This window comes from Salvelinus namaycush, chromosome 19 (genome assembly GCF_016432855.1).
Source record: "Salvelinus namaycush isolate Seneca chromosome 19, SaNama_1.0, whole genome shotgun sequence".
Classification (NCBI taxonomy): Eukaryota; Metazoa; Chordata; class Actinopteri; order Salmoniformes; family Salmonidae; genus Salvelinus; species Salvelinus namaycush.
Genome location: NC_052325.1, coordinates 28,222,825 through 28,367,003, shown reverse-complemented (window position 1 = coordinate 28,367,003; position 144,179 = coordinate 28,222,825). Strand labels below are relative to the sequence as shown.

General features: G+C 42.5%; 4 protein-coding genes and 1 pseudogene across 4 annotated transcripts; 2 read left to right on the top strand and 3 right to left on the bottom strand.

Moving 5' to 3' along the window:
• Positions 1-71,099: 71,099 nt before the first annotated feature.
• On the bottom strand, positions 71,100-88,787 carry LOC120064282 (succinate--CoA ligase [ADP-forming] subunit beta, mitochondrial-like). Its single transcript, XM_039014738.1, has 11 exons — positions 88,677-88,787; positions 87,169-87,355; positions 83,585-83,684; positions 83,338-83,500; positions 82,445-82,573; positions 80,883-81,021; positions 76,114-76,275; positions 75,850-75,992; positions 74,833-74,953; positions 72,831-72,919; positions 71,100-72,155 (listed from the first exon to the last, which is right to left on the bottom strand). The coding sequence occupies exons 1-11, from the start codon at positions 88,758-88,760 to the stop codon at positions 72,081-72,083; spliced, it is 1,392 nt and encodes a 463-aa protein (XP_038870666.1). The 5' UTR covers positions 88,761-88,787; the 3' UTR covers positions 71,100-72,080.
• Positions 88,788-90,015: 1,228 nt separating this feature from the next.
• LOC120063785 (mediator of RNA polymerase II transcription subunit 4-like) lies at positions 90,016-92,590 on the bottom strand. Its single transcript, XM_039014083.1, has 7 exons — positions 92,507-92,590; positions 92,063-92,129; positions 91,650-91,820; positions 91,455-91,512; positions 91,261-91,347; positions 90,890-91,021; positions 90,016-90,727 (listed from the first exon to the last, which is right to left on the bottom strand). Exons 1-7 carry the CDS (start codon positions 92,575-92,577, stop codon positions 90,555-90,557), a joined length of 759 nt encoding a protein of 252 aa, XP_038870011.1. The 5' UTR covers positions 92,578-92,590; the 3' UTR covers positions 90,016-90,554.
• A 161-nt stretch (positions 92,591-92,751) lies between these two features.
• Positions 92,752-121,669, top strand: LOC120064281 (integral membrane protein 2B-like). The gene is made up of 6 exons (XM_039014737.1): positions 92,752-93,027; positions 119,056-119,187; positions 119,422-119,634; positions 119,793-119,903; positions 120,132-120,282; positions 120,726-121,669. Exons 1-6 carry the CDS (start codon positions 92,947-92,949, stop codon positions 120,812-120,814), a joined length of 777 nt encoding a protein of 258 aa, XP_038870665.1. The 5' UTR covers positions 92,752-92,946; the 3' UTR covers positions 120,815-121,669.
• A 4,230-nt stretch (positions 121,670-125,899) lies between these two features.
• Positions 125,900-138,375, top strand: LOC120063964 (serine/threonine-protein kinase Nek5-like). Its single transcript, XM_039014274.1, has 20 exons — positions 125,900-126,028; positions 126,169-126,265; positions 126,406-126,503; positions 126,814-126,897; positions 127,015-127,085; positions 127,284-127,370; positions 128,426-128,480; positions 128,572-128,772; positions 129,366-129,446; positions 133,807-133,980; positions 134,141-134,391; positions 134,510-134,588; positions 134,733-134,849; positions 134,942-135,022; positions 135,221-135,328; positions 135,447-135,611; positions 135,896-136,112; positions 136,758-136,886; positions 137,099-137,237; positions 137,340-138,375. Exons 1-20 carry the CDS (start codon positions 125,900-125,902, stop codon positions 137,605-137,607), a joined length of 2,631 nt encoding a protein of 876 aa, XP_038870202.1. The 3' UTR covers positions 137,608-138,375.
• Positions 138,066-140,763, bottom strand: LOC120064280 (annotated as a pseudogene).
• Positions 140,764-144,179: the final 3,416 nt, after the last annotated feature.

The window sequence follows — 144,179 nt, the reverse complement described above, 5'->3', positions numbered from 1 at the left end:
AGGAGCTTCTGTCTAGGCTGCTACCAGGGCACCATGGCAGCCATCACAATCTAATATGATATATCGATATCCTTTTGATCATATTAGTTAACATTTTAAACAACCACACATTATATTTTCTACCTCAGTTTCTTCAGTTTAAAGAGTTGATCCTCCAGTCCAGCTTCACTCCTGAATCTCCTGGGTGATTGTAGGTCAGATCCAGCTCTCTCATGTATAAAGGGTTTGACCTCAGAGCTGAGGCCAGAAATCCACAGCCTTCCTCTGTCACTCCACAGAATGACAACCTGCAGAAATGGGAATGTCACTCACAAAGATTTTCACAGCAATGCCAAACACTAACACAGATATACCTTTCCTGAAACATATGAAACACACTGAGAATCTCACTCCCGATATACTGCCGATGGGTACTTATTACAGTGGGAGGCCGTTCCTTCTCTTGCTAGAACAGAAGTGGTACCTGCTGCGTACTGTTGTGTTCTGAGAATATGAAATATACTTATTCATGTCAGTGAGGGAGAGAGAGGAATGTATAACATTTTCATTCTGTCCGGATATGTTATTGTTAGCCATCAGGGATCCCATGGGAGGGAAAAAGACACAGTCTGGTATGAGTCAACATGACAGCCGTGATTTGGGGAGGAGTGAGAACTTTGGGGCAGAGGTCAGATTAGATGAAGTGAGGAAGAACAGATATCACTAAGGTTCTGTCTAGCAACAGAGATGCATTGGCCGTTCAGATTTGTAGGAGGAGACTCAGCTTAGGAGAAAGGGTCAAATATCAGTGCCTGTGTGAATATGTTTTTTGTCTTATGCAGCTGTATTGACCCAATGGGTGAATAAACTTGGTTTAAGCTTTACTAAGCGTCCGTGAGTTTCAATATGTTCATTTAGAACCTAACAGTTGGCGCTGCGAGCAGGGTTCACCACAATTTACAGTTGAACTAGAGATTCCGAATCAGTGAACAGGAACCGGCACCAGAAGCAAGGTAGGCACAGTTCCTACATCTGTTATCACTCATCCTGAAATCTTGGTGAGAACCAATTATAGGATACGGACCTAGAAAGCCTGACCTTATTCAGTAGTCCCATTGTATTATGACCGGGTGTAGCTTTGTAGTATATGGTAAGTCCCGGAAGGTAAGCCAGAACAGGTTGGTACCTGTATAGTGTAAGTCCTGGGAGGTAAATCATGAGTGGGTTGGTTCCTGCTAGTATCATAAAGTTTTGCTACCTGCCAACTTTACGTTTTTGACTTTTTAATTACCATTTATATCTTTTTTTTTTCTCTCATTCAACTTTTCTCATTCAACTTTTTCACCCCGGACGCTTTGTCTGGACATGGTTCTACATGACCTCCACCAGCCGAGTAACATTAACATTATACCTTCTAATTGCAGTCGCTGTACTCATAATATACAGGAGAACAATCGCCTTATGGCGACGATAGCCGTGCTGCAACCCCAGCTTGAGACGCAATCGTTAGACAAGTGTAATTTAAGGGTAGGAAAGGATGAAACAGCGTCTGTGCCACCAATAAGTACAGATAGTAGTATAAATCCCCTCACACAGTCCCCACAGTCGGACAATTTTCTCATGGCTTCTGGAAGGAAATGCTGTCGGAATGCTCAACCGGTGTCGCTCATTCAGCCAACAGAAACTTTCAACCGGTTCTCCCCATTAAGCAACAAGTCGAAGTCAGAGTCCGAGTCTTCTCTTGTCTCTCCTCCATCCGTTATGGGGTCTGGGACGTCGAAGCCTCCCACCATTAGCTCTGACAAATTGAACACCCTAATCATTGGTGACACCATTACCCGTAGTATTAGACATAAAAATAATCATCCAGCGATCATACACAGGGATACCAACGTTAAGGCAAATCTGGAGATGGTGCTGGCTAAGGCTAAAATTGCCGAGTGTAGAGAGTATAGGGATAGTATTATCCATGTCGGCTACCAACGATGTTAGGATGAAACAGTCAGAGGTCACCAAGTGCAACATAGCTTCAGCGTGTAAATCAGCTAGAAAGATGTATCGGCATCGAGTAATTGTCTCTGGCCCCCTCCCAGTTAGGGGGAGTGATGAGCTCTACAGCAGTCTCACAACTCAATCGCTGGTTGAAAACTGATTTCTGCCCCTCACAAAAGATAGAATTTGTAAATAATTGGCCCTCTTTCTAGGACTCATCCACAAACAGGACCAAGCCTGGCCAGCTGAGGAATGACGGACTCCATCCTAGCCCAAAATTGCCCTCCCTGGAAGCCTGTGTTTCAGACATAATGAAGTGGATGTTGGCAAATGTTTTACTTTTAAACTCGGACAAAAGAGAGACACTTGTTCTAGGTCCCAAGAAACAAAAATATCTTCTGTTGGATCTGACAATTTATCTTGATGGTTGTACAGTCATGTCAAATAAAACTGTGTAGGAGCTAGGAGTCTCTTTTTACGAACATATCAAGAATATTTCAAAGACAGATTTTTTCCATCTCATTAACATTGCAAAAATCTGAAACTTTCTGTCCAAAAATGATGCAGAAAAATTGAATTTTTTGTCACTTAGATTAGATTACTGCAATGCTCTACTTTCCGGCTACTCGGATAAAGTACTAAATAAACTTCAGTTAGTGCTAAACACGGCTGCTAGAATCTCGACTAGAACCAAAATATTTGATCATATTACTCCAGTACTAGCCTGCCTACACTGGCTTCCTGTTAAGGCTAGGGCTGATTTCAAGGTTTTACTGCTAACCTACAAAGCATTACATGGGCTTGCTCCTACCTATCTTTCCGATTTGGTCCTGCCATACATACCTACACGTACGCTACGGTCACAAGACACAGGCTTCCTTACTGTCCCTAGAATTTCTAAGCAAACAGCTGGAGGCAGGGCTTTCACCTATAGAGCTCAATTTTCATGGAATGGTCTGCCTATCCATGTGAGAGACGCAGACTCGGGTCTCAACCTTTAAGTCTTTATTGAAGACTCATCTCTTCAGTAAGTCCTATGATTGAGTGTAGTGTGGCTCAGGGGTGTGAATGTGAACGAAAGACACTGGCCCAACGAACTGCCCTTGCTGTCTCTTCCTGGCCGGTTCCCCTCTCTCCACTGGGATTCTCTGCCTCTAACCCTATTAGGGGGCTGAGTCACTGGCTTACTGGTGCTCTTCCATGCCGTCCCTAGGAGGGGTGCGTCACTTGAGTGGGTTGAGTCACTGACGTGATCTTCCTGTCCTGGTTGGCGCCCCCCTCGGGTTCATGCCGTGGGGGAGATCTTCGTGGGCTATACTTGGCCTTGTCTCAGGGTAATAGGTTGGTGGTTGAAGATATCCATCTAGTGGTGTGAGGGCTGTGCTTTGGCAAAGTGGGTGTGGTTACATCCTGCATGTTTGGCCCTGTCCGTGGGTATCGTCGGACAGGGCCACAGTGTCTCTCGACCTGTCCTGTCTCAGCCTCCAATATTTATGCTGCAATAGTTTATGTGTCGGGGGGCTAGGGTCAGTCTGTTATACCTGGAGTATTTCTCCTCTTATTCTGTGTTCTGTGTGAATTTAAGTATGCTCCTTCTAATGCTCTCTCTCTCTTTTTCTCTCTTTCTCTCTCTCTCTCTTCTCTCTGAGGACCTGAGCCCTAGGACCATGCCTCAGGTCTACCTGGCCTGATGACTCCTTGCTGTCCCCAGTCCACCTGGTCATGCTGCTGCCCCAGTTTCAACTGTTCTGCCTGTGGCTATGGAACCCTGACCTGTTTACTGGACGTACTACCTTATTCCGTACCTGCTGTTTAGGACTCTTTCTACCGCACATGCTGTCTCTAACTCTGAATGATCGGCTATGAAAAGCCAACTGACAATTACTCCTGAGGTGCTGACCTGTTCCACCCTCTACAACACCTGTGATTATTATTATCTGACCCTGCTGGTCATCTATGAACGTTTGAACATCTTGGCCATGTTCTGTTATAATCTCCACCCGGCACAGCCAGAAGAGGACTGGCCACCCCTCAGAGCCTGGTTCCTCTCTAGATTTCATCCTAGGTTTCGGCCTTTCTAGGGAGTTTTTCCTAGCCACCGTGCTTCTACATCTGCATTGCTTGCTGTTTGGGGTTTTAGGCTGGGTTTCTGTACAGCACTTTATGACATTGGCTATTCTTAAAAGGGCTTTATAAATTACTTTGATTGACAGGATAGGTCCTGGAAGGTAAGCTCTAGCAGGTTGGTACCTATATAGGGTAAGTCCTAGGGGGTAAATTCCTAGTGATTTGGTTCCTGTGACTAATATAAAATAGGGTGAGTCCCGGAAGGTAAGCCCAAGCAGGTTAAAATTCCAATCTAATAGAGAATTCAGGGAGGCAATTGTACAAACCGATAAACCCGGAATTAGTAGATTTACTCAGCTGCAGAAAGACAGAATAAGTGAGTACATTGATAGAATTTGTACATCGGCTTTGTTGGCAGGTTTGAAACCTGTGATCAAAACGTCCATTGCGGTGGTAGTGGATGAAATAGAGCAGGAAGCTAATTCTGTTTACCCTGCAGATGTACGGGTGATTATTGCTGCCTCAGTGGAAGTCATCAACAGTGGTCTCAATGGCCAAGTTAGGACAAAGAAACAGAGAGGAAAGGGTAGCGAACCTGTGTTAAGGCACCGGGGATTAGCTCCCTGTTGTAGTTGTGGGGCTATTGGTCATGGGGGGATGCTGCGATGCAAGCCTTTGCATCATTGTCAAAACAACAGCAGCATACACCCCTGAAAGTAGCGGGACAGGAAACTTTCACATAGCGGTAAATGGCTAGGAGTAGATGAATAGTGGTTCATAGAGATCATGGTCTGTATGTGAAGGGAGAAGTAGGTGTCGTGTCTTTGGCTATGCCGGATTAAGTGTTATGACATGCTATTCTATAAAATACTTTCTCCGTAATTAATATTACCTGATTGAACTAATCATGTAAATGTAATTAACTAGAGAGGAGGGACACCACGAAAGAATATTTATAGAGCTGTTATCTTCCGAATAAACTCTTAAAGACCTAATCATATTTTACATCAATAGCAGTGTAACGACTCTCGTCGTTGGTTGAAGGAGAGGAGGACCAAATTGCAGCGTGGTATGTATCCATATTTATTCGAACACTTATTCAACACGAACAAAAACAATAAACAACCCCCCCCCCCCCCAAGGTGCGGACGCCGGCCGCAAAACCTGAACCTATAGGGGAGGGTCTGGGTGGGCATCTGTCCACGGTGGCGGCTCTGACGCTGGACGTGGCCCCCACCCCACCATAGTCACTACCCGCTTTCGTGGCCTCCTTTTAACTGCAACCCTCCAAATTAACCCCACTGGACTGATGGGCGCCTCTGGACGGAGGGGCAGCTCCGGACTGAGGGGCAGCTCCGGACTGAGATGCAGCTCCGGACTGAGATGCAGCTCCGGACTGAGGGGCAGCTCCGGACTGAGGGGCAGCTCCGGACTGAGGGGCAGCTCCGGACTGAGGGGCAGCTCCGGACTGAGGGGCAGCTCCGGACTGAGGGGGAATTCCGGCATCGCCGGCGTGACAGGTAGCTCTGACAGCTCCTGGCTGACTGACGGCTCTGGCCGGTCCTGGCTGGCTGGCGGCTCTGGCAGCTCCTGGCTGGCTGGCGGCTCTGACCGGTCCTGGCTGATTGACGGCTCTGGCAGCTCCTGGCTGGCTGACGGCTCTGGCAGCCCCTGTCTGGCTGACGGCTCTGGCAGGTCATGGCTGACTGACGACTCTGGCAGGTCATGGCTGACTGACGGCTCTGAAGGCTCAGGACAGACGGGCGGCTTTGAAGGCTCAGGACAGACGGGCGGCTTTGAAGGCTCAGGACAGACGGGCAGCTCAGATGGCGCTGGGCAGACGGGCAGCGCAGACGGTGCTGGGCAGACGGACAGCGCAGACAGCGCTGGGCAGACGGACAGCGCAGACGGCGCTGGGCAGACGGCAGACTCTGGCCGGCTGAGGCGCACAGTAGGCCTGGTGCGTGGTGCCAGAACTGGTGGTACTGGGCTAAGGACACGCACCTTAAGGCTAGTGCGGGGAGCAGCAACAGGGCGCACAGGGCTCGGGAGACGCACAGGAGGCTTGGTGCGTGGTGACAGAACTGGTGGTACCGGGCTGGAGACACGCACCACATGGCGAGTGCGTGGAGGAGGAACAGGGCTCTGGAGACGCACTGGAAGCCTGGTGCCTGGTGTAGGCACTGGTGGTACTGGGCTGGGGCGAGGAAGTGGCGCCGGATATACCGGACCGTGAAGGCGTACAGGAGCTCTTAAGCACCGAGCCTGCCCAACCTTACCTGGTTTAATGCTCCCCGTAGCCAGGCCAGTGCGGCGAGGTGGAATAGCCCGCACTGGGCTGTGCTGGCGAACCGGGGACACCATGCGTAAGGCTGGTGCCATGTACACCGGCCCGAGGAGACGTACTGGAGACCAGATACCTTGAGCTGGCTTCATGGCACCTGGCTCGATGCCCACTCTAGCCCGGCCGATACGTGGAGCTGGAATGTACCGCACCGGGCTAAGCACACGTACAGGAGACACCGTGCGCTCTTCCGCATAACACGGTGTCTGACCGTACTCTCGCTCTCCACGGTAAGCACGGGGAGTTGGCGCAGGTTTCCTACCTGACTTCGCCACACTCCCTTTTAGCCCCCCCCAAGAAATTTTTGGGGCTGACTCTCAGGCTTCCAGCCTCGCTTCCGTGCTGCCTCCTCATACCACCGCCTCTCGGCTTTAGCTGCCTCCAGCTCTTCACGAGGGCGCCAATATTCTCCCGGTTGTGCCCAGGGTCCTCCGCTGTCCAAAATTTCCTCCCAATTCCATAAGTCCTGCGATTGCTGCTCCTGCTGCCGCTTACCACGCTGCTTGGTCCATGGTTGGTGGGTGATTCTGTTACGACTCTCGTCGTTGGTTGAAGGAGAGGAGGACCAAATTGCAGCGTGGTATGTATCCATATTTATTCAAACACTTATTCAACACGAACAAAAACAATAAACAAAACGAAACCAACGACGCTACAGTCCTGAACATGTGAATCTAGAAAACAAAGAACGCAACGAACAGGAACAATCACCCACAAACAAACAGTGAGAACAGCCTACCTTAATATGGTTCCCAATCAGAGACAACGTAAAACACCTGCCTCTGATTGAGAACCATATCAGGCTAGTTAGACAACCCTAAACCAATGAAAACACATAACATGGAATATACCCACCCAGCTCACGTCCTGACCAACTAAACAAAGACTAAAACAAAGGAAATAAGGCCAGGAACGTGAAAAGCAGTCAATATTAATCGTCATCTTATTCAGTCTCATCTGAAAGTTGTAAATTCTTGGTTATCTTCACAAACCCTGGCTAACAAGTTGAATCAGCAATACAAAATTGGGTTTTATTATTTATTTACTAAATACCTAACTAATCACACAGAATCACACATACACAATTAAATCATAACTTGATTACAAATTGCCGTCATAAAGGAAAATGTCCCTAGCGGGCGGAACAGATATGACAGCTTGTTACACAAAGGAAAAGGGCTGGGTTTGAGTGAAAGAGCGGGAGACTGGAACAGAGGCGAAGCTGTGCTATCGTAAATACAGTATCTTATGCATTCTAAATTACCGCCCATTTGGAAAAGGAAAATGTAATAAATATTTACTCTGAGCTGCGCTTCAGTAGGTTGGTGGTAGATGGAAGACCGTGTTGCCAAACCGAGTCCTCTGTCCTTTGAAGAATGTCTCTGATGTTGGCTTCGTCCTGTAGTTTTATCTAAACCATTTTGACATGGGATCGTCACCCTCATATCCTCGGAACAGAAGGTTAAATCTTCGTCAATGGCTTATATAGTGGAGGGAGAGGGGTGTGTCTGAAAAGTTTGTAACCCATGTCTCTTCACAGGGACGGGCCACTGGTTGAGCAAACTTATGGAAACCCAAATCTCTCATTTGGAAGCTAAAATTACATTTCATCTCTTCACAAATAATTTCATATTCAAACATTTGAATTAACTCTCTATTCCGAAAGCACTAGACGACCAGTTCTTATAGCCTTTAGCCGTACTCTTATTCTCCTCCTCCTCTGTTCCTCTGATGATGTAGAGGTTAATCAAGGCCCTGCAGCGCCTAGCTCCACTCCCATTCCCCAGGCACTCTCATTTGTTGACTTCTGTAACCGTAAAAGCCTTGGTTTCATGCATGTTAACATTAGAAACCTCCTCCCTAAGTTTGTTTTATTCACTGCTTTAGCACACTCTGGCAACCCGGATGTCCAAGCAATGTCTGAATCCTGGCTTAGGAAGGCCACCAAAAATCCTGAAATTTCCATCCCTAACTATAACATTTTCCAACAAGATAGAACTGCCAAAGGGGGCGGAGTTGCAATCTAATGCAGAAATAGCCTGCAGAGTTCTGTCATACTATCCAGGTCTGTGCCCAAACAATTCGAGCTTCAACTTTTCAAAATCCACCATTCCAGAAACAAGTCTCTCACCATTGCAGCATGTTATAGACCACCTTCAGCCCCCAGTTGTGCTCTGGACACCATATGTGAATTGATTGCCCCCAATCTATCTTCAGAACTCGTACTGTTAGGTGACCTAAGCTGGGACATGCTTAACTTCTTATGGCTGCAAGCCCGACGTCGGTACACTTATGACAACAGCCAGCTCAAGTGCAGGGTGCGAAATTCAAAATATATTTTTTAGAAATATTTAACTTTCACACATTAACAAGTCCAATACAGCAATTGAAAGATAAACATCTTGTGAATCCAGCCAACATGTCCGATTTTTAAAATGTTTTACAGCGAAAACACCACGTATATTTATGTTAGCTCACCACCAAATACAAAAAAGGACAGACATTTTTCACAGCACAGGTAGCATGCACAAAACCAACCTAACTAACCAAGAACCAACCAAACTAACCAAGAAACAACTTCATCAGATGACAGTCTTATAACATGTTATACAATAAATCTATGTTTTGTTCGAAAAATGTGCATATTTGAGGTATAAATCATAGTTTTACATTGCAGCTACCATCACAGCTACCGTCACAAATAGCACCGAAGCAGCCAGAGTAATTACAGAAACCAACGTGGAATACCTAAATACTCATCATAAAACATTTCTGAAAAATACATGATGTACAGCAAATGAAAGACAAGCATCTTGTGAATCCAGCCAATATTTCCGATTTCTTAAGTGTTTTACAGCGAAAACACAATATAGCATTATATTAGCTTACCACAATAGCCAGAAACACAAGCCATTTACCAGCTGCAAAAGTTAGCGATCGTAACAAACCAGCAAAAGATATATAATTTTTGACTAACCTTGATAAGCTTCATCAGATGACAGTCCTATAACATCAGGTTATACATACACTTATGTTTTGTTCGAAAATGTGCATATTTAGAGCTGAAATCAGTGGTTATACATTGTGCTAACGTAGCATATTTTTCCCATTATGTCCGGATATTTTTATGACAATCACCTATTCTGACCAAATAACTATTCATAAACGTTACTAAAAAATACATGTTGTATAGGAAATGATAGATACACTAGTTCTTAATGCAATCGCCGTGTTAGAATTCTAAAAATAACTTCATTACGAAATCCAGCTTACGTTATAGCGAGAGAGTGCCCAAAATCTGGGCGCAAACTACTAGTACACATGTACGACAGATATATGAAATAACATCATAAAATGGGTCCTACTTTTGAAGATCTTCCATCAGAATGTTGTACAAGGGGTCCTTTGTCGGGAACAATCGTTGTTTGGTTTTAGAATGTCCTCTTCTCCAGTCAATTAGCACGGAAAGCTAGCAAAGTGGCGCGAAGCTCTCCTTCGTGAACAAACTCAGACAAAGCAACACGCCTAACGTCCCGAAAAAATTTCAATAATCTAATAAAACTATATTGAAAAAACATACTTTACGATGATATTGTCACATTTATCAAATAAAATCAAAGCCGGAGATATTAGTCGTCTATAACGATAGCTTTTCAGAAGGCAATACCAGGTCCCTTCTCGCGCGCTCCAGGAAACAGGAAACTGGTGACACGTCATGCCACGAGCTTTTATTCGACCCCAGATCAAGTTATACACTCCATTTCTTCTCTCACTGCCTGTCGACATCTAGTGGAAGACGTATGAAGTGCATGTATACTAATAAATATCAAGGACATTTATAGGCAGGCCCTAGAACAGAGCATCGATTTCAGATTTTCCACTTCCTGTCAGGAAGTTTGCTGCAAAATGAGTTCTGTTTTACTCACAGATATAATTCAAACGGTTTTAGAAACTAGAGAGTGTTTTCTATCCAATAGTAATAATAATATGCATATTGTACGAGCAAGAATTGAGTACGAGGCCGTTTGAAATGGGCACCTTTTATCCGGGCTACTCAATACTGCCCCTGCAGCCCAAAGAAGTTAACATCCCGGCCATCCTGCAATCTAAGCTAGATGCCCTCAATCTCACACAAAATATCAATGAACCTATCAGGTACAACCCCAAATCCGTAAACACGGGCACCCTCATAGATATCATCCTGACCAACCTGCCCTCTAAATACACCTCTGCTGTCTTCAACCAGGATCTCAGTGATCACTGCCTCATTGCCTGTGTACGTAATGCGTCCGTCAAATGACCACCCCTCATCACTGTCAAACGCTCCCTAAAACACTTCAGCGAGCAGGCCTTTCTAATCGACCTGGCCCGGGTATCCTGGAAGGATATTGACCTCATTCCGTCAATAGAGGATGCCTGATTATTCTTTAAAAGTGCTTTCCTCACCATCTTAGATAAGCATGCCCCAATCAACAAATTTAGAACCAGGAACAGATATAGCCCTTGGTTCAATCCAGACCTGCCTGCCCTTGACCAGCACAAAAACATCCTGTGGCGTACTGCACTAGCATTGAATAGCCCCAGCGATATGCAACTTTTCAGGGAAGTTAGGAACCAATATACACAGGCAGTTGGGAAAGCAAAAGCTGGATATTTCAAACAGAAATGTGCATCCTGTAGCACAAACTCTAGGAAACACTGTCACCAACGATAAATCCACGATAATTCAGAATTTCAATAAGAATTTTTCTATGGCTGGCCATGCTTTCCACCTAGCTACCCCTACCCCGGTCAACAGCTCTGCACCCCCCACAGCAACTTGCCCAAACCTCCCCCATTTCTCCTTCACCAAAATCCAGATAGCTGATGTTCTGAAAGTGCTGCAAAATCTGGACCCCTACAAATCAGCTGGTCTAGACAATCTGGACCCTCTTTTTCTAAAACTATTCGCCACAAATGTTTGCAACCCCTATAACTAGCCTGTTCAACCTCTCTTTCGTATCGTCTGAGATCCCCAAAGATTGGAAAGCTGCAGCGGTCATCCAACTCTTCAAAGGGGGAGACACTCTAGACCCAAACTGTTACAGACCTAAATCTATCCTACCCTGCCTTTCTAAGGTCTTCGAAAGCCAAGTTAACAAACAGATCACCGACCATTTCGAATCCCACCGTACCTTCTCCGCTATTCAATCTCGTTTCCGAGCTGGTCATGGGTGCACCTCAGCCACGCTCAAAGTCCTGAACTTTATCATAACTGCCGTCGATAAAAGACAATACTGTTGAGCTGTGTTCATTGACCTGGCCAAGGCTTTTGACTCTGTCAATCACCACATTTTTATCGGCAGACTCAACAGCATTGGTTTCTAAAATGACTGCCTCGCCTGTTTCACCAACTACCTCTCAGACAGAGTTCAGTGTGTCAAATCGGAGGGCCTGTTGTCCGGACCTCTGGTAGTCTCTATGGGGGTGCCACAGGGTTCAATTCTCGGGCCGACTCTCTTCTCTGTATACATCAATGATGTCACTCTTGCTGCTGTTGATTCTCTGATCCACCTCTACGCAGACGACACCATTCTGTATACTTCTGGCCCTTCTTTGGACACTGTTAACTAACCTCCAGATGAGCTTCAATGCCATACAACTCTCCTTCCATGGCCTCCAACTGCTCTGCATCACTATTCTGGACGGTTCTGACTTAGAATATGTGGACAACTACAAATACCTAGGTGTCTGGTTAGACTGTAAACTCTCCTTCCAGACTCACAATAAGCACCTCCAATCCAAAGTTACATTTAGAATCGGCTTCCTATTTCGCAACAAAGCATCCTTCACTCATGCTGCCAAACATACCCTCGTAATATTGACAATCCTACTTATCCTTGACAGTGCCATCCGTTTTGTCACCAAAGCCCCATATACTACCCACCACTGCTACCTGTATGCTCTCGTTGGCTGGCCCTCGCTTCATATTCGTCGCCAAACCCACTGGTTCCAGGTCATCTATAAGTCTTTGCTAGGTAAAGCCCCGCCTTATCTCAGCTCACTGGTCACTATAGCAGCACCCACCCATAGCACTCGCTCCAGCAGTTATATTTCAGTGGTCACCGCCATAGCCAATTCCTCCTTTTGCCGTCTTTCCTTCCTTCTCTGCTGCCAATGACTGGAACGAATTGCAAAAATCACTGAAGCTGGAGACTCATATCTCCCTCACTAACTTAAATCATCAGCTGTAAGAGCAGCTCACAGATCATTGCACTTGTACATAGGCCATCTGTAAATAGCCCATCCAACTACCTCATCCCCATATTGTTTTTGTTTTTTTGCTCCTTTGCACCCCAGTATCTCTAATTGCACATTCATCTTCTGCACATCTATCACTCCAGTGTTTATTTCCTAAATTGTAATTACTTTGCCACTACGTTCTATTTATTGTCTATTTATTGTCTACGGCTGTCCATTTGCAAAATGTTTCAATGGGCATTTACCATCACGAATTTGACATGCTCAAAAATACTGCAGAAATGCGAAATTGACTGGTCCGATGAACTTGGGATGGACAGGCAGTGATAGTGGTTCCTCTCCATCACTCGATGTGTTGATTTCATCATGTCCATTTGGTGATGTTTTTTCACTGTTTAAACATATTGCAAATGGACAAAAGTCAGCCAGCAGGTCAGCGTCCATCAGTCAATTAGATATCATTCTGACACCAAACTGATACAAACTGACACCAGTTAACCCTTCGAAACAGCCCCTATGACCCCAATTTAAGGGACTTCCGGTTGGCACAGGAAGCTAAACGTAAACACATATCCTCATTTGGGTAGGCTTTTACAGAATCCTGAGTTTAAAGTCTTTACGTTAAAAATTGACTGATTTACACAGGGTTGAATGCAGTGTTTTCACAAACTGCAGGTTGGGTATATCAAAACACCTTTAGGGTGAATTTAACCACTTCCGGTTGCTCCAGGAAGCTTAGAATCAACACAGGTAGAGCTCATAGTGGCTTGATGTATTGTCATTGAAGAAAGCTTCATAAGACATTCATAACCCACATAGGCTTCAAGTTGAATTTAGGGGAGCAGGCAATGTATTTCTATAGGGAGAGAAGTCATTGCAAACTGTTTGATGTAAACACTCTGTTTTCACTGTTAAGGGTTAATGCCAGACGGTCAAGGTTAGGCTTGCACAGATCGGGAGGACCTTAGTAACGTTCCAATGTTTGAATTGTCCTTCTAACCCTAACGGTTCCGCCACTGTCCCCCAAAAGCACCTGAAATTTAGAGCCAGGCTTCATTTTGGGCCTACTTTTTTGAATGTTCGCTGCCCTCGGACCGAGTGAGCTACGGTCAAGTGGGGCTTCTCATTGAACTCAGCACAGCCTAGAGACTAGGTTGATGCCATTTGTTTCCCTTTCTGTGATGATTTCAGCCTGTCGGTGTAAGTTTCTAGTACAAATTGTGCTTCCAGAACAGCAGGAATACAGACTACAGCAGGTCTTTATTGTTCATTTCACTTTTGTTTATTATCTACTTCACTTGCTTTGGCAATGTTAACATATGTTTCCCATGCCAATAAAGCCTAACTGTTTTTTCCAACCTTGAAAGACGATTAACAGAGTGAAGGTTCAACACTTACAAATTAAGTGACGCAGACCAAATCCAAACCATAAAAAAAGCACAACAAAGAATTACTCAAAGAATTATTTAATAAAACAGCACAAACCTTGACATTAAAGAATCACACCAAAATGGAAAATAGAACAGACAGAGTAAATTACACACATTTTACACTTTTGAAATCTGAACAAGCACACACACCAAAATATAAAACCACACCAAACAAAATGAGAACAGTGTAAATGTGAGACAGTCTTTAACAGTCTTCAAGAGTCTTCGGGTCTAACAGTTCTCCCGCTGTCACCCAAAAGCACCTGAAATTTAGGCCAGGCTTCATTATGAGCCTACTTTTTTTCACGGCCGCTGCGCTCAGACCGAGCGAGCTACGGTCAAGCCGGGCATCTCGTTGACCTCGGCACAGCCTAGAGATTATGGTAATGCCATTGCAGGCTCTGTGTGTCTTTAAGCCCCGCACTGTGTCACTCCATCCTTGCTGTGTGTGTGTGTGTGTGTGTGTGTGTGTGTGTGTGTGTGTGTGTGTGTGTGAGAGAGTTTTTTCTTTGACATCTGTTGGGAGAAATGACTGATTTACAGTTCATGAGGGTTGCCTAATCACACATATGAAGTTTTGGAAAGATCTGACCTTTTAAATTCTTCGAAACAGCCCCTATGACCCCAATTTAAGACACTTCCGGTTGACACAGGAAGCTGAAAGTGAACACATATCCTCCTTGGGGTATGCTCTTACAGAATTTTGAGTTTGAAGTCTTTCCGTTAACTTCTTATGGCTGCAAGGGGCAGTATTGAGTAGCCAGTGAAATCGTGCCCATTTCAAACGGCCTCGTACTCAATTCTTGCTCGTACAATATGGATATTATTATTATTATTGGATAGAAAACACTCTAGTTTCTAAAACCGTTGGAATTATTTCTCTGAGTGAAACATAACTCATTTGGCAGCACTTTCCCTGACCAGGAAGTAGAATGTCAGAAATATATGCTCTCTTCAACTTCCTGCCTATACATGGTCATGACACGTAGGAGTCTACGTACACTCCATACGCCTTCCTCTGGGTGTCAAGATGATGTGAGAGAAGAAAGTTTGTGTTTATCTTGGTCTGGGGTGGAATAAAAGCTATTTCTTTGACGTGACCGTCCACTTCCGGTACTCTGAAGCGCGCGACTTGGAAGTGCGATTGCCTTCTGTTTTGCTGCCATAATGGATGACAACTATCTCCGGCTCGGATATTATTTGATACATGTGACCATATCATCGTAATGTATGTTTTTTCAATATAGTTTAATCAGATTATTGAAATTTTTTCGGGAGTTTTGCCGTGTTGCGTTCTCTGACTGTGTTTACGTTGGAGAGTTCCGTGCCACTCGGCTAGTGCCAATGCTAAGTGAAGAGGGAAATTTGCCGTTCTGAATCCAAACAACGACTCATCTGGACAAAGGACACCTTGTTCAACATTCTGATGAAAGATCAGCAAAAGTAAGACCCAATTTATGATGTTATTTCATATATCTGTCGTGCATGTCAACTGGTCGTGGGCGCCCAAGTGTTTCTGGCTATTGTGGCTACGCTAATATAGCGCTACATTTTGTTTTCGCTGTAAAACATTTAATAAATCGGAAATATTGTCTGGAATCACAAGATGCCTGTCTTTCAATTGCTGCACACTATGTATTTTTCAGAAATGTTTTATGATGAGTAATTAGGTATTTGACGTTGGTGTCTGTAAATATTATGGCTGCTTTCGGTGCAATTTCTGATTGTAGCTGAAATGTGAACTATGATTTATACCTGAAATATGCAAATTTTTCGAACAAAACATATGCTATACATAAATATGTTATCAGACTGTCATCTGATGAAGTTTTTTCTTGGTTAGTGGCTATTTATTTCTTTATTTGGTCGAATTTGTGATAGCTAGTGATGGAGTAAAAAACTGATGGAGTAAGAAAAGTGGTGTCTTTTGCTAACGTGGTTAGCTAATAGATTTACATATTTTGTCTTCCCTGTAAAACATTTTAAAAATCGGACATGTTGGCTTGATTCACAAGATGTGTACCTTTCATATGCTGTATTGGACTTGTTAATGTGTGAAAGTTAAATATTTTTAAAAAATATCTTTTGAATTTCGCGCCCTGCACTTGAGCTGGATGTTGTCATAAGTGTACCGGTGTCGGGCTGCAGCCATAACAGGTTTTAAGAACTGACATATTTACAGAGGGTTGAATGATTGTGTGTATTTTCAGAAAATCACAGAAATCACGTAGAGCTCCGAAACCCACCTTAACGGATTCGTCTGAACATGCCGCAACTGGATCTGTAACTTTTGGGGGGGGGGGGGGGGGGGGGAATTATTTGACCATCACCAATTGTACATTGTACGATTTCTCGTAAATTGCGACAGATAAATGGCTGATTCTTTTTTTCCTGACACCGTAGGTTCATGTACTTTGACGTGAAGTGGTAAAATTAGCGCTCTATTTTCGTTATTGACCTTTAATCCCAGATGAATGGCCTTAACTTCTACTTCATCACAATCCCGGATCCGGGAGCACCCCCATCAGTAAAAAAGCTGACTAGCATAGCCTAGCATAGCGTCACAAGTAAATACTAGCATCTAAATATCATTAAATCACAAGTCCAAGACACCAGATGAAAGATACACATCTTGTGAATCCAGCCATCATTTCTGATTTTTTAAATGTTTTACAGGGAAGACACAATATGTATTTCTATTAGCTAACCACGATAGCAAAAGACACAACTTTTTTTTCTCCACCATTTTTTTCCTGCATAGGTAGCTATCACAATTTCGACCAAATAAAGATATAAATAGTCACTAACCAAGAAACAACTTCATCAAATGACAGTCTGATAACATATTTATTGTATAGCATATGTTTTGTTAGAAAAATGTGCATATTTCAGGTATAAATCATAGTTTTACATTGCAGCCACCATCACAACTCTCACCAAAGCAACTAGAATAACTACAGAGACCAACGTGAATTACCTAAATACTCATCATAAAACATTTATGAAAAATACACAGCGTACAGCAAATGAAAGACAAAGATCTTGTGAATCCAGCCAATATTTCCGATTTATTAAGTGTTTTACAGCGAAAACAAAATGTAGCGTTATATTAGCTTAGCACAATAGCCAGAAACACTTGGGCGCTGACGACTAGTTCACATCTACGACAGATATATGAAATAGCATCATAAAATGTTTCTTACTTTTGCTGATCTTCCATCAGAATGTTGGACATGGTGTCCTTTGTCCAGAACAGTCGTTGTTTGGATTTAGAACGGCAACTTTCCCTCTTCATTTAGCACGCGCACTAGCCAAGTGGCACGGATCTCTCCATCGTCAACAAAGTCAGAACGGAACACGGCAAAACTCCCGAAAAAATTTCAATAATCTGATTAAACTATATTGAAAAAACATACTTTACGATGATATGGTCACATGTATCAAATAAAATCAGAGCCGGAGATAGTAGTCGTCCATAACGGCAGCTAAACAGAAGGCAATCCCACTGTCCACCTCGCGCTCCCAAGAGTACCGGAAATGAGGGACACGTCATACAAAGAGCTTGTATTCCAATTCAGACCAAGATAAACACGAAATTTCTTCTCTCACAGCCTCTTGACATCCAGGGGAAGGTCTATGAAGTGCACGTATACTCTTACGTATCATGCCCATGTATAGGCAGGAAGTAGAACAGAGCATCGATTTCAGACTTTCCACTTCCTGGTCAGGAAGTTTGTGCCAAATGAGTTCTGTTTGACTCACAGATATAATTCAAACGGTTTTAGAAACTAGAGAGTGTTTTCTATCCAATAGTAATAATAATATGCATATTGTACGAGCAAGAATTGAGTACGAGGCCGTTTGAAATGGGCACCTTTTATCTGGTTACTCAATACTGCCCCTGCAGCCATAAAAAGTTAAACTGTTGTTTTGCTCTGTCCTCTCTCAAGTTATGGCAAATGTGACGTCAGATGGGGTCTTAATGCATGGAAGGAATAATTTGACCACGAACGGTGTGTGAACCTGAAAACCCTCCCTAACCGGCTGAAGAAAGAGCGACAAAGGTGTTCAATACTACAATGACTTTTAATAATTAGGGCTAGGCCCCTTTTTTCTCAATTTCCGCCTGACTGACGTGCCCAAAGTAAACTGCCTGTTGCTCAGGCCCTGAAGCCAGGATATGCATATAATTGGTACCATTGGAAAGAAAACACTTTGGAGTGTGTGGATATGTTAAAATAATGTAGGAGACTATAACACAATAGATATGGTTGGAGAAAATCCAAAGAAAAACCAACTGGAATCTTTTTTTTTTTGAGAGGCCATGCTCTTACAATGGAGAATATAGGGGCATACTGAATTATATTGAATTCATATGGCTTCCACAGGGTGTCAGCAGTCTATGCTCAAGGTTTCAGGCTTGTAACTTCCAAAACAAATAAGAAATATCAGTTTTAGTACAGGGACAGTCTTGAAAATGTGTGTTTGGGCGCGCAATGAAGACAAGACGCACCTGCTAAAATCTGTTTCCTATTGAACATACTTCTTTCCGTAAGAAATATTATAGTTTGATTACATTTTCGGGTATCTGAGGAGTAAATAGAAACCAATTTTTACTTGTTGAAACAAAGCTTATGGGTAGATTTTCGGATTCCTTTCTCTGCATGTTGAACGAGTGGATTACTCAAATTGATGGCATCAACTAAACAGACATTTTGGGATATATAGAAGGATTTTATCTAACAAAACGACACTACATGTTATAGCTGGGACCCTTTGGATGACAAATCAGAGAAAGATTTTCAAACCGTAAGTGAATATTTAATCGCTATTTGTGAATTTATGAAACCTGTGCCGGTGGAAAAATATTTTGATGTGGGGCGCCGTCCTCAAACAATCGCATGACATGCTTTCACTGTAATGGCTACTGTAAATCAGACAGTGCAGTTAGATTAACAAGAATGTAAGCTTTCAACCGATATAAGACACTTATATGTACCTAAATGTTTAATATCTATAATTTTTATGATTATTTATTTGAATTGCGCGCCCTCCAGTTTCACCGCTAGCGGGACGCCTATCCCTGAGAGGTTTTTAACACTCCTATCAACCTGGGTACAGGCAGTAGGAGTGTGCCATGAGTCCTGAGACTGCGCATGGAGAGAGATAACATTCCAACTTCTCTCATGCTGCTGATGTACTGGTGGGAGAAATGGACCAGACAGAATGGTGGTGGCGGCTCAGGTGAGAGACTCTGTACGTGGGAAAAACGTATTTAAATTCTTTGGATATTGAAATCGGGACATTATCAAAGGCCATCAAATGTGACAGGCAAGAGTTACATATGTGCCGTTGGGAAGCTTAACTGTAACGCTATCTGAAGAACCAATGAAGACACGCTAGAAGGATAAGTGTCGGGTGAAGGGGGGTGGTCAACCGTGCCCGTAATTGTTTAGTTGGGGTGTCAGGTTTATTGAGGATAGTCTACACACTGCAAAATGTATAGCAATTTAGACAAAGAATGCATTGAGATACCAATCTTTCATTACCATGCCACTCGTGACAGAAGAGTCACAAGTGGCATGGTAATATGAGAAGAGTTATTACCGGCAACATCTGGTCTCATTTATAAATGTACATTCTAACCATGATGATGTGTGCCAGGTTGAGAAGCTTGAATTCGAGTGGTAGACTCAAAGTAAAGCACTAAGGAATGTCATTCTAAGTTTGGGTTGGATAATTTATCAAACGTTTTAATTATGATTTGGATAAAGCGAGAGAGAGCGCTTCTCTCAAACTGTGAGGGGTCGGTGCACTGCTAGAATTTATTGGGCCTTGGGAGGGTTTCTCTCTATATAAAGCTTATCTTTAAGTGTCCTCCGAGAGGGAGGTTATTAGAGAACTCAATGGATGATATCTTGAGTCAACCATGAAGGTTTTTTTTTGTTTTACAATGTCATCATAATCCAAATGTTAAAGCATATAAATACATATGGAAGGATGAAAATGAAGGAGACGGGCATGGAGACTAGCATCCCATGGGCATCGGATGGACAGTTCTTTCCCCAGTCTTAGTCGCATCAAGGGTGGTGTGAAATGATTAAACCTGTACTTTCTCTTTTCCCTGTTCATGTCAATCAATTTTAGGTGCCGTGGAACATAAGAGTGATCATTGTTCCAGAGGAGAGATTGGTGTATATTAACTAATTGATTTGAGAATGTTTTAGTATGTTTATAACTTTAAAAGTGCATTAGGAGTAGTGACTATTGTGTTATGGGTTAGATGGAATGATATATGTGCAAAGGTATCTGTAGCAGGAGGTGAAGTACACATGAGGTCTGTGTTTGAGACAGAATGTTTACATAAGGGTGTAAGTAGAAGGCAATGTGACTGGGGGAGATCTGTGGAGGTTCATAAATTAACTGTTGGGGTGATAATCTCTGGGGATGATACCACTATGTATATTGTTACAGAAGATAGCTTGTAGGAGAGGGATGACAGCTAACTGTGCACAATATAGAGACTATTATGTATACATACTCAGACCATGTTGAGCGTAGCAGAGATAGTGTTGGCATTTCAGACGCTTGTAATGGGTGCGTGTCGGTGGCAGGGAAGTCAGGCGCAGGAAAACGAACTTCGTATAAACAGAGTCGTTTAATAAGTGCTCATACAACTCCAAAAACCAAAATATACAAAAATAACATAAGTGGGTACAAAACCTGTCGCACACCGACACATGACTTGCACAAACATACAATAAAACAATCTCTGACAAATTATGAGGGGAAACAGAGGGTTAAATACACAACATGTAATTGATGGGGTTGGAACCAGGTGTGAAGGAAGACAAGACAAAACCAATGGAAAATAAAAAATGGATCAATGATGGCTAGAAGGTCGGTGACGTCGACTGCCGAACACCGCCCGAACAAGGAGAGGGACCGACTTCGGCGGAAGTCGTGACAACACTATTTTCAAATTTCAAGAAACCTGTGACTCAGAGTTTTGTTAGGTTGGATATTCTTCCAACGTCATTAATCTCTTCCCTGTTTCTAACAACCAGCCAACACTTGACTGATTCCATGCAGTAGTTATTCTCACAGCAGTCACTATAGGGACAGTAATTGAAGGAGGCTATAGTAACAGCATGGAATTGGACTACGGTGCAAATTAGGGAGTTTGAGGTATGCGTCATGGCCAGTAGTAGCAGGGGTTATTTTAGTAGCATTGTTGGGATATCATTTTATGAGGAATCATGCCTCATGAAGTGGTATCTGGGAGACCGTTGGGAATATCGGGTGCTGTTATTCACGTCACAAATTAGTGATCTGGCCATAATGGGAGAGTCTATGTTGTCCTGTTGTCAGGAAATGACCCATGCGTTACAGTGTGTATATTCCCAGGTGAAAGCTGCACATGAGGAGCAGGAGATAACCAAGCGCACCGGCTGAATTCTGGAGATTGAGTGTACATCAAGGGGGGCCCCTCAGTCCGGAGGCGCCCCTCAGTCCAGTGGGGCTCTTTATTGGGGTTCCCAGTCCGGGATCTGCGGCGAGGGTCGCTGCTCTGAAGACGTTACTGAAGGGGGTAATGACTATGGTGGAGTGGGGTCCACCGCGGACAGATGCCCACCCAGACCCTCCCCTATAGGTTCAGGTTTTGCGGCCGGAGTCCGCACCTTCGGGGGGGGGGGGGGGGGGGTTACTGTCACGTTCTGACCTTTATTTCCTTTGTTTTGTCTGTATTTAGTATGGTCAGGGCGTGAGTTGGGGTGGGCAGTCTGTGTGTTTTTCTATGTTGGGGTTTTGAGTTCGGCCTGGTATGGTTCTCAATCAGAGGCAGCTGTCAATCGTTGTCCCTGATTGAGAATCATACTTAGGTAGCCTGGGTTTCACTTTTGGTTTGTGGGTGTTTGTTTCTGTGTGAGTGTTTGTTGCCACACGGTACTGTTTTCGGTTTCGTTCATGTTCACATTTATTGTTTTGTATTTCATAGTGTTCAGTTTATGTTTTAAAATAAACGTTATGGACACTTACCACTTGGTCCTCACCTTCTTCCACCGACGACAGCCGTTACTGACCCACTGGAATTGTGATACAGTGAATTATAAGTGAAATAATCTGTCTGTAAACAACTGTTGGAAAAATGACTTGTGTCATGCACAAAGTAGATGTCCTAACCAACTTGCCAAAACTATAGTTTGTTAACAAGGAATTTGTGAAGTGGTTGTAAAATGAGTTTTAATGATTCCAACCTAAGTGTATGTAAACTTCCGACTTCAACTGTATGTTGAATAATCTCTCTGTGTCACTACCCCATGGATATACAAGGCTTCAGAGACTAAAGACAGATAACTTACTTTTCTCTAGTGTGTCAGTAAGCTCCTTCTGGTCCATGTTCCTCAACTCATGCAGTGTGATCTCCAGAGCCCCCTCTCTGGCACTGTTCTCCTGCTTCTCATCTTCAATGTCCAGTACTCCCTCATCCTCTCTGGGACTCTCAAAGCATTCTGTTGAATTTGGATTTAGAATACTCTTTAACCTTTTCAATTCACTCTTCACAAAAGAGATGATGTAAAGTACAGAAAAATAAGAAACATCACGTCATATGCACAGATAATACATTATACATCCTGCGTTTACTATTAGCACTATGACGGAAGAGCCAGCTCACCGTAAATACGGAGGACAGGTCCATTTGTTGACTCTGGGCAGGCTGACCAATGAACGTCTCTGACTCTGGTCCTTCCTGCTTGTCTCTGTGAACAAAACAAGAGATAGTAGCTGGGCACTGTTATGAAATATGAGATAAAGATAATTTTCAGTGATGCTCCTAGCTAGGTTTGCAGGATGTGAGTTTTGAATTGTAAAGGTGTGTAAGGAAGAGAGGGATAGCAGAGGAATATTTAAATCCAATTTTATTTGTCACATGCTTTGTAAACAACAGGTGTAGACTAACAGTAAAATGCTTACCAACAATGCAGAGAGAAAAAACATATAAATACACGAGGAATAACTACACAATGACTAATGATAACTTGGCTATATACTGTACATGGGGTACCAGTACCGAGTCGATCTGCAGGGGTACGAGGGAATTGAGGTAGATATGTACATATTGGTAGGGGTAAAGTGACTAGGCAACAGGATAGATAATAAACAGTAGCGGCAGTGTATGTGATGAGTCAAAGGAGTTAGTGCGAAGAGGGTCAATGCGGGTAGCTATTTGGTTAATTATTTAGTAGTCTTATGGCTTGGGGGTAGAAGCTGTTCAGGGTGCTGTTGGTTCCAGACTTGGTGCATCGGTACCACTTGCCGTGCGGTAGCAGAGAGAAGAGTCTGTGTCTTTGACTATTTTTAGGGCAGTCTAAGTAAGGTGTGGTTCACTCAATGTGTAGTCTACTGTACCAAGGGACAAGTTCAATCAAACATTCTTATGTTTTCAAACAAATGTCTGTATACATGTGTCCCGCGTAAATCAGTCTCAAGAGTTCTTACCTTTCGCCATCGGAATAGTATTCCTTCCTGAACTCTTTTGAATGCCCCATTGACCAGTCACTCTTCGTGGACACACAGCTGAGTGTATGGGTGTCTGGTCTCTCCTGCTGGACCCTGTCAAAAGGAAAGAGGGACTAACACACATAAAATGCATTGAAGTAGCTGATTTTGTGTCAACATCACAATTTACTGTGCAGATAGGAAGGCAGGAAAGTACAAATCACACAAACTTTTGATCAGTGGAAACCTTTCCTTGTCTAAAGTTGTATGGAGGATCCATTGACATGCCACTTTTCATGGACACACAGCTGTGAACAGGTGAATCTGCTCTCTCCTGCCTGATTGGGCTTGATTGGGAAACAGAGGCAGACCTTCAGTTTCTCATCTATTCTAATGATGATGAAGTCATGGGATTGCAAACACTCACACAATAACACTTGTACATACACAGGGAACCACACAATTTCAGTCTAGCTTCATTGTCAGGGTCAAGTTCCTCAGAGTGCCTCCTTTTAGAAGCAATGCGCTCCTCATCTCCCTCCCTAGAAAGACACATTTTTCAGGCAGTGGCCCTCTCCTCTCTCTCTCCCCATAGAGACACATTTTAGAGGCAGTGGCCCCCTCCTCAGAGAGACTCATTTTAGAGGCTGTGTGCGTTTTTCTTTCCCCGGAGACTCTGTTGAGTTACAATGATAACATTTCTGTTGATGCAAAACAGACAATAGTCTTTTTTACCCCTTTTTCTCCCCATTGGTAGTTACAGTCTTGTCCCATTGCTGCAACTCCCCTACGGACTCGGGAGAGGCCGAAGGTCGAGAGTCATGCGTCCTCCGAAATACTACCCTGCCAACCCTCACTGCTTCTTGACACACTGCTCGCTTAACCCGGAAGCCAGCCGCACCAATGTGTCACAGGAAACACCGTCCAGCTGGCGATCTAAGTTAGCTTGCAAACGCCCAGCCCGCCACAAGGAGTCGCTAGAGCGAGATGGAACAAAGAAATCCCCGGCTGGCCAAACCCTCCCCGAACTCGGACAATTGTGCACCGCCTCATGGGTCTCCTGGTCACGGCCGGCTGTAACACAGCCTGGGATCTAACCCGGGCTGTAGTGACGCCTCAAGCACTGCGTGTCACGAATCCCGTTTCCTGAGTCTGGTTTTTGCCTGTGTTCTGTTCTGGAGTGTTTTTCCGGTGTCCTGGAACGCACCCTGTCTGGTTGCCGGGCGTTTTAGCTAGTTGGGAGATCTCAGATTACCCGCACCTGTATCCCATCAGCTATCTGTGCACCTGGTCCTGATCATCATCTCTCCTCTTCATAAGCCCGGACCTGACATCCATTCCCTGCCGGATCGTTAGCCATAAACAGTATGTTGTGCCAGTGTATCAGCCTCCAGCTTGATAGTATTTGTTTTGTTGTTTTGTACGTCTTGCTTGCCTTAAACTTAACCCCGTTTGTTCTGTGTTCAGTTATTCACCCGGATCACTTACTCCATTCCTGCCTGGTCGTCGGAGGCTTCCGCTACTCCTTTGGACCCACCTATTCACTCCCATCAACTCACCACCGCTGCCCGTTACGCTACCTGGATATTTCTACACCTTCATATTCACTTGTAAATAAATACTCACCTTCTTCCTACTCTCCTTGTCCTGGTCTGCTTCTGGGTTCGATTTTGAAAGAACGTGACACTGCGATGCAATGCCTTAGACAGCCGCACCACTCAGGAGGCTAGACAATAGTATTTACACAAAAAATATCAGACACCACTTCTGTATGAGACCAAACATCCAGTATTTTAAACTAACAGTTTTTTTACGACCATATAATATATACAGTGCCTACAGAAAGTATTCACACCCCTTGACTGTCTCCACATTTTATTTTGTTACAGCCTGAATTAAAAATGAATTAAATGGAGATGTATTATGCTTTTCGAAATCTTTACAAATTAATAAAAAATTAAAAGCTGAAATGTCTTGAGTCAATAAGTATTCAACCCCTTTGTTATGGCAAGTCTAAATAAGTTCAGAGGTACAATTTTGCTTAACAAAATTGAGTAGCTTGGATGAAAGGTGCACAGAGGTGCCCATAGTAAACTGCCTGCTCCTCAGTCCCAGTTGCTAATATATGCATATTATTATTCGTATTGGATAGAAAACACTCTGAAGTTTCTAAAACTGTTTGAATGATGTCTGTGAGTATAACATAACTCATATGGCAGGCAAAAACCTGAGAAAAAATCCAAACAGGAAGTGGGAATTCTGAGGCTGGTCGATTTTCAACCAAGATCCTATTGAATTCACAGCAAGATATGGATGAGTTTGCACTTCCTACGGCTTCCACTAGATGTCAACAGTCTGTAGAACCTTGTCTGATGCCTCTACTGTGAAGGGGGGGGGGCGAATGAGATGGGAATTAGTCAGGTCTGCCATGACCTGACCATGCTCTAACCATGCGCGTTCACATGAGAGGGAGCTCTGTTCCATTGCTCATCTGAAGTCAATGTAATTCTCCGGTTGGAACGTTATTCAAGATTTATGTTATAAACATTCTAAAGATTGATTCAATACATCGTTTGACATGTTTCTACTGACTGTTACGGAACTTTTGGACATTTCGTCAGCTTTTAGTGAACGCGCTTCCTGACGTTGGATTTGTTTACCAAACACGTTAACAAAAATAGCTATTTGGACATAAATGATGGACATTACCGAACAAAACAAACATTTCATGTGGAAGTGGGAGTCCTGGGAGTGCATTCCGACGAAGATCACAATTTGCGGGTAACTGTATGGCTTGCTTTTGTGGCTGAACACTGTTTTCAGATGATTGAATATTGTGTTTTGCCGTAAAGCTTTTTGAAATCTGACACAGCGGTTGCATTAAGAACAAGTGTATCTTTAATTCTATGTAAAACATGCATCTTTCATCAAAGTTTATGATGAGTATTTATGTTATTTGACGTGGCTCTCTGCAATTTCTCAGAATATTTTGGAGGCATTTCTGAACATGGCGCCAATGTAAACTGAGGTTTTTGGATATAAATATGAACTTAATCGAACAAGACATATATGTATTGTGTAACATGAAGTCCTATGAGTGTCATCTGATGAAGATCATCAAAGGTTAGTGATTCATTTTATCTCTTTATGCTTTTTGTGACTCCTGTCTTTGGCTGGAATAATTACTGTGTCTGATTTTGCGGTGACCTAACATAATCATTTGTGGTGCTTTCGCTGAAAAGCCTATTTGAAATCGGACACTTTGTTGGGATTAACAACAAGATTACCTTTAAAATGGTATAAGACATGTATGTTTGAGGAATTCTAATTATGAGATTTCTGTTGTTTGAATTTGGCGCCCTGCACTTTCACTGGCTTTCATTTTTGAATGGCACCCTCATCTGTACCCCACACAATTATCTGTAAGGTCCCTCAGTCGAGCAGGGAATTTAAACACAGATTCAATCATTGCCTCACAAAGCAGGGTACCTATTGGTAGATGGGTAAAAATAAAAGCAGACATTGAATATCCCTTTGGATTGTGCATCAATACACCCAGTCACTACAAGGATACAGGCATCTTTCCTAACTCAGTTGCCAGATAGGAAGGAAACCGCTCAGGGATTTCACCATGAGGCCAATGGTGACTAAAACACTTACAGAGTTCAATGACTGTGATAGGAAAAAACAGAGGATGGATCAACAACATTATAGTTACTCCACAACACTAATGTAATTGACAGAGTGAAAAGAAGGTAGACTTAAAGAATACAGTGTTATGTTTGGGGAAAATCCAATACAACACATTACTGAGTACCACTCTCCATATTTTCAAGCATAGTGGAGGCTGCATGATGTTCTGGGTATGCTTGTAATTGTTAAGGACTGGGGAGTTTTTCAGGATAAAAAAAGAAATGGAGTGAAGCACAGACTAACTCCTAGAGGAAAACCTGGTTCAGTCTGCTTTCCACCGGACACTGGGAGATGAATTCACCTTTCAGCAGGACAATAACCTAAACCACAAGGCTAAATATACACTTCATTACCAAAAAGACAGTGAATGTTCCTGAGTGGCAGAGTTACAGTTTTGACTCAAATCTGCTTGAAAAGCCATGGCAAACCTTGAAAATGGCTGTCTAGCAATGATCAACATCCAACTTGACAAAGCTTGAAGAATTTTTTAAAGAAAAATGTGCAAGTATTGTGTAAGCAGCCAACAATTACTGCAAAGAAACCACTACTAAAGGGCACCAATAAAAACAAGAGACTTGCTTGGGCAAAGAAACACAGCAATGTACATTAGACCGGTGGATATCTGTCCTTTTGTCTGATGAGTCCAAATTTGAGATTTTTGGTTGCAACTGCTGTGTCTTTGTGAGACGCAGAATAGGTGAACGGATGATCTCCCCATATATAGTTCCCACCGTGAAGCATGGAGGAGGAGGTGTGATGATGTGAGGCTGCTTTTCTTGTGACAATCTGTGATTTATTTAGAATTCAAGGCACACTATAACCAGCATGGCTACGAAAGCATTCGGCAACGATACGCCATCCCATCTGGTTTGCGCTTAGTGGAACTATCATTTATTTTTCAACAGGACAATGACCAACACACCTTCAGTCTGTATAAGGGCTATTAGATCAAGAACTAGTCTAAAGGCCAGTTTTATTGCTTCTTTAAATCAGGACAACAGTTTTCAACTGTGTGCTAACATAATTGCAAAAACGTTTTCTAATGATCAATTCGCCTTTTAAAATGATAAACTTGGATTAGCTAACACAACGTGGCATTGGAACACAGGAGTGATGGCTGCTGATAATGGTCTCCTATACACCTATGTAGATTTTCCATTAAAAAAAATCTGCCGTTTCCAGTTACAATAGTCATTTACAAGATTAACAATATCTACACTGTATTTCTGATCAATTTGATGTTATTTTAACGGACAATAAATGTGCTTTTCTTTCAAAAACAAGGACACTTCTAAGTGACCTCAAACTTTTGAACGGTAGTGTATATATAATTTATATTCACACATCCGTATAATCCACACTTGTATATGTGTGCAATAGGACAAATATAAACACCCACCTAATTATTATTAGAATGTTTGATTTAAATTATTTGCTTAAACAGATTAACATCTCCCTCAACGTGATCAAGACAAAGGAGATGATTGTGGACTACAGGAAGAAGAGGACCGAGCACGCCCCCATTCTCATCGATGGAGCTGCAGTGGAGCAGGTTGAGAGCGTCAAGTTCCACATCACCAACAAACTAACATGGTCCAAAGCACACCAAGACAGTCATGAAGAGGGCACGACAAAATCTATTCCCCCTCAGGAGACTGAAAAGATTTGGCAGGGGTCCTCAAAAGGTTCTACAGCTGCACCATCAAGAGCATCTTGACTGGTTTCATCACTGCCTGGTATGGCAACTGCTCATCCTCCGACCGCAAGGCACTATAGTGGGTAGTGCGAACAGCCCAATACATCACTGGGGCCAAGCTTCCTGCCATCCAGGACCTCTATACCAGGCGGTGTCAGAGGAAGGCCCTAAAAATTGCCAAAGACTCCAGCCACCCTAGTCATAGACTGTTTTCTCTGCTACCACACGGCTTGCCAAGTCTAGGTCCAAGAGGCTTCTAAATAGCTTCTACCCCCAAGCCATAAGACTCCTGAACATCTAATCAATTGACTACCCAGAGTATTTGCATTGCCCCCCCCCCCTCCCTCAGCCCCTCTATAACACCATTGCTACTCTCTGTTGTTATCATCTATGCATATTAACTTTAATAACTCTACCTACATGTACATATTACCTCAACTAACCGGTTCCCCCGCACATTGACTCTTTACCTGTACCCCCCTATATATAATCCCGCTATTGTTATTTTACTGCTGATCTTTAATTACAGGTTACTTTTATTTCTTATTCTTATCCATATTTTTTTTAACTGCATTGTTGGTTAGGGGCTCGTAAGCATTTCACTGTAAGATCTACACCTGTTGTTTTCGGCGCATGTGACTAATTAAAATGTGATTTGATCTTGGCATGAGAATTTGGGAAAAAGGGCATTCCTATTGTGTAATGGGGGACATTACTATTGTGTAACATAACAGTGCTGTCACGGCAGTTGCTTATTGGGTGATACTGTTTGGTGTGCTGTTATGTTTTGGTCAAACTCATCACAAGACCATTGTTTAATTCTCATGCGTGATTGCAAATTGAGTCTCTACAATAATTTCTTCCTTAGTCTTGATTTATTCATAATCTATAAAAGTCTGAATGTTACTGATAGCTTAATTGTTTATGTGTACTTAACTTGCTCTACTATCCTTGAGTCAAATCACATTCATAACACACTGACAGTCCATTTAATTTGGTTACTTTTCCCACTAATATGTTGCACCCAAAATATAGTAATTTCTGGACAGTTTTTCACTTTACACATTTGTAAAAGATTGTGCTGGTTATACAGTATACATGATTTCTTGAAGTAACATGATTGTAAGCTAAGATAATGTGACTTCTCATTCTGAAAATGTCAGAATACCTCTCTGTGGTGTGATGCTAGGCCCATTGTTCTTGCCTGTATGGCATTAACTCAGTTTACTCAATTTTAGGCAGGCAATCCAAAGTGTGTTAAGTCAATCATTGTTTTGCTAGTATTCCAATTTCATACAGTATGACATAGTTCGTACACATTGAGGGCACTTATCGTCTTAAAGGTGCACATACTCCAGCCAAACTCTATCTTTCTGTGTTTTGTCTCCTCTACCCTCTGCTGTCAAAACAGGAAATGAAGGTTGGCTCTAATATTTTCACTTTGTCATGACTCAAGTTCAAACTTGCCATTAATGAGATAGAACATATACAGTATTATCAAGTAGCAAAAGTTGTAACAGCAACTTTCCAGAAAATAAAAAGTTGTTCTCTGCTCTCTCTCGACAGTACATGATACTATCACACTGCACAGAAAATTCTCCAATATTAAATCAACAGTGTTAAATTAACACTGAAAGTGTGGACAGTATAGACACTGGAACAGTGTTACATTAATACACTGCTTCCTGTAAAGCCTTATTTCCCAGAGTGCCTTTCCTTTCGAGTCAATTGTAAAGTTAACACCCATGAATGTATTTGTTTGTGACAGAGACATGGTTTTTGCATTCATCCATTTTCAGTCCTATGGACTTTAAACATAACACTTAACTCTGTAAGTTTTGAATGAACACATAATGGTGTAAAATAACTCACAGTGTTGGTGTTAATAACTAGAGTTGAACCAAAACCACACCCATCATTATCATATTTCCCATATTTCCTATTGCAGGTTGATTTTAAGAAGAGTTTGTTTCAATATCTATGTTTTTGATTGTGTATTGATTGATTATTTAGTCTTATGCTTCTCAAGTATAAATTACATACATTTTGTAAACTATTCCATGATGTTACTTGGATTTATTGCACCAGTTTCTGAAATGGTTGTTCCAGTTTAGATGCTTTTGGTAGTCTCATTTTCAGTCTTTCCAACTCTGGAAGACATTCTGAAAGCTTATCTCTAACCCAAACAACAGATGACTTAAACACGAGAGCAGTGGACCAGGCCTTGAAGAGTGAGTGGCCTCTAGTTTAATATCAGTCCCAATGCTTATTGCATTATTGGAGTGCTATCTGAAAGACAATTACCATTCACTTTGTTACTTTCATTAGTCTCCGTATCTGTTTCCGTTAACTAGGACTCCCTTCTTCCCAATAGGAAGACAACTTTCTCCATATTGTAAGAAATTGTTTTCATTTCAGTCTACCCTAACAATGTTATATATTTATTTCAAATTTCTGTTGGATATTCACTTTATGCTTCCACTTATTAAATGTCTATTATTTTAAGATGACATGTAATGCTTTGAAGGGATCAATATGTTTTCACTGGGCTGGCACTGTCTTTCACGCCCCTGTAGATGGCATGGTGCTCTGTCCATCATAAGTCTCTACCTAGCAAGTTATAACGGTTGAGTAGGTGAATACAGAAAATCATTGGTTCTGTCACACCCTGATCTGTTTCACCTGTCTTTGTGCTTATCTCCACCCCCCTCCAGGTGTCGCCCATCTTCCTCATTATCCCTAGTGTATTTATACCTGTGTTCTCTGTTTGTCTGTTGCCAGTTCATCTTGTCTTGTCAAGCTTATCAGCGTGTTTTTCCATGCTCCTGTTTTCCAAGTCTCTGTTTTCCTAGCCCTCCCGGTTCTGACCCGTTCTGCCTGCCCTCACCCTGAGCCCGCCTGCCTGACTATTCAGCCTGCCTTGACCCCGAGCCTGCCTGCCCCCACTGTACCTTTCGGACTCTTACATGGTTTATGAACTTCTGCCTATCCCCGACCTGCCCATTGCCTGCCCCTTGTATTTCAATAAATATTAGAGACTCTAACCATCTGCCTCCTGTGTCTGCATCTGGGTCTCGCCCTGTGTCATTATAGTACGAACTGGCCATGACAGACGCAGCAGACTCGGACTGGCTTCACAATGCTGTCTCCTTGCAGGGAGCCACCATTGAAAAACATGAGGAGCTACTTCAGAGCCTTATGGAAGGTCTCCATATGCTGTCGGGATGCCAAGACCAGGGTTTCAAAATGTTACTAGAGCAATTCCGTGGACTATCTATCAGGCAGCCTGCCACAACGGAGACCTCCCGGATGCTGAGTAATTCCCCTACCAGTGATGATTTTGTACAGCCTACCCCGACTTCCCGTAACCCTGCTTACCTCATCCTGAGCGCTATGTTGGGGACCCTGGAACCTGTCGGATGTTTCTTTCCCTGGTCTTTATTCCCTTTGGACCGTTCAAGAATAGTGTATCTTATAACGCTCATGTCTGGTAGGGCACTCTCCTGGGCTACGGCGGTTTGGGAGCAACAGTCCGCCATTTGCCTTCGTTTGGATGATTTCATGGCGGAGGTGAGGAAGGTATTAATTTCTCAGCTTCTTCTCATTGAATCTCCCAATGTTCCTGTTTTTGGGGGATTTTCATGGCTCCAGAGGCACAACCCCATTATTGACTGGACCACTGGTTCTATCCTTGGTTGGAGCCCGTTCTGCCATGCCTTAATTCTAGGCAGGCCCGTTGGGCCCTGTTATTCACCAGGTTCAACTTCACCATTTCCTACCGCCCAGGGTCCAAGAATGTGAAGCCGGACACTCTCTCGCCTGTATAGCTCTGCTGCCACACCGCCTTACTCTGAGACCATCCTCCGTACCTCATGTCTGGCAGCTACAGTTGTCTGGGGACAGTTGTCATTCTAGTGTTGTATTAAACAGCATATTCTGGAATAATTCTCTCTTCTTTCATATCTCCATACAGAATCTCGATATAACGTTATAAAACTTAAGTTAGTCACATCCAAATCGCAGCAACGACCACAGTGCAGCAGCCCAAGAGGTACACATATCATATATCTGGGGGCATCAATGAACATTGTTACAGCCCTTGCCCATAAACTGTTACCCTCTCTCGAGTAAATCTCAGTGGCCGGGGGCATCAATGAACTTCATTGTTCAGCCCTTACCAATCTCAGCTGTTACCCTCTTAAACTTTTCAATGGCTTCTCCTGCTCACTACCTGTATATCGATGGGCGGTGTTGGACAGAACCCCTAGATAACGTCATAGATCTAAAAACTCAGCTCACAGAACTGGCTGGGGTATCCATTATTTCACACACGAAGTAATCCTATTTCACACTGGAGCTAGTCCCCTGACAGCTCTCATTCACTCAGTAATTTATAGCTACATTTCAATCTTATTATCCAATTTTCAATTAGCTTTCTATCCATATTTCAATGTTGTTATCCAAATTTCAATCAGCTTAATATGTAATATCTCACAATCACACAACTTTCACATCCACATTCACTTACTACTATTCCCAAACCCACTCGGTAATCTCCCTCATTACCCCATGTGCATCTTCAACGATTCTTGTTGTTACTTGCTATGCACCATATGTATCTTGCTATACATACAATAACACCCCATATTCAAAAATACCTTGTGTTATTTGCAGTGGCTGCATAAAACTATGGGTACCTTTTTATGTGTTACTCGGCTTGATTTGATTTTTTTATCATTTTATACAGATTCATTTAAATTGACTTACTGAAATCAGTTGCCGTCCCTCAATTCTTCGCGGATGATGCGTCTCCTCTTGGGCAGCTCACAGTAAGGGACTGCGCGAGTCTCGTCATCTTTTGGTCAGACGACAATTTCCCTCACACTTCATAAAATGCGCCATGGATTTTCCTCACAGACCCCCACTGGAAAGCTCCGTAGGCAGAATCAATCATCCTGTTCGTTGACTTTAAATTGTCTTGGAAATTCTTACACAGGGACACTCAAAGTCAATCTTAAATGAATCATTGTTTATTGTCAGCAAGCTGGAGAGGGAACAGTCAAACTTAGATGCATAAAGTACAGGTCTGAAGTGAGTTATAACAGGGCAGTCCCATTTAGTTCCCTTATATACTGGTTACAGACACGTTACATAGGCATAGTTCATAGGGTTGGTTCCGGCATGTGTCTGCCACCGTCTCCTATCTTAAACTTAAAGAACATATTCTGGGAATTCTGCCAAATACTCTAAAGGTGCACAAGATGCACAAAGTAAAATTTCCTTCACAGCAACAATGGCATTCAATATGGTACTTCACCACTTCTATCATAAGACCCGAGTCTGAGCCAGCAACCTGTAAACAGCATCTAGTCGAAGCTATCTATTAGCCTAGGCTATGTAGCCTTTTCTTTCATGCCTTTTCTGTCAGGAGTGCAACATGAGTCCACGTGGAGGGAGCATGGAGAGAGATCTAGTCCAAACTTCTATCATGCTGCTTGTGTACTGGTAGGAAAATGGACAAGACATAATGGACTGTAAAGGACGTGGCAGCTCAGGTGAGAGCCATTATCAAGGGCCATCCACTTTGAGCATGTGCTATTGCGAGGACGAACTGAAACATTATCTGAAGAAGAACATGAAGAAACGCCAGAAGGATGAGTGCCGTGTGGGAGGGGTGAGGTCAACCGTGCCCGTAATTGTTTTAGGCCTATCCAAAATTGTTTATTTGGGGTATCAGGTGGTTACTGATGGTAGGCTTTGTTACTTTGGTCCCAGCTCTCTGCAGGTCATTCACTAGGTCCCCCCGTGTGGTTCTGGGATTTTTGCTCACCGTTCTTGTGATCATTTTGACCCCACGGGGTGAGATCTTGCGTGGAGCCCCAGATCGAGGGAGATTATCAGTGGTCTTGTATGTCTTCCATTTCCTAATAATTGCTCCCACAGTTGATTTCTTCAAACCAAGCTGCTTACCTATTGCAGATTCAGTCTTCCCAGCCTGGTGCAGGTCTACAATTTTGTTTCTGGTATCCTTTGACTGCTCTTTGGTCTTGGCCATAGTGGAGTTTGGAGTATGACTGTTTGAGGTTGTGGACAGGTGTCTTTTATACTGATAACAAGTTCAAACAGGTGCCAGGTAACGAGTGGAGGACAGAGGAGCCTCTTAAAGAAGAAGTTACAGGTCTGTGAGAGCCAGAAATCTTGCTTGTTTGTAGGTGACCAAATACTTATTTTCCACCATAATTTGCAAATAAATTCATTAAAAATCCTACAATGTGATTTTCTGGATATTTTTTTCTCATTTTGTCTGTCATAGTTGAAGTGTACCTATGATGAAAATTACAGGCCTCTCATCTTTTTAAGTGGGAGAACTTGCACAATTGGTGGCTGACTAAATACTTTTTTGCCCCACTGTATACATATGGACGAGCAATGTCAGAGCAGACTAAGATACAGTAGAATAGTATAGAAAAAAAACAAAAAAACTGTATATACATATGAGATGAGTAATGCAAGATATGTAAACATTATTAAAGTGACTAGTGTTCCATTCCTTAAGGTGGCCAGTGATTCCTAGTCTATACCTATAGGCAGCAGCCTCTAATGTGCTAGTGATTGCTGTTTAATAGTTTGATGGCCTTGAGATAGAAGCTGTTTTTCCAGTCTCTCGGTCCCAGCTTTGATGAACCTGTACTGACCTCGCCTTCTGGATGATAACGGGGTGAACAGGCAGTGGCTCGGGTGGTTGATGTCTTTGATGATCTTTTTTTGAAATAGAAGCCTCACATGTCCTCAACTGGCAGCTTCAATAAATAGTACCCGCAAAACACCAGTCTCAACGTCAACAGTGAAAAGGCGACTCCAGGATGCTGTCCTTCTAGTCCAGAGTTGCAAAGAAAAAGCCATATCTCAGACTGGCCAATAAAATGACAAGATTAAGATGGGCAAAAGAACACAGACACTGGATATAGATATGGCTTTTTCTTTGCAACTCTGCCTAGAAGGCCAGCATCCCCGAGTCACCTCTTCACTGTTGACGTTGAGACTGGTGTTTTGCAGGCATTATTTAATGAAGCTGCCAGTTGAGGACTTGTGAGGCGTCTGTTTCTCAAACTAGACACTAATGTACTGGGGCCTCCCACTCCTCTTTCTATTCTGGTTAGTGACAGTTTGCGCTGTACAGTGGAGGGAGTAGTACACAGCGTTGTATGAGATCTTCAGTTTCTTGGCAATTTCTCACATGGAATAGCCTTCATTTCTCAGAACAAGAATAGACTGACGAGTTTCAGAAGAAAGTTATTTGTTTCTGGCCATTTTGAGCCTGTAATCGAACCCACAAATGATGCTCCAGATACTCAACTAGTCTAAACAAAGACAGTTTTATTGCTTCTTTAAAATCAAAACAGTTTTCAGCTGTGCTAACATAATTGCAAAAGGGTTTTCTAATGATCAATTAGCCTTTTAAAAATGATCAACTTGGATTAGCTAACACAACGTGCCTTTGGAACACAGGAGTGATGGTTGCTGATAATGGGCCTCTATACGCCTACACAGATATTCCATAAATCAGCCGTTTCCAGCTACAATAGTCATTTACAACATTAACAATGTCTCCACTGTATTTCTGATCAATTTGATGTTATTTTAAAGACCCAAAATTAGCTTTTCTTTCACAAACAAGGACATTTCTAAGTGACCCCAAACTTTTGAACGGTAGTGTATATACACTGAGTGTACGAAACATGAACTCTTTCCATGACATGGATTCACCTGGTGAAAGCTTTGATCCCTTATCGATGTCCCCTTCAATCAGTGTAGATGAAGAGGCAGGTTAAAGAAAGATTTTTAAGCCTTGAGACATGCCCTGGCGAATTGAGGGAGAGAGGGAGAACTACTTTTTTGTTTTGACCAACTATCTATAAAATGCAGCCCGCTGTTTAATTTTTTATCCTGATGTGGCCCTTCGGCCAAAAAGTTTGCCCACCCCTGGGATATGAGATAGAGAAAAGTTCACATAGAAACACAATGAGAATTTAACTGCATCCCCAGAATTGATCAAATTTAAATGGATTCCCAACCCAGGTAATGACCCACAGGTGACCCACAGGTCCACAAATGCACTCAAAGCGCTGCTGTGTACCTAACTCCGACAGAGTCCACTGGGAGTAAAGTCACACCTCGCCGACCACCAGCTAATGGAACAGACACATACCTCCATTAAATCCCTGAAACTGGAAATAGCCTTGCAGGTGAGACCTGGGGCTGCTGTTCTCAAAGGCCATTGGCTGCCTTGGGACTGGAGCGGTGACCCTACCTGTCACAGATTACATCAGCACGTGGAGGGGAGCCTCAGTAGTACTGACGGATCCCATGGAGCATCTCCAGAACATCGGGCACACATGGCTGTGAGGACTTGTGGTGTGTCTATGTGGGCTGGTGTGATGGGTCCCCAGACTCGCTTCCTGTCACTTAAAATATTAGTATGTCATGGTAAAAGAATGATTATTCAAGTGTGATGAAGTAGTGTTGGATATGCTATTTTGGTTCATGCAGACCTATGTAATGTCGTGTCCTGCTGTTTAACCTATTGAACGATTGTATACTGTACTGTCCAGAAGTACTAATGTTTTATATATTGTAGTGTGCTGCCATATAATGTAGTGTATCGGACTATCTGTAGGAATATCCACCTCCAGTCTTGGAGAGCTGCTCTCTCTCTCTCGTCGGGTCAACTTAACTGATCTACACATAACAATGACTGGCCTAAGAGCCACTCACTCACACCTGCACTTCCTGGTTGTTTATAAGACAAGGGTGGAAACCTGCAGGCCCTTGACAACTGGCCTTAAATAGTCCTTTAAGTCTGTGTATTCATGAAGGATTTTATTTGGCTGGGGCATAGCCGCAGTAACGCATCTTGAGCTGAGGTGGAGTGAACATGAATGTACTCGTATTGCAGAGAGGCTCATTGTGTTGTGTGTGCTATTCAAACTGCAAACTTCCTTGGTCCTCATTTACATAATCTGGTACTTTTCATCCATCATACTGCGACTGTCTCATATTGATATAAACTAGCTTCCTAGAAAGAGATACAATTTTTTTATGAAGAATTGACTGCAGACATATTCGTATAGATATTACACTCAAAGACCAACGTTGAACAGATCATAGTACAGTTTCGTATTTTCACGTTCCTGGAAGTCCCTATCTAAAATGAATGGTAGTTAAACAGTCTATTGTCAGAGGGCCTGAACAATTATATTTATCCATATAGTATCTAATTTATGCTTTCTTTGAAAATGCGAACATTGAACAATCCGCACACATCCAGGACCAAGCGAAGCTATTGTGCTTGGCCCAGGAATAAGAGAGGAAGAGAAGCTAGGGTCGAAGTATAGGAGAGTTCAGAACCTAAAAGGATTATTCAGCTGTCCCCATAGGACCAAAAAGAGTTGTACCTACAACCAAAAAGGGTTCTCCAATGGGGACAGCCAAAGATTCCTCGTGGAACTCTTTTTTTCTAAGAGTGTAGCACAGTAGCCAGATTAGGCTACAGCTCAGTGACAATGATATATGAGTCCGCTATAGTTCTCTATGAGGAAAGCTGTAAGAAAGGTCAGCGGAGAAGAGGATGAGCAGAGAAACTGAACTTAATCTCACTTTAACAAGAGCTCTGGAGGTTTCAGGACACATGGATGGGTTGTGCCTGAGGAGCTCCCTAATTCAATAGAATGGAGAAAATTGACCATTTGAGAATATGGGGAGAATGTGTGACATTTTAGTTTCCTATTAATCCCAGCAAAATCAACCTTGGAAAGAGGGGAAATTAAAATGTCTTATTGACCTTTACATTGAGCTGTAAAGATGAGTATTTCCCCCCTTTTGGTATGAAAGATGCATAAAGTTAAGAAATACAAGGTAAAAAAAACCTGTGTTCGATGTTTACTGTGCTTTTCAGATATAGATTCAGTCAAAGATTAAACCTCAAACTCAATGAGGTGAGACTTAAATTTGAGAACTTTTTACATTTTATACAATGTGTGATTTGGAATTCCCATTGTTAGAGCCTATCCTGCTTATGATATACTAGACAACATACACATGGTCACATTCATAAAAAGTTTCATCTTTACATTGTTACCTAGACATGCACTACTAGTTTAACAGCTCCACTGTCTCATCTGCCCAGTGACGCAACTTAAAAACTTGATCTTCACTGTAAAAAGCATCTCTACATTATCTCAGACATTTGCAACATTGTTGTAATTTAGCAGGTGCTCTTCTCCAGAGCGACTTACAAGTAGTAAGTGCATACATTTTCATACTTTAAACATTTTAATTCGATCTCCACTGTGTCCCATAATAATGAACGTGTTGGGATATGGGAAGAGAGCAGCTTTTCTCAGCCAGTCGAAATCATGAATCAGCATAATTTTATGGATATATACAAAGAAGTGCAATTAGAAAAACAGGTCAAACGAATCTAAATGCAGCTAGTTTGGTGTCTTTCCAGCTTCAGTATGAATTGATTGTGTTAGCTAGTTGGCTAGCTAGCAAAGGGTGAAGAGCCTCCATGTCTACTATTTTTGTTCAAAAGCACAATTGTTGTATGCCATAGCAACCTACAAAGTTCTGGAACGATCAAACAGCGCTTGGGTAGTTTAGCTTTACATGGCAGTAAATACGAATAGAACTAACGACCAGAGAACGCCTAAAATTGCACTTGACAACTAGTGTTAGTGAATGTAGCATCACAGTTTCTTCTTAATGTATGGTTTGGGAAGGAATCTTGCTTTTTAATGCTGGTAACCCATTGTATAAGAGCAATACTACATCTCTTAATACACTGATATATTACATTTGATACAATACCTTCCAGTAGCTCTTCATCAACCTTTCTAACACTCCCTCTACTGCTGGTCTTCTGAACAGTAGTCTGTGGTCTAGAATAAGAAGCCAGGCTTGATCCATGACGTAACAGATTCAGACAGAGCTGCAGGGTACAAGTTATACAGTGCCTTGCAAAAGTGTTCAGATCCCCTTGGATTTCTTCACATTTTATTGTGTTCCAAAGTGGGATTAAAATTGATTTAATTGTAATTTTTTGTCAACATTCTACAGTCGTGGCCATAATTTTTGAGAATGACAAATATTAATTTCCACGAAGTTTGCTACTTCAATGTCTTTAGATATTTTTGTCAGATGTTACTATGTAATACTGAAGTATAATTACAAACATTTCATAAGTGTCAAAGGCTTTTATTGACAATTACATGAAGTTGATGCGGAGTCAATTTGCAGTGCTGACCCTTCTTTTTCAAGACCTCTGCAATCCGCCCTGGCATGCTGTCAATTAACTTCTGGGCCACATCCTGACTGATGGCAGCCCATTCTTGCATAATCAATGCTTGGAGTTTGTCAGAATTTGTGGGGTTTTGTTTGTCCACCTGCCTCTTGAGGATTGACCACAAGTTCTCAATGGGATTAAGGTCTGGGGAGTTTCCTGGCCATGGACCCAAAATATCTATGTTTTGATCCCCGAACTACTTAGTTATCACTTTTGCCTTATGGCAAGGTGCTCCATCATGCTGGAAAAGGCATTGTTCGTCACCAAACTGTTCCTGGATGGTTGGGAGAAGTTGCCCTCGGAGGATGTGTTGGTACCATTCTTTATTCATGGCTGTGTTCTTAGGCAAAATTGTGAGTGAGCCCAGAAGCAACCCCACACATGAATGGTCTCAGGATTCTTTACTGTTGGCATGACACAGGACTGATGGTAGCGCTCACCTTGTCTTTTCCGGACAAGCTTTTTTCCCGGATGCCCCAAACAATCGGAAAAGGGATTCATCAGAGAAAATGACTTTACCCCTGTCCTCAGCAGTCCAATCCCTGTACCTTTTGCAGAATATCAGTCTGTCCCTGATGTCTTTCCTGGAGAGAAGTGGCTTCTTTGCTGCCCTTCTTGACACAAGGCCATCCTTCAAAAGTCTTCAGCTCACTGTGCGTGCAGATGCACTCACACCTGCCTGCTGCCATTCCTGACCAAGCTCTGTACTGGTGGTGCCCTGATCCCGCAGCTGAATCAACTTTAGGAGACGGTCCTGGCGCTTGCTGGACTTTCTTGGGCACCCTGAAGCCTTCTTCACAACAATTGAACCGCTCTCCTTGAAGTTCTTGATGATCCGATAAATGGTTTATTTAGGTGCAATCATACTGGCAGCAATATCCTTGCCTGTGAAGCCCTTTTTGTGCAAAGAAATGATGATAGCATGTGTTTCCTTGCAGGTAACCATGGTTGATAGAGGAAGAACAATGATTCCAAGCACCACCCTCCTTTTGAAGCTTCCAGTCTATTATTCAAACTCAATCAGCATGACAGAGTGATCACCAGCCTTGTCCTCGTCAACACTCACACCTGTGTTAACGAGAGAATCACTGACATGATGTCAGCTGGTCCTTTTGTGGCAGGGCTGAAATGCAGTGGAAATGTTTTGGGGGGATTCAGTTCATTTGCATGGCAAAGATGGACTTTGCAATTAATTGCAATTCATCTGATCACTCTTCATAACATTCTGGAGTACATGCAAATTGCCATCATACAAACTGAGGCAGCAGACTGAAAATTAATGTGTCATTCTCAAAAACTTTTGCCCACGACTGTGCACAAAATACTCTAATGTCAAAGTGGAAGAAATAATTTTAAGATAAAAAATAAATAAAATCATAACTAAAATATAGTTGTTGCGTAAGTTGTCAGCCCCTTTGTTTAGGCAAGCCTAAATTTGTTCAGGAGTATTTTTGGCGTAACAAATCACATTTAGTTCCATGGACTGTGTGAAATAATAGGGGTTGACATGATTTTTTGATGACTTACCCTTCCTCTGTCCCCCATACATGCAACATCTGTCACGCCCTGATCTGTTTCACCGGTCTTTGTGATTGTCTCCACCCACCTCCAGGTGTCACCCATTTTCCCCATTAGTCCCTGGGTATTTATTGCCATTTTCCCCATTGCCATTTCTCTTGTCAACTCGACCAGCATGTTTTTCCGTGATCCTGTTTTTCCTTATCTCTTTTGCTAGTCCTCCTGGTTTTGACCCCTGCCTACCTTGACTCTGAACTCGCCTGCCTGACCATACTGCCTGCCCTGACCTCGAGCCTGCCTGCCACTCTGTATCTCCTGGACTTTGTCCTTATTTATGATCGTTTGCCTGTCCACGACCATTCTCATGCCTGCCCCTTGGATTGTACTAAATATCAGAGACTCGAACCATCTGCATCTGGGTCTCGCCCTGAGCTGTAAGGTCCCTCAGTCAGGTATTGAATTTCAAGCACAGATTCAATTAGAAAGACAGGAGAGCTTTTCAAATCCTCATAAAGAAGTGCAGTGATTACTATATGGGTAACAATAACAAATCGGACATTGAATGGTCAAGTTAATAATTTTGTGGATTATGTATTAAAGTACACAGACAAAGATAGTCATCCTTCTGAACTGAGCTGCAGGACAAGAAACTGCTCAGGGATGTTATCATGAGGCCATTGGTGATTTTAAAACAGCCACAGAGTTCAATGGCTGTGAGGGGAGAAAACTGACTCCACAATAATGTGAAAAGAAGAATACAAATAGAGAATAAAAAATATTTTCCAAAACATGCATCTTGTATGCGACATGGCACTAAAGTAATACAGCAAAAAAACACAAAGGAATACACATTTTGGCCTAAATGCAAAGCTTATGCTTGGGGAAAATCCAACAAAACAGATCACTGAGTAACAGCCTCCTTTTCACCATAGTGGTGGCTGCATCATGGTACGGGTGTGCGTGACATCGGAAAATACTGGGGAGTTTTTCAGCACAAAAAAAACGGGATGGAGCTAATCACAGGCAAAATCCTAGAGGAAAACCTGCTTCAGTCTGCTTAACACCAGACACTGGGAGAGGAATTTAAATTTCAGCAGGACAATAGGAAAAGAGGATACCTAGTCAATTGCACAACTAAATGCATTCAACCGAAATGTGTCTTCCGCATTTAACCCAACCTCTCTTAAATCGACGTTGTCGGCGCCAGAGGAGATGGCTGCCGTTTTACGGGCTTCTAACCAATTGTGGTATTTTGTGTGTTTTTTCTTATTGTTTGTAACTTGTGTTGTACATAATGTTTCTTCCACCATCTCTTATGACCGGAAATAGCTTCTGGATATCAGAACAGCGATTACTCACCTTGAACTGGACAAAGACTTTTTCTTTAACTAGTTGGACGCAAAGCATTTACTGCTGATACCAGACCAGGCCCAAATCCCAGTCATTCGCATGAAAAAGCGACGCTGATACAGGGGACGCAGGTCTGGGTGCCTCGTGAGAATTTGTTGGTGAGTGGGTAACCTGTCTCTACCATCCGTCCTATTGGCCAACCTGCAATCATTGGAGAATAATCTGGATGAGCTCCGTTCAAGACTATCCTACCAACGGACATTAAAAACTGTTTCACCAAGTCGTGGCTGAACGAAGACAGAGATAATACAGTCAGCTGGGTTTTTTGTGCATCGGCAAGACAGAACAGCTGCCTCCGGTAAGACAAGGGGTGGTGGTGTGTGTCTATTTGTCAATAACAGCTGGTGCGCAAAATCGAATATTAAGGAAGTCTCTAGGTTTTGCTCACCTGAGGTAGAGTATCTCATGATAAGCTGTAGACCATACTATTTGCCAAGAGAGTCTTCATCTATATAATTTGTAGCTGTCTATTTAACACCACAAACTGATGCTGGCACAAAGAGCCCTGTGCGTACTCAACAAGCTGTATAAGGCCATAAGCAAACAAGAAGACGCTCATCCAGAGGCAGGGCTCCTAGTGGCCAGGGACTTTAATGCAGGGATACCTAAATCCGTTTTAGCTCACTTCTACCAGCATGTCACATGTTCAACCAGAGGGGAAAAAACTCAAGACCACCTTTACTCCAAACACAGAGACGCGTACAAAGCTCTCCCTCGGCCTCCATTTGGCAAATCTGACCATGATTATATCCTCCTGATTCCTGCTTACAAGCAAAAACTAAAGTAGGAAATACCAGTGACTCGCTCAATATGGAAGTGGTCAGATGACGCAGATGCTAAGCTACAGGACTGTTTTGCTAGCACAGACTGGAATATGTTCCAGGATTCATCCGATGGCATTGACAAGTATACCACATCAGTCGCCGGCTTCATCAATAAGTGCATCGATGACGTTGTCCCCACAGTGACCGTACATACCCCAACCAGAAGCCATGGATTAAAAGGCAACATCCGCACTGAGCTAAAGAGTAGAGCTGCCGCTTTCAAGGAGCCCGGACGCTTATTAGAAATCCTGCCTGCCCTCCAACGAACCATCAAACAGGCAAAGCATCAATACAGGACTAAGATTGAATCCTACTACACTGGCTCCGATGCTCATCGGATGTGGCAAGGCCCTGCAGACTATTACGGACAACAAAGGGAAGCCCAGACGCGAGCTATGCAGTGACACAAGCCTACCAGAAGCACTAAATGACTTCTATGCGCACTACGATGTAAGCAACACTGAGGCATGCATGAGAGCACAGCTGTTCCGAACGAATGTGTGGTCACTCTCTCCATAGCCAATGCGAGTAAGACCTTTAAACAGGTCAACATTCACAAGGCCGCAGGGCCAGACGAATTACCAGAACGTGTGCTCAGAGCATGCGCTGACCAACTGGTAAGTGCCTTCACTGACATTTTCAACCTGTCCCTGACCGAGTCTGTAAAACCAACATGTCTCAAGCAGACCACCATAGTCCCTGTGTACAAGAACAAAGGTAACCTGCCTAAATGACTACCAACCGGTAGCACTCACATCTGTCGTGCTTTGAAAGGCTAGTCATGGCTCACATCAACACCATCGTCCCAGAAACCCTAGACCCATTCCAACTCATACACCACCCCAACAGATGACTCAATCTCTATTGGACGCCACACTTCCCTTTCCCACCTGGACAAAAGGAACACCTACATGAGAATGCTGTTCATTGACTACAGCTCAGCGTTCAACACCATAGTGCCCTCAAAGCTTATCACTAAGCTAAGGACCTTGGGACTAAACATCTCCCTCTGCAACTGGATCCTGGACTTCCTAGTAAGGGTAGGCAACAACACATCTGCCATGCTGATCCTCAACATGGGGTCCCCTCAGGGTGCGTGCTTAGTCCCCTCCTATACTCCCATGACTGCGTGGCCTAGCACAACTCCAACACCATCATTAAGTTTGCCAATGACACAAAGGTGGTCGTCCTGATCACTGACTGCAATGAGACAGCCTTACAGGGGAGGAGGTCAGAGACCTGGCAGTCTCCCTCAACAACCTCTCCCTCAACGTGATCAAGGCCGAGCACGCCCCCATTCTCGTCGATGGGGTTGTAGTGGAGCAGGTTGAGAGCGTCAAGTTCCTTGGTGTCCACATCCCCAACAAACTATCATGGTCCAAACACACTAAGACAGGTGTGAAGAGGGCACGACAACACCTATTTCTCCTCAGGAGACTGAAACGATTTGGCATGGGTCCTCAGATAAAATGTCTTAACAGCTGCACCATCGAGAGCATCCTGACTGGTTGTATCACCACCTGGTATGACAACTGCTTGGCACCCGACCACAAGGCGCGACAGAGAGTAGTGCATAGGGCCCAGTACATCACTGGGGTCAAGCTTCCTGCCATCCTGGACCTCTATGCCAGGGGTGTCAGAGGAAGGCCCTAAAAATCCCCAAAGACTCCAGCTACCCTAGTCAAAGACTGCTCTCTCTGCTACCACACGGAGCGCAAAGTCTACTTCCAAAAGGCTTCTTAACTTAGCGCACGGATCCCGCTATCGGGATCAAAATTGACGACATCCGGTGAAGCTGGAGCGCACCAAATTCAAATTACATAATTGTAATATTAAACATTCATGAACATACAAGTGTCTTACATCATTTAAAAGCTTAACTTCTTGTTAATCCAACCGTGTTGTCAGATGTCAAAGGCTTTATGGCGAAAGCATACCATGCAATTATCTTTGGACAGCGCCCCACATCAAAATACTTTTTCAAACCAGCACAGGCGTCACACAATCCCAAATAGCATTAAAATAAATCAGTTACCTTTGAAGATCTTCCTCTGTTTGCAATCCCAAGGGTCCCAGCTACACAATGGCTATTTTGTTCGATAAAGTCCTTCTTTATATCCAAAAAAGTGAATTTAGTTGGCGCCTTTGATTTCAGTAATCCACTCGTCCAACATGCATACAAACAAATCCAAAAGGTTACCGGTAAAGTTCATCCAAACAAGTCAAACGATGTTTCTAATTAATCCTCAGGTACTCTAATATCTAAATAAACTATACAATTTAAGACAGAGAATAGTATGTTCAATAGGGAAGATAAATAACGAAGAGCGCGCACCTCATTCACGCGCGCAACAAGACTAGTTTTCTAACGAGACACCTTGGAAAAACTACAACTACTTGTTCGTTTTTCAAAAAACAAGCCTGAAACCCTTTCTAAAGACTTGACTTCTAGTGGAAGCCATAGGAACTGCAATCTGGGAGCTATTTATTTGTATATCCCATAGACTAGCATTGAAATGGCCTGTGACCTAAAAAAAAATATTCCGGGTTTTCGCCTGCCATATTAGTTCTGTTATCTTCTTATGGCTGCAATCCCGTTAACGGGATCGATATGACAACAGCCAGTGAAAGTGCAGGGCGCCAAATTCAAACAACAGAAAGCTCATAATTAAAATTTCTCAAGCATACAAGTATTAAACACCATTTTAAAGATACACTTCTTGTTAATCCCACCACAGTGTCCGATTTCAAAAAGGTTTTACAGCGAAAGCACCACAAACGATTATGTTAGGTCACCGCAAAATCACAGAAAAACAGCAATTTTTCCAGCCAAAGACAGGAGTCACAAAAAGCAGAAAGAGATAAAATTAATCACTAACCTTTGATGATCTTCATCAGATGACACTCATAGGACTTCATGTTACACAATACATATGTTTTGTTCGATAAAGTTCATATTTATATCCAAAAACCTCAGTTTACATTGGCGCCATGTTCAGAAATGCCTCCAAAATATCCGGAGAAATTGCAGAGCCACATCAAATAACAGAAATACTCATCATAGACTTTGATGAAAGATACATGTTTTACATAGAATTAAAGATACACTTGTTCTTAATGTAACCGCTGTGTCATATTTCAAAAAAGCTTTACGGCAAAAGCACAATATTCAATAATCTGAGAACAGCGTTCAGCCACAAAAGGAAGCCATACAGTTACCCGCCAAGTTGTGGAGTCAACAAAAGTCATAAATAGCATTATAAATCTTCACTTACCTTTGCTGATCTTCGTCGGAATGCACTCCCAGGACTCCCACAAGAAATGTTCATTTTTTTCGGTAATGACCATCATTTATGTCCAAATAGCTACTTTTGTTAGCGTGTTTGGTAAACAAATCCAAAGTCACAAAGCGCGTTCACTAAAAGCAGACGAAATGTCAAAAAGTTCCGTAACAGTCAGTAGAAACATGTCAAACGATATATTGAATCAATCTTTAGGATGTTTTTAACATAAATCTTCAATAATGTTCCAACCGGAGAATTCCTTTGTCTTCAGAAGTCCGATGTGAACGCGCATGGTCAGCTCATGGCAGACCTTACTCATTCCTCTCTCCTTTGGCCCCACTTCACAGTAGAAGCATCAGACAAGGTTCTAACGACTGTTCCACATCTAGTGGAAGCCGTAGGAAGTGCAAACTGACCCATATCCCACTGTGTATTCGATAGGCGAGGAGTTGAAAATCTACAAACCTCAGATTTCCCACTTCCTGGTTGGATTTTTTCTCAGCTTTTTGCCTGCCATAGGAATTCTGTTATACTCACAGACATCACTCAAACAGTTTTAGAAACTTCAGAGTGTTTTCTATCCAATACTAATAATAATATGCATATATTAGCAACTGGGACTGAGGAGCAGGCAGTTTAATCTTGGCACCTCTGGGCACCTTTTCATCCAAGCTACTCAATACTGCCCCTGCATCCATAAGAAGTTATACTCACAGACATTATTTTAACCGTTTTAGAAACTAGCTTCTGGGCCTGAGTAACAGGCAGTTTATTTTGGGCATGTCATTCATCCGAACACTGCCCCCTAGCCCTAAGAAGTTAACTTCTTCTGGCTGCAGCCCGGTGTCGGTACACTTATGACAACAGCCAGCTCAAGTGCAGGGCGCGAAATTCAAAAGATATTTTTTAGAAATATTTAACTTTCACATTAACAAGTCCAATACAGCAAATGAAAGGTACACATCTTGTGAAACCAGCCAACATGTCCGATTTTTAAAATGTTTTACAGCGAAAACAGCACGTATATTTATGTTAGCTCACCACCAAATACAAAAAAGCACTAACATTTTTCACAGCACAGGTAGCATGCACAAAACCAACCAAACTAACCAAGAACCAACCAAACTAACCAACAAACAACTTCATCAGATGACAGTCTTATAACATGTTATTCAATAAATCTATGTTTTGTTCAAAAAATGTGCATATTTCAGGTATAAATCATAGTTTACATTGCAGCTACAATCAGAAATTGCACCGAAAGCAGCCATAATAATTACAGTCACAAACGTCAAATACCTAAATACTCATCATAAAACATTTCTGAAAAATACATAGTGTACAGCAAATGAAAGACAAGCATCTTGTGAATCCAGCCAATATTTCCGATTTCTTAAGTGTTTTACAGCGAAAACACAATATAGCGTTATATTAGCTTACCACAATAGCCAGAAACACAAGCCATTTACCCGCAGCAAAAGTTAGCGATCATAACAAACCAGCAAAAGATATATAATTTTTGACTAACCTTGATAAGCTTCATCAGATGACAGTCATATAACATCAGGTTATACAATACACTTCTTTTTTGTTCGAAAATGTGCATATTTAGAGCTGAAATACGTGGTTATACATTGTGCTAACGTAGCATCTTTTTCCTAGAATGTCCGGATATTTTTATGACACTCACCTATTCTGACCAAATAACTATTCATATACTTTACTAAAAAATACATGTTGTATAGGAAATGATAGATACATTAGTTCTTAATGAAATCGCCGTGTTAGAATTCTAAAAATAACTTCATTACCACATCCTGCTTACGTTATAACGAGAGAGAGCCCAAATCTGGGCGCAAAATAATTGTCAACATATTCCGACAGATATATGAAATATCATCATAAAATGGGTCCTACTTTTGATGATCTTCCATCAGAATGTTGTACAAGGGTGTCCTTTGTCCAGAACAATCGTTGTTTGGTTTTAGAACGGCCTTCTTCCCTCTCGAATTAGCAAGCTAACTAGCCAAGTGGCGCGTAGCTCTCCATCTTCACCATACCCAGAGAACGCAAGACGCCTAAACTCCCGAAAATATTTCAATAATCTGATGAAACTATATTGAAAAAACATACTTTACGATGATATGATCACATTTATCAAATAAAATCAAAGCCGGAGATATAACACGTCTATAACGATTGCTTTTCAGAAGCCATTACCGGTGACCTCTATGCGCTTCCTGGACAGAGGAATTCTGGGGTCATGTCATTCCAAGAGCTCTCTTTTCACCATAGAAACACCTAGAAACCCCATTTCACCTCTCACAGCCTATGGGACATCTAGTGGAAGGCGTATGAAGTGCATGTATACTCATACATATCAAGCACATTTATAGGCAGATCCTAGAACAGAGCATCGATTTCAGATTTTTCACTTTCTGACAGGAAGTTTGCTGCAAACGGAGTTCTGTTTTACTCACAGATATAATTCAAACGGTTTTAGAAACTAAAGAGTGTTTTCTATCCAATAGTAATAATAATATGCATATTGTACGAGCAAGAATTGAGTACGAGGCCGTTTGAAATGGGCACCTTTTATCCGGCTACTCAATACTGCCCCTGCAGCCAGAAGAAGTTAACAGCTTCTACCCCCAAGCCATAAGACTGCTGAACAGCTAATCAAAATGCTACCCGGACTATTTGCATTGGACTAGCATAGTCAGTGTAGCCAGCTCAGCTATCCCCATTGAGACAGTGTCTACGCCTCGATCTAGGTTGAGGAAAACAAAACATGGCGGTGTTCGCCTTAGCAATCTCACTGGCATAAAGACCTCCTCCATTCCTGTCATTATGGAAAGAGATTGTGATCTCTCACATCTCAAAATAAGGTTACTTAGTACTAGATCCCTCACTTCCAAGGCAGTCATAGTCAATTAACTAATCAATGATCATCACTGAACACTGAACAATTTTATGCGATTGGCCTTACTGAAACATGGCTCAAGCCTGATGAATTTAATGTGTTAAATGAGGCCTCTCCTCGTGGTTACACTAGGGACCATATGCCCTGCGCATCCTGCAAAGGCAGAAGTGTTGCTAACATTTATGAGAGCAAATTTAAAATTTTACACCCCCCCCCCCCCCCCCCCCCCCCCCAAAAAAACTATTTTGAGCTTCTAGTCATGAAATCTATGCAGCCTACTCAATCACTTTTTATAGCTACTGTTTACAGGCCTCCTGAGCCATATACAGCGTTCCTCATGGAGTTTCCCGAATTCCTATCGGACCTTGTAGTCATGGCAGATAATATTATAATTTTTGTTGACTTTAATATTCACATGAAAAGTCCACAGACCCACTCCAAAAGGCTTTCGGAGCCATCATCTACTCAATGGGTTTTGTCCAACATGTCTCCAGACCTACTCATTGCCACAGTCATACCCTGGATCTAGTTTTGTCCCGTAGAATAAATATTGTGGTTCTAAATGTTTTTCCTCATACTCCTGGACTATCGGACCCACATTTTATTACGTTTGCAATCGCAACAAATGATCTGCTCAGACCCCAACAACGGATCACCAAAAGCTTTTCTATAAATTCTCGGACAACCCAAAGATTCCTAGATGCCCTTCCAGACTCCCTCCACCTAACTGAGGATCTTAATTTAACCTTGCGTAATACCCTAGATGCAGTCGCACCCCTAAAAACAAAAAACATTTGTCACAAGAAATTTGATTCCTGGTATAGAGAAAATACGAGCCCTGAAGCAAGCTTCAAGAAAATTGGATTGGAAATGGAGCTCCACCAAACAGGAAGTCTTCCGACTAGCTTGGAAAGACAGTACCGTGCAATATCAAAGAGCCCTCACTGCTGCTCGATCGTCCTATTTTTCCAACCTAATTGGGGAGAATAAGAACATCTGCCACACTGATCCTCAACACTGGAGCTCCCTAGGGGTGCGTGCTCAGTCCCATCCTGTACTCCCTGTTCACCCACGACTGCATGGCCAGGCATGACTCCAACACCATCATTAAGTTGGCAGATGACAACAGTGGTAGGCCTGATCACCGACAACGACGAGACAGCCTATAGGGAGGAAGTCAGAGACCTGGCCGGGTGGGGATCATGATCATTATAAAGCAAATTACGGACTCCACTTTGAATCTGCATATTTCTCCAAAGCTCAGTTGTCCTGAGTCTGCACAGAACTGCCACGACCTAGGATCAATGGAAACACTCAAGTTTTTTAATCCTGTATCTCTTGACACATTCATGAAAATAGTCAATGACTCTAAACAGTCAAGCTGCATTCTGGACCCTTTCCAACTAAACTACTGAAAGAGCTACTTCCTGTGCTTGGCCCTCATATGTTGAACATAATACATGGCTCCCTATTCACCGGATGTGTACCAAACTCACTAAAAGTGACAGTAATAAAGCGTCTCTTGAAAAAGCCAAAACTTGACCAGAAAAGTGTAAAAATCTATCGGCCTATTTCAAATCTCCCACTCCTCTCAAATTTTAGAAAAATCTGTTGCGCAGCAACTCACTTCCTTCCTGAAGACAAATAATGTATGCGAAATGCTTCAGTCTGGTTTTAGACCCCATCATAGTGCTGAGACTGCACTCGTGAAGGTGGTAAATGACCTCTTAATGGCATCAGACCAAGGCTCTGTATCTGTCCACGTGCTCCTAGACCTTAGTGCTGCTTTTGACACCATCGATCACCACATTCTTTTGAAGAGATAGATATAATTTGTCTCTGTGGATGGTTTGTCCTCTAACAAATCAATTGTAAGTTTTGGCGTTGCTCAAGGTTCCGTTTTAGGACCTCTATTGTTTTCACTATATATTATACCTCTTGGTGATGTCATTCGGAAACACAATGTCAACTTTCACTGCTATGCGGAGGACACACAGCTGTTCATTTAAATGAAACATAGTGAAGCCCCAAAATTGCCTACTCTGGAAGCCTGTGTTTCAGACATAAGTGGATGGCGGCAAATTATCTCTTTTCAACTCAAGAAACAAAGATATCTGCTGTTGGATCTGACAATTTATCTTGATGGTTGTAAAGTCGTCTCAAGTAAAACTGAAGGACCTTGGCGTTACTCTGCACCCTGATCTCTCTTTTGACGAACATATCAAGAATATTTCAAGGACAGCTTTTTTCCATCTCATTAACATCACAAAAATCTGAAACTTTGTCCAAAGATTATGCAGAAAAACTAATCCATGCTTTTGTTACTTCTAGATTAGTCTACTGCAATGCTCTACTTTCCGGGTACCCGGATAAAGCACTAAATAAACTTCAGTTATATTCTAGCAGCCGTGTTTAGCACTTAACTAGAACCCCAAAATGTGATCATATTACTCCAGTGCTAGCCTCTCTACACTGGCTTCCTGTTAAGGCTAGGGATGATTAAGGTTGTACTGCTAACCTACAAAGCATTACATGGGCTTGCTCCTACCCATCTCTCCGATTTGGTTCTGCCTTTCATACCTACACGTACGCTACAGTCACAAGACACAGGCCTCCTTGTCGTCCCTAGAATTTCTAAGCAAACAGCTGGAGGCAGGGATTTCTCCTATAGAGCTACGTTTTTATGGAAAGGTCTGCCTATCCCTGTGAAAGAAGCAGACTTGGTCTCGACCTTTAAGTCTTTATTGAAGACTAATCTCTTCAGTAGGTCCCATGATTGAGTGTAGTCTGGCCCAGGGATGCAAAAGTGAACAGAAAAGCACTGGAGCAACGATCCGTTCTTGTTGTCTCTGACTGGCCGGTCCTCCTCTCTCCACTGGGATTCTCTGCCTCTAACCCTATTAAGGGGGCTGAGTCACTAACTTACTGGTGCTCTTCCATGCCGTCCCTAGGAGGGGTGCGTCACTTGAGTGGGTTGAGTCACTGACGTGATCTTCCTGTCTGGGTTGGCGCCCACTTCGGGTTTGTGCCGTGTAGATCTTCGTGGGCTATACTCAGCCTTGTCTCAAGGTAGTAAGTTGGTGGTTGAAGATATCCCTCTAGTGGTGTGGGGGCTGTGCTTTGGCAAAGTAGGTGGGGTTATATCCTGCCTGTTTAGCCCTGTCCGGGGGTATCGTCGGCCAGGCAACAGTGTCGCCGACCCCTCCTGTCTCAGCTTCCAGTATTTATGCTGCAATAGTTTGTGTGTCGGGCGGCTAGGGTCAGTCTGTTATATCTGGAGTATTTCTCCTGTCTTATCCGGTGTCCTGTGTGAATTTAAGTATGCTCCCTCTAATTCTCTCTCACTCTCACCTCGGAGGAGGGGACTACCTGGCCTGGTGACTCCTTGCTGTCCCCAGTCCACCTGGTCATGCTGCTGCTCCAGTTTCAACTGTTCTGCCTGCGGCTATGGAACCCTGACTTGTTCACCGGACGTGCTACCTTGTCCCGGCCTGCTGTTTTCGACTCCCTTTCTCTACCGCACCTGCTGTCTCAAACTCTGAATGCTCGGCTATGAAAAGCCAACTGACATTTATTCCTGAGGTACTGACCTGTTGCACCCTCTACAACCACTGTGATTATTATTATTTGACCCTGCTGGTCATCTATGAACGTTTGAACATCTTGGCCATGTACTGTTATAATCGCCACCCAGCACAGCCAGAAGAGTACTGGCCACCCCTCAGAGCCTGGCTCCTCTCTAGGTTTCTTCCTTGGTTCTGGCCTTTCTAGGAAGTTTTTCCCAGACACCGTGCTTCTACATCTGCATTGCTTGCTGTTTTTAGGCCGAGTTTCTGTATAGCACTGTGACATCAGCTGATGTAAAAAGGGATTTATAAATACATTTGATTGATATATAATTTTCTTCCATTTTCACATTAGAGTATTTTGTGTAAATCATTGACAAAAAAAGACAATTAAATGCATTTTAATACCACTTTGTAACATGTGAAGAAATCCAAGCGGTCTGAAATTTTTGCAAGGCGGTGTATTTAGAGTTCCTAAAATGGAGGACTTTTAAATACAAAGAAAGGACCCCTGCTTACCTGTAGCAGAGCTGGCCAGAGACAAGGCTGGAATAAAGTTGATGCCGTTGCCTAATGACTTAATGAGGAAAAAAGACAAGAACATTTATTATAAAACCATAATCATACAGAATTTGCAAACCATAAAAAACAACAGGCCTTAAACACTACCTATGTTTAATCTTTGTTCTCTCAAGTGTTGTCAGTGTTCTCTCTTGATACATAGTGGCATTCTTGCTCTGAGTGAAGTAAAGCTATAAGAGAGCTTTTGATGGTTGCTCTTCAAACATAATTTCACACCAATAATTTCTAACCAGGTAACTACCAAAATAAAGGAAACACTAACATAAAGTGTTTTAATAGGGCATTGGGCCACCACAAACCACTAGAACAGCTTCAACGCACCTGGAACTCTATTGGAGGGATGCGACATCATTCTTCTACAAGAAATTCCATAATTTGGTGTTTTGTTGATGGAAAAAGCTATCTCAGGCTCCACTCCAGAATCTCCCAAAAGTGTTCAATTGGGTTGAGCTCTGGTGAGAGAGACACACACACACACAATTTAAGCTCCTTTGAGACCCCTCTTTCAGTCACTGAGATCTATTCTTGCCAAGGAAGCCAAAATAATTGGCAAATGGGCATGACCCTAAGCATGATGGGATGTTAATTGCTTAATTAACTCAGGAACCACACTGTGTGGAAGCACAGGAACCACATGTGTGGAAGCACCTGCTTTCAATTGACTTTGTATCCCTCATTTACTCAAGTGTTTCCTTTATTTCAAATCAAATCAATTTGTATTTGTCACATACACATTGTTAGCAGATGTTAATGCGAGTGTAGCGAAATGATTGTACTTCTAGTTCTGTCAGTGCAGTAATATCTAACATGTAATCTAACAATTCCCCAACAACTACCTAATACACACAAATCTAAAGGGGTGAATGAGAATATGTACCATTGAAGTCGGAAGTTTTCTTACACTTAGGTTGGAGTCATTAAAACTCGTTTTTCAACCACTCCACAAATTTCTTGTTAACAAACTATAGTTTTGACAAGTCGGTTAGGACATCTACTTTGTGCATGACACAAGTAATTTTTCCAACCATTGTTTACAGACAGATTATTTCACTTATAATTCAGTGTATCACAATTCCAGTGGGTCAGAAGTTTACATACACTAAATTGACTTTGCCTTAAACAGCTTGGAAAATTCCATAAAATGATGTGATGGCTTTAGAAGCTTCTGATAGGCTAATTAACACAATTTGAGTCAATTGGAGGTGTACCTGTGGATGTATTTCAATGTCTACCTTCAAACTGTGCCTTTTTGCTTCACATCATGGGAAAATATAAAGAAATCAGCCAAGACCTCAGAAAACAATTATAGACCTCCACAAGTCTGGTTCATTCTTGGGAGCAATTTCCAAATGCCTGAAGGTAACACGTTCATCTGTACAAACAATAGTACGCAAGTATAAACACCATGGGTCCATGCAGCCGTCATACTGCTCAGGAAGGAGACGTGTTCTGTCTCCTAGAGATGAACGTACTTTGGTGCGAAAAGTGCAAATCAATCCCAGAAGAACAGCAAAGGACCTTGTGAAGATGCTGCAGGAAGCAGGTACAAAATTATCTATATCCACAGTAAAACTAGTCCCATATCGACATAACATGAAAGGCCGCTCAGCAAGGAAGAAGCCATTGCTTCAAAACTGCCATTAAAAAGACAGACTACGGTTTGCAACTGCACATGGGGACAAAGATCATACTTTTTGGAGAAATTTCCTCTGGTCTGATGAAACAAAAATAGAACTGCTTGGCCATAATGACCATCATTATGTTTGGAGGAAAAAGGGGGATGCTTGCAAGCCGAAGAACACCATCCCAACCGTGAAGCACGGGGGTGGCAGCATCATGTTGTGGGGGTGCTTTGCTGCAGGAGGGACTGGTGCACTTCACAAAATAGATAGCATCATGAGGAAGTAAAATTATGCGGATATATTGAAGCAACATCTCAAGACATCAGTCAGGGAGTTAAAGCTTGGTCGCAAATGGGTCTTCCAAATGGACAATGACCCCAAGCATACTTCCAAAGTTGTGGCAAAATAGCTTAAGGACAACAAAGATAAGGTATTGGAGTGGCCATCACAAAGCCCTGACCTCAATCCCATAGAACATTTGTGGGCAGAACTGAAAAAGTGTGTGCGAGCAAGGAGGCCTACAATCCTGACTCAGTTACACCAGCTCTTTTAGGAGGAATGGGCCAAAATTCACCCAACTTATTGTGGGAAGCTTGTGGAAGGCTACCCTAAAAGTTTGACCCAAGTTAAACAATTTAAAAGCAATGCTACCAAATACTAATTGAGTGTATGTAAACTTCTGACCCACTGGGAATGTGAAGAAAGAAATAAAAGCTGAAAAAATCATTCTCTCTACTATTATTCTGACATTTCACATTCTTAAAATAAGATGGATTCTAACTGACCTAAGGCAGGGAATTTTTACGAGGATTAAATGTCAGGCATTGTGATAAACTGAGTTTAAATGTATTTGGCTAAGGTGTATGTAAACTTCCGACTCCAACTGTACAAATATATGGATGAGCGATGGCCGAGCGACATAGGCAAGGTGCAATAGATGGTATACAATACAGCATATACATGTGATATGAGTAATGTAAGATATGAAACATTATTAAAGTGGCATTATTTAGAGTGCATTGTATAAACTGACTAGTGATCCATTTATTAAAGTGGCCAGTGATTGGGTCTCAATGTAGGCAGCAGCCTCTCTGAGTTAGTGATTGCTGTTTAACAGTCTGATGGCCTTGAGATAGAAGCTGTTTTTCAGTCTCTCGGTCCCAACTTTGATGCACCTGTACTGACCTCGCCTCTGGATGATAGCAAGGAGAACAGGCAGAGGCTCGGGTGGTTGATGTCATTGATGATCTTTTTGGCCTTCCTGTGACATCGGGTGCCGTAGGTGTCATGGAGGACAGGTAGTTTGCCCCCGTAGACGCGTTGTGCAGACCGCACCACCCTCTGGAGAGCCTTGCGGTTGAGTGCGGTGCAGTTGCCGTACCAGGCTGTGATACTGTAAAAGTATCTGTAAAAGTTTGTCAGGGTTTTGGGTAACAAACCAAATTTCTTCAGTCAAACTGTCTATGTTAGTGGACCATTTCAATTTGTCTGTGATGTGTACGCCGAGGAACTTAAAACTTTCCACCTTCTCCACTGCTGTCCCTTCGATGTGGATAGGGGGGTGCTCCCTCTACTGTTTCCTGAAGTCCACGATCATCTCCTTTGTTTTGTTGACGTTGAGTGAGAGGTTGTTTTCCTGACACCACACTCCGAGTGCCCTCACCTCCTCCCTGTAGGCTGTCTCGTCGTTGTTGGTAATCAAGCCTACTACTGTTGTTTCGTCTGCATAACTTGATGATTGAGTTGAAGTCGTGCACGGCCATGCAGTCGAAGGTGAACAGGGAGTACAGGAGGGGGCTGAGCACGTACCATTGTGGAGCCCCGGTGTTGAGGATCAGCGACGTGGAGATGTTGTTTCCTGCATTCACCACCTGGGGGCGGCCTGTCAGAAAGTCCAGGACCCAATTGCACAGGGCGGGGTTTAGCAGTTACCTGTATATTCCAAACACTTACTTTAAAAAGCTTCAGACAATTGATCACCCAGTTATCAGACAGAAACCGTTAGCTACAGTAACATTTCCATTTTAGAAGCCATCTCTTTTACACAACCTGACTTCTGCACCACTATAGTCAGGACTGCAACCTTTTCACAAGCTGAGAATAGACTGTTTGACATTTACTCCAGAAATTGTCTCTCACATTGTTTCTTGTGTGTGTGTGTGTGTGTGTGTGTGTGTGTGTGTGTGTGTGTGTGTGTGTGTGTGTGTGTGTGTGTGTGTGTGTGTGTGTGTGTGTGTGTGTGGCTTCACTTCTACATGCATATCTGCATACTGTAGGGGTTCAAGAAAGAGAGAAAGAGAGAGGCAAAAACCCACCTGTGGACAAAAACACATTCACAGAAATATCCTGCTGTTATGTGATTCAAGTAATCCTCTCCCCAGGAGCACCAAGGTAACAAGATGTCTCACACAAATTACAACATGGAGAAGAACAAATGCATTATAAAGGAAGAGCCTCACCAGGTATCATAAGTTGGTGTGTGTGTGCTCCAAAATGACCTCCGCCAGTCCTTGAAAATGCTGATGTTTTGACTTGGAACAAGAGGGGAAGAACCATGGGTGGGCCTCCACTGGTGGAGTGTGTGCGTGCATGCGTGTATGACGAGGTAGTGTGACGGCTCTATCTACTGGCAATTTCACATATCCCTATTTATAAACCCAGAGAGCAAGAAGCTCCATTTACTGCTGTTTCATTGTGGAGGAGAGAAAAATGACTCTCTCCAGAGTGAGTCATCATCTCATAGACTCTCTCCAGAGTGAGTCATCATCTCATAGACTCTTTCCAGAGTGAGTCCTCATCTCATAGACTCTCTCCAGAGTGAGTCATCATCTCATAGACTCTTTCCAGAGTGAGTCCTCATCTCATAGACTCTCTCCAGAGTGAGTCATCATCTCATAGACTCTCTCCAGAGTGAGTCATCATCTCATAGACTCTTTCCAGAGTGAGTCATCATCTCATAGACTCTCTCCAGAGTGAGCCATCATCTCATAGACTCTCTCCAGAGTGAGTCATCATCTCATAGACTCTTTCCAGAGTGAGTCCTCATCTCATAGACTCTCTCCAGAGTGAGTCATCATCTCATAGACTCTTTCCAGAGTGAGTCCTCATCTCATAGACTCTCTCCAGAGTGAGTCATCATCTCATAGATTATCTCCAGAATGAGTCATCATCTCATAGACTTTCTCCAGTTTGTCATCATCTCATAGACTCTACAGAGTGAGTCATCATCTCATATATTTTCTCCAGAGAATGGCTCTCTTCCTCCTGTTCGAAGACAAGGATATATAGAAAAGAAAAAACAACAGTCCCTTTCACAAGAGACTAGAATTGTTTACAGAGTACACATACACTGAGTCAAATGTTCCCTCTAAACTGCGAGCCTGCGCCGGCGTGTAGTAGCCCCGAGACTGCCACACAGCTCCCTGGGACTGCTGCAGAAATATTAACCTACAGAGAGAAGCACAAGATTGAACTTCATTCAACTTTTAAGAGCAGTGGTCACCATTCCTAGTCGATCGCCAAACATTTCTGTAAAAACCCCTACAATAAAGCCTTGTGTTCCTATTTTTTAATTAGTCTTGGGCTGTTGGTGTAGGCTCACCCGATTCAACTGCCGGGTAGGCAACTGTTGCCCTTTTTAACCATTTCATGTATCTGAAGGTACAAACTGTGCCTTCCCGGCAGGCCCAGAGAGCAAATCAAGTGCACTATAGGCCTACCGCTGGCCAATTAGATAGCTCAGATTACTATGTCTGCAGTTATATAGCAGTCATAAAAGAAAGCTACAGCAAAACTGATATGAGATTTCACAACGTTTAAAACCACGACTAGAGAGACTTTCAACGAATACAGCAAAGAGCTGTTGTTTTTATGAGTGAGTTCATGTTTAAGTTCTTACTCAACACTGTCAACACTTTGTATTCAACACTTTTATAAGTCATAAAATGCGCATTCTTCCTATTTCCATTCAGCGCTACAACAAGCACTGCAGCAGTAATGAATGAGTAGAAAAGTCTATCTATAGGCTTGTGTTGTTGTTATTATTAGCGGCTTGGGTCTTTTTTAATGTCAAAGAATATTTCTCTGTTCTCTTTCTCTGTTCATAGGAGTAACAACATGAATTTGTGCATGAGGCAGAAAATGCGGTGCGACTCGAGTTTTGCCATCAGCTGGTCAGTGTCAGTGGAGGAAAGGGAGAGCAGAGGGAAGTTGAGAGGCGGAACCTCAGTTTGCTGCTCTTTCCTCCTTTGAGACTGACCATCAGTCAAATACAAATAAAAAGCTAATTATTTAAATGTATCCTCACTCAGCTGTGCCTCACAAGTAATACAACAACAGATCTATTACCTGTGTGATCATATAGCCAACCTCAATTTTTTATATAATTTTAAAAAATGGCATAAACATCAATGCATTGGCAGGGCAATTCAAGCAAAGGCTTGCATTTTGACTCAGAAAGTGGTCTTGACCCAGAAAAGGTTAGTGATCCCTGTTCTAGAGTTTTCTCTGTTAGCGCAATCAACGTTTCCCTTTACTGTGACAATTGTGATCTAATCAATGCAATATTAGCCATTTTCAATACAACATACCGAAACAAAACAAACTATGCAAGAGATGTTGTTGTAGAAAGAATGCATCAGAGTAGGATTCTATTGCATTGACACCCAAGACTCAGCAAATACTCCACACAGACATGAGGTATAAACAATCAGAGCTGCAGTAGGCTAAAATGCAAATAGAACATCGCCATATATGGATCTGTGCCATTTCCTTTGAACTGGACTGTGTTTACAGCATAAGCAGTTGTGAGTAGATGTGCTTGTTATGAGATCAAAGCAAGAGCTGCATGTAGGCATGTGTGTACATTTTGTTCATGTCCTTTGCTAGCTAGTGAGTTATTAGCCCAGTCATAGATCATTTGTAGTCAGCATTAGGGGAGTGATTGCTTCCTACAAGAGCACAAAACTTGTACATTTCTAGACATCTAAGCTAGTCAGGGAAAGATCTGTTTTTGTCTTAAAGGGGCAGTGCTGTATTTTGAGACAGGCTTGAATAAGCTAAGTAACCAATATGCAGAGGGTAGAATAATTTGTCTGATTCTCTGAAATAATGGTATGGGAATAAGGATGCATTACATTTTGTAAAGCAGTTTCTTGCATCAAACAACACAACAACATTTTCAGTCACCTCCTTGTCTGAAAGATGTGGATAAACAGGTTAATGTCAAGCCCTGCATGTTTTTTCAAAAGTCTCATGGAATCTGGGCATACATTGAACACTACACATTGGCTGCTACTGCAGGTTGAATGATAGAAGAGCTATTTCCATGTTAAAATGTCATGGGATATATTTTCAACATTTTTTTTGATGGTAGGCTACTCTGGTAGACCTACATTAATATCAAATAGCTACAGTAGCCTTACTTGGCCACTGTTAAAACTGTAACTTAAAGTGTGTACAGCCTAAGTGTTCACAGTAAACACGTGCTGGAATTTGCACAGAATTTTCCCCACTTTCAAGTTTGCGCTCAGCAGACCTGAAATTTAGTCAGTGCCGAAACATTTTTGAGGGAACATTGACTGAGTGTAAAAAATATTAAGAACACCTGATCTTTCCATGACATAGACTGACCAGGTGAATACAGGTGACAGCTATGATCTTTTATTGAATCCACTTCAATAAGTATAGATGAAGGGGAGGAGACAGGTTAAAGAAGGATGTGTGTGTGCAATTCAGAGGAATGGGCAAGACAAAATAAAAAAAAGTGCCTTTGAACGGGGTATGGTAGTAGGTGACAGGTGCACCGGTTTGAGTGTGCAAGAACTGCAACTCTGCTGGGTTTTTCACGCTCAACAGTTTCCTGTGTGTATCACGAATGGTCCACCACCCAAAGGCTCCCAAGTGGCGCAGCGGTCTAAGGCACTGCATCTCAGTGCTAGAGGCATCACTACAGACACCCTTGTTTGAATCCAGACTGTATCACAACCGGCCGTGATTGGGAGTCCCATACGGCGGCGCACAATTGGTCCGGGTTTGGCCAGTGCAGGCCATCATTTTAAATAAGAATTTGTTCTTAACTGACTTGCCTAATTAAATAAAGGTTAAATTAATTAAACAAAAATCCAGCCAACTTGACACAAATATGGGACGCATTGGAGTCAACATGGGCCAGCATCCCTGTGGAACACTTTTGACACCTTGTAGAGACCATCCCCTGACTAATTAAGGCTGTTCTGATGGTAAAACGGGGTGCAACTCAATATTAGGAAGGTGTTCTTAATGTTTTATCTCAAGAAAACACTTGCTATTGTGTAACAGACACATTCCTATACTTTGCTGTACAATTTACATTGCATTAAAGAATTGAAACAGGATTCTTAATAGAGATAGTTTGAAATTTACTGGGGTGGGGGCTGGTTATCTAACTTTTATTTTGCTTTGGGGAGGATGTGTGTTTTTTTAAATGGGCACATGGGAGGGTAGTGCATTTGTCCCTGGTCTACATTCGCCCTTTCCTGCTTTTACTATATTATTTCTTCCATCCTATCCATATTACCTCATACCCTTGCATGCACCTCCCCAGAGAGGAAGAGGTGAAGCGAAGGATAACTGGGCCCAAAATGTCTTCTCCAGCAGGTGCTGTATTTATTTGAAAAAATTCACTCACCAAGCGTGGAGTTTTTGTATGGAGGTCAGCGAGAGTGTCGAATTTGGTTTAACAAAAAATGTAATGGCTTATTTGCTACGTGTGGTTTATTTGATAGCATAGAAGTTTCATAATGCTTAGGTTGAGTGAGTGAGTGTATTAATGTACAGTGCCTTCAGAAAACATGTTTTTTTTTTAAATGTTTGCTAATTTCTTGAAAATTAAATACAGAAATATCTAATTTACAATAAGATTCACACCCCTGAGTCAATACATATTAGAATCACAGTTGGCAGTATTTAGAGCTGTCAGTCTATCTGGGTAAGTCTCTAAGAGCATTGCACATCTGGATTGTACAATATTTGTACATTATTCTTTTTTTTTAAATTCAAGCTCTGTCAAATTGGTTATCAATCATTAGGACAGCGATGTCCAAGTCTTACAACATATTTTCAAGCCATTTTAAGTAAACTGTAGCTAGGCCACGCAGGAACATTCAATGTCATCTTGGTAAGCAACTCCAGTGTATGTTTGGCCTTGAGTTTTAGGTTATTGTCCTGCTGGCCTTGAGTTTTAGGTTATTTGTCTCCCAGTGTGTTGGAAAGCAGACTGAACTATCAGGTATCAAGGTAAGACGCAAGTGCAGACTGTGTGAGGTAACAATGTTTATTGTAATAACAGGGGCAGGCAAACAACAGGTCAAGGGTCGATAATCCAGAGTAAGAGCAAAGGTACAGGATGGCAGGGAGGCTCAGGGACAGGCGGAGTGGTCAGGCAAGCAGGTACAGGGTCAGGACAGGTAAGGGTCAAAAACCAGGAGGACAAGAAAAAGAGAGGCTGGTAAAAGACAGGCGCTGACAGGACAAACGCTGGTAAGCTTGACAAACAAGACAAACTGGCACAGACAGACAGAAAACACCGGTATAAATACCCAGAGGATAAGTGGGGAAAATGGGCGACACCTGGAGGGGGTGGAGACAAGCACAAGGACAGGTGAAACAGATCAGGGCGTGACACTGAACCAGGTTTTCCTCTAGGATTTTGCATGTGCATAGCTCTGAACTCCCTAGTCACTGCCAATGACAAGCATAACATAACATGATGAAGCCACCACCATGCTTGAAAATATGAAGGGTGGTACTCAGTGGTGTGTTGTGTTGGATTTGCCCCAAACAAAATGCTTTGTATTCAGGACATAAAGTTAATTTCTCTGTCACATTTGTGACATTGCGGTTTAAGTTTAGTGCTTTACTGCTAACAGGATGTATATTTTGAGAAACATTTATTCTGTACATGATTCCTTATTTTTTCTTCTTTAGTATTGTGGAGTAACTACAATATTGTTGATCCATCCTCAGTTTTCTCCTATCACTCTGTAACTGTTTTAAAGTCACCCCTGGCCTTATGGTGAAATCTCTGAGCAGTTTCCAACCTATCCGGCGACTGAGTTAGCAAGGATGCCTGTATCTTTGTAGTTACTGGGTGTATTGATACACCATCCAAAGTGTAATTAATAACTGCACCATGTTCCAAAGGATATTCAATATCTGCTTTTTTTGTACACATCTACCAATAGGTGCCCTTCTTTGTGAGGCATTGGAAAACCTCCCTGGTCTTGTGGTTGAATCTGTGTTTGAAATTCACTGCTCAACTGAGGGACCTTACAGATAATTGTATGTGTAGGTACAGAGATGAGGTAGTCATTTAAAAATCATGTTAAACACTATTATTGCACACAGAGTTAGTCCATGCAACTTATTATGTGACTTGTTAAGCAAACCTTTACTCCTGAACTTATTTAGGCTTGCCATAACAAAGGGGTTGAGTACATTTCAGCGTAAAAAAACATGACATTGTGGGTATTGTGTGTAGGCCAGTGACATAAAATCTTAATTTTATTCATTTCAATTCAGGCTGTAACACAAAATTTGGAAAAAGTCAAGGGGTGTGAATACTTTCCGAAGGCACTGTAAGTAGGACAAGTGACATCCAAGCAACGTTGAGAAAAAACACATATCGGAGTTGTGCCTGTTTTTCACACACGTATAGCCCTCTCATTTGCTAGAATAGTCCCACCTGATCTTGCCTCCTACGACTGCCTTCCATTTTTTAAGACATTTATTTTCATTGTTAGAGCGGCCACTAGAGTATCTGGACAAATTGATCATCTGCTGCCACCCCTATCAAGGTGTTTTGGTATTTCCCTTATGCAGTACACTTTTCTGCGCATTAACTTTTACTATACCACCACAAGTCATTCCAACCATGACAATGAGCCCGTCCTCCTATCAGTCCTCCTACTAGCCTCCTCTGCTGCCCACCTGCCCGCCCACCCATTCTTGACAGAAAGGGTCAAATTGATGCCCTTTATCATGCATGAATAGGCGAACAGGAGGAAATGCTCTGCCCAATCACTCATCCCCAGCAGAGTTTACCCATAGAGATGAATACACTCCTGTCATATAGCACTGGAGAGGGGGAGACAGACACACAGAGGGACAGATAATGGAGGAGGGAGAGATTGAATGGGAAAGTGAAAAAGAGAGTGATGTGTGAGAGGAGAAGAGGTGAAGAGGAGAGAAAAGAACTAGAACAAGACAGGGGACATCCTCTCTCCCTCCCAGCCACTAAGCTGCACAGTTAGTACACTATGTACGTACATTGAATGAGGTTTGACTGACGGGTATGAGTAACCCACATGAAGGATTTGACCGCTCTTTGCACCCTGGCATACCAAAGGCCCTCTGGGAAAGCAGTCTAAATGCCATCTCACATCGAGCTCAACCTGCTAACTAGGGCACATCTCCATAATCCTCCTTACAGAGCATGGTGTGCCAAGGAACAGAAGGCTGGTGACCAAGCATGATTAGGATTAGCCGCGGACACCAGGAGACAGGGAAAGAGCTCCTCTACCTCAACCCAGCTGGTAATGGCGTAGCCGGCAGGAGTTTATCCTAATGGAAGAAAAGACAGACGTAACACTGCTTCTCCACGCCCTCAGATAAGAACAACCCGCTTAGGACCTAATGTTCCAAGGTGTCTGGGTTTATTTAGTTTAGTTGAAGGCACCAGCAGACAAGCAGGGATAATACCCTTCATTATCAACCTAATGGTTCTTTTCTTTGCTGAGTCGCTGGTTCAGTCAGTTTAATAAAAGTGTCTGGGAGATATTTGTCTGCGTTAAATGTGTACATAGTCTTGGTCTGTTCTTGGTACACCACCAGACACAGGAAGTTCAATGTATTAAAGTTTGTTAGGAGGGTGATGTCAGCTAACTGGATAAGGTAAGGCAGATAGATATAAAGATATGGTCGTGTTCTATAACTGCTTTACAATATCTAAACCTAATTCAATCCAGGATGGCCCACATTGTTTGAGTTTTACTGTAAACTTTCAAACAATTCCAAAATCTGTTTTATCTCAAGCTGACATATGTGCATTGCAAGAGAAATGTTTGCTGTCGAATAATGATATTCCCATTAAAGATTATCAAAGTTTTGTGATGCTATTGATGAGCCCAACAGAGACCGAATGTTATTAAACAAAGAAACAGTGATTCTATATGTGTGTGTGTTTTTGTATGTTTTCATTGTTAATGATTATTGATGAACGTACTGCATTGTGGGGGGAGCTAGTACCTAAGCATTTTGCTGCATCTTATTAACTGTGTATGTGATAAATACATTTATGTTCGAACATGCAACTTCTCCTTGAACAGAATACACGAGCATCATCAGGTATGCTAGACATTTTACATGATAAAATGGGACCCAATGCATTTGTTTACATTCATGTGCGTTGTGTTCAATCACCTTCACATGGAAATTAGACAACTCTTTTATTTTACATCAATGTCTGTTTATACTGGCAGCCCACATGTACGAAGCCATGAGAGACATGCCCGAAGCCATGAGACATGCCCTACCATTAAAATATGGGAACATCACCAGAAGTCTTGCCTTGTTCTTGCCTTCTTTCTTCAAATATTCTAATCCGGAATTTTAACAGGTTTATAAAGGACAGATATATATATATATATATCAGGGTCCAGGCAGAGTCCAGTCTTCATAATGATCACTGTAATCAACTCAACTGCTAGAATTGATCACAGTGTGTCTTTGAAGCAGTCAGTAAAGAATATCAAACCAACCCTACACAGCTCTTTAAGGCCTGATCTTCCTCCTCAACCTTTAAAGTGATACAAAATACCCTCTCCAGCAATCAAACCCCCATTACCTTGTGGCCAACAAGACCTTATTACAGTACAGTATAACTGATTCCACCCACACAGTGATATCCCACTGGGCCACAGCCATTAGCTCCTGCCCTTTGAAGGTTCCAGACGCACATCAATCAAATCAGACACCCCCTCTCTACGCGGGTACAATCAGTGCCCTGTCTCCACAACGTTATTTGGGATAATGTTGCCATGATTCAGCTGAAAACATCAAATCATTTCGAGCTCCAAAAGGAAAATATAAGTGAATCAGGGCCTCCCGGGTGGCGCAGTGGTCTAAGGCAGTGCTAGCTGTGCCACCAGAGACTCTGGGTTCGAGCCCAGGCTCTGTCGCAGCCGGCAGCGCACAATTGGCCTAGCGTCATCCGGGTTAGGGAGGGTTTGGCCTGCAGGGATATCCTTGTCTCATCGCGCAGGCCGGACGCAGTGCGGCTTGGTTGGGTTGTGTTTCGGAGGACACATGCCTCTCTCGAGTCCGTGCGGGAGTTGTAGCAATGAGACAAGACAGTAACGACTAGAAATTGGGGAGAAAAAGGGGGTAAATTTCTTATTTAAAAAATATATATATATATATATAACTGAATCAGTAAAGAGTGTGGACATCTGTTTGATGAGTTTTTTTCTTTCAGATCAGAGAAGCATAAGCATGAAAAGTTGAAGAAAGATTGGATCGGTCAAGTGTACTCTTCGTATTCAACTGAAAGTAGAGGTGTGGCTATACTCATTAAGAAACAACTACCCCTCAGAGTTGAAATGTCTAAATCTGATTCGGGGGGTTGCTATGTTTTCATAAAAGGATATCTATATGGGGAGAAAATTCCCCTTCTTAATGTGTATACTCCTCCCAAATCTCCCCCACAATTTTTTGGTAGCCTTTCAGCATTGGTCTCATCTTTCAATTAATCAATAACAATCATTGGAGGAGATGGGAACTGTGTTCTTGATAAGGATCTTGATAAGTCACCAAGAGCTAAATCATTAGGTAAAAGCTCTCAAGCTTTGGGCAAAATTACTAATGAAATAGGGCTGGTTGATATTTGGCATTGAACACATCCCTCAACCAAAGACTACACATTCTTCTCTGACCTTCATTGTTCATATTTGAGGTTAGTCTTCTCATTCCAAGTAACCTTGTTGGTCTGGTCAGGAGCTGTACAATCATTTCAATCCATATTTCTGATAACGCATTCATTTCTATAGAGTTGTTCTCTAAGAACCCAACTCCCCAAAGAGCAAACTGGTGTTGTAACCACGCTATCCTGTCTGAGCCAGACTTCCATGAGAGCATACTTTTTGTGAAAGAGAATGACAACACTAATCCTTCTATGTTATGGGGAAAACACCAAAGCTTATTTGCATGGCCCGATATCATATTGTAGTGCAAAAATATATATATATATACAAAGAAATTAGGAAATATAACTTTCTCATTAAGAACAGGAACATAAACAGCACCTGTCCAAGGACAGCTGGGAAAGGAGCAGGAAAAAAGCTATTCATAAATAGACAACTACATATGAGCATGGTAATAAATCTGCAAGTCTCTTAGCTAATCTGATTTGTTGTTGCCTTAATCACAACTCTGTTGCGTGCGTTAAAGAGGTATCAAGCAAATTATTTTGGGCTCTCCAGTTGAGTTACAGCCTCTCCAATGGGTTCTGGATCGATACTCGGCTAACCCTGCACTGAAATGTCATACAAAAATCTAGATGAACAATTCTTCAATCATGGTTGACACGAAACCCAAACGTCCCTGGTTGCTCAGAAACCTGTTGTGGTTGTTTCCTCTGGAAAGACTGACTTATTTCCTCCAGCTTGGTAAACTTGATTCGTTTTTGCATATCTGGAGCCCTGTATTTCGGTTTATAGATGAGTGTGCAAATATACTGTTGAAGGGGATTGCCAGGCCATAACGCACCAAGCATCTGGGTTTTGCTCTTTGTACCATTTGGAATTCATAAATTATAATAATTTGTTTGGGCGGGAAGGGGAAGAGAGAGAGAGGGGTGGGACGGGGATATACGTACAGTGGGAAGAAAAAGTACGTTAACCCTTTAGAATTACCTGGATTTCTGCATAAATTGGTTATAAAATCTGTTCTGATCTTCATCTAAAGTCACAACAATAGTCTGCTTAAACTATTAAACACACAAACAATTATAATTTGTCATGTTTTTATTGAACACACTGTGTAAACATTCACAGTGCAGGTTGGAAAAAGTATGTGAACCCTTGGATTTAATAACAGGTAGACCCTCCTTTGGCAGCAATAACTTCAACCAAACGTTTTCTGTAGTTGCGGATCAGACCTGCACAACAGTCAGGAGGAATTTTGGACCATTCCTCGTTACAAAACTGTTTCAGTTCCACAATATTCTTGGGATGTCTGGTGTGAACCGCTCGAGGTCATGCCAGAGCATCTCAATCGGGTTGAGGTCAGGACTGACTGGGCCACTCCAGAAGGCACATTTTCTTCTGTTCAAGCCATTCTGTTGTTGATTTACTTGTCTTTTGGCAGACAGATAGGCTTACATTCTCCTGCAAAATGTTTTGATAAACTTGGGAATTCATTTGTCCGTCGATGATAGCAAGCTGTCCAGGCCCTGAGGCAAACCATGATGCTCCCTCCACCATACATTACAGTTGGGATGAGGTTTTGATGTTGGTGTGCTGTGCCTTTTTTCTCTCCACACAGTGTTGTGTGTTCCTTCCACAGAATATTTTGCCAGCATCCAGGTGCTCTTTTGCAAACTTCAGAGGTGACTCAATGTTTTTTCTGGACAGTAGTTGCTTCTTCCATGGGGTCCTCCCATGAATACCATTCTTGTTTAGTGTTTTACGTATTGTAGACTCGTCAACAGAGATGTTAGCATCTTCCAGAGATTTCTGTAAGTCTTTAGCTGAGACTCTAGGATTCTTCTTAACCTCATTGAGCATTCTCGATGTGCTCTTGCAGTCATCTTTACAGGCCGGCCACTCCTAGGGAGAGTAGCAAGTGCTGAAATTTCTCCATTTATAGACAATTTGTCTTACCGTGGACTGACTTTTAGAGATACTTTTGAAACCCTTTCCAGCTTTATGCAAGGCAACAATTCTTAATCTTAGGTCTTCAGAGATCTCATTTGTTCGAGGCATAGTTCACATCAGGCAATGATTCTTGTGAATAGCAAAATCAAATTTTGTGAGGTTTTTTGTTGTTGTAGGGCAACATCTCCAATCTCATCTCATTGATTCGACTCCAGGTTAGTTGACTCCTGACTCCAATTAGCTTTTGGAGAAGTCATTAGCCTAGGGGTTCACATACTTTTTCAAACCTACACTGTGAATGTTTAAATGATGTATTCAATATAGACAAGAAAAATTGAATAATTTGTGTGTTACTAACACACCGAGATTGTCTATTGTAGTGACTTAGATGATCAGATCAAATTTTAGGTCAAATTTATACAGAAATCCAGATAATTCACATACTTTTTCTTGCCACGGTGTTTATCATGGAAAAACTATTTTTCAAAAAGACATCTTTTTTGTTGCCTATTCAATCTCATTTTATTCTTGAAGACATGGAAATTGCTTCATTATTATTTTAAATTGTTGGTTTTGTCTGTATGGGAAATAAAATTTCTGTATGGAAAATAAAATGTTTGAAAGAAAGAGAAGCAGAGCCACTCAAGCGAACCTCTAATATTAAGGCAGTATTATTGACTCCACATTATGGTATGATGTGTTGTGGTCCCTAGTTTCAACAATCTTCCAATCTAATTTATCCTTGAAGTGCGTCTCCAGAGACGATGCTTGCAACAGGAGGTAAGCCCTGCTCTGTCAGTGCACAATTCGGTTTTAACCCAGTATGCATCCACGCAGTTGCTCTAGAGATGGAAAATAAAGTTGTATTCTATTGGTTAGAACAGAAATTTGAATAGAGGCTAAAATTATTATACATATGTTATGCAACTGCAATACAGAGTCTGGCATGTAGAAAATGTTGTAAGAATCTAACACTACTATGCTAATATCAACAGTATATAAGCTAATTTGGAGTCACATGAGCCTGATCATTATACACATTTGCGCTTTAGCAATTCCTCCGTTGTTTTTGTTGACATGACTAATGCCAAACACAACCTAACTAGCCATAAGGAGAAGTAAACAACTTTGACATTGCAAGTACAAGTGCTGCAAAACTAAAACCAGAAGCAAATTGGGTGTTCCTTATTTATTCATTTTATTTTTTTTACTCCAAGAGAGCATAAATATTTTATAGAAGAGAACAGCCGTCTCGATATTTACAAGATATAATAAATGTCTTACAACTCACAATAAGTGTGTTTCTGTGTTCTAAGGGCTGGGGAGTAACAGATACAGAGGAACGGAGAAATAGAGAGAAGACTTAACTACAGTACAATTTTTTAACAGTTGAGTGGACACGGCCCACCCCCCATTCATATGTACCGGAACAGAGTGAGAAAGGTTGTTCCTGTGACATGGTGGCAGACTATTATATAGGAGACTGTCCTATAGAAGGGATGGAAGAGACAAATACACAAACATGCAGTCAACCAGATAAGCAGTAGTTTAGATATCACACACACTAAACACTCACAAATAACTCTTACTAGTTCAGGAGTAAAGGAGAGTACTCCGATGCTTTTATCCAGGTATTAGTCAGTCTCTCTCGCCAGACTCAGAACAATCCACTATTCAGCTATGCATTTCAAATTGCATGGAGATGAAATGATTGACATAAGAGGTACTCCTAAAAGCGATTTACATTCCATCAACTCTTTTCTTAGCTGAAGTGTTTGCCAAGTATTAGTCCAGTGTCACTACCTAGCAGCTGTCATTACAATGGGCATCTCCCCTTTAAACCCCCCTCATTCTTACCCAATCTCCCATTCTCAGACCACTCAATATAAGGCACTCCTGCAGGACAAGGAGTCTGGGTAGTCAGGCAACTTTGTATCCCTCATTTACTTAGTTTCCTTTAATTTGGCAATTACCTGTATGTGTGTGTGCATTTTGGAGCCTTGCCACAGAGAGAGAGAGAGAGAGAAACAGAACTAACAGAAGTTGGTGGGCTGTGTTGTATCGGTGTATTCGCTCAGTAATGAGAGGCTCTTCTTGTTGTTCAAGGGGTGGGGTGTCAGGGTTCAGATGGGGTCGTAGAGTCAAGGGGCATGGCTTAGAGTGGCAGCTGGAAAGAGATGTCCACATGAGCCTCCTGAGCCAGCGACACTATTTCAGAAAGCTTCACAACCTGCAAAGAGGAAACAGAGAATACTTTAAACACAAGCACAGCAGCAGGGAACTATATGAGTGATCTCATTAAAAAACAGACAAAAACACTAAAAGTGAATAGTTTTAATTGCGGGGGGCTGTAACTGCCACAGGGTGGTCATGCCAAGCTGCCATTGTGCTGGCTAACTGATGCTCGTCTCTTTGGGGAGTAGAACACTCCAAAAACAAAGGAGAGCGAGTGGAGAGGAGAGATAGTGGGAATCAGTGAGAGCAAAGCCAGACTAGTGGTAGAGGGAAAGATAGATGGAGGGGCGAGATGAGAGAAGGGGGGCCTCTGCTCTGACTCACTGCTGCTAGCTCTGCCAGAAATCAAAGCCATAAAACTCAGGCAGTGTCACTTCAACCAGTCAGGATGGCGATGAGCTGGTTTTAAACTGTCACTATACCCTGACGGTGTCAATTGACACACACCCCACCCACGCACGCACGCACACACACACACACACACACACACATTCAACCCTGCTGGTGACCCTCGTCTCACACACCTCATTGCTCTGGAACCTCAAACAGTTCCTGACATTCCTTTTCACATTCACACACTTCACATAGACCTACTGTACCACACACACACCACCCTACATAAACCAGACCGGGTGCTTAGAGGGGTAGAGGTAGAGAGGTGTGGGTGTACCATTCTAGCGGCCTCGTCCAGATCGTCACAGGCCAGGAGCTTCAGTGGGCTAGCGGCAATCAAAGCTTTGGCATCGTCCACTCTGGATCCTGAAACACAACAGAACGAGGCTGAAGAAATGCTGATCTTTTAGAAAGCTCTTTGGTTCTCTTTTATATAGCTCAGATATCAGTAAGTGGACTGGAGGGAGGCTGGGAATGGAAAGGGATAACGAATCCAGTTATTTGTGTCATCCGTACCTGCATAATTGTGCACCCAACTCACTCGAGTGCTTCGCTATATCACATTTGACATTGTCTGTAAGCTTGAGTTCATTTGCACACAAAAAAATCATCCAATGATGGAAAGTCCTTTGTGTTGTCCTTGTTAATGCAGGCAGAGAAGAGCTCCAACTTCTTAATCATAGCCCCTGTAATCCTATATTCAGATCATTCAGGCGAGAAAAAACATCACCCAGATAGGCCAGTCGTGTGAGAAACTCGTCATCATGCAAGCGGTCAGATACGTGAAAATTAAGCTTGTCTCTCAATTTAAAAAAACGTGTCAATACTTTGCCCCTTCATAACCAGCGCACTTCTGTATGTTGTAAAAGAGTTACATGGTCGCTGCCCATATCATTGCATAGCACAAATAATACACGAGAGTTCAGGGGCCTTGCTTTAACAAAGTTAACCATTATCACTGTAGTGACCAAAACATCTTTCAAGCTGTCAGGCATTCCCTTGGCAGTAAGAGCCTCCCGTGGATGCTGCAGTGTACCCAAGTGGCGTTGGGAGCAACTGCTTGCGTGTGCGTTACCACTCCACTATGTCTCCCTATCATGGCTTTGCGCCATCAGTACAGATACTAACATGAGCAGCAGCTAAGTTTGGCTACAGACGAACCGTTAGTGGAATTCCCGCGAGAGAGTAACGGTTAATGTGATTGGATGTTAATTATTTGACTAGGATACCTGTATTTGACATTGTGTTGTTATTTCCCTGAACACTAGATGGTTAAATTTAATTTTTGGCAGTGAAACGAGGCTACTCAGGCAAGAAAAAAAACTCACCCAAATGTATAGCCCAGTTGAAAAATATAAATGAACTGTTGGAAAATGCGAAAATATTTTTTTAAACATTTTTTATTTGGCGTACCCCCGACAGCATTGCGAGTAGCCCTGGTAATACCTGGGCTAGACAATTGGAATAATAGCCCTGCATCATGATTACAAAAGCATTCAAAATAGCAGACTAAATAAATTAGAAGTCTAATTTGTGAAAGTTCATTATACATTACTAAACCGTTTGTGAAGGAAATCATTTTAGTACAATTACATTTAGTTTATGAGTGATTGAGTTCTGTATAACTTCACACATTCTATTTGTCCCCGTGTGTTTCAAAACATGTCCAGACGGGAGAGGCTGGGAGCTACAGGGTCCCATAGTGCCGGTATTATGTGATACTTAGGTCCGATACGATATGCATTGCAATTCTCACAATTCTATATTTATTGCGATTCGATACTGTGATTTTATTGCGATTCGATGTTCCAAACATATTGCTCACCATGTCTGCTGCAGAAAGACAAGTGAGCCATGAGAAAACAAATTTATCAGTCATGGAAATAAGTGCTGAAAACAAATTGGTACCTTACTTAAAAAAAGATGAAGAACAAGCTATGAAGGAAAAATAATATTGCGATAGTATATCGTAAAAAATAACATCCCAATATGCAACTGTATAAATTTCCCCCCCCCACATCACTAGCGTGTGTGGGGACGTACTAGAAGAGCCTAATCCTGACAGGCTGCTTGCTTGTTGACCTTTAAAAAGGCCACGCTCCACTGTTGCTGTCGCCCCCACCTCTCTCCCAGCCCCGTATGTTCGCCAAAATGGCAGTGCAGTAGCCTATATAACAAAGCTAAAATAGTTTTCACTGTAATTGCCACAGGGTGGTCATGCCAAGCTGCTATTGTGCTAGCTACCTCATGCTTGACAGTATAAGGGAGGTCAGTCTCACCTTGTAACCGCACCACAATGGGGATCTTCAGGTCCAGGTCTGTAACAGCCATGATGATGCCCTGAGCGATGATGTCACACCTCATGATGCCACCAAAGATGTTCACAAGGATGGCCTGCACCTGAGGACCACAAACCAAAGAAGTTGACCATGAAAGCATAACCGAAGATATTGACCATAGAAGACCAAAAACCAAGCAATCACAAAAGCTTGATCACAAATTCATACAGGAACAATAACAACCAAACGTTTAAAAAAAATCATATAACATCAACAAGATCAAGATCACACTGTAAATGTAATGTGTATTATAAAACTGTAGCGGTTTAAATGAAAACGTATAAATACCACACCATTACTGAGGCTACATAATAAACCACAGACACCACACTAAGCAGGTGTCAACACATCGACAGTGATGGGAAATTAGCCACTAATCTCCCATGAGAGCTTATAACCATCTATCAAAAACCTACTCACCCATCAATGAATGAATGACTAACTGTATGTCACACAGCAGGTTAGAACCCTCCCTGTACTCCCTCTAAAGTCCTCCCCCATTCAAAATCCCACAGATAAATGTCACCCAATAGGTTCCACCAGTAGTAAACCCCACCCTCAGAGTGAGCTATCCTACTGATATCTTCAGGTAACTCCAGACATGTCTGTCAAAAGATACACTTACTAACTAGGGGATGCGTGTACTGAAAAGTTACTTTATACAACCATAACCTTCCTGAAGGTCCAAACATCAGGAATTCCTAATGAATCCCTACCCCCTAACTCCATTAAAACATCAATAGTATCAACTGCAGGCTACTACTGCTCTAGATACCCAGCCGTCCCGTTCCAGTTGGGGATAGAGGTCAGGGTGAAGGACTGTGGAACACGTGACATGTCTGTGCCAATTGGTTCCACGGTGAGAAGTGAGTGCCTACTGCAGATTAATGCTTCTTCAATGACAACCAGAGATGCTAAGTGTTACAGTGATAAGTGTCCCCCATTCCCAGTCCTTACCTTCCTGTCAGAGGTGATGAGTTTAAAGGCCTCCATCACCTGGTGGGCTGTAGCTCCGCCCCCCACGTCCAGGAAGTTGGCGGGCGTGCCACCATGCAGCTTGATGATGTCCATGGTGGCCATGGCAAGACCAGCCCCGTTCACTACACAAACACAGAGAATATAGAGTGAATATACAAAAAATATATATTTTTATCAATACTGCTACTATAAAGCTAGGTGTGTGGTGCTGTGAAGCAGTGTCGGGTGTGTTGTGGCGCTCACCCAGACACCCGATGGATCCGTCCAGGCCAATGTAGTTGAGGTCAGCCTTGGCTGCCTGTCGGTCCCTGGCATCCTCCTGGGTCCAGTCCTGCATGTCAAACACCTTCTTCTGGCGATACGCTGCGTTAGAGTCAAAGTTGATCTTGGCGTCCATGCACATCACTGTCAGAGGGACACACAGGAGACAGAGGCTGAGCCCAAGATGGCTGACATCATCATTTGGTGACAAAAACCCAATGACCCTGTAACTTCATTACAACAAAGCCAGATACAGATGTCCGTTTGTACTTGGAGGGGACATTTTCCAATGCCTGGTCCAAGGTGCAACAGATTATCTATACTGAACAAAAAATAAAAATGCAACATTCAACAATTTCAAAGATTTTACTGAGTTACAGTTCATATAAGGAAATCAGTCAATTGAAAAAAAAATATTGGGCCCCAATCTATGGATTTCACATGACTGGGAATACAAATGTTAAAAAGAACAGTAGGGGTGTGATTCAGAAAACCAGTAAGTATCCATTTGCCTCATGCGTCTCCTTCGCAGATAGATGATCAGGCTGTTGATTGTGACCTGTGGAATGTTGTCCCACTCCTATTCAATGGCTGTGCAAAGTGGCTTGATATTGGCGGGAACTGGAACACGCTGCTGTACACGTCAATCCAGAGCATCCCAAACGTGCTCAATGGGTGACATGTCTGGTGAGTATGCAGGCCATGGAAGAACTGGGGCATTTTCAGTTTCCAGGAATTGTGTACAGATCCTTGCGACATGGGGCCATGCATTATCATGCTGAAACATGGAGGTGATGGCTGCAGATAAATGGCACGACAATTAGCCTCAGGAGTTCGTCACGGTATCATTGTGCATTCAAATTGCCATCGATAAAAATGCAATTGAGTTTGTCTTCAGTAGCTTATGCCTGCCCATTCCATAATCCCACCACCACGGGGCACTCTGTTCACAACATTGACATCAGCAAACTGCTCATCCACACAACCGACAAATTCTCTAAAACGTCATCAGAGGCTGCTTATGGTAGAGAAATTAACATTAAATTCTCTGGCAACAGCTCTGTTGGACATTCCTGCAGTCAGCATGTCAATTACATGCTCCCTCAAAACATGAGACATCTGTGGTATTGTGCTGTGTGACAAAACACATTTTAGAGTGGCCTTTTATTTTCCCCAGCACAAGGTGGACCTGTGTAATGATTAGGGTTGATCCCATTTAGTCGACTGGACAAATGTTTGGTCGATAGGCTGTTTGTCAACTGACATTTCTTTAGTCGCGCAGTAGCAAAATAAATAAATCAAAATCATGGTGTACTAGACACTACCGTTCAAAATTTTGGGGTCACTTAGAAATGTCCTTGTTTTTTAAAGAAAAGCTAATTTTGCATTCATTAAAATAACATAAAATTGATCAGAAATACAGTGTAGACATTAACAATGTTGTAAATGACTATTGTAGCTGGAAACGGCTGATTTATGGAATATCTACATAGGCCCATTATCAGCAACCATCATTCCTGTGTTCCAATGGCACGTTGTGTTAGATAATCCAAGTTTATAATTTTAAAAGGCTAATTGATCATAAAAAAAACTTTTACAATTATGTTAGCACAGCTGAAAACTGTTGTCCAGATTAAAGAAGCAATAAAACGGGCCTTGTTTAGACTGGAGCATCAGCATTTGTGGATTCGATTACAGGATCAAAATGGCCAGAAAGAATGAACTTTCTTCTGAAACTCGTCAGTCTAGACACTAGACACAAACTAGACACATTAGTGTCCTCACAAGTCCTGAACTGGCAGCTTCTTTGGCTTTTTCTTTGCAACTCTGCCTAGAAGGCCAGCATCCCAGAGTCGCCTCTTCACTGTTGACGTTGAGACTGTTTCTCAAACTAGACACTCTAATGTACTTGTCCTCTTGCTCAGTTGTACACCGGGGCCCCCCACTCTTTCTATTCTGGTTAGAGCCAGTTTGCACTGTTCTGTGAAAGGAGTAGTACACAGCGTTGTACGAGATCTTCAGTTTCTTGGCAATTTCTCGCATGGAATAGCTGTCATTTCGAAGAATAAGAATAGACTGACGAGTGTCAGAAGAAAGTTCTTTATTTCTGGCCATTTTGAACCTGTAATCGAACCCATAAATGCTGATGCTCCAGATACTCAACTAGCCTAAAGAAGGCACATTTTAATGCTTCTTTAAATCAGAACAGTTTCCAGCTGTGCTAACAGAATGCAAAAGGGTTTTCTAATGATCAATTAGCCTTTTAAAATGATAAACTTGGATTAACTAACACAATGTGCCATTGGAACACAGGAATAATGGTTGCTGATAATGGGCCTCTGTGCGCCTATGTAGATTGCTTTAAAAAAAAGTTGTTTCCAGCTACAATAGTAATTTACAACATTAACAATGTCTACACTGTATTTCTGATCAATTTGATGTTATTTTAAAAAAGGGACAAAATTGTGCTTTTCTTTCAAAAACAAGGACATTTCTAAGTGACCCCAAACTTTTGAACGCTATATTTACAGGAATAAGACAGATCCTGCTTCTGTTGCCTGTTTGAGTGTTTGTTTAATAGCCTACTGATTCCTTCTGCACCAAGCCTCACGCAACTGCAAAATGTTGGATAAAGCAATTTCACAAATCCGGCTGTTTTTAATCTTTGCTATGCTGTAATTAAAGGCTTTATACTTTTTGTCATTAGACCAGTCTCTGGTATTATTTATTTATTGTTATTTACACTTTTCCAAATGGTCAGAAATGATTATTATTACTCCATTTTCCGTGATCTCATTATTATGATCATCATTATAATTCATGTCATTATCATTAGTAGGCTTAGTATAGCAGCCTTGTACATCCTGTTTAGCCTTAATACCGTACCTTACTTAGGCCTATATTTCAATACTTATAGGCTACTGTATCAATCAATCATTTATTCGTTCATGTCATCACACAGCATACGAGCCATTCATGACTTTAAATGCAATCAAACATTTTAGTTTTCAAATAAAATAACAAAAGTGACCATTGAATAATTAGCGTAAACCATAAATAGGCCTAAACCGTTCCATTCATGTTTAGACTTTGCTGTAATAAAGGCTATATAAAAAAAATTAAATTACAGACTCTGGTACGCATATAATAGTTTACATTCTTCCAAACTGTCAGAAAAATCATATTCTAATCTAACAGCACTTGTTTGGCACACATAATATGCACGCATCGTTTGCTCCTTAGTTCCTTTTTCCTGATCTACAGTATTTTCTACAACGATCACATTTATTCCACATATCTGACTTCCCCTTTACCCCCTGAGAAACCAGTAAACATTCCCCATTTTCTTTATTTGTCACGTCCTCTGCATCCATTTTTCTGTCACGTTTTATGGTGTTCAGAGTTTGTTATAACCTATTTATTGATGTGATTATGATATGCTATTAGGTCACGCCCTATTTGTCATGTTTCACGTAAAGAGAGCAATGGTTGAGGGAATAGGAAATGTTTTTCCTTAACAAATTAGGGATTACAGTAACATAACTTTTCAATCAGAAATGGCTATAATTATGTTGCAGCTTCAACAACACAGACAGTGCGATACACTGCTGATGTTCTGTGGTGGTCGCTGCAGCAAGGAGAAACAGATAACGGGTGCTAGTCACACAGTCACTTGCTGTCTTTTTTTTTTTTTTTTTTTTTAAACACAGAAAGTCTGAACCAGGCCCGGCACAATCAAATCAATTGTGGTCGGACTCCCTCTAGTCATTTGTGTCTCTTAATTATTTAATCAAACAGTGTGCTTAAAGTATCAGACAAGCTCAGTGCAAAAAGTTGATTTGATTAAAACACATAGGATTTGTCTATATATGGAAAAATACACCTTTTAACGTTTCAACCAATCGATTGGTGAAAAGAATTCTTGGTCAACTAAGATTTTTTTTTGTCGGTGACAGCCCTTGTAATGATCATGCTGTTTAATCAGCTTCTTGATATGTCACACCTGTCAGGTGGATGGACTATCTTGGCAAAGGATAAATTCTTAATAACAGGGTTGTAAACAAATATGTGCACAAATTTTGAAAGAAATAATCTTTTTACGTGTATGAAACATTTCTGGGAACTTTTATTACCGCTCATGAAATCAACACTTTACATGTTGCGTTTATATTTTTGTTGAGTATAGTTCTGTGACATAGCTTTACTGTGTAACCTTGGTTGGCTGTACAGTACATGTCAAGGACAGATCTGGGTTAGTGACAGATAAGATAGAGACCTCTACAGATGTTGCTAATGTAGTAGGGTCAGCACTGGCCATTCCTACTGTCAATCAACTCTCCTGGTATGTTTGGGGTTGGTCAAGTCAGCCCATAACCACAAGGTCATTCGAAGTTCATATGAGCACTGGAATGCCTTTTACATTTCAAAGCTAACATATTTAACATAAAGCTCTTATTTGACCCAGCCACCATACTCTAATATGTATGGCTATGATGTTGAAGACGGTTGGTTGTGCAATAACACCATCATTCCTTCAGTACCATGGGGTTTAGCTGCCTAATTGGCCCATCAGTTAAAAGTGCAGTGATTCACACTAAGGTTTTTCACTGGGAGTGCGTTAATGAGAATGATTGACAGTGAGTCATAGATCAATGGGAGAAGCCTCCAACCAAGCAACACACTCTCACCCAGCTCTTAACACTGGCGTGACTAACAACATCACTAGGAACAAAAAGCAAGTGTATGTGTACCCTGGCCAGAGGCGTCCTCCACCATGGGGTTGATCTCCAGCATGGAGGCATCAAACTTCATGAAGACGTTGTAGAGCTTGATTATGTTAGCAGCTGCGTCGTCAATCAGAGCAGCAGGGAAGCCCATCTTTGTGGCAATCTGGAGAGAGCGAAGACAGAGAGAAGAGCGAGAAAAGAGCGAGGGAGCAAAAGAAAGAAATGTATCAATATCAGTTCTTCAAATCTACATCGTTTGTCATTTATTTCTACTTTAGCAACATTTACAAATCTATTACCAGCTTGTAAAACACTTGAATTCAATTGAAGGTGAGGAGGAACGAATGACAATGAGGGGTATAGTCTGGGTTGGCGCCCCCCCTTGGGTTGTGCCGTGGGGGAGATCTTTGTGGGCTATACTCGGCCTTGTCTCAGGATGGTAAGTTGGTGGTTGAAGATATCCTTCTAGTGGTGTGGGGGCTGTGCTTCGGCAAAGTGGGTGGGGTTATATCCTGCCTGTTTGGCCCTGTCCGGGGGTATCATCGGATGGGGCCACAGTGTCTCCTGACCGCTACTGTCTCAGCCTCCAGTATTTATGCTGCAGTAGTTTGTGTCGGGGGGCTAGGGTCAGTCTGTTATATCTGGAGTATTTCTCCTGTCTTATCCGGTGTCCTGTATGAATTTAAGTATGCTCTCTCTAATTCTCTCTTTCTTGGAGAACCTGAGCCCTAGGACCATGCCTCAGGACTACCTGGAATGATGGCTCCTTGCTGTCCCCAGTCCACCTGGCCGTGCTGTTGTTTCAACTGTTCTGCCTGCAGCTATGGAACACTGACCTGTTCACCAGACGTGCTACCTGTTCCAGACCTGCTGTTTTCAACTCTCTAGAGACAGCAGGAGCGGTAGAGATACTCTCAATGATCGGCTATGAAAAGCCAACTGACATTTACTCCCGAGGTGCTGACTTGTTGCACCCTCGACAACTACTGTGATTATTATTATTTGACCATGCTGGTCATTTATGAACATTTGAACATCTTGGCCATGTTCTGTTATAATCTCCACCCGGCACAGCCAGAAGAGGACTGGCCACCCCTCATAGCCTGGTTCCTCTCTAGGTTTCGGCCTTTCTAGGTAGTTTTTCCTAGCCACCGTGCTTCTACACCTGCATTGCTTGCTGTTTGAGGTTTTAGGCTGGGTTTCTGTACAGCACTTTGATATATCAGCTGATGTAAGATGGGCTATATAAATAAATGTGATTTATAGTGAATGTGAGAGACGTTGGCAGGTCATGGTAACATTGCAGGCACTCTAAGACACATGTAGTGTATAAGATGCCATGTTGAGTGAGCATTTCAAAGTCAAAACCTGACGTTTAAAGATGTTACACTGCGTGGGGGGGACATGCCTAACAAATAAGGTTCTGAGGCCCGTTACTGCAAGTCGTTTGTTTAAACATGGACCAAAATAGCTAGCTTTAAAATCAGGTGGAGTATTGTTTATTTACCAGAGTATGTAGTGTTTCCTGGGATCTAAGAGACTGAAAGACAAATCAAGAGGTATTTTTACAACCCGATCAACTGTACCGAAACAGCTTGTTCCATCTTGATTCCCTCCATGATGTCGATTGGCTCCTTCACAATGGCGTCGGGATTTTCCGCTGCCACATCCTCGATGTTCACGCCCCCCTGAGAGCTGCCAATCAACACGGGGCCCTGTTCAGAGGGAGGGGCCGAGAGATTATGAGTACCAATCATTTTACACATTCATTGAGTGGCAATCAAACTAAAAAAGAGCAAATTAATGGAACATAGGTCTCACAGCAAATCAAAATGTATTTGTCACATGCTTCGTAAACAACAGGGGTAGATTAACAGTAAAATACTTACTTCCCAACAATGCAGAGAAAAACAAAAAAATAATAACACAAGGAATAAATACACAATGAGTAACAATAACTTGGCTATATATACCATTACAGTGGTACTGCAGGGGTACATGGTAATTGAGGTAGATATCTACATAAAGGTAGGGCTAAAGTGACTGGATAGATAATAGAAAGCAGCAGCAGAGGTGATGAGTCAAAAGTGTTGTGCAAAAAGGGTCAATACAGATATTATATAGTTAAACTAATAGTACCTGGGCTATCATAAATAAATGTAACAACCGATTGAATTGATCCATCGGTCTTTAAATTCTCAATGACAACTGGTGTCTGATTATCCTATTTAGAAAACAGAACTGTAACAGCAGCTGGACAAGCAAGTCCCACGGAGCACAAGTATTTCAACATGTCCACGGCCATGTCCTTTACCACTACGCCATCTAGTGGGACCATCCAACACAACACAATCAACATTCAAAATAAAAAATAACAGCTGCCCAATATGTCAAATCTGACGGCCTGACCCAGAATGGCTGAGCGTGATTTGTCAGCTGTTGTCACCTGAGAGGCGTGAAGGGGCGGGAATGACCTCACCTGAAAGGATCTCTCCATGGTGATGGCGAAGTAGTACTCCCTGCGGGGGTACCTGCGCTCACAGATGAAAACCTGGTTACAGATACGGCCCTGCTCGCCTGTCTGCTTGGTGTACAGCTTACGGCCAATCATCTGAGAGGAGATGTCCCGGGCCTCCTCTGGACTGTAGGAGAGGGGAAGAGAGACAAAAGAATTGACACAGAGTAGAAATGGGTGCAGTTTGAGAGGAGTTCTCTCGGACACTCACGAGTAGACAATCTTCACTCCTCCCTTCAGACCTCCCTCGAAGGTGCCTTTGCCTCGGCCTCCAGCCAACACTTGAGCCTTCACCACTAGATCCTTGGTGCCTGAGACACCCACCCACACACACGAGGGAGAAAGAGACCATAGCAGTTACAGACTAGCCCAACACTCCACTGCCATTTACACCCACAGACCGATAATAATGCAGACGTACAAACTACACAAAACATTGACAGTGCAAACACTGCCTAACACAACCTTTCTAGCAAAGGCATGCACTCATGGCCCTAAATGACTAGGCTACTTCTGGACATTGTCAAGTTAATCTGTATCCACAAGCAGAAAACTATGTGTTAGCATCGAGTAAGCTACACAGTGAATGGATACATTGTTCTACATCATGTTAGGTCCTACTCATTACCACAGAGGAATTCAGTAGGGCAGAGATGATTTAACTTGATTGATCTAGTATAGTAACATATTAACAAAGTTAGACAACACACTATTACAGTTAGTTACAGAGTAGGCTACCTAAAAATGACATGCCTAAAACCTCTATGTAAAGCCTGGAAGGACATTTTGATTTCATTAACATATAATAATCTAAACACTAGTCTGAATCAAATTAAAAGATTATCCCTAGTCCAGAGCAATGCCATTTATCAAAAAAGGCTAGTCCAAGAGTAGAGTAGTTCCATGACACTGGCCCCTGAGGAAAAGGAAGCACTGATAGGTGTAAACAGGTTACTGTGTGTCCAGCTGAGCACAGCAGGCTGCAGAACAGTGTTAACTGATAGCCTTGGGTTCAGTGCTATGTTTAGACTGTAGTCTCTACTGCTGCCTCAGAGGCTATTAAAAACACCCTAAACAAGGCCAAGGGTCACACCATGTCAGATGTAGGTTACAGATTCTGTGTGCAGCACTCTCAGATTAGTCCAGAGAAATGTGGGTGAATGTGTATACATGGCATTTTCAAAGTAACAAGAAAGTACACTAGGGCTGACTTCAAAGATATGAATAGATTCAAATTCAATTTGTTAACTCAGATTTGATTCAAATCACTTTTGCTGATTCGAGCATTCGCAAATGGAGATGAGCTGTCACACACACCAGAATGCCCCATAACAATGGTAACCCCCCAGCCCCTAAAGGGACAGGCCAGCTAAGTATTTTAACATAACATAAGACTATGTTCGTATTCTTAACTTTTATTATTTCTTATTGTTGTTGCATTGTCAAGAAGGAACCTGCAAGTAAGCATTTGGGGCTCCCGAGTGGTGCAGCGGTCTAAGGCACTGCATCTCAGTGCCTGAGACGTCACTACAGACACCCTGGTTCGATTCCAGGCTGTATCACAACCAGCCGTGATTGGGAGTCCCATAGGGCGACCACAATTGGCTCAGCGTCGTCTGTGTTTCGCCAATGTAGGCCATCATTGTAAATAAGAATTTGTTCTTAACTGACTTGCCTAGTTAAATTAAAGGTATTTAAAAAATAATAATAAACAATTTGTTGGACAATGTATACCATCTGTATCCCGTACATACGACTAATAAAACTTAACTCAATAAAATGTTGAAACCATGTTGGCTCACCGTTTACAAAGAAGATATAAATGGAGAACAAGCTATTAGGATGAGAAGTACCAAAGTTCTGGATCAGATAGTCAACTAATGCTGGCTATCGTTAGTAATTAAAGCTACTAAGCCCTAAAACAGCACTGTCTTTGTGCCTTTTGAATTCTTATAAGATATTATAAACTTCCAGAGGTTCTCTCTGACCTCTGACTATGGCACTACGATGATAGAGATATCCCTAGATTACAGTATAGGCCTACAGTCCACTCTGACAATATACCTTACTCAGTAGTGGTGAGTGATTAGTGCTTTTGAGGTCGGTTTGGATTATGAAGAAAAAAAAGTATACATTTCAATTTTTTTACATGAAATGCACTATGCATGATGTGGGTTGAATGCTGTAACCCAGAATAAAACAATAAAAATCAGATGACAGTACTGACTGCCCAATACTGCTTATCACTTAACATTACAAAAAAATACATTTTAATTGTGTTCTATTACATTTGTTTTATTTGATGACTTTATTATTTAATTCCAAGTCATCATCTCATCTCTATAGAGAGGCTGCCTATGCGGTCTGACAAAATCTCTATTTTAGTAGTTCTTCAAAGTAAATAAGGAATACTTTTATGACTGCTGAATACCAACTACCAATCACTTAGATCATGTATTTTCAGGTAGAGATACCGCATCTCGCGAAGAAACTGTTTTCTATCGCGCCTTCTTCCATCTCATCTCTCTCTCTCTGCCCCACAATAACCTAACATAGCAGGCGTAAAAGAAAAACACAGACCGGACGAGTAGGTACCCAATGGATTATGGTCATTGTAGTTGTTTAATAACAAAGATCAGACATTTTGGTTAATCGCTCAGCACTATTGCTCAGTTAAACAACAATAAAAAGGCCTATTGTATGTAGAATGCACTACTCACCCACTAATACCTGGTCTGACATCAAAATCAAATTGTATTTGTCACATGCGCCGAATACAACAGGTGTACACCTTACCATGAAATGCTTACTCACAAGCCATTAATGAAAAAATGCAGTTGAAATATTTACTAAATAAACTAAACATTTAAAAAAGTATCACAATAAAATCACAATAATGAGGCTATATACAGGGGGTTCCGGTACCGAGTCAATGTGCGTGGGTACAGGTTAGTCAAGGTAATTTGTACATGTAGGTAGGGGTAAAGTGACTATGCATAGATAATAAACAGCAAGTAGCAGCAGTGTAAAAACAAAAAATGCAAATAGGTGACCATTTGATTAATTGTTCAGCAGTCTTATTACTTGAGGATAGAAGCTGTTAAGGAACCTTTTGAACCTAGACTTGGCACTCCGGTACCACTTGCCGTGCGGTAGAAGAGAGCAGTCTATGACTTGGGTGACTGTGGTCCAGTGATGTACTGGCCTGTACGCATTACCCTCTGTAGCACCTTACGCTTGGATGCCAAGCAGTTGCCATACCAAGCGGTGATGCAACCGGTCAGGATGCTCTCGATGGTGCAGATGTAGAACTTTTTGAGGATCTGGGGACCCATGCCAAATCTTTTCAGTCTCCTGAGGGGGAAAAGGCGTTGTCGTGCCCTCTTCACAACTGTCTTGGTGTGTTTGGACCATGATAGTTTGTTGGCGATGTGGACAGCAAGGAACATGAAACTCTCGACCCGCCCCACTACATCCCTGTCAATGTAAATGGATGCTTTCGCCCCTGCTTTTCCTGTAGTCCACAATAATCTATTTTGTCTTGGTCACGTTGAGGAAGAGGTTGTTGTCCTGGCACCACACTGCCAGGTCTCTGACCTCTTCCCTATAGGCTGTCTCATCGTTGTTGGTGATCAGGCCTACCACTGTTGTGTCGTCAGCAAACTTGATGGTGTTGGAGTCGGGTTTGGCCACGCAGTCGTGGGTGAACAGGGAGTACGGGAGGGGACTATGCACACACCCCCAAGTTAGCCTACTCAAATTAATTTGCCCACATCCTATTAAGGCATGGCTTACCAATCTCCTTGGCAACAGAGTAGGCTTCATCGGGTGAGCTGGCAACCTTGCCCACGGGCACACAGACGCCAGCCTCTTTGAGCAGGCCGATGCTCATGTACTCATGCAGGGAGAGGTTCTTCTGCTGCTGCTGAAGGTGGGGTGGCTGCTGCTGAGCCCCAAGAAGGCCGGAGGAACCGCCCAGCACCTGGAGAGAGGGGAGGCAAAGGGGGATAGAGAGAAAAAGTTGTGTGGGGGGGGGGGGGGGGGGGGGGGGTTACATGATGCAGTAACATAACAGTACCTACTCATATGTCAGGGGGAGTACATAGCGCTCTGTGAAAGGACACTGAATAAGAATAGTCACACCCATACAAAAGACTAAGAGGACACATACACAACAAAAAATGTGGAGTAGATGTGTGCAATACTGTAAGTTTGCACATATGAAAGAGGAACACATTAAACATATAATTTGGGCATCAAATTAATCATTATGTCATCATTAACCCATTTTTTTTCAAATCTGAAAAGGCCAACTTGGTTCTAAAAATGTCAGCTTTGTCAGTGCAAGTGAGCATGAACAAACAGCCTGGATGGTGCATACCCTCCCTTCTCCCCCCAGGGGCATCATGCATCCAAAAAATCCAAGGAAGCAGAAAGTATGTGAGGATGCTTTGGGGGCTGGAGAATTTAAGATTTTTTTCAAACACGTGAAACAGCTTTTACCTGCAATCTAGTCATAATCATATATCTAAGCATTCCTCTTGAGCTGTCTGTATACTCCCAAATGGTGGTTATTCTTTTTAAAGAAACTAAATATGATTCTCTGAATCTCTGCTAAAATCTGGGTAAAAGATCGAAAGTAATGTGAGTCTTATTCGGTACATTTAGTTATTGTTTGCCTTTCTAAAGTCTACCAACCTTGTCGGCAGGTATGCCAGCTAAAATGGTCAAGCTAGCCACTAACTTCATTGATAGCTTTAAATGGCTTCTTGGTAGCTAGTTATGAGGTTGGGCTAGCTAAAGCCAACTTCATAAAATTGCTAAGTGGATAGTAGTATTATAAAATGGGGAAAAAAGTTGTTAATTGTGTTATTATACAGGACATATGAGGGGGCACCTACCCCTGTACCCCCGATGGGCATGACGCTCCTGGCACCCCCCGTCCTGTCGTCTCTAGTCTATGGCAGCTGTGTTGGAGGTCACTGTCTAAACAACTTGTACTGTATGTGAGCGAAAAGCTATTGCTAACAAACAAATCCCTGAACCCCCATAAGCTTGTTTAAATACATGTACTGATACATTCGTCTTTCCATTGTTAAATAAGCAACGACGTTAGCTAGCGAGCTAAACATTAGTAATGTGGTTAGCTAGCCAACATAGCCAGTTTCCTAGTTACCTCAAAGGAGATAAGCGAATGTCAAATTTCACCCCATTTCTCGGGGACTTCGAAGATGGTGCAGAAGAAAAATAATCACAGGTACAGGCAGCCGGATTTCATAACATTTGTATCAAGGTCGACTTACTTTGCATGCAGTGTTAAGCGTCGATCTTGCCCCAGAATTTCTCAGGCTAGCCGACAATCGGCCGCAAATCAGGGACGCCGCCATGTTCCCTTCTCAAGCTGACGAATTAGGCGCTTGGTTTGTTATGTCACTACGCATGCGCCCGAGCGCCCCTTGCATAGGCGTGACTCACATTCAATGGTCTTCACAATTTGAAGACAAGGCTATAAATACATACGGTCAACTGGACATTATATAATGCACACTTAAAACGAGGTCATGGTGGCCTTTCAAATTGTATTCTCTAAGATATGAGCAACACAAACGTATTTATTCAAAATTGGTATTTATTTACCCGGTTTGGAAAAACCTACTGTATATACAGACCTACTTACACATGGAGCAAACACTCATCAGTCAAACAAAACAAAAATGACTTTCTATATAAAGAATATACGGTGTGCTTGATGAACCTTGGCCGGCAAGTGTGAACTCGGGCAAGCTGAACAAATTCAAAATCTACTCCTGGAGAGATGTTTTAACCAATAGCAGAGACGTTAAGGAGCACTTGGGTTCAAATCTGCAACACATTCTTTCAAAACAAAACAAATACAGTTATATTCCCTTCAAGGGTACATGTACTTTTCAACACTATTCCCCATTGTCAGTCTCTAAAAAAAACAAAATAAACAAATGATGGGGAGCCAGATAGACAATGAAAGGAATACAACAGTGTTATCACTATCAGAGTTACGTAGTACCAGACATTTCCCTGAACTGAATCAGCGTAACCATACTGTGGACTTTACAGACACTGTAATACACTACATGACCAAAAGTATGTTGACACCTGCTCATCAAACATCTCATTCCAAAATCATGGGCATTAATATGGAGTTGGTCCATGAGGGGGGACCATGACATTGCTCATGGTCCCCCATTTGCTATAACAGCCTCCACTCTTCTGGAAAGGCTTTCTACTAGATGTTGGAACATTGCTGCGGGGACTTGCTTCCATTTAGCCACAAGAGCATTAGTGAGGTCGGCCCTGATATTGGGTGATTAGGCCTGGCTCGTAGTCGGCATTCCAATTCATCCCAAATGTGTTCGATGAGGTTGAGATTAGGGCTCTGTACAGACCAGTCAAATTCTTCCACACCGATCTCGACAAACCATTTCTTTATGGACCTCGCTTTGTACATGGGGGCATTGTCATGCTGAAACAGGAAAGGGCCTTCCCCAAACTGTTGCCACAAGGTTGGAAGCACAGAATCGTCTAGAATGTCATTGTATCTTGTAGCGTTAAGATTTCCCTTCACTGGAACTAAGGAGCCTAGCCCGAACCATGAAAAACAGCCTCAGACCATTATTCCTCCTCCACCAAACTTTACAGTTGGCACTATGCAGTCGGGCAGGTAGCGTTCTCCTGACCTCCGCCAAATCCAGATTAGTCTGTCGGCCTGCCAGATGGCGAAGCATGATTCATCACTCCAGAGAACAGCACTGTTGACAGGGGCAGCTCTTTAGTAAGGCCCTTCTACTGACAAAGTTTGTCCATGGAGATTGCATGGCTGTGTGCTCGATTTTATACACCTGTCAGCAACGGGTGTGGCTGAAATAGCCAAATCCACTAATTTGAAGGGGTGCCCACATTCAAAAGTATTTATAGTGTATTACATTGGGGATGACAGATAATTTAGTACAAATGTTTCATCAACAAGCTGGGAAAAGAGAGGGTCAGAGTGATCAAACTCTAGCTTTTCGTATAGGTTATGGGTGTGATGGATCGCTGGCTCTACGAGGTACTGGGAGTGTCCAATTCCCAACACACAGTCAGCTGATGATTCAGATATATACACACAGGTGGGCGGGCTGATGGACAGACACACACTCAGCCAGTCAGTCCGAGTCGCTGCTGCTGCTGGATGAGTCTGTAGACATGGCTTCCACGTCGTCCTCGTTCTCTTTGTTGTGGCCGGGGGGCTCCAGCCCAAAGTCGTTGCCATGGTGCGGGGGGAGCATACCCACTGAGACGTCGGACGATTGCCAGGGGTACTGGGGTGTAAGCACATCTGAGGGGGAGAGGAAGGAAAGAGTATTTGAGCTGCGTGATAGGGTTAGTATTATACTGTATAGTCCACAGAATCATATCAAACACACAGACCATAGGAGAAGAAAAAAACATTTGACTCAATTTGTAGAAGAAAGGAACCACACATACAACAAAAGCATACCCGGCAATCTCCCAGCAGCCAGTGCATCTCCAGGGAGGTGTCCGTTCACGCCATTAGTTGGCAGATTGCTCATGTGACCCAACATTCCACTGCGCATCTCCAGGTCAGTCGGGTAAGGTCTACGTGGATCACCTGTTATAAGGAATATGTCATCAAGTCGATTGAAGAGTAATTACTGTAGTATTGTGAATGCTAGTCACTGCTGTGATAGGGATTATTTGAACCTCAGCCACTATCACTACCGAGAGGAAATTCCAGTCTGGAGAGAAGGAACATGCAAGGGAAGGAGGATCTGGGGGAGGTAGTGATTGGGGGGGAAAGGGTATCTAAGACTTCAAAACAAAATAAAAAAGGGCAGAAAGAAGACAAACCTGGTACCCAGTTGAGAGGGGCACACACTGCATTGCTGGCACTAATCCTGTGGGCATATTTGATGATCTCTTCTGAGGAAATGCTCCCTGAAAGACAAAAGTTATTTTAGTTTCACATTTATAATCTCTGGTGGTATTTATGTATCAGAAAGCTCTCCAGCTACTCATACGAATGCTGTGAAAATCAGGCTCACCTTTTCTGGCCTTATCAATAGATTTTAGCTTCTCCTTTGCTTGGTATACAGCAGTCGCCTAGAAGAGGTTTGGGCAAAAAAGGTTAGGTTGAATCAAAGCCATAAACAATGTGCTGTTGGGTTCCAATTTAGTAAAGGAGACACATTGTAGTCTCTTTAGGATTTCTTATCATTCTCCAGCTCCACTATTCTCACCAGTATATGTTCAGCCTCCTTCAGCTGTTTCTGGAGCTGCTGGATGTCGCAGTCTCTCTTCTCCACCTCCTTCTCCAGGACGTGCATCTCTTGGTGCACCTTGCCCTGCTCCTGTGCCACCCTCATCAGCTCCTGGAACTCTCTGTCTCGCTTCACCAGCAGCTCCAGGATCTGCCCACAGCAAAACACATGCATTCAGACTTCTGACCGACTGCACATTGTAAGATAGACTACTATTGACACAAAGTTGTGTGGAGAAAAGCAGTCTCAAAAACCTATTTCACAAAATGCAAACTAAATCTGAGTGGTATGTTCAGGTATGGTGCACATCTTATAATTCTTTGAATAGCTTGGATTGCAGATATTGTTGCTACATCTAAATATAGTTTTAGGTTGAACCAGGTGCCTGTTACCTGGGTGTCCTCGCCTCCTTGGGGGAGTTTTTGGCTCCTTGACAGTGCAAGCATCTCTATCAATTCCCTGAAATACGAGTAACATTGGGTTTTATATATACACAATCCATGGCTGACGTTATAGCCTATACAACAGTGGTTCACAACATTTTTCGGTTACTGTACCACCAACTGAATTTTGCTCTGCCTGGAGTACACCTAATGTACCCCCTCATGTGCATTTGACCAGTAACCCTATGATCTCATGAGTCTTCTCAAGTACCCCCTGTGGATAGGCCAATTACCCCCAGGGGTCCCAGTACCCCTGGTTGGGAACCACTGGCCTAGCAGTAACATTACACTCAGAACACGAAACGTAGGCATTGTTAAATAAACTACAAACTAGATCATTTGAATGGCTGTTCAGGAAACAATTATTCGGGTGAGAAAATAATAAATTCGTACCTGGATAACACTTCTAAATCGTCCAGTACCGATAATAACCGCTCTTTCGTAGATTTATCAGTCACCGCCATCACTGTTTCCACGCCACTGCGCAGAACAGGAAATGGAGCTTATATTTTGTTGTGTGGAAATAAAGCTTGCTAGCGACGTCTGTTGGAAAGGAGTGAAAAGGCCTTCTGTTGGCGAATTCACTGAGGCAAAAAATAGAAAGAGGCGGAGCCACATCTATACAGAAGAAAATAGTATTCTCTGGAAGTTAGGTTCTCGGCGCTCAGCTGTTGAGTTGAGGTGAATATTTGGTTGAGTCGGGCAGCACGAGCTGTGTGTGTTTATCTGCGCGGTCGTAGGAGCTAGCTACAGCAGCAAGATTCCAAACAACTTCGACGTGCTAAACACACTCACACTCTGTTATTTTGAAATCAACCAGTGCAAATTTCACGATGGTGAAGGTATCCTTTAATTCGGCCCTCGGGCAGAAAGACATGAAAAAGGACAGCGAAACCCTAATTCCCGAGGACAAGGTGAGTAATTACAACTGCGAATAGCCATCAAGGATTGTGTTATTGACTGTACGTTTGTTTATGTGTAACTCTGTTTTTGTCGCACTGCTTTGCTTTATCTTGGCCAGGTCGCAGTTGTAAATGAGAACTTGTTCTCAACTGGCCTAACGCTACCTGGTTAAATAAAGGTGTAATAAAAACAAAACAAAAAAATTATTACGATAACTTAACGTTAGTTATCTAACGTTAGAAAACATTGTCACAGTTGAACAGACACAGATGGAAAAATGAAGACGTCAATCCCCTAGTTAGCTCCTTTAGCCAGATCAGAGATTAGCCAATACGTTATATATAGCTATCTAATTACCGACATTAGATACATTTGAACTAATTGAAAGTAATATTTGGCCAAATGTCTAAATTAATGTTGTTAGTTCTGAGACTTGCTTAATCAGCTCTCAACAATTCACTGACCACCATTATCTAACGTTAAATTATAGCCTACAGGGGCTGCCAGTTATTGCTTTCTTTCCCCTTCATTGCAAATGGCAGGCTGAATGTCAATTAATGTTTTGAGTTTTGGAGATCAGCTGGAACTTGTTTGTCACTTGAAGCCAGCGCTTGTTTCAGTGTTCAGTCCCTGCTGCTTACATTGATACACCCTCAACTGTTCTTTCTCATTCCAAGAACAGCAGTAGCGTTATGATAAGGGTTATCAACACTGAATTGTCATCATTCTGTTTGTCAGTGTTGGTTGGACCAAGAAATGGACAGACACAACATTCATTTCTAAGAACGGTATGATGCCAGGTATTTAGAAATAATCTAAAATAAGAAACTTTGTCCCCAGGGGAGAAATTTCTCTTGCACATTAACAACATCTCAAAAATATATGAATAAATATGGTATATGAAATATGCAGTACAGACCCCTACATGACACAATGCACATGCTCACAACTGATAGGAAGAGTAGGAGCGTGAGACAGCACTCATATGATGTCTGCTCACTTATCATCAAAGCCATGCCAATTAGGCAGGTTGCCTCTGAGAAGATGATGTGAAGTGGCAGGCGAGTCTGCATTGCAAATAACTCCATCTGTCTCCCCTCGCTGACTCATACCATTCAATACATTTTTCAGTACACAGTTCTGTCTTCTATCCTTCCACCCATTAAGATTCTCACAGCCTAGACTGTTTCCCCTTGGGGAAATGTGTCTTGGTTCTCCCAATAAGCCCAGCATTGTATTACATTTATCACAAAACAATACAGGGTTACATACAGTCAATATGGATAATGGAACTACCATGCATTGGTCAAATCAAGCTTTTATTTATACAGCACATTTCAGACAATATGCTTTACAGGATAGCATCTTAAGGTTATCTGGCAGGCTATTCCAGAGGCTGGGGGCATAATAACTGAGGGACCTACTGGGTAGATACCATTAAAGCATGCCTGACATGTATTTTGGTGCACAATTGTGGGTTGATTTTAAAAACCAATAGAAGAATCTTAAAATCTATTCTAAATCTCACAGGCAGCCAGTGCAGAGACCTTAAAACTGGTGTAATGTGTGCTGTCCATCTTGGTCATTACGTGTGCTGCAGCATTCTGTATGTTTTGCAGTTGACCAATGGCATGCTTGGGTAGACCAGACAGGAGAGCAATACAGTAGTCCAGCCTGCTTGTAATAAAAGCATGAATAAGTCTCTCTGTATCAGCCTGAGAGAGAAACGGCTGCACCGTGGCAATGTTCCTCAGGTGGTTAAAAACCTATGTTGGTCACATTCCTGATTTAGTTCAGAATTTAAAATAGCACCTAGGTTTTTTACCTGGTGTTTTATCTTTATTGCCTGTGAATTCAAATGTGCGGCTAGATTCTCTCTGTGCTTTGGCTCCAACAATAAGTACTTGATTTAGCTGGAGGAAGTTGAGTCATCAAAGTATTTTAATCACTAATATAGTCTAATCATTTATTTGTGGAGCTAAACTCCTCTGGTGACACAAATGTAAAGTTGTGTATCTTGCTGTGCTTTCTGATAATGCTGTCAAGGGGTTATATATATATATCACACACAGTTGAAGTCGGAAGTTTACATACACCTTAGCCAAATACATTTAAACTCAGTTTTTCACAATTCCTGACATTTAATCCTAGTAAAAATGCCCTATCTCAGGTCAGTTAGTATCACCACTTTATTTTAGGAATGTGAAATGTCAGAATAATAGTAGAGAGGATTTATTTCAGCTTTTATTTCTTTCATCACATTCCCAGTGGGTCAGAAGTTTACATACACTCAATTAGTATTTGGTAGCATTGCCTTTAAATTATTTAACTTGGGTCAAACGGAGTGTGGTGTCAGGAAAATAACCTCACACTCAATGTCAACAAAACAAAGGAGATGATCGTGGACTTCAGGAAACAGCAGAGGGAGCACCCCCCTATCCACATCGACGGGACAGTAGTGAAGAAGGTGGAAAGTTTTAAGTTCCTCGGCGTACACATCACGGACAAACTGAAATGGTCCACCCACATAGACAGCGTGGTAAAGAAGGCGCAACGGCGCCTCTTCAACCTCAGGAGGCTGAAGAAATTTGGCTTGTCACCAAAAACCACTCACAAACTTTTACAGATGCACAATCGAGAACATCCTGTCGGGCTATATCACCGCCTGGTACGGCAACTGCTCCACCCACAACCGCAAGGCTCTCCAGAGGGTAGTGAGGTCTGCACAACGCATCACCGGGGGAAAACTACCTGCCCTCCATGACACCTACACCACCCGACGTCACAGGAAGGCCAAAAAGATCATCAATGACGACAACCACCCGAGCCACTGCCTGTTCACCCCGCTTGCCTATGCCGTTCAGCCATCGCTCATCCATATATTTATATGTACATATTGATATTCATTCCTTTACACTTGCGTGTATAAGGTAGTTGTTGTGTAATTGTTAGATATTACTGTGTGGTCGGAACTAGAAGCACAAGCATTGCGCTACACTCACATTAACATCTGCTAACCATGTGTATGTGACCAATACAATTTTGATTTGATTTGAATGTTTCGGGTAGCCTTCCACAAGCTTCCCAAAATAAGTTGGGTGAATTTTGGCCCATTCCTCCTGAGAGAGCCGGTGTAACTGAGTCAGGTTTGTAGGTTTCCTTGCTCGCACACGCTTTTTCAGTTCTGCCCACATTTTCTATGGGATTGAGGTCAGGGCTTTGTGATGGCCACTCCAATACCTTGACTTTGTTGTACTTAAGCCATTTTGCCACAACTTTGGAAGTATGTTTGGGGTCATTGTCCATTTGGAAGACCCATTTGTGACAAAGCTTTAACTTCCTGACTGATGTCTTGAAATGTTGCTTCAATATATCCACATAATTTTCCTCCCTCATGATGCTATCTATTTTGTGAAGTGCACCAGTCTCTCCTGCAGCAAAGCACCCCCACAATAGGATGCTGCCACCCCTGTGCTTCACAGTTGGGATGGTGTTCTTCGGCTGGCAAGCCTCCCCCTTTTTCCTCCTAACATAACAATGGTCATTATGGCCAAACAGTTCTATTTTTGTTTCTTCAGACCAGAGGACATTTCTCCAAAAGTACAGTCTTTGTCCCCATGTGCAGTTGCAAACCGTAGTCTTTTTAATGGCAGTTTTGAAGCAGTGGCTTCTTCCTTGCTGAGCGGCATTTCAGGTTATGTCGATATAGGACTCGTTTTACTGTGGATATAGATAATTTTGTACCTGTAAAGATGCTGCCGGAAACAAGGTCCTTTGCTGTTGTTCTGGGATTGATTTGCACTTTTCGCTCAAGTATGTTCATCTTTAGGAGACAGAACGCGTCTTCTTCCTGAGTGGTATGAAGGCTGCGTGGTCCCATGGTGTTTATACTTGCGTACTATTGTTTGTACGGATGAACGTGGTACCTTCAGGTGTTTGGAAATTGCTCCCAAGGATGAACCAGACTTGTGGAGGTCCACATTTTATTTTCTGAGGTCTTGGCTGATTTCTTTTGATTTTCCCATGACGTCAAGCAAAGAGGCACTGAGTTTGAAGGTAGGCCTTGAAATACTTCCACAGGTACACCTCCAATTGACTCAAATGATGTCAATTAGTCTATCAGAAGCTTCTAAAGCCATGACATAATTTTCTAGAATTTTCCAAGCTTTTTAAAGGCACATTCAACTTAGTGTATGTAAACTTCTGACCCACTGGAATTGTGATGTAGTGAAATAATTTGTCTGTAAACAATTGTTGGAAAAATTACTTGTGTCATGTAGAGGTCGACCGATTATGATTTTTCAACACCGATACCAATTATTGGTCCTCCAATCAAACATTTTTGGAGGACCAAAAATAGCCGATACAGATTTAATTGGCCAAATGTTCTATTTATTTTTGAATTTTTAATTAATAAAACATATAAATTTGTAATAATGACAATTACAACAATACTGAATGAACACTTATTTTAACTTAACATAATACATCATATAAAATCAATTTAGTCTCAAATAAATAATGAAACATGTTCAATTTGGTTTAAATAATGCAAAAACAAAGTGTTGGAGAAAGTAAAAGTGCAGTATGTGCCATGTAAAAAAGCTAACGTTTAAGTTCCTTGCTCAGAACATATGAAAGCTGGTTGTCCTCTTTTACGCTGCTTCTACTCTCTGTTTTATCTTATGCATAGTCACTTTAACTATACATTCATGTACATACTACCTAAATTGGCCCGACCAATTGTGTCCCACCACCCGCCAACCCCTCTTTTTACGCTTCTGCTACTCTCTGTTCATCATATATGCATAGTCACTTTAACGATACCTACATGTACATACTACCTCAATCAGCCTGACTATGAGGTGTCTGTATATAGCCTTGCTACTCTTTTTTTCAAATGTCTTTTTACTGTTTTATTTCTTTACTTACCTACACACACACACACACACACACACACACACGCACGCACCATTGGTTTGTTCCTTTTAACATGAGTCTTCAATATTCCCAGGTAAGAAGTTTTAGGTTGTAGTATTATAGGACTATTTCTTTCTATACCATTTGTATTTCATATACCTTTGACTATTGGATATAAGAATAGGTACTTTAGTATTGCCAGCTTAATCTCGGGAGTTGATAGGCTTGAAGTTATAAACAGCGCAATGCTTGAAGCACAGCGAAGAGCTGCTGGCAAATGCAGGAAAGTGATGTTTGAATGAATGCTTACGAGCCTGCTGCTGCCTTCCACCGCTCAGTCAGACTGCTCTATCAAATCGTAGATTTAATTATAATATAATAACACACAAACATGAGCCTTAGGTCATTAATATGGTCAAATCCGGAAACTATCATTTCGAAAACAAAACGTTTATTCTTTCAGTGAAATACGGAACCGTTACATATTTTATCTAACGGGTGGCATCCTAAGTCTAAATATTGCTGTTACATTGCACAACCTTCAATGTTATGTCATAATTATGTACAATTCTGGCAAATTAATTACGGTCTTTGTTAGGAAGAAATGGTCTTCACACAGTTCGCAACGAGCCAGGCGGCCCAAATTGATGCATATACCCTGACTCTGCTTGCACAGAACGCAAGAGAAGTGACACAATTTCCCTAGTTAAAATAAATTCATGTTAGCAGGCAATATTAACTAAATATGCAGGTTTAAAAAATATATACTTGTGTATTGATTTTAAGAAAGGCATTGATGGTTAGGTTAGGTACACATTGGTGCAACGACAGTGCTTTTTGCGCGAATGCACTTGTTAAATCACCCGTTTGGCGAAGTAGGCTGTGATTCAATGATAAATTAACAGGCACCGCATCGATTATATGCAACGCAGGACAAGCTAGATAAACTAGTAATATCATCAACCATGTGTAGTTAACTAGTGATTATGTTAAGATTGATTGTTTTTTATAAGATAAGTTTAATGCTAGCTAGCACCTTACCTTGGCTCCTTGCTGCGCTCGCATAACAGGTAGTCAGCCTGCCACGCAGGCCATAATTGGTGTCCAAAAATACCGATTGTTATGAAAACTTGAAATCGGCCCTAATTCATCGGTCATTACGATTATTCGGTCGACCTCTAGTGTCATGCACAAAGTAGATGTCCTAACCGACTTGCCAAAACTATACTTTGTTAACAAGAAATTTGTGGAGTGGTTGAAAAGCGAGTTTTAAAGACTTCAACCTAAGTGTATGTAAACTTCTGACTTTAACTGTGTGTGTATATATATATATATATATGAACTGAACTCTTCCGGACCCATCAACCAAACCTCATGGAACGCCACATGTGATATGTATTTTCTCTGAGTTATGTTCACCAAGGGTGACAAACTCTTGACCGGTTAAATAGGTCCTAAACCTATTTCATATCAAATTTTGTATGTCACATACACATGGTTAGCAGATGTTAATGCGAGTGTAGCGATATGCTTGTGCTTCCAGTTCCTACCATGCAGTAATATCTAACAAGTAATCTAACCTAACAATTTCACAACAACTACCTTATACACACAAGTGTAAAGGAATGAATAAGAATATGTGCATAAGAATATATGAATGAGTGATGGCCGAACGGCATAGGCAAGATGCAGTAGATGGTATAGAGTACAGTATATACATATGAGATGAGTAATGTAGGGTATGTAAACATTATATAAAGTGGCTAGTGATACATTTATTACATCAATTTTTCCATCTTAACCTCTCTTGGGTAGGGGGCAGTATTGTCACGTCCGGATGAAAAGCGTGCCCAGAGTAAACTGCCTGCTACTCAGACCCAGATGCTAGGATATGCATATTATTAGTAGATTTGGATAGAAAACAGTCTGAAGTTTCTAAAACTGTTTGAATGATATCTGTGAGTATAACAGAACTCATATGGCAGGCATAAACTGGAGAAAAGAATCCAACCAGGAAGTGGGAAATCTTTTTTGTAGTGTTTTTTTGTAGGTTTGTAGTGTTTCAACTCTTTGCTTATCCAAGATACAGTGGAATGGGGTCATATTGCACTTCCTAAGGCTTCCACTAGATGTCAACAGTCTTTAGAACCTTGTTTGATGCTTCTACTGTGAAGTTGGGGGGAATGAGTCAGAGGTCTGCCAGAGAGCCACGAGCTGACCATGGGCGTTGATGTGAGAGAGTTAGCTTGCGTTCCATTGCATTTCTGAAGACAAATGAATTCTCCGGTTGGAACATTATTGAATATTTATGTCAAAAACATCCTAAAGATTGATTCTATACATCGTTTGACATGTTTCTACGGACTGTAACGAACTTTTTGACTTTTCGTCTGCACCTAGTGATCGCGCGTCATGAATTTTGATTACTGGGCTACACGCGTGAACAAAAAGGAGGTATTTGGACATAAATGATGGACTTCATCGAACAAAATAAACATTTATTGTGGAACTGGGATTCCTGGGAGTGCGTTCTGATGAAGATCATCAACGGTAAGTGAATATTTATAATGCTATTTCTGACTTCTGTTGACTACACAACATGGCGGATATCTCTTTGGGTTTTGTTGGTCTCTGAGCGCTGTACTCAGATTATTGCATGGTTTGCTTTTTTTGTAAATTTTTTTTGAAATCTGACACAGCGGTTGCATTAAGGAGAAGTGGATCTAAAATTCCATGCATAACAGTTGTATCTTTTAGCAATGTTTATTATGAGTATTTCTGTAAATTGATGTGGCTCTCTGCAAAATCACCGGATGTTTTGGAACTACTGAACATAACCCGCCAATGTAAACTCAGATTTTTGGATATAAATATGAACTTTACCGAACAAAACCTACATGTATTGTGTAACATGAAGTCCTACGAGTGTCATCTGATGAAGATCATCAAAGGTTAATGTAGTATCCTTAAAGGCTTCTTAGAACTACGACTCATGAGACTTACATACGGTTTAGTATTTAATTGTAACTTAGATTCACATTATCTTATGCACCTGGCTTAAACTACCTGAAGCTTTCTTAATCATAGTTAAATAGGCAGACATAGGAAATAGCTACGGATAGCGGGAAGCAAACCCCCGTCTTGAGTCAATACTGCCATCTATTGGTAAACATAAATATACCAGGCTACTACAGTTAATGATTAAATTTATCTCTATTTCTGCCTTTTGTGACTCCTCTCTTTGACTGGAAAAATGGCTGTGTTTTTCTGTGACTTGGCTCTGACCTAACATAATCGTTTGGTGTGCTTTCGTCGTAAAGCCTTTTTGAAATCGGACACTGTTGCTGGATTTACAAAAAGTGTGTCTTTAAAATGGTGTAAAATACTTGTATGTTTGAGGAATTTTAATTATGGGATTTCTGTTGTTTTGAATTTGGCGCCCTGCAGTTTCACTGGCTGTTGACGAGGTGAGACGCTACCGTCCCACATACCCTAGAGGTTAAAGTGGCTGGAGTTGAGTCAGTAAGTTGGCAGCAGCCACTCAATGTTAGTGATGGCTGTTTAATAGTCTGATGGCCTTGAGATAGAAGCTGTTTTTCAGTCTCTCGGTCCCCGCTTTGATGCACCTGTACTGACCTCGCCTTCTGGATGATAGCAGGGTGAACAGGCAGTGGCTCGGGTGGTTGTTGTCCTTGATGATCTTTTTGGCCTTCCTGTGACATCGGGTGGTGTAGGTGTCCTGGAGGGCAGGTAGTTTGCCCCCGGTGATGCGTTGTGCAGACCTCACTACCCTATGGAGAGTCTTACGGTTATGGGCGGAGCAGTTGCCGTACCAGGCGATGATACAGCCCGACAGGATGCTCTCGATAGTGCCTCTGTAAACGTTTGAGTGTTTTTGGTGACAAGCTGAATTTCTTCAGCCTCCTGAGGTTGAAGAGGCGCTGCTGCACCTTCTTCACCACGCTGTCTGTGTGGGTGGACCATTTCAGTTTGTCCGTGATGTGTACGCCGAGGAACTTAACTTTCCACCCTCTCCACTACTGTCCCGTCGATGTGAATAGGGGGCTGCTCCCTCTGCTGTTTCCTGAAGTCCACGATCATCTCCTTTGTTTTGTTGACGTTGAGTGTGAGGTTATTTTCCTGACACCACACTCCGAGGGCCCTCACCTCCTCCCTGTAGGCCGTCTCGTCGTTGTTGGTAATCAAGCATTCCACTGTAGTGTTGTCTGCAAACCTGATGATTGAGTTGGAGGCGTGCATGGCCACGCAGTCGTGGGTGAACAGGGTGTACAGGAGAGGGCTGAGAACGCACCCCTGTGGGGCCCCAGTGTTGAAGATCAGCGGGGTGGAGATGTTGTTACCTACCCTCACCACCTGGGGGTGGCCTGTCAGGAAGTCCAGGACCCAGTTGCACAGGGCGGGGTCGAGACCCAGGGTCTTCTGTGGTTTTCCACTAGAAATGTGTAATTGGACCTCATCTTGACCACAAACTGTACAGAGATAGGCTTTTGATTTTCACCTTCCCACACATTCTTAGCCTCTGACCTTATAGTCCTTCTGTCTGTCTGTATAATCACATTTATGTTCTTCCTCCCTGGTTTGAAGTGGCCTTTAACAAATGCATTTTTCACCTCTGCAAGGGGATTTCTGTAGCTTTGCCTAGTGGTTCCACATGCTATAATTAGTTTATATTAACATCTTCAGACTTTATTCACTTGAGTAACCAAGATGAAGAAGACCCATCATTACAGTATGCTTGCTCCTTTGAACCTTTTGGGGTAATTCTTTTGTTAACCGTTATCTTGTTTTCTTTGGGAAGTCAGCGTTTTCGTGCTGGCCAAACGTTTACATAAGTTTCGAGTTTCGAGGCAAAGCAAGAGGACCAGAGTAGCCTTCTCTTTGGCCCAATAGGCAGCATGCTTTCAGCATTGTTCCTTGAGGCATTTAGGCATAGGCTCCATTCCAAATAGCCAACATTTCTTTGGCTTCGTAGATGGGTTGGCTGACAATGGCACGAAAAGGATGTGCACGCATCGGTGGCCGGAAGGCGTGTGTGCATTATGATTCTGAATGGTCAGACAGCTAGTAACAATGACAAGAAGCTGCCATGTGAGGAATCATAGGTGGCTTGTTTCTGCTCTTTGTATCTTATTGATACCATTTCTTGTTTTGACTGATGTCATGCTATGCTAATATGACAAAAAATATATTTTACATGTTCACAGTCTAAGCCAGGGCTCTCCAACCCTGTTCCTGGAGAGCTACCATCCTGTAGGTTTTCACTCCAAACCTAATCTAGCACACCTGATTCTAATAATTAGCTGGTTGATAAGCTGAATCAGGTTAGTTACAACTGGGGTTGGAGCGGAAACCTACAGGAGGGTAGATCTCCAGGAACAGGGTTGGAGACTCCTGGTCTAAGCCAACCCTGTCTGTTTTGCCCCATAGTTGTGGTTTTGTTTCTAAATAACCAACCACTTCCCAGTAGGCAGGATTATGCTTCCCTGGCTGGGAAAGCAGTCTCAGGGAATGTGAAGGTCAGTGGCAGTAGCTCATCAGATGGCGTGAGAGATGGACAGTGGGAGGGTCGGCTCTTGTTCACACTCTGCCTGATTAACGGGCGCAGAGTGATTGGCAGCGGGCAGGAGACAGGGCAGCTGCACATGCCTTGTGTGTATCAGGGGTTCTGCCAAGAGCAAGCCAGAGTGCTGCTCTGCAACCACTTAACAGTTCACTAATATTATGTAAATATAGCCCAACTTCATAATTATACAGACACTCCCTAACAACACAGAGGCACCCTAGAATATGGTAATATTATAGGGCACTATAAAATCTGCGTTGCAGACGGACACGGAATCAAGACATTGAAACGGAATTCAACAATATAAAAAATGTATTAAACTTAGGACATCAACTAACTTCATTGAACTCAGTAGAAAATTCCTTAATTTTCCTGAGATTTATCATATGACATGAACAAAATACATCAATGATTTGTATATTCCTTCAGCTTTCTAAAGAGCAGCGGCACAGGAATGCCCCTGTCTGTGTGCGCATTTGTCTAACACTTTGTGTAGCTGTTAGTGATGATGCTAATGTAATGACGACCGCCTTCTGGTAAATGGAGAGGCTTTCCCAAAAACATTAATATTAACTACAAAGTAGCCTACCTGGCAGAATGATTTCATGATTATTTGCATAAATCCAGTGGCCATTTGTTTTGCAAACACTGCAATCACATGAGTGCTACAGAAACACCGCTAACCAAATAAAGGTCTCTGGCTGGTGCCCAGTTGAGTAAAAGGGTAACTACACCCAAAATTGTCTTAGATTTTTCCCAGACCTCAAAAGTGGTCTCCTGCTGTTTCTGGCATTGCTGTGGTCTTAGAAAAACAACAAAATTCGATATTCTATTAAATGTGATTTGTAGAGCAATAACCTTAAACAGAAAACTTAAAACTAAATGGAGAAAAAATAATTTGTGAAAAAATAAGATTTTTATAGGGCCCTGTACTAGCCACTTTCTAAACAAACAGCGAACGCACATCAGCAGGTCTAGAAGGAGACTGATGGCAGATCAGTTGATGGCAGATCCCCATGGTGTATGCATGACCTCTACTAGGCAACTTTCAATGGGATGTCTATCTGGTCGGCTTGTTTGAACACAGAAGCCGATCTGATATCGAGTTAGCACCTCAGTCTTTTCCTGTCAGCTGAACGTGTCAGCCAGTGTTTCCTCTATATTCACTTAGCAGCGGTGGCCCAAATTGTTGCCATGGCTCCAAAGAAATATGATAGATTTTTTAAAATATATTTTCTATTTCTGCCGAGATGCGCTTTTTAAAGGGATAGTGCAAGATGTTGGCAATTAAGCCATTTTTCTACTTACCCGTAGTCCAATGAACTGCATGCAGTTTGAAGGAAGTTTCTAACTACTGTTAGCGCAATGTCTGGATGTCTATAGGGACAGCTACCTTTTCCACTGCTGCTTAAAAAACCTAGGGGAAACGCTGTATCAGCTACTAAGCTAGTTGTTATTAGACTGCTGTGGCAGTGTGTCGGTACATCAATGTAAACTGTAGCATGTAAATAAAGGATGGGGCATGCAAATGTACAGTAGGCTATGTTAATGGAAGTTTTGGGTTGTATCAATGTCTGTCTGTAGATGGGAGAGAGATGGCTTGTATGGAAATGAATACAAATTAAGATCAAATAATATTCAGCAGTGCACAGACTAGGCCTTGTGTTCTGGCTTATGCAAGGGATGCTTTTAGAGTAAAGGCATATCGGACAGTAGAGCTGGCTTGGCTCTGAACTCTCTTCTTCATTAGCCATGCTAACCACTTTGCTGTTTGAGCCTATCTTAAATAAGACCTGCTGGCAATAAGTTCACTCCGCATTACTGAGGAGATATTCTAGGCATGTTGGGGTGGAGATGGGAGGAGACAAGGATTTAGTTGCCTGTGCATGTTTATTTACATGTGCTTGCTTGTCTGTGTACTGTTTTAAAAAACATTTTTTTTACCTATATTTAACGGCCTAGGAACAGTGGGTTAACTACCTTGTTCAGGGGCAGAACGACATATTTTAACCTTGTCAGCTCAGGGATTCGATCTTGCAACCTTTCGGTTACTAGTCCAATGCTCTAACCACTAGGCTACCTGCCGTGTTGCCTAGTTGTTGTGGGTGTGTGTCAATTTATTGTATCGTGATTTTGGTTAATTCGAGTGGATGCACGATGGTATGACCACGGTGAAGGCTTATCGTCAAAGGCTTAAATTGGGTCGTTGCACCCCACAGATTTCCTTCTCTCATGTGGACATATGGAACCATAGCTCCTCAGCAGAATCAAGTGTGATGTGGTTCTGAATTGTCTGGTCAAGAGCCCAGGCCAAAAACAACCATTTGATCTATCAGCAGACAGTTGGTGCCTTGTAGAAGAGTCAGATGGGGAGAGGGGTGCAAATTGAAGTAGATGGGTGGGAGAGCAGAGGGGTAGTCTGGTACACAGGACTCTCACACTGGCACTGCATGCTCATGCTGCTTATGTTGCTATCTGAGCCTGTGTGTTCTATGCGCCTGTGTGTTCTATGCGCCTGTGTGTTCTATGCGCCTGTGTGTTCTATGCGCCTGTGTGTTCTATGCGCCTGTGTGTTCTATGCGCCTGTGTGTTCTATGCGCCTGTGAGGCATGTGGATCCCAGGGGTGATTACACCCTAATCGCTCTGATAGACTCAGCCAGGGAGCTTTAGCCTAGTGCCCCCTACAGGGTGTCGATCACTAAAACTGGGAGATATTAGCCAACCAGCCTCAAAGGCAAGCACGTGAATTTAGTATATAGTTTGCTTATTGATCATAGTATGGATATAGTTATTAAGCCAAAAGTTCCTGGATGTCGTACTAAATTCACCAAAATATGAAGTATACAATGAGTGTACACAATTTCTGTGCCACAATGCAATTCATCAGAAAATGGGCATGGCTTCACGTTTTCAGATTATAAGAAAATGGCGGAAAATATGCAGCCGAAGTCCGACGAAACGGATACAAATTCTTTGCTTTAACTAATTATGACAAATGTTAATAAAATGTTGAGCAATGTAATAATGTCATGACTTTTCAAATACGTTACGTTGGCTGACAATTTTTTTTTTGCCGCGCTATCCATACGAACCGCATAGCATTACAGCGGTATGTACCGGTATGTTAGCTAGTTACCTAACGTTAGTTGGCTACTAATACATTAAACTTGCCAGGCAGTATATTAACTAACTACCCAACGTTTATTGACTTGATTATTCACATCATTCTTAGCTAAGTGGTATAGTCGTTGTGCATTTCAAGAGTGCCAGAGCGCAGAATAACTGCTGAATTTACGAATGCTCAACACCCGTAGAATATGGCCAGTAAACGTCGGCAAAAAAAGTGTAATTAAATTGTTGCAGCACAGTTATAGTCACCAGCGCTCTTGATGACATGAAAACAGCCTAACCACCTCTGCTAGGACGATTAAAATGGTCACAGTGAGGTGTTCTCTCATTTGTCTGGAAGTAGCTAGCCAACGTTAGCCAATTAGCTTGGGTGCTTGACTGCCGTTGAATGCTCGGTCAACCCTACTCGACCTCGGCCAGAGCGTCCAGTGCGCGCTTTGAACACTCCAAGAGCAAAACGCATTGAATTAACGAAAGGACAATCTGACAACGCTGTGTATTTTAAGAAGTCCCAGAGCGCACTCTGGCACTCCAGATTGAATTTACGAACACACCCAAAATCGTAAAATGTCTAAATAGTCATTTGATATGCTAGCAAGAGGTTGCTTAGCAACAACATCAACTTTCGGTAGACAGGCGATGTGCTAGTACGCTCAACTGAAGGATACCGTTCGTTTACAGTATACTAAAATTAAATAATAGTATGTAGTGTATATACTCATTAAGTATGTAGTATACAGTATGTTAGTATGGGTATTCGAACACAGCTTCTGTCACTCCATTTACCCCCCCCCCCGAACTCACGACCTCGGACCCTAAACCCCAGAACAAGCTCACCTCAGCCCCAGACAGAGCAAAACGCATTGAATTAACGAAATCTGACAGAACAAGCTCACCTCAGCCCCAGACAGTCTGCACAGTGCCCAACAGACTAAACAACATGGTTGCCTCTACCTCCACGCTGATTATCTCTTTCAGAATGAAGGATGAGGTTTCACAGAGAATCCTTGAGTTACTGAAACTGTAGCTCTTCTTCTGGCACAGTGATAGACTACATCACTCCAAGCTACTGAAACTACCTAATTTCAGGGTATTGTTACATTTCTGAACTTTAGAATGAAGATGTTCAGTCAATGCGAAATTTGAAAGGGAAGTATTTTCTCTCCTTGCTGGGGAAAGAGGCATACTATAACAATAGAACAGGAATAGAAATTCAGAAGTTAAACAAATTATACTCATCTGTCACTGTCATTTATGAGAATGTAAATGCCACTGTAATACAGTGCAACTTGATCATGAAGACCAGTGTGTCAGTACCACTGAATTAGATATAGGCCTAGTCTAGGCCAGGTAGTTTGCATACTGAACTTGGCCACACCTGCTGTGTCATTCGTGGCAGCAGCAGGTTGGGGAGCAAGTGTAAACTTGCAGGAACACACCTGAGGGACAGATGGGTCTTGGTCGGAACAGAGGGAGAGGCTAGACGACGAAGACCACCAAGGGATAGAAGGACTCTCTCTAATGCAACCCATTTAGTTTTCTTACAATAGGAAGTGTGAGCAGCTGAGTTCATCCTCAAGGCCATAGGGATAAAGGAGAGGCCAAAACAATATTTTGAAACTCATAAATACACCCTCCCAACCCACGTAGCATATGGTTCCCTCCATACCATGTGAGACCACCATCATGAGATTATTCAAAGGTAAAGCATACATCTTTGTCTGTTGTGGCTTCCTCCAAAGGGGTGAAGACCCAGCAACACTTTGAAGCTCAAACACATAGCTCGTGGTGTCTCGTACCATATAAGGAACGAAGCATTTATCTGAGAGGAAGCACAAGTGTTAGTGTGTATTGGTTTCCTTGATATGGGTGGTATGGACACACAGACAGAGCATTGATCATCACCCTAGCGTGACTGATGTGACTGCAGCCCAGATGAAGAGCCTGTGGCCTGAGGGGGCTTGGCAGAGCAGTAGAGCGGAAGCCAATCTCTGTCTGAGCAGTGGGGAGAGTAAACATGAACAAAGTATAGGCATTAGGAAAAGATTAAGCTGCATACAGTAAAGCACGTCAAGTATTTTCAAGCAAATGCTGGAGTGTAAAATAATTTAATTGTAACTTTATCAACACTTGGTCTTTATCAAGACCATTAGGTCTTTTTTTCTGTCCCCCTGATGAATATCTACTTGGATATCCCGTACCAGCTTCAAGCCTCTGGATGTGTGTATGTTCTAACCCTTCTCTCACGGAAATGGGGAAATAAACATTGTCAGAACAGACGAACACAGAGAGGAAGTGAATTGTAGCCGGCCGTAGAACAAAACTCAAGTTCATTTGAGCGCAGCAGCCTTGCGGTCAGAGTTCAATGTGAGAAAAAACCTGAGGGAAAGTATGTGGGTCATGGTATGAGAGTAAACTTTGGTAAAGCCTCTTTCTCCAAACCAAGTGTATCCACACCAAAGACACTGGGGTGTTTCAGAAGTTCTGAAACCCATCGGTTGGCATGTTGGTCACGTTCATGGTTTCGGGCACATACTTACACTACCAGACTGGTACAAAACCATCTCTGAGAAGTACAGAAAGTAAGCAGTGATCTACCCCAGCTAGAGATGTGATCACTCTGAGTGTGTTTTGGTGCAATGGTGTGAGATGTAGGCCCACCACATCATTTGAATCAGTTGTTGTCATTGGAAGAAATAAAAGATCCCAGAAATGTTCCATATGTACAAAAATCATATTTCTCTCATTGTGTGCACAAATTTGTTTACATCCCTGTTAGTGAGCATTTTTCTTTGCCAAGATAGTCCATCCACCTGACTGGTGTGGCATATTAAGAAGCTGATTAAACAGCGTGATCATTACACAGGTGGGGAGAATAAATAAAACTATAATGAGCAGTTTTGTCACACAACCCAATGCCACAAATGTCTCAAGTTTTGAGGGAGCGTGCAATTGGCATGCTGACTGCAGGAATGTCCACCAGAGCTGTTAACAGAGAATTGAATGTTAATTTCCCTGCCATAAGCCACCTCCAATGTCGTTTTAGAGAATTTAGCAGTACGTCCAACCAGCCTCCCAAACGCAGACCACGTGTAACCACGCCAGCCCAGGACCCCCACATCTGGCTTCGTCACCTGCGGGATGGTCTGAGACGAGCCACCCGCTGAAACTGTGGGTTTGCACAATCAAAGAATTTCTGCACAAACTGTTTAACCGTCTAAGAGAAGCTCATCTACGTGCTCATCGTCCTCACCAGGGTCTTGACCAGATAGTAAGTTCGGCGTCGTAACCGACTTCAGTTGACAAACGCTAACCTTCGTTGGCCACTGGCATGCTGGAGAAGTGTGCTCTTGACAAATGAATCATGGTTGCAACTGTACCGGGCAGATGTGTATGACGTCGTCTGGGCGAGCGGTTTGTTGACGTCATGGGGCACTCTGTTCACAACGTTGGTGGGGTTATGGTATGGGCAGGCATCTGCTACGGACAACAAACACATTTTACCGTGAAGAGATACTGAGGCCCATTGTCATGCTATTCATCTGCCGCCATCGCCTCGTTTCAGCATGGTAATTAATGTTCCCATGTCGCAAGGATCTGTACACAATTTTTAGAAGCAGAAAATGTCCCAGTCACCCATTGAGCATGTTTGGGATGCTCTGGATCGATGTGTACAACAGTTTGTTCCAGTTTCCGCCAATATCCATTCCAGCCATTTCACACAGCCATTGAAGAAGAGTGGGACAACATTAACACAGGCTACAATCAACAGCCTGATCAACTCTGTGAAGGAGATAACACACTGCATGAGGCAAATGGATACTTGCTGGTTTTCTTATCCACTCCCCTACTTACCTTTTAAAAAATAATCAATGACCAACAGATGTATATCTGTATTTCCAGTCATGTAAAATCCATAGATTAGGCCCTAATGAATTTATTTCAGTTGACTGATATTCCTTATGAACTGTAACTCAGTGAAATATTGAATGTTGAGTTTATATTTCTGTTCAGTGTATTACCCCATTTCCTCTTACCGTAAGTCGACGCCTATCCCTGGGAACTCCCTGCATTCACTCAACAAAGGCAAAACCGCTCTGGCATTTATCTCATGGGCAAGAGATTAGGTGTAAACGCACCCAGAAAGCCCAAGGAAATATTTCCTTATTGCTATCTCTTGTAGGCTACATCACTTGCAGCCAAGGAGTCTAAAACATAGTGAATAATGGGATGAATGTTAGCCTCTTTCTCCAGTCTCTTGCCAGCTTTTGATCTTTCTAGAAACCCCACTCTGCTGCTCCCAGAGTTGTTGACGTTATTAAATTGATTGGAGTCAGGCTGACTTAATTCTTGGGAAGGGGCGAGTTGCTTGATTCTTCTCATTGCGCTGTAGCTTTTCAGCTGAAGTTTGGTTGCGAAAAAGGGCTCTTTCTTTTAATGAGCTCCTTTTGATCAAGAAACATGACTCATAGAGTCATACCTTTTACATCGACTGATGGGCTGGCTCAGCAATGTTCTCAGTCAGCAAACTTGTTTCTTTGGAGGCCAACTCTAGAACTTCCTCTTGTTGAAATGGACGTCAGGGTGTTACTGAAGAATGTTAATACTTTGGTGGTAGATAATGATTGTCTGCCAATGCCATTACCCACCCTCTCCCATTACCCTGGTCAGCTAGACCAGGGGTCAACCCAATGCCTAGAACACCAACTGCATATCACCTTGTGAAGGGGTTGAGGGGACATGCCTTGGCATGTTTAAAGAAGGGAGACCTTATTGCTGGTCAGAGTCCATTAAGTCTGTGAAATCCCATGTTAGCTGGTTGATAAACACCTTTGTTTGTGTGTCCACCTGACTCACTCCCTCTGTCAACCTCAATCAGCGCAAAGTTTATGGCTCTGGATCCGAGCACTCTGCTGTTCTTTATAGCCAGCAGTGCCTTTAGGTGGGTGCCTGTCCTCCCTTTTTAGATAAGGGCTCTACGCTGACCTTTTTTACAAGGAGCACATGTGAAAATATTTTTGGTATTTAATTTTTCAAGGCGAACTGGTGCTCCTAAAATAAAAATTCCAGGTCACACAGCAAAATAGTTAGGCACATATGAGAGAGAAATGGTCAGACTACAGTAGTGTTGCACGGTATGCTGAAACTTCTGTACTTTTTCAATACTAGAACATGAAAGCGGTTCCGTACTAGTTTTTTTACTTTTTGCTGCTTCTGTCAAATGTGTCTCACAGATCAACTCAGTGTAGCCGATGTCCCCCTTATAGCACGAAAGCCCCGTGCCTGCTCCACTTAGCCTGCACTGGGAGTCTGGGCTGCATCATGTTAGCTCCCCACTCATGCTGCACCGACGTTAACACACTTGAATAATGCGACATGACATGTTGAAACTGTTTTGCGAACAGTAATGAACAATGTCCATACATGCTAGAACACTTTTTACAAGGCAAAAAGTTACTGGTAGGCTAACTTTTGTTGCTAGCTTACAGCTTAGGCGATCATCAATTCAACCGTGGTTCTTTGTTTGATACCATAATGCAAAATATGCTGATTGCCACAAACTTTATTAATTTACTTAATCTTTTGGACAGACATGAAAGAGACCTATTGTCTCAGCGGTCTGACTCTGGGTGGCCCGGTCATGGCCAGAAGGGATCCAGCTTTTGTAAAATTAACATCAAAAGTAGAATTTGTCAATGTTTTATTTTTTTGCATAAAAAAATGCTGACCCTTAACCTAATTCTCCTGACCTGTTGTGTAAGTTCTAACCTGCTACGAAAAGTCAAATCTGACGTTATTTTGTCAAAAGCTGGACCCCCCTTGCCTCGTGAATGACATCATTACTGGTTAGAGACGGCGCACACTTTGATCAAATAAGCAAAGGACTGTGTTAAATATTTTGGAATAAATCTGTCAAAAAAACACTTAGTCGGACAACATTAATTTCTTTCCTAAAATTAAGAAACAAGAATATATTTAATAATTGGCTACAAAGGGATTTTTCTATACTTGGGAGAGTGCTTCTTTCTGCCCAAGGCAGAGCGACTGTCTCGCTTTGTGTACCCCTCATTATCTTTATTTGTAAATTCCTCTATCTGTAAAGAGATCAACAAAACCCTTGAGGCTTAATTTTCCAGATGTAGTCAGAAACTAAAAAAGTCAGTCCTCTCAAATAAGAGCTGGAGGTCTGGAAGTGTTGATGTTGTTGACATGAATATCACTTTCAAGATCAATTGGTTGAAAATATATTTGGTCAATACAGAATCAATTTGGTGTTTAAGTTGGGAGGTCTTCAATTTTTACTGAAATGTAATTATATTCCTGAATGATTACCTGCTAAATTGGCTAGGTTTCACCAACAAGCTTTAATGTCCTGGGAAATATGTTTCCTACACAATTTTGTGGAATAATTCAGACATAACTGTTAGGAATAAGTACTTGTTCTACCCTAGCTGGCATGAGAGGAATATTGACTTTGTTCTTGATGTTTTTGACAACGGGTAATATTTGTGCATATGAACAATTTATAACATTGAGTTTCAATACCTTTCGGAGAGTTTATTTCTGTGATCAAATCCATTCCCAGTGGTCTAACTACACTAATGAAAACTCATCTTAGCTTTGGTGATGATCACAGAGCTTATCCAGAACTCAGTTTGGAAGGCGTGGGTTTACTTGAAAAATCTTGTTGTAATAAATACATAAGAAAAATGTTCCATTCACGGATCCAACTTACGCCTAGAGGAAAATCTTTCTGGAACATGCTTATTCCTGACATTGTCTGCAAAAAGCTTGGTTGATGCCTTACGAATATTGTATACCAAACAAATTTAAGGACGTGCACTTTAAGATTTTACAGATTCTGTAATTCTATGTTGTCCAAATTTGTGACTATTGATGATATCTGCATTTTTCTGCGAAAAAAGGTGATCTGACTCACCTAGATTTTTGGGAAAACCTCGCAGAATACTTATTTACCTTTTTGAACACTACCAATGTTTTTGACATAAAGGATATAATGTTATTTTTGCAATGATTCTTGTTACCAAATCATTTATACACAAACAAATTCCAGAATTCTATACCAAAATTACTATTATTTTTGATTGAATTGAATAATCTTGTTAAGACATTATCAACGTCAACAGTGAAGAGGCAACTCCGGGACGCTTGCCTTCTAAGCAGAGTTCCTCAGTCCAGTGTTTGTGTTCTTTTGCCCATCTTAATATTTTATTTTTATTGGCCAGTCTGAGATATTGCTTTTTCTTTGCAACTCTGCCTAGAAGGCCAGCATCCCGGAGTTGCCTCTTCACTGTTGACGTTGAGACTGGTGTTTTGCGGGTACTATTTAATGAAGCTGCCAGTTGAGAACTTGTGAGGCGTCTGTTTCTCAAACTAAACACTCTAATGTACTTGTCCTCTTGCTCAGTTGTGCACCGGGGTCTCCCACTCTTTCTATTCTGGTGAGGGCCAGTTTGCGCTCTTCTGTGAATGGAGTAGTACACAGCATTGTATGAGATCTTCAGTTTCTTGGCAATTTCTCGCATGGAATAGCTTTCATTTCTCAGTTTCATAAGAAAGTCCTTTGTTTCTGGCCATTTTGAGCCTGTAATCGAACCCACACATGCTGTTGCTCCAGATACTCAACTAGTCTAAAGAATAACTTTTTTTTTTTATTGCTTCTTTAAATCAGCACAACGTGCCATTGGAACACAGGAGTGATGGTTGCTGATAATGTGCCTATGTAGATACTCCTTTAAAAATCTGCCATTTCCAGCTACATAGTCATTTAAAAAATTAACAATGTTTACACTGTATTTCTGATCAATTTGATGTTATTTTTGCTTTCAAAAACAAGGACATTTGTAAGTAACCCCAACTTTTCTTTGTGAACTCAGCAAAAAAATAAATGTCCTCACTGTCAACTGCGCTTATTTTCAGCAAATTTAACGTGTAAATATTTGTATGAACATAAGACTCAACAACTGAGACATAAACTGAACAAGTTCAACAAAGGGGGGTCAAAATCAAAAGTAACAGTCAGTATCTGGTGTGGCCACCAGCTGCATTAAGTACTGCAGAGCATCTCCTCATGGACTACACCAGATTTGCCAGTTCTTGCTGTGAGATGCTACCCACTCTTCCACCAAGGCACCTGCAAGTTCCCAGACATTTCTGGGGGGAATGGCCCTAGCCCTCACCCTCCGATCCAACAGGTCCCAGACATGCTCAATGGGATTGAGATCCGGGCTCTTCGCTGGCCATGGCAGAACACTGACATTCCTGTCTTGCAGGAAACCACGCACAGAACAAGCAGCATGGCTGGTGGCATTGTCATGTTGGAGGGTCATGCCAGGATGAGCCTGCAGGAAGGGTACCACATGAGGGAGGAGGATGTCTTCCCTGTAACACGCAGCGTTGAGATTGCCTGCAATGACAACAAGCTCAGTCCGATGATGCTGTGACACACCGCCTCAGACCATGAAGGACCCTCCACCTCCAAATCGAGTACAGGCCTCGGTGTAACACTCATTCCTTCGACGATAAAAGCGAATCTGACCATCACCGCTGGTGAGGCAAAACCGCGACTCGTCAGTGAAGAGTACTTTTTGCCAGTCCTGTCTTGTCCAGCGACGGTGGGTTTGTGCCCATAGGTGACGTTGTTGCCGGTGATGTCTGGTGAGGACCTGCCTTACAACAGGCCTACAAGCCCTCAGTCCAGCCTCTCGCAGCCTATTGCGGACAGTCTGAGCACTGATGGAGGGATTGTGCGTTCCTGGTGTAACTCGGGCAGTTGTTGTTGCCATCCTGTACATGTTACACGTGGTCTGCCACTGCGAGGACGATCAGCTGTCCGTACTTTCTCCCTGTAGCGCTGTCTTAGGCGTCTCACAGTTCGGACATTGCAATTTATTGCCCTGGCCACATCTGCAGTTATCATGCCTCCTTGCAGCATGCCTAAGGCACGTTCACGCAGATGAGCAGGGACCCTGGGCATCTTTCTTTTGGTGTTTTTCAGAGTCAGTAAAAAGGCCTCCTTTAGTGTCCTAAATTTTCATAACTGTGACCTTAATTGCCTACCGTCTTTAAGCTGTTAGTGTCTTAACAATCGTTCCACAGGTGCATGTTCATTAATTGTTTATGGTTCATTGAACAAGCATGGGAAACGGTGTTTAAACCCTTTACAATGAAGATCTGTGAAGTTATTTGGATTTTTACTAATTATCTTTGAAAGATAGGGTCCTGAAAAAGGGACGTTTCTTTTTTTTTTGTGGAGTGTGTGGGTGTGTTTTTATTGTATGTCTTTAGTATTTTCTTGTTTATACCTGTTTTGTTTTGTTAGACATGTTTGATGTAAGTTGTTGATGATCATTTTGTATTGTGATTAAACGAATACAATTTTTTTTTTATTACTTTGATCAAATAAGCTACTTCTATGCAAATGTTGTTGATCAGTACAATAAAATAAGTCCCAAATGGAATGGAAACAGATTCACATCTGTAGCCCTGTAAAATCAGCCAAAACAAGATCAATAACTCACTGTATGCACACATTCCTATTGAACTGTATTGTAAATAGGCCTTGGCTACTTCTTTATTTACCCAGGTGGGTCAATATAGATTTACCATTTGAATAAATGATTACCGTTCTGTAGTTAGATTGGTAAAAACAAATATCAAATTGATTGTATTCTTTTTTTTCATCAATGCATACATGGATTAGAGGTCGACCGATTATGATTTTTCAACGCCGATACCAATTATTGGAGGACCAAAAAAGCCGATACCGATTCATCGGCCGGCATTTATTTATTTATTTTTATTATTTTTTATAAATCTTTTTTTAAATAATTATTATTCTAATTTTTTTGTAATAATGACAATTACAACAATACTGACTGAACACTTATTTTTACTTAATATAATACATCAATAAAATTAATTTTAGCCTCAAATAAATAATGAAACATGTTCAATTTGGTTTAAATAATGCAAAAACAAAGTGTTGGAGAAGAAAGTAAAAGTGCAATATGTCCCATGTAAAAAAAAAAGCTAACGTTTAAGTTCCTTGCTCAGAACATATGAAAGCTGGTGGTTCCTTTTAACATGAGTCTTCAATAGTCCCAGGTAAGAAGTTTTAGGTTGTAGTTATTATAGGACTATTTCTCGCTCTACGATTTGTATTTCATATACCTTTGACTATTGGATGTTCTTATAGGCACTTTAGTATTGCCAGTGTAACAGTATAGCTTCAATCCCTCTCCTCGCCGCTACCTGGGCTCGAACCAGGAACACATCGACAACAGCCACCCTCGAAGCAGCGTTACCCATGCAGAGCAACGTTTGAAACGCTATTAGCGCGCACCCCGCTAACTAGCTAGCCATTTCACATCGGTTACACCAGCCTAATCTCGGGAGTTGATAGGCTGGAAGTTATAAACAGCGCTTGAAGCATTGCGAAGAGCTGCTGGCAAAATGCACGAAAGTGCTGTTTGAATGAATGCTTACGAGCCTGCTGGTGCCTACTATCGCTCAGTCAGACTGCTCTATCAAATCATAGACTTAATTATAACATAATAACACAGAAATACGAGCCTTAGGTCATTAATATGGTCGAATCCGGAAACTATCATCTCGAAAACAAAACGTTTATTCTTTCAGTGAAATACGGAACCGTTCCGTATTTTTATCTAACGGGTGGCATCCATGAGTCTAAATATTCCTGTTACATTGCACAACCTTCAATGTTATGTCATAATTACGTAAAATTCTGTCAAATTAGTTCGCAATGAGCCAGGCGGCCCAAACTGTTGCATATACCCTGACTCTGCGTGCAATGAGTGCAAGAGAAGTGACACAATTTCACCTGGTTAATATTGGCTGCTAACCTGGATTTCTTTTAGCTAAATATGAAGATGTAAAAAAATATATACTTCTGTGTATTGATTTTAAGAAAGGCATTGATGATTATGGTTAGGTACACGTTGGAGCAACGACAGTCCTTTTTCGCAAATGCGCACCGCATCGATTATATGTAACGCAGGACACGCTAGATAAACTAGTAATATCATCAACCATGTGTAGTTATAACTAGTGATTATGATTGGTTGATTGTTTTTTATAAGATAAGTTTAATGCTAGCTAGCAACTTACCTTGGCTTCTTACTTCATTCGCGTAACAGGCAGGCTCCTCAGAGCGTTGGACTAGTTAACCGTAAGGTTGCAGGATTGAATCCCTGAGCTGATAAGGTAAAAATCTGTCGTTCTGCCCCTGAACAAGGCAGTTAACCCACAATTCCTAGGCCGTCATTGAAAATAAGAATGTGTTCTTAACTGACTTGCCTAGTGAAAAAAAAAATATCGGTCGACCTCAAACATTATTAAGTCGATTAATCGGTCGACCTCAAACATGGATGTCTGAAAAATGTTGATATAAAAAGTGTCTAATGTTGTGATATTGAACTCAAAAGATTCCCAACTATTGAACAGCGCAGTAGCTGAGTTTGTCTGGATTAAGTGCCATTCTGTGACTTTTTTTGTAGTATTATTGTTTTTGTTTTTGTATTGAGTATCGTGATACTAAACCTGGTATTGGTATCGAAGTCAAAATTCTGGTCTTATGACAACACTACACTAGATATTTGACCCGTCTCAAATTCCCTAATAACAATCAAAGGAATGAACTTCAGACTGAATTTATTAATTCAAAAGGATCATAAGACAAGCTTTATTACACCAAGGTCCAAGGATCAAGCAGGCTGTGATATTACAAATTGACTAATCATATGACATCATTCACGTCAAGCTATTGGGAATATAAATGGTCTACTCCCCACCCTCTTTTCTTTCTATGTTCTTCTTCTGCTCTCTCTTTCTCCTCTCTCTCCCTCATGGTGCTTATTTGTTTCTCTGATTTGCATAATGATGACTCACTCTGTTCTGTGCCTCGGGTGGATTCTGGAGCCCTCTTCATCCCTTACTCAAACACAGCCTTTGTTTGGACTCAGCCCCCCCCCCCCCCCCCCCCTCTCCCAATGTGCTGCTCCCTTAATCAACATTGAGCCCTACCTCTTTTTGTTGTTTTGAAACAGGAGTGTTGCCAAAACTCTCATAACTAGTTTGGCTGCCTGTGCCCATCCCTCCTACACTGCCTGGAAGCAAGTGAGGGAAGTGGGGGTGAGAGGGACAAGGAAAGTTAGAGAAAGGGCAGGGAAAGTAGAGTGTAGAGAAGGTGAGAAGTGTTTCAAGTGAATGAGGCAAGGAGTAAAGAGAGATGAGGATTGAATGACTTGGAAACATCTGGTGAACTGTGCACTTGACAATGAAGAATTAAAATGCATTCTTTGTCACATTTCAAAACAATGTCTTTCTCACATCCTCCCTCTTCTCTCTGTGTTTCTCCAGGATCCTGAGGTGGCTCTACCGGTGCGTCAGCAGTCCAAGGCCTGGTGCTGGTGCATGTGCCTGGGCCTGGCCCTCATGCTGTCTGGCGTGGTGGTGGGAGGGGCCTACCTGTACAGGTACTACATCCTGGAGGTGAGACTGGATTACTCAGACCCCAGCGTCGATCTATGGCTTACTGAATACACTGTAGCTGGCTTGATTCTAATCGAATTGACACTTTTAAGAACTTATTGTATTTGTATACAACATTATAGTTCAAATGTGTAATTGACAAGCGACATGATGCTGGAAAGGTAGAGCTCCATGCAGTAAAAAGTATAAATATAAACGTTTTCCACCAAGTGCTGTGTGTCCTCCCTCCACCAGGAGGGCCAGGTGTTTGTGTGCGGGGTGAAGTACCGTGAAGAAGACATGATGATCCTGGAGGAGGAGGATGTGGAGGTGGACCTGCCCTCCAGATTCAAGATGATCCAGGAGAACATCCGTGTACTGGAGGACCAGGAGGTGGCTCTCATCAATGTACCCGTGCCTGAGTTTGACGACAGTGACCCCGCCGACATCGTCCACGACTTCCAAAGGGTAAGGAAATTGAATCAACTTCAACCCTGCTGTTTATTGCTAACCCCTGTGATGTTTATGTAGGGATAACCATCCACAGATCATGTATTTTCTGTATTCAGTGGAGTTCCATGAGGTTGTTCTCTGACTGAGTTTGTTCTGTTGGCTCCCTTCCATAGAGACTGACTGCCTACCTGGACCTGTTCCTGAACAAATGCTATGTCATCCCCCTCAACACCTCCATCGTTATGCCTCCCAAGGACTTCCTGGAGCTGTTGGTCAACATCAAGGTAACAGGAACTGCTTTATGAATTATGTTCCAATAATGATAATAATACATTCGATTTCTTACCCACTTGTCTGGACACCCAATGTAATTCTATACTATTTTTAAAATGAAATAAGACCGTTTTGGTGGTTTTAATAAATGTTTTGAAATTAACCACCCAGTAGCTCTAGCTCATACTGATAGGATATGTTATTCAATGTTGTACCTCTCTTTCTCCCCCCTCCCCCAGGCTGGTACCTACCTGCCCCAGTCCTACCTGGTCCATGAGGAGATGGTGGTGACTGAGCGCCTGGAGGATGTGGAACAACTGGGATACTTCATTAACAACCTCTGCCAGGGCAAAGACACCTACAAGCTGGAGCGCAGAGACAAGATCCTGGGTCAGTACACACAGACCCGTATAAATACACACACATGCACATATACAACACGCATGCATATACATCACAGATCACACACACGCGCTACATAGTTGTTTGGACAAGTGAAGAATTATGCTAACATGCCCAAAAGAAAATGGCTTCTACAGTCAGCCATCTTTTGCATGAGATATTGACTGACTGGTCTCTAAGCACACAGTTAGACCTCATATACCTAACACACCTCTCACACAGATGTGCATGCGTTCGCACAAGCGCACACACGTCTTACAAAACTACCACATGGGCATTGCGACATATCTGATTCATACCTTTCCAAAATGATGTTTTCCCAAGTCTTGTATGAGCCTGTATGAACAACCAACCACCATATTGTGGCAGCTCATAAGGGTTTTTATCAGGTGTAGATCAGCATTTTATTCTCTCCATCCCCCACATTACAGGTATGCAGAAGCGCGAAGCTCTCAACTGCCACAAGATCCGTCACTTTGAGAACAAGTTTGTGGTGGAAACCTTGATCTGTGAGCCCTAGTGATGTCGTTGTGGCCGTGGGAAAAGTGGCACATCGTCTCTATACAACCTCGCTTCATTTTACTGGGAGCACAGTTGGAGATTTGTAATTGTAGTTTTTTCTGTTTTAAATGTTTCCATTTGTTATTTTACTTCAGGTAGTTTTGTGTGCGTGAGAATTGTAATGTGAAAAGGGGCAATTCGTCTCTGCTTAAAACATGTAAAAAAGGGTAGCAGCGTGTATTTTTTTATTATTATGCACGGATGCAATTCTTCAACAAAATACCATAGGGTTCTGTTTTAGGGAGGATCTTTTCGAGGGCGGGACTGCTAGCTTGTCAAATGTTTAGATTACTTGAATAATCTAAAACTGTGATTTAGGGGTTGAATTGATGCAGAACATGTATGGTATAGACTTAATGAAACAGAATCTAATTGTATTTTTTAGTACAGAAATGAAAATGTTCAAAGGCATGGCAAATTGATACTTTTGTACCACTGAACCTGGTTTTAGAAGGGACTATTCCAAGGAGTTTTCTAGGTTTTATATTTTAATTGTCTGCTGTAACTTAATATACTGCAAATATGATTTCTTAACTGTAAAACATAAGATAAGAGTGTGGATACATGTTTTCTTTCATCTAGCTTTAAGAATAAATCAAAACCAAGACAATTATCAAAAGAATTCTAATCAGGAATGCATTCATTCTTATACAGCAAAGTAAAACATACACGCTATCTTTTTTTCACAATTGTTTTTAGTGAATGTTTCTTTCTCCAAATGTACTTTTTTTTTTTTATCACTCGTACTAATTTGTATATAACCTCTGTAAAGATATGACCAACACCACAATAAATCTTAAACCAGTAATACGGATATTGTAGTGTGGCCAGTGTGTTCCTTAATGCCACATTTTACTCTGACAGACTACACATAGATGCTGGTCATACAGGGGATTACATGGAGTTTTTAATTTAACCTTTATTTAACTAGGCAAGTCCGTTAAGCACAAATTCTTATTTACAATGACGGCCTACCCTGGCCAAACCCTAACCCGGACGACGCTGGGCCAATCCTATGGGACTCCCAATCACGACCGGTTGTGATACAGCCTGGAATTGAACCAGGGTCTGTAGTGATGCCTCTAGCACTGAGATGCAGTGCCTTGCACCACTCGGGAGCACCCCCCCACCCCCGAGTGGCGTATGTATATTTTAAACCAAATACTTTTAGACTTACTCAAGTAGAATTTTACTGGATGACTTTTACTTGAGTCATTTTCTATTAAGGTATCTTCACTTTTATGACAATTGGATACTTTTTCCACCACTGTCTATGAGACTCGAAATTGAGCTCAGGTGCATTCTGTTTCCATTGATCCTCCTTGATATTTCTACAACTTAATTGGAGTCCACCTGTGGTAAATTCTATTTATTAGACATCATGTGGAAAGCACACACCTGTCTACACAAGGTCCCACAGTTGACAGTGCATGTCACAGCAAAAACCAAGCCAGGAGGTCGAAGGAATTGTCCGTAGAGCTCCGAGACAGGATTGTAGGAAGGGTACCAAAACAATTATGCAGCATTGACAGTCCCCAAGAACACATTGGCCTCCATCATTCTTGAGTGGAAGAAGATTGGAACCACGAAGACTTCCTAGAGCTGGCCACCCGACCAAACCGAGCAATCGGGGGAGAACCAAGTTTGACCAAGAACCTGATGGTCACTCTGACAGAGCTCCAGAGTTCCTCTGTGGTGATGGGAGAACCTTCCAGAAGGACAACCATCTCTGCAGCACTCCACCAATCAGGCCTCTGTGGTAGAGTGGCCAGACGGAAACCACTCAATAAAAGGCATGTGACAGCCCGCTTGGAGTTTGCCAAAAGGCACCTAAAGGACTCTGACCAAAAGAAACATGATTGTCTGGTCTGATGAAACCAAGATTGAACTCTTTGGCCTGAATGCCAAGCGTCACGTCTGGAGGAAACCTGGCACCATCCCAGCCAAGACAACGCAGAAGTGGCTTCAGGACAAACTTCTGAATGTCCTTGAGTGGCCCAGCCAGAGGCCAGACTTGAACCCGATCGAACATCTCTGGAGAGACCTGAAAATAGCTGTAAAGCGATGCTCCCCATCCAACCTGACAGAGCTTGAGAGGATCTGCAAAGAAGAATGGGAGAAACTCCCCAAATATAGGTGTGCCAAGCTTGTAGCTTCATAACCTAGAATATTTGACGCTGTAATCGCTGCCAAAGGTGCTTCAACAAAGGGTCTGAATACTTATGTAAATGTATTATTTCAGTTTCAATATTTTTGTATAAATTTGCAAACATTTCTAAAAACCTGTTTTTGCTTTGTTGTTATGGGGTGTTGTGTGTAGATTGATGAGGGGGAGAAAAAAAACAATTTAATCCATTTTAGAATAAGGCTGTAACATAACAATGTTGAAAAATCAAGACGACTGAATACTTTCCGAATGCACTGTAAAAGTATAGATGCTTTCCTTTTAATACACATGTTCATTATTTTACATTTGGCAACCTCATCCATTCCTGTCCTTATGTCAGCCCTATTCATGTGAACACATTTGCCACTTGTTTGAATGTAGTCATGCTGGCTTCGCCTCTGTTGTCATTGGATCCTGTTCACTGTATGCTGTTTATTTTGTGTGGTTGCATTTGCTTACGTTTGCTCCCATAGCAGTATGTCTCATCTCTGATAGCTATCAATTGACGTGTATTATAACTATAAGCCCTGTTATATGATCATAGTGGAAATATCTCTGATTAAGATCCTAATGAGTTGGACCTTGCAGAAGGGTGTCATGGGAGAGATGCCAGATGGGTTCTGCGTGTTCACCTTCACACCGACGTACTCAAGGTGATGAGGGTCCTATGGATTTTTCTACAGCATGTAGAGTACATATGCTTTTGTGAGCACCTTTTTGATATTGTTTTGAATAACCAATCCTTACTTTCTCTAATTTTAGTTGGTCCATGTTGGGACAATCTTTTTTAATTTCTCAGAATTATCAAAATTCTGTGACTTACACTCCCATCTCAAGAACATCCTGCTTTCTCTGTCACCCTGTTCTAAACACACACACACACACAGATGGCAGGGGAACACGTAGACAGGCGACAAGAAGAGACCGATATAGCAGTCGTTAGACTCCTGTCGTAAGCTAGTTCCCGCTGTGAGGAGGGAGATGCCAGCGATCAATAAGGCTGTCAGCCCAGAGTAGGAAGACTTCCTGTCATAAATTTATGAGGCCTGTGCTGAGTCACTGAATCATGGGATATGCTCTTTGAATTCTGTTGCCTGATGTTCTTGAATGGTTGCTGTCACTTCACACCAGAAAGGATGAATGATTGAATAGCTCTTATATATGTGGGCCACTGCACTGACACAGGTTAGGGACAGGAAGCCTGGTCAAGTCTTGTGGCTTGTGTATTCATATGTATTCATAAGGATCGCATCAAATAGATTGAAGTTCAAAATATCTAAGAGACATATCAGTATGACTTCATTTTTGTTAAGAAAAGATACAGTACAGGTTAGAATCTAAAGTGATGTGCATGTGTGTATTTCGGGCTGTACGTGTTTCCATGTTTGCATCGTGGGAACCTTGCTCCCAGTTAGAGGAGGAATCTGTGAAGCGTATTTGCACACAGAGGGCTGGCCATCCACTGACCCTGTGGGAGAGCTCAGCTCTGTTGACAGACCACAGAGATGCTGGCAATGCAGGGGATTACATGGAGTGCTATGAGTCTGATGCCTCGTAAAGAGTCACTGATCCCACATACAGTAAAGGCCTTATGGCTAGCTGGTGTCCTGTGTTTCTGCTCGCAGGCCTGGGCTATAGGGTATAACTTACATTGGCATTAGTTGGTCCAGCTGCACCTTATCCACTGACTGGTCTGGAGCACAAACACACTCCCTTGCATTTCAACTTTGGGTGTGATATAGGCTAATCTTGTAACAGCCATATGATCCCTGGGCCTTGAATAAGCCAAAAAATTCAGCTGCCATACCAAGTTTTAAAAAGTGACTTGTCTTTGCACTTGCCACAAACCCATATCAGATTACCAGTCAAAGATAAATTAAAGATAGAATTGCATTATTAATATACATTCCATCAATCATTGATGCATAACCATGTCATCATGGTATGTATTGATATTTATAATGTGGTGTCGACCATTTCATTGGAACACATTTGTCCCTCATTAAAAGTGTAATAATAACTGAATGCACTGAGGATATATGTATGATACATTTCAGGCTCTTGACACCACTAGTTTAGATGGCTCCTGTTACCTAATCCATCTCAATGAAGTGTGCTTTCGGGGGTTGGTTATTTTGCTCAGTGCTAAACATTTGATTCAGCATTGCCAGAATATTCCATTGAAAGAAGTGTAACAAACATTGCCATAAAATCTCTCTCTCTAATAATTAGCCCTTGAAATAGGACACTCCCAGTATTTGGCTCCAGGTAGACAATTGTATTGAAGACATTGCCTACAAGTCCCAGAGTACTTTGCTTTTTTGTGCATCCTGCCATCAGTGTCAACATACTTTTCCGGTTAGATTTAACTCTGTTGAAAAACACACATCACCACATAGTGTTCCCACAAATGTACATTTGAAAGGGAACGTGTCGTCTTGGTAAGTACCACTTTTGTTTGTTTGTTTTTAATGTAAAGTAAAGCCCAATATTACACCAAAGAAGGTTAGTAAACTAGCTAGCAGACAAGCTAGCACATCGGCTCTGTGTATCTATCGCCATGGTAACGGGCTCGTGCTGTCCTGGCGTTTTGGCAGCTGATTTTGTGGGTATCATCTGATCCATCCTATTCCCAACCAATGACAGGAATAGTGCTATCACCCGCCATCACGTCTTGCTATAAATAAATGTGTCGTGGTGAATTAAGCATATGAAATCCAAACCATTCTCGTGTGTGTGAAATTGCATTATACAAGTTCATGCACTTAGAGGTCTCATTTTCTGAGAACACACAAGGATGATTTGTAAATGTGTGACGATAGCTGTGTGTTTTCAAAACCCCTAAGTTTCTCCCACTGTTTCCTCAGGTGTGGTGTTATGAACCAGTATGAGGTGGTCCATCAGATTGGAGAGGGGGCATTTGGGAAGGCCTTCTTGGCCCTGGACAGGGACAGAGACTGGGGTGGTGAGAGCCAGTGCGTGGTCAAAGAGATCAACCTCAGAAAGGTACCAACCATAGACTTATCTGTGATGCTCATCAAATCATAACCAAGCCTCTACACAACCGACTGCATTGTTTTAACCAGTAGGCCAGAAATTTGTTATGAGAATTTCCATCCCCTTTTTTGTTGCAATGTCATTCATAGATGTCACCTATGGAAAAGGAAGCATCCAAAAAGGAAGTAATTCTGCTTGCAAAGATGAAGCATCCAAATATCGTCACCTTTTTCAAATCATTTCAGGGTTTGTATTCAGTCAATATGTCTGTCTGTGTGTGTGTGTGTGTGTGTGTGTGTGTGTGTGTGTGTGTGTGTGTGTGTGTGCATACATGCGTTCGTGCTTGCTTGTGTGTGATGTTGATCAGTTTATCCTGTCTGAAACAGAGAGCACTAAACTTTACATAGTGATGGAGTACTGTGATGGAGGAGATCTGATGAAGAAGATCAGTATGCAAAGAGGGGTTATGTTTACTGAGGAGCAGGTACAGACACACACACACCACAGGAGGTTGGTGGCACCTTAATTGGGTAGGACTGGCTCATGATAATGGCTGGAGCGGAATGAGTGGAATTGTATCAAATACATCAAACACATGGTTTCCATGTGTTGGATGCCATTCCATTAGTGCCATTCCAGACATTATTATGAGCTGTACTCCACTGAGACACACACACACACACACACACACACACACACACACACACACACACACACACACACACACACACACACACACACACACACACAGGGTTCAAGGAAAGACTCATGTAAACTATTTTGTTCCCACTCAGATAGTGGATTGGTTTGTACAGATCTGTTTGGGACTGAAGCACATCCATGACAGGAAGGTTTTGCACAGAGACATCAAAGCACAGGTATTAAACAGCTGTCATAGTCAGACAAAAGCCACATAGATATCAAAGCACAGGTACCACTTATAACAACTTGATCTACTCTGATCATTGTTTTGTTTTTGTATTGCTTTCCTCTAGAATATATTCCTTACCAAGAAGGGGATGAAAGCCAAGCTGGGAGACTTTGGCATTGCAAGAATGTTAAACAAGTGAGTTTCTATGATAGTGGCAGAAGACTCACAGCCAGGAAAGAGACTACTGGTATTTTCTCCATAACAGCTGCTGATTACAGAGAGCTAGGACATGTTCCAACCATGTTATTAACATTCCACATTGCCCCAACCATACTGTTACATTGTGTATTACCACTCATGTATATTTATGTTCTGATGAATGTGATTGGCTAGTACCATGGAGCTTGCCAGGACCTGTGTTGGGACGCCATATTACCTGTCTCCTGAGATCTGTGACAACAGACCGTACAATAACAAAACGTATGTACCAAATTATCCTCCCTTCTTTTTATTACTCTCTCTCTCTCACTCTATCTATCGATGTCTTTCTCTCTTATTCACACACAGCCTCCCACTGGACACAGACGTCAGTTCAACGTCTAGTTTTGATTTACATTTGTTGGAGTTGTCAACTAACATGAATTCAACATGAAATCAACAACAAAAAATCACCATGCTGTTGGATTTAGGTAAAAAATTGTGTGAAAAAAATATGAAATCCAGTTAGTTTGTCATCACATAGCTTTTTTGGGTTGAAATGATGTGGAAACAACGTTGATTCATCCAGTGTCTTGGCCTGCAAAAGTAAAAGCCAAAATGTCAGTGTTGTGTTTTGGTGAAATGAGCTACTGTAACTCTACCTAGCACACCCACAAGATTTCCTGTTATGCTGTTATGAGTTTAGACAACCCAAAAATAGACCCTGTGTTACTTTCTACCAATAACATATGTCGGCGGTGTCTAATATGGTGATATGTTACCTGATGAGACACTGACTGACTGTGGGGAGAAGTTAACACATTTATTCAGTATATGGACATAACTGTTGTGTTGCAAACACCTTGCTCCATCTGAACAATCAAAACATTGTGTGACATAACGTATTTCATGTTGGAACTTGTGTGTTTGTGTAAACAGTGAAGCAAGCAGACAGGACTGTAGAGCATTAGCTAGCTGCCTGATCAATCAGCCATGTGGCTGCAACAACGCCACAATATTTTCCATCATACTCTCATTCTGGCTAGTCTGAAATGGGTGTCCTCCCTCCATTAATAGGCGCACATACACATACACACTTAGTCTAGGCAGCTATTGTTCTGCTTTCTAGAACTGGGCTGTTTTGACACTAGCTGGGATAGAGAGGGCGCTCCCTGAGTTTCACTGTCATTTATGTGTCATTTCCCCTCTATTAGCTCATCATATATATCAGTAACTGCCATCCACCATTACCACAGTTGCAAAGTATCCTTGTGCATTTTATAATGATTGCTCTTATATTCAACAACAATCTTTGACTGGTTCTCTCTGTTCCTCAGGGATATATGGTCTCTGGGCTGTGTCCTGTATGAGCTCTGCACCCTCAGACATCCAGTAAGCACTGCTACAAACACACGAATGCACACACATATGCACATGCAATTCAAAGCCACACTATCTCAATAGTATTTCTCTCCACCTGCAGTTTGAGGGCAACAGCCTGAGGCAGCTGGTAGTGAAGATCTGTAGGGGGCGCTATAACCCAGTCTCCACCCGCTACTCCTACGACCTGCGCCTGCTGGTCACTCAGCTGTTCAAGGTCAGCCCGCGAGACCGGCCCTCCGTCAACTCTGTCCTCAAACGGCCCTTCCTGGAGAAACACATCAGCAAACACCTGGACCCCCAGGTAACTACTAGGGTACCAAGAAAGGGACTGGAGGCTCGGCCGGTAACCTTTCTATACGTTCCCCCTTAGGCTTAGATAATTATAAACAAAGGGGTGACTTTCTGTTTACAGAAATTAACATTGAAATCTTTTTGGGTTGAAACGGTTAAACAAAACTTGCACAACCCAAATGTCCTAACTACTCACACTTTGTAGAAGTCTTGTGACTTCTTGTCAAGAACAGATATTATTAGCTTGCATGTTTGTGTGTGTGTGTTTTTGGTTTTACTATCCTTGTGGGGACCAGAAGTCCTCACAAGGATAATAAAACAAGGAACATTATGCCAGTCCCCTCAAGAAAACATATTTTAGCCTTAGGGGTTAGGTTTATGGTTAAGGTTACAATTAGGGTTACAATTAGGGTTAGGAGTTAAGGGTTTGGGGTTAAGGTTAGGTTAAGGACTAGGGAAAATAGGATTTTGAATGGGAATCAATTGTTTGGTCCCCACAAGGATAGTAAAACAAACATGTACAGTGTGTGTGTGTTATTGTATTATTGTGTTAACTTCAGGATGTCCTGTGCTGTTTCCTTACTCTGTTCTGGGTGTTTCTAGGTCATTGAGGAGGAATTCAGCCACACAGTGCTGCACAGAAAGAGAGCTGCAGGCCCACTGCCTAGAGTGCGGGCCGCACCAGTACAGATCACCGGTACACACGCTTAAGGGACATAAGCGAAAAGATTGTATTGCTGTATTTCTGTCTGAGTCCAAACATCCCTTTAACATAATCATTAGCTTTTCTCAGAATGGTTTCAGCCACACATTACCCAACAACAAAGTTTCCTACTTAAATAGGCTTGGCTCATAGGCTTGGCTTCACAGTAGCTGTGATGAAATGTTGTCAGTTACACCACCTGGTGGTTAGGGTCATAGCATTCTCTCCAACATCTGTTCATCGTCATCAGAATACATTCACTAAAACTCTTGGCCTCAAAACCAGTTGCACAGAACTGAACTGTGAGCACAGTTCAAAGATTCCTGGGCATGAAATGTAACTGACGTCAGCCGTGTCTCTCATTCTCAGAGTACAATCATCTGGTGAATGGCAATAGATGTTGTCATTCTATTAGGAAGCATGCCAGTGCTGATGTCAATTCTGGCACCTGTATTGTTATGGTACCATTATAGCAACATTGGCTTGTCTGGGTATGCCAACTCAACATCACAATGATGTCAAATCAAATCAAATTTTATTTGTCACATGCGCCGAATACAACACCTTACAGTGAAATGCTTACTGAATAGCCCTTAACCAACAATGCTTTAAGAAGATTTTAAGAAAATAAGTGTTAAGTAAAAAATAGAAAATAAAAAACAAAAGTAACAATTAATCAAACAGAAGCAGTAAAATAATAATAGCGAGCCTACAGTTGAAGTCGGAAGTTTACATACACTTAGGTTGGAGTCATTAAAACTATGTTTTTCAACCACTCCACACATTTCTTGTTAACAAAATATAGTTTTGGCAAGTCGGTTAGGACATCTACTTTGTGCACGACACAAGTCATTTTTACAACAATTGTTTACAGACAGATTATTTCACATATAATTCACTGTATCACAATTCCAGTGAATCAGAAGTTTACATACACTAAGTTGACTGTGCCTTTAAACAGCTTGGAAAATTCCAGAAAATTATGTCATGGCTTTAGAAGCTTCTGATAGGCTAATTGACATCATTTGAGTCAATTGGAGGTCTACCTGTGGATGTATTTCAAGGCCTACCTTCAAACTCAGTGCCTCTTTGCTTGACATCATGGGAAAATCAAAAGAAATCAGCCAAGACCTCAGAATTTCTTTCTCCAAATGCCTGAAGGTACCATGCTCATCTGTACAAACAATAGTACGCAAGTATAAACACCATGGGACCACGCAACTGTCATACCGCTTAGGAAGAAGACGCGTTCTGTCTCCTAGAGATGAACGCACTTTGGTGCGAAAAGTGCAAATCAATCCCAGAACAACAGGAAAGGACCTTGTGAAGATGCTGGAGAAAACAGGTACAAAATTATCGATATCCACAGTAAAACGAGTCATATATCGACATAACCTGAAAGGCCGCTCAGCATGGAAGAAGCCCCTGCTCCAAAACCGCCATAAAAAAAGCCAGACTACGGTTTGCAACTGCACATGGGGACAAAGATTGTACTTTTTGGTCTGATGAAACAAAAATAGTACTGTTTGGCCATAATGACCATCGTTATGTTTGGAGGAAAAAGGGGGAGGCTTGAAAGCTGAAAAACACCATCCCAACCATGAAGCACGAGGGTGGCAGCATCATTTTGTGGGGGTGCTTTGCTGCAGGAGGGACTGGTGCACTTCACAAAATAGATGGCGGCATGAGGGAGGACAATTATGTGGATATTTTGAAGCAACATCTCAAGACCTCAGTCAGGAAGTTAAAGCTTGGTCGCAAATGGGTCTTCCAAATGGACAATGACCCCAAGGATACTTCCAAAGTTGTAGCAAAATGGCTTAAGTACAACAAAGTCAAGGTATTGGAGTGGCCATCACAAAGCCCTGACCTCAATCCCATAGAAAATTTGTGGGCAGAACTGAAAAAGTGTGTGCAAGCAAGGAGGCCTACAAACCTGACTCAGTTACACCAGCTCTGTCAGGAGGAATGGGCCAAAATTCACATAGCTTATTGTGCTAAGTTTGTGGAAGGCTACCCAAAATGTTTGACCCAAGTTAAACAATTTAAAGGCAATGCTACCAAATACTATTGAGTGTATGTAAACTTCTGACCAACTGGGAATGTGATGAAAGAAATAAAAGCTGAAATAAATCATTTTCTCTACTATTATTCTGACATTTCACATTCTTAAACTAAAGCGGTGATCCTAACTGACCTAAGACAGGGAATCTTTACTAGGATTAAATGTCAGGAATTGTGAAAAACTGAGTTTAAATGTATTTGGCTAAGGTGTATGTAAACTTCCGACTTCAACTGTATATACAGGGGGTACCGGTACAGAGTCAATGTGCGGGGGCACCGGATGGTCGAGGTAATTGAGGTAATATGTACATGTAGGTAAAGTGAATATGCATAGATAATAACCAGAGAGTAGCAGCAGCGTAAAAAAAGGGGTTTGGGTAGCCCTTTGATTAGCTGTTCAGGAGTCTTATGGCTTGGGGGTAGAAGCTGTTTAGAAGCCTTTTTGATCTAGATTTGGCGCTCCGGTACCGCTTGCCGTGCGGTAGCAGAGAGAACAGTCTATGACTAGGGTGGTTGGAGTCTTTGACCATTTTTATGGGCCTTCCTCAGACACCGCCTGGTATAGAGGTCCTGGATGGCAGGAAGCTTGGCACCAGAGATGTACTGGGCCGTATGTACTTCCCTCTGTAGTGCTTTGCGGTCGGAGGCCGAGCAGTTGTCATACCAGGCAGTGATGCAACCAGTCAGGATGCTCTCGATGGTGCAGCTGTAGAACCTTTTGAGGATCTGAGGACCCATGCCGAATCTTCTCAGTCTGCTGAGGGGAAATAGGTTTTGTCGTGCCCTCTTCATGACTGTTTTAGTGTGTTTGGACCATGATAGTTTGTTGGTGATGTGGACACCAAGGAACTTGAATCTCTCATCCTGCTCCAATACAGCCCTGTCGATAAGAATGGGAGCGTGCTTTGTCCTCCTTTTCCTGTAGTCCACAATCATCTCCTTTGTCTTGATTACGTTGAGGGAGAGTTGTTGTCCTGGCACCACACGGCCAGGTCTCTGACCTCCTCCCTATAGGCTGTTTCATCATTGTCGGTGATCAGGCCTACCACTGTTGTGTCATCGGCAAACTTGATGATGGTGTTGGAGTCATGCCTGGCCATGCAGTCACAAGTGAACAGGGAGTACAGGAGGGGACTGACCATGCACCCCTGAGGGGCCCCCGTGTTGAGTATCAGCGTGGTGGATGTGTTGTTACCTACCCTTACCACCTGGGGGCGGCCCGTCAGGAAGTCTAGGATCCAGTTGCAGAGGGAAATGTTTAGTCCCAGGGTCCTTAGCTTAGTGATGAGCTTTGAGGGCACTATGGTGTTGAACGCTGATCTGTAGTCAATGAATAGCTATCTCACATAGGTGTTGCTTTTGTTCAGGTGGGGAAGGGCAGTGTTGAGTGCAATAGAGATTGCATCATCTGTGGATCTGTTGGGGCGGTATGCAAATTGGAGTGGGTCTAGGGTTTCTGGGATAATGGTGTTGATGTTAGCCATGACCAGCCTTTTAAAGCACTTCATGGCTACAGACTTGAGTGCTACCTGTCGGTATTCATTTAGGCAGGTTGCCTTAGTGTTCTTGAGCACAGGGACTATGGTGGTCTGCTTGAAACATGTTGGTATTACAGACTCAGTCAGGGACAGGTTGAAAATGTTAGTGAAGGCACTTGCCAGTTAGTCAGCGCATGCTGGGAGTACACATCCTGGTAATCCGTCTGGCCCTGCGGCCTTGTGGATGTTGACCTGTTTAAAGGTCTTCCTCACATTGGCTACAGAGAGAGTGATCACACGGTGTTACTTGCCTCGAAGCGAGCATAAAAGTAATTTAACTCTTCTGGTAGGATCGTGTCACTGGGAAGCCCGCGGCTGTGCTTCTCTTTGTAGTCTGTAATGGTTTAGCAAGCCCTACCACATCCGACGAGAATCGGAGCCAGTGTATTACGATTCAATCTTAGTCCTGTATTGACGCTTTGCCTGCTTAATGGGTCGTCGGAGGGCATAGCAGGATTTCTTATAGGCTTCCGGGTTAGAGTTCCGCTCCTTGAAAGCGGCAGCTCTACCCTTTAGCTCAGTTCGGATATTGCCTGTAATCCATGGCTTCTGGTTGGGTTATGTACGTACGGTCACTGTGGAGACGAGGTCGTCGATGCACTTATTGATGAAGCCAGTGACTGATGTGGTGTACTCAATGACATCGGGGGAATCCCGGGAACACATTCCAGTCTGTGATAGCAAAACAGTCCTGTAGCTTGTGATATTTCATCACAATGATTTACCTCCTATCTGTTAGCTGCATACTGTATGTATCTCCTTTTTAATTCATCCTCTGTTGGGTCCAGAAATAGTCCCCAAAGCCAGAGTCTCAGAGAGGCCTCCTCCTCGGTCGAAGCCTGGGCCCTCGGTGAAGAAACCGCCCCCCAAACCAGATTGGAAACCCCCTACCAGAGTCATGCCACAGCACAAAGTAACTCACCTGTCTAAAGACCAACTATATCAGTTACTCCTACAGTAGCCTACTATTGTATAACAGCTACAACATGAAAGCATGTTCCTAGAACTGTACCACTGAAATTCCATTTTATCTTGTTCCATCTTATCTTTTGGGTTTATGTTTTGTTCATCAGCCGTTTCATCCACGAGCAGCACAGATTAGGGTTCCAGTGGCCAGACAGTACGGTCAACAGAACCCCAGGTGGGACGGTCAGGCTGAAGTCAACCCTTACGACCACCACTATGCCCAGCTGGACGCCATCCAGAGGAGATACTCTCCTCTACCTCCTCGTCCTCCTCTTCCCTCCTGTCATCCTCCGGTGGTTCAGGAGAGACCTGTGGAGCGCTATGATGACAGAGAGAATCACCCAGAACCTTATCAATTGTGAGTGTTCAGTCAAGCATAACCATAATTATAGAATAATGACGTGTTCTTCAAACCTGGTCCTTGCGAGATACAGGGTTTGCAGGCGTTTGTTAATTTGTGTGTGTTCGGCCTTCAGGGTGGCTGCTGCTCATGATGAATACCGCCAGAGGAGACAGGAGGCCAACCAGTACAAGCTGAGGGCAGAGAAACAGCTGGTGGGTCTCAGGCTGTATTATGCTGAAACAGCCAGCTGTTTGCTGGCTTCTGTTAAATACTAGAAAAACTGGATATGCTGCTGATGTATTGTAACTGTAATATCTGTAAATATGAACCCTGGCCCTTCCCTTTTTCACCCCCAGGGCCTGCGGCCCTCCACAGCAGACACTGAGCATTACAGACAGCCTGAGCAGGACCAGGGGGCAGGGCGACCTGCACATCCACCCACACCTCACGACAGGAGGCAGGATGGGCAGCAGGTAAGACGGAACGGCAGGAGAAGGTGCAGAAAAGTGAATACGTGATTTATTGTTTATTTGTCAAACATTCAGGTTCATGTCTATATGTATAGGAGTATCTACGGAAGTTGCAGCACATCAGACAGCAATATTATAATGAGATGAGAGATATCAGAATGAGAGCTGATGCTGAGGTAAACACAACAACATACTGACATAAAGGTTTCTCTGTCATTCCCTATGCCCTACCATTCTTTATCACAACCACGTGCTATCTGCATAACACCACTGCACCTTTCTAATACCATTCTCACTGTACCAAACACAGATTTTTCCAGAATTTAAGTCTATATAATGTCATTGATATTAACAGAACAGACATATCTTTTCAGCCCCAGCCACAAGTGAAACCAGGCACATACCTGGTAGAGAAGCCCAGACACATAGAGCCACCAACACATAGTGGAGACCAGGACAGAGACAGACCCCAACCTGACCAGGTAAGACCAGGGGCTTATTGCGAACATTCACATAGAAATGGATTGTGTTAAACAGAAGTCTCTCACAATAAATAATAATTTCAGGCCTGTATCTTAAATTTCTATCTGCAACATTTAGGACATTGAAGGAGCCCTGAGACAGATCAGGCAGGAGAACAGACTGGAGAGGAGAGAGCTACAGAAGAAGCACAAAGACAAGAAAGCTATCATGTTTGAGATCAAGTTAAATGACGAAAGGATTCAAGAGGATGAAGACAAAGAAAAAGAGGAGAAGAGGGATGAGGTGAGAATAGAGGAGGACAAAAAGGAAGACGAGAAAGAGGTAAAAGATGACATGTTACCATGTTGCCTAAGTGAGTATGTTCATTTCAACGTGGTGTGTGGTGTAGGACAATGGTGGGGCTCTCAAGCATCTCACCGTTTACCCGGTGTGTGTGTCTGTGTCTGTCTGTGTGTCTGTCTGTGTGTCTGTCTGTGTGTCTGTCTGTCTGTCTGTCTGTCTGTCTGTCTGTCTGTCTGTCTGTCTGTCTGTCTGTCTGTCTGTCTGTCTGTCTGTCTGTGAGTGAGGTGGACCCACTGAACCAGACCCTGAGCTTCCAGGCAGGGGAGGACCTGAGGCACAGGGATTGGTCCGGGGCAGGATTGGGGGCAGGGCAGGATGAAGGCACCCCCAGGTCTGAGGTGAGGAAGGGGTGGGGCCAGGCAGCACCACAGACCCTACTGGATGCCCTGGCTGAGATGGACGTGTCATCAGTGTGTACCACCATGGCTGTGCCTGAACTGGGTGAGTGGAAGGGACACAATGGAAGAATCTGAATTGCATACTCCTCGCGTCCTCTCTCCTTGCCTCCTTCTCAAAACCCATTGGATGAGAAAGCCAGCGGTCCTCCAATGGGTTTTGAAGCGGCCAGGACCAATACCTCCTCTGTCCTCTCTCCTTCGTGTCCCAGAAACCAATAAGTGGTCAAGGAGAGTGTCAATTCGTTAGTAGGCGAACCGAGGAGTATGCTACCCTCCTCAATTACCTACTTCGCCAAAGGATCCACAAGAGTATCCTCCCAGCGGCAAGTGCGGATGTGTTTTTTAATCCGCCACACCCCCTTTAAATCAGCTGTTTTCTTGCAGGAGGAAAACTTAAACATTTAAAAACTATACGCTACTTATCCTTTAATCTATAAAATGTCTTGAACAACTAACTTAAATAGTTTTACGAATGTACACATTTATTTTGGAATTTCACCCTGTATATGGAATTTGCCTGATGACATGTGATTGGAGAAGGAGTCTAACTTCATACAAGTGCATTTTTGTCCACTTTCCCTCTCCTTGCCGCCTCTCCTCAAGAGAGGACGCAGGAGTTTAAAAAAAACAATTACCCTTGGTGTCAGTGTTCAGCAGGGTCAGTACTGTACTCTCTTCCTTCCCCCAGGTGACGCTGCAGATCTCGAGGGGAAGGCAATAGGGGAGAGGAGACAGTGGGGAGAGGGTCCCCCCAACACCCTGCTCCATGCTTTGGGCCAGGCTGAGCTAACCTCCACCCTGGACTCCGTAATGCCAGGTCAGACTCTCTTAGACTTGACCCCAGGGTTTTAGATTGATAGGGAGAATCTCGATTGTATACTCATCGCGTCCTCTCGAAAGTCACATGGACGGGACCTCTGGCTTTGGGTTTTGAGAAGGAGAGGATGCGAGGAGTATGCAATTGAGATTCTCCCCAGGTCTAGGATTCTCAAATACAAGAGCACAGCAATTAGACACCTTTCCTCTTAGAACCATTGACTGAGAAAGACCGCGCCAAGGAGCAGGAGGAAGAGGGAGCTGAAACAAAGGAAAAAGCGGAGGAGAATAAAGACTCAGATGTGGAGATGGACGAGGAGCGTCTAGAGCCCAGGTCGGATGATGACGACACGTGAGTGTGACACTGGTCTGATGCTGACAATGTGCTTGTGTTACTAGGCCAACCTTTATGACATTTCATTCTTCCTACATTTTTCAATCTCTCCTTCCTCAGGAACTTTGAGGAGTCTGAAGATGAGCTGAGAGAGGAGGTGGCAGAGTCAATGATGAACCTTTTTATAACAGATGGAGTAGTGGGGGAAATAGAGTTACAGTCAGGAAACTGTAGATCTCCAGCAAATACACCCTGTGATACCTCCATAGAGGGTAAACCCTCTCAGACTCAAGCTGCAGGGTGTGAGACTCTGGCAGAGCAACCAAGGGATACCCAGGTTTCAGACAAGGACTGTGAGGCCAATAAGAAGCAATATCCAGAAAATTAGTTTTATTATTTAGATTTAAGTGAAACGATGACAAGGACCTTGTTAATGGATTCCTTTCTACAAAAAACAGCAAGTTTGAGTAAGCTGTCTTTATAATTTCAGCAACATAACTTGCATATATTTTTTTCTTGGCTATAGACGTCACAGGAGGTTGGTGGCACCTTAATTGGGGAGGAAGGCATGGTAGTGGCTTGAGTAGATTGTATCAAATACATGGTTTTGCGCCGCTGCAGCCTTCACTGCAAACCTGTGGCAAGAATAGGTATCACTTGGCCCAAACTTGAACCTAGTAGACCTGTCTTACATTTTTCTAAACTGCAGGTTAGTTTGGTGCTACCTATTCTTGCCACAGGTTAACAGTATAACGTAAGCAGGCAGACAAGTATTTGGGTGTTGAAAATGTTTCAGTATTGTTGTTACATGGAGCAACTTCTAAAGACTAAATCCAAATAATAAAATACAACAAGGTTGAATTTTTTTATTCAGACATGAAAAATACATGTACTTTTCCAAAAGAAAACATTGTTTGCACATTAAATCAGTAACATTTGAGCCATGGTCCCTTACAGAGAAGGCGGAGGAAAAAATAAATAAAAAATAGCACAATGATATTTGGTCATTCTTCGCAGCTGACACCAGTACAGAAACCTCTATTCAGGATCAAATGCTTTTTGAGTGTAAATGTATAAATAGAATGTCCACCACATCACTGTAACTCTATCAAGACAGAGCAGGTAAGATAAGCATTCTTATTTATTCATATTAATAAAGCCAGCAAAGCCCCGATAGACCATAAGCGAGACAACATTCTCGGCCAATCAGGCCTGTGAGTGCTGCAGAGGGGAGGGGCTTCAGTCTGAGGTGGGAGTGATTGGTCTTCCTTCTTCGCTGCTGTGTTCCCATCAGAGGTTCCATGGAAGACAGGAAGCTAGAGTCAAACTCATGGTTTGAGAAACCGTGTACGGACCGCCGGGAGTTCCGCCGGATCTTCATCGTGCCGCCAACGACAGGGTCAGGATGGTCTCCATGGCAGTGGCGTAGCTGTCCTCGCTGTCGGCCAGGAAGTCCACCCTCGTAGGGAACCACGATGTCCAGCTTGGGGTAGCCGGACTTGTGAACCAGGAGTCCCTGCAGCCATATATTCTACGACACCTGAGACAAGAGAGGAGGCAGAGTAGGGACAGGGATCACGAGTTTGGCATTTACAATACTTGTCTAAAAGATAAGATGGTAGAGATAAGATTAATACCTAAGCCACAATGCTCGTTCCACATAGTCTGCACGCCAATGGTGCCATCCATCAGCTCCCTCTTTAGCTCCTCAAAGGAAGCGTTGAGTTTAAACTCCACCCTGTCAGTCACACACAGCTCCTGGCACAACCCCTTAGCATCAACACTATCCTCATCCTCCTGGTTATGGCAGCAACCAATCAACACCAGTCTGAGACTCCAGCCCTCCCGGGCCCGCCCCTTTCCTCTCCAGAAGCTTCTGAAATGCCCTTATCTGTAGCCGGTAGTCTTTTTCTGGTCAGAACTGACCCACGGACACTATCGAATGGCACTTCCTGTCTCTGATAACCTCCCCTTTCACCTCGTCCTCCAATGGCATGTCAATGAAGAAACGGACGTCACAGGGCAGGTAGATCATGCCGGTGCGGCTGGAGATGCGCCACAGAGCCGGGATGTGGCCCAGTGTCCAGGTTGAGTTGACCATGACGACATCGCTGCAGGAGCCAGCTAGGCCGTAGATCAGAACGAAGGCACAGTAGTACATCACCTTAACCGTACTAAGGACAGGGTTAGTAGAGATGTAGTCTGCATTGTTGAACCTGTAGGGATTGTAGGAGGGAGTGGATGATTACAAATACTGCAGAGGAAAATCAATTTGATAACCAGGCCTATAACAAAGACACACTATTAAAGAGCACATTATCTTCAGTATCACAATTAATAACAATATCAATATGCTTTATGTAATTAAAATACAGTACTGACCTGGGGTTCCACTCACCACAGAAAGCATGTTACGTTTTTTTTTTTTTTTTTTTACAGGAACAGTGCACATTAATCAACGTTTCAGTAAAAGTGCCGGTTTTAGCCAGCCGGCTAATTTTCAACCGCAGTCCCATGGCAGGTTATTGTCAGTACTGACGGTGGGGAAGTGCACATAGCTGCCCACCCTGCATCCTCCCAGGTAGCGGAAGATAGGCAGAGTGAAGGCATAGCCCATGAAGTCCAAATAAGAGGTCTGGTATAAAGGATGTGAGGGCTTCCCAGCCCAGGCACATGGTGTCCATGCTCTGCCCCAGCAGGGTGAAGTGGGGGTAGGAGCTAGCCTCAAGCAAGAGACGGTTCTTCAGGAATATGAAAGTCACTGGACGAGACAGCCTGATGTTGAATCATTGTCGTGGCACCCTCCAGAATCTATTCCCCCGTGACACCTTGGTCACCGGTGTACACAACAACAGAGATGTTTGGGTATCTACAGGAGGGAAGACACAACTCAACATATCAGGAGATGAAGTAATGGAAAACACAGGTTATGAAGCTCATGAGCACTCTATGAATGCATTGAAATCTAAAAATAGGCTCAGACAGTGTAAACCTGCCTATCCTGAAGTGCTCTGAGGGCACACGCTCCCCGCGGAAAGAGGCCACCGTTGGGGAACTGTCCTGAGCCAGGCGTGTTTTCCGACTCCTCTGCAGCCACATTCGGACACCCATGGCCAGTAGAAACAAGCAGCGTCAGCACCAAGTTCAGACACACGCATGGCAGCACCATGGCCCATACTAATCTGTTAAAAGACAGGAAGAAATATACTACTAGCGATAACACCATGGTGGCTGACTGACTGGTTCTCAGTAGCTAGCTAACTATGAATTTAACAATGTTATGTCGATACAATGAACTCCGATTTTAAAATGTATTTTCTTAGTCATAGATATGGCTACTAGCTAGCTATGACTGTCACTTGTTCTTTCTTCATATAGCCAGTTTCTGTTGGCAATAACTGTAAGGTTAAGATAACTACGATCTGCATTTACTACGACAGGTGTTAGAAACAAAGCAACATAATTTATTTATTGATTATTACCTGATGAAGTCGCATGAGCACAGAGACAGATGATCATGGCCAGCCATCTTGACAACACAAACTTTGACACCGGAAGTATTTGTAGCGCTGTCTTTTGAGGTGCGTGTATGTGATTGGTCCATATTTAGTCGTTTACATAGGATGTCAGAATTAAAGCTACACGCTGTTTGATGGCTAAAATATGCATTGGTGGAAAAAGTACCCAATTGTCATTCTTGAGTAAAAGTAAAGATACCTTATTATTAGAAAATTACTAAAGTAAAAGTGAAAGTCACCCAATAATATACTACTTGAGTAAAAGTCTAAAAGTATTTGGTTTTAAATATACTTAGTATCAAAGTAAATGTAATTGCTAAAATATACTTAAGTATCAAAAGTAAAAGTACAAGTATAAATCAAATTCCTTATATTAAGGAAACCAGATGGCACAATTTTCTTGTTTTTTTATTCACGGATAGCATGGGGCACACTCCAACACTCAAGACATAATTTACAAATGAAGCATTTGTGTTTAGTGAGTCCGCCAGATAAGAGGATGAACAGGGATGTTCTCTTGAGTGTGTGAATTGGACCATTTTCCAGTCCTCCTAAGCATTCAAAATGTAACAAGGGCTTTTGGGTGTCAAGGAAAATGTATGGAGTAAAAAGTATATCATTTTCTTTAGGAATGTAGTGAAGTGAAAGTAAAAGTTGTCAAAAATATAAATAGTAAAGTAAAGTACAGAAAACTACTAAAGTAGTATTTTCAAGTATTGTTATTTAAGTACTTTACACCACTGAAAATATGCAGTTGAACACAACTAACTAGTATTCAGAAGAAATCAATTTAAAAAATACTAAACTAGAATTTAGAGACTTTGTTTTTAATTTGAGGTCAATGGACATTTTAAAGACATTAAAAGTGCCATAATAGTGTGACTGTTCACATACACTTGCTGTGCAAGATACATGTTATTCAGACAACTACTCAGACAACTACTCAAGGCTACATAAAGAGAATGACACCAGTACTGGGAATGTTCAAATTTAGCACAAGATTAGTGCTGATGACTTAGATGAGCGATAGAGGTCTTTGGCTATTCAGGCCAAGATACAGTAGCCTCAGTATTGGTTCCTTCATAGTCATGTTAGTTGTTCACTATTGTGAGTTGTGTCTTTTCTCCATACAGAAGACTCGAGAGACTCTTGGTCTGGTTCTTGAAGTTCCAGTAGCAGGCTGGGGTGCAGGCAAATAAGATGAAGGGCACCCTGTGTAGTCCAAATATGTTGTAGCACGGCCAGATCACCTTGAGTCCAGGTCCGTACATAGAACCCCTACAGCAGTCACATACACTCACCCTGGCAACACAAAAAAACACACACACACACACGCACACACCCACTACGACACAAGTCACCCCTTTAACCTCTTTAAAGCATGGCCTTTAGCTATTATAATGTACTTGATCAGTTGTATCTGACCAGGGCTGTGTGTACCTGCTGAGGGCTAGCTGTGCCTCAGTGGGCAAGCTGGCATAGCGCAGGCAGGGGTCTGTGAGAGAAAGGGCCATAGTGGCCGAGTGTTGCGGCTCTTGGAGGGAGTTCCGGGTGCAGCTCTTCCAGAAGTAGGGGTGCATGTAGTTGTTGGACATCCTGAGCTGTGTGAGGGAGAGGCGCAGGGCACCACAGGGCAGACCAGGCAACTGGTTCCCCCTACACATTCAGGTACTCCAGAGTCCTGCAGCCAGAGGTGTTCTGGTACAATAATAACACAAGGTGGGTACTATACAAAGGTGTTGAAATGGGTGAGTTACCCCCACACAATGTAAGATCTTGGGAAAAGCTCTATATTATGGTCTTTGCAACCTTACTGCCTTCGCTGGACTGTACCTGAGTTTTCTGATGCCATTGGTTAGGGATGAGAGAAGGTTGTAGGAGACATCTATAAACTGCAGAGAGGGTAGCCGGTATAGTCTGTAGGTAGGACAAACAGCACAGGACTCAGATCTGGGACACTGACAGACTTCTGACAGCAGGTTATGTTTATAACACTGTGTATAACAGGTTCCCAACACTGTAGCGCCCCATTGTGGCTCTTACTTAGATGGCAGGGAGGTGTTCTTGCAGAAGGACATGATAAAGGTCTTGAGCCTGGTGAGTCTGTGGATGCCGGTATGAATCTCCTCTATGGGGCAGTCTCTCATCTTCAGCACCTCCAACTGTGTGAGCTCATACACCTGTTTAAAGAGAGTGGGGGAAATACATATTTGGCTATATACATACTTCCCATAGACATGGAAGTTGTCTTGCCATGGAATTGCAGTACCATTTTGTGACATGCTTTCAGAAGACCCTTTTCAGATAAATAGGCTCTAAAATAAGCCCCCGTAATTCGGTATGACATGCTTGTGGTTTGTCTCAGTTCACAAGGCATCTCACTTCCACTGGGAAGATAGTGAGGTCATTAAAGGACAGGTTAAGATACAGCAGGTTCTGGTCCAGAGGAGCTAGATCAGGAAGCAGGGCGATGATGTGGGCCCGAGAAACACACTGTGAATCCCTCCGTCAAGGTTCAGAGAGAAAGAGAAGCTCTAGCTCACATATTCCTCTTCTATTTCCTGTTATGCTATATTTGAGTGATAGTCGTTTTATTTCCTTTTAATGTTAGGTCGGTCGAACAAAGGATGTTTGTGTTTCTGTCACTCTCTCAATTATGCTGCAAAGCCTCAAAGGCAACAAAGGCATAAGGAATAAATAATAATATATAAATAATTGCCAAAGGACACACACCCACAAAAACATACAGTCAACAACACACAGCACATTCAGGGTGAATGCCTTGCCCCCCTCTTTCAGACAGTCGAGTATGGCAGCTCAGATGGGCTGATGGCCTCTCCAGAGTGCCTGAACAGGGAGTGGGTCTGCCGAAAGTCCCGGAAGTGCTTGGGCTTCAGAGTTCAGGATTACCTCCATTCCTGCTCAAATGAAAAGTGGATTCATTTTCTACAAGAAATTCTGAGCTTGGCTTGGTACAAACAACTCATCAAATCAAGCTTTATTTATACAGCACCTTTCAGACAAGGAATGCAACGTAATGTGCTACACAGGAAAATAAAAACTGAAATATTTACAATACAACAAACATGAAAAAAAAAACAATAACAAATCAAAACTGAACGACTAAAAAGCACCATAAGGAAAGGCACCACTAAAAAGTGTGTTTTAAGAGGGTTGTTTATGTAGTGTTGGTTATGGTATAGTAAGTGAGAAGGCAAACATGTTCTTGCCTGGGGGTATACGTTTTCCTGCTTCTGAACATATTGTCTTTCCCCTGGTGGTACCCAGATCTCCACAGACCTCTGCTCAGACCTGCAGGTCTTGTCTCCCTGACAGCTCCACCGACACATCTGAGCCTGCACCTCCATACGGATCAATGCTGTCAGTTTTAATCAGATAACACAACAAATACTAAGACACACACAATACGCATGAAGAAACA

What these genes read in the sequence shown, in the direction of transcription:
- LOC120063964 (XM_039014274.1), top strand. Translation starts at nt 125,900, where the DNA reads ATGAACCAGTATGAGGTGGTCCATCAGATTGGAGAGGGGGCATTTGGG. An exon ending in TCTGCACCCTCAGACATCCA is followed by an intron (nt 128,481 to 128,571) that starts GTAAGCACTGCT and finishes CTCCACCTGCAG; the next exon opens with TTTGAGGGCAACAGCCTGAG. An exon ending in GGAGGCAGGATGGGCAGCAG is followed by an intron (nt 134,850 to 134,941) that starts GTAAGACGGAAC and finishes CTATATGTATAG; the next exon opens with GAGTATCTACGGAAGTTGCA.
- LOC120064282 (XM_039014738.1), bottom strand. Translation starts at nt 88,760, where the DNA reads ATGGCGGCGTCCCTGATTTGCGGCCGATTGTCGGCTAGCCTGAGAAAT. An exon ending in GGAGTGAAGATTGTCTACTC is followed by an intron (nt 83,501 to 83,584) that starts GTGAGTGTCCGA and finishes CCTCTCCTACAG; the next exon opens with TCCAGAGGAGGCCCGGGACA. An exon ending in GGAGGACGCCTCTGGCCAGG is followed by an intron (nt 76,276 to 80,882) that starts GTACACATACAC and finishes TCCCTCTGACAG; the next exon opens with TGATGTGCATGGACGCCAAG.
- LOC120064281 (XM_039014737.1), top strand. Translation starts at nt 92,947, where the DNA reads ATGGTGAAGGTATCCTTTAATTCGGCCCTCGGGCAGAAAGACATGAAA. An exon ending in ACAGGTACTACATCCTGGAG is followed by an intron (nt 119,188 to 119,421) that starts GTGAGACTGGAT and finishes TCCCTCCACCAG; the next exon opens with GAGGGCCAGGTGTTTGTGTG. An exon ending in GCGCAGAGACAAGATCCTGG is followed by an intron (nt 120,283 to 120,725) that starts GTCAGTACACAC and finishes CCCACATTACAG; the next exon opens with GTATGCAGAAGCGCGAAGCT.
- LOC120063785 (XM_039014083.1), bottom strand. Translation starts at nt 92,577, where the DNA reads ATGGCGGTGACTGATAAATCTACGAAAGAGCGGTTATTATCGGTACTG. An exon ending in AGGAGGCTGAACATATACTG is followed by an intron (nt 91,513 to 91,649) that starts GTGAGAATAGTG and finishes AACCTCTTCTAG; the next exon opens with GCGACTGCTGTATACCAAGC. An exon ending in GGCTGCTGGGAGATTGCCGG is followed by an intron (nt 90,728 to 90,889) that starts GTATGCTTTTGT and finishes TCTCCCCCTCAG; the next exon opens with ATGTGCTTACACCCCAGTAC.